The 112,275-nt window shown below is 53.6% G+C and overlaps 8 protein-coding genes across 23 annotated transcripts; 2 read left to right on the top strand and 6 right to left on the bottom strand.

The window, feature by feature from the left end:
- Positions 1 to 14,495: 14,495 nt before the first annotated feature.
- On the bottom strand, positions 14,496 to 15,892 carry TSTD1 (thiosulfate sulfurtransferase like domain containing 1). 2 transcript variants are annotated; one of them, XM_043568729.1, is made up of 5 exons: positions 15,724 to 15,865; positions 15,438 to 15,560; positions 14,773 to 14,935; positions 14,587 to 14,678; positions 14,496 to 14,534 (listed from the first exon to the last, which is right to left on the bottom strand). In XM_043568729.1, exons 1-4 carry the CDS (start codon positions 15,797 to 15,799, stop codon positions 14,627 to 14,629), a joined length of 414 nt encoding a protein of 137 aa, XP_043424664.1. In that variant the 5' UTR covers positions 15,800 to 15,865; the 3' UTR covers positions 14,496 to 14,534; positions 14,587 to 14,626. The 2 variants fall into 2 exon arrangements, with proteins under 2 accessions (XP_043424664.1, XP_043424665.1); XM_043568730.1 differs by lacking the exon at positions 15,438 to 15,560 and having other exon boundaries at positions 15,724 to 15,892.
- Positions 15,893 to 16,094: 202 nt separating this feature from the next.
- USF1 (upstream transcription factor 1) lies at positions 16,095 to 21,761 on the bottom strand. Of its 4 annotated transcripts, none has more exons than XM_043568726.1 (12): positions 21,621 to 21,761; positions 20,876 to 21,169; positions 19,775 to 19,867; positions 19,312 to 19,361; positions 19,041 to 19,156; positions 18,594 to 18,695; positions 18,159 to 18,354; positions 17,848 to 17,935; positions 17,657 to 17,715; positions 17,435 to 17,529; positions 17,062 to 17,190; positions 16,095 to 16,875 (listed from the first exon to the last, which is right to left on the bottom strand). In XM_043568726.1, exons 3-12 carry the CDS (start codon positions 19,780 to 19,782, stop codon positions 16,786 to 16,788), a joined length of 933 nt encoding a protein of 310 aa, XP_043424661.1. In that variant the 5' UTR covers positions 19,783 to 19,867; positions 20,876 to 21,169; positions 21,621 to 21,761; the 3' UTR covers positions 16,095 to 16,785. The 4 variants fall into 4 exon arrangements, with proteins under 4 accessions (XP_043424661.1, XP_043424662.1, XP_043424660.1 ...); XM_043568727.1 differs by having other exon boundaries at positions 20,876 to 21,076; positions 21,621 to 21,755; XM_043568725.1 differs by lacking the exon at positions 20,876 to 21,169 and having other exon boundaries at positions 21,621 to 21,749.
- Positions 21,762 to 22,715: 954 nt separating this feature from the next.
- Positions 22,716 to 39,444, bottom strand: ARHGAP30 (Rho GTPase activating protein 30). 2 transcript variants are annotated; one of them, XM_043568719.1, is made up of 12 exons: positions 38,994 to 39,444; positions 33,062 to 33,164; positions 30,443 to 30,587; positions 29,473 to 29,555; positions 29,207 to 29,314; positions 28,518 to 28,645; positions 27,607 to 27,778; positions 27,425 to 27,528; positions 27,253 to 27,330; positions 26,285 to 26,691; positions 25,221 to 25,481; positions 22,716 to 25,128 (listed from the first exon to the last, which is right to left on the bottom strand). In XM_043568719.1, the coding sequence occupies exons 1-12, from the start codon at positions 39,088 to 39,090 to the stop codon at positions 23,500 to 23,502; spliced, it is 3,315 nt and encodes a 1,104-aa protein (XP_043424654.1). In that variant the 5' UTR covers positions 39,091 to 39,444; the 3' UTR covers positions 22,716 to 23,499. The 2 variants fall into 2 exon arrangements, with proteins under 2 accessions (XP_043424654.1, XP_043424655.1); XM_043568720.1 differs by having other exon boundaries at positions 25,392 to 25,481; positions 38,994 to 39,443.
- Positions 39,445 to 40,113: 669 nt separating this feature from the next.
- Positions 40,114 to 56,838, bottom strand: NECTIN4 (nectin cell adhesion molecule 4). Of its 3 annotated transcripts, none has more exons than XM_043568721.1 (9): positions 56,430 to 56,838; positions 47,675 to 48,034; positions 45,631 to 45,921; positions 44,570 to 44,690; positions 43,538 to 43,686; positions 43,143 to 43,299; positions 42,627 to 42,714; positions 42,165 to 42,239; positions 40,114 to 41,874 (listed from the first exon to the last, which is right to left on the bottom strand). In XM_043568721.1, the coding sequence occupies exons 1-9, from the start codon at positions 56,506 to 56,508 to the stop codon at positions 41,650 to 41,652; spliced, it is 1,545 nt and encodes a 514-aa protein (XP_043424656.1). In that variant the 5' UTR covers positions 56,509 to 56,838; the 3' UTR covers positions 40,114 to 41,649. The 3 variants fall into 3 exon arrangements, with proteins under 3 accessions (XP_043424656.1, XP_043424658.1, XP_043424659.1); XM_043568723.1 differs by having other exon boundaries at positions 42,639 to 42,714; positions 56,430 to 56,835; XM_043568724.1 differs by lacking the exon at positions 42,165 to 42,239 and having other exon boundaries at positions 42,639 to 42,714; positions 56,430 to 56,837.
- An 8,068-nt stretch (positions 56,839 to 64,906) lies between these two features.
- On the top strand, positions 64,907 to 68,192 carry KLHDC9 (kelch domain containing 9). 2 transcript variants are annotated; one of them, XM_043568474.1, is made up of 4 exons: positions 66,226 to 67,033; positions 67,340 to 67,499; positions 67,593 to 67,791; positions 67,911 to 68,192. In XM_043568474.1, exons 1-4 carry the CDS (start codon positions 66,516 to 66,518, stop codon positions 68,075 to 68,077), a joined length of 1,044 nt encoding a protein of 347 aa, XP_043424409.1. In that variant the 5' UTR covers positions 66,226 to 66,515; the 3' UTR covers positions 68,078 to 68,192. The 2 variants fall into 2 exon arrangements, with proteins under 2 accessions (XP_043424408.1, XP_043424409.1); XM_043568473.1 differs by having other exon boundaries at positions 64,907 to 67,499.
- A 212-nt stretch (positions 68,193 to 68,404) lies between these two features.
- On the bottom strand, positions 68,405 to 79,599 carry PFDN2 (prefoldin subunit 2). The gene is made up of 4 exons (XM_043568486.1): positions 79,496 to 79,599; positions 69,659 to 69,747; positions 69,443 to 69,566; positions 68,405 to 68,714 (listed from the first exon to the last, which is right to left on the bottom strand). The coding sequence occupies exons 1-4, from the start codon at positions 79,568 to 79,570 to the stop codon at positions 68,538 to 68,540; spliced, it is 465 nt and encodes a 154-aa protein (XP_043424421.1). The 5' UTR covers positions 79,571 to 79,599; the 3' UTR covers positions 68,405 to 68,537.
- A 16-nt stretch (positions 79,600 to 79,615) lies between these two features.
- NIT1 (nitrilase 1) lies at positions 79,616 to 82,629 on the top strand. Of its 6 annotated transcripts, none has more exons than XM_043568477.1 (7): positions 79,616 to 79,721; positions 80,328 to 80,426; positions 80,677 to 80,931; positions 81,063 to 81,166; positions 81,376 to 81,509; positions 81,677 to 81,802; positions 82,088 to 82,629. In XM_043568477.1, coding segments are annotated over exons 1-7 (987 nt in total). In that variant the 5' UTR covers positions 79,616 to 79,719; the 3' UTR covers positions 82,355 to 82,629. The 6 variants fall into 6 exon arrangements, with proteins under 6 accessions (XP_043424412.1, XP_043424410.1, XP_043424413.1 ...); XM_043568475.1 differs by having other exon boundaries at positions 79,646 to 79,752; XM_043568479.1 differs by having other exon boundaries at positions 79,662 to 79,768.
- A 280-nt stretch (positions 82,630 to 82,909) lies between these two features.
- Positions 82,910 to 94,772, bottom strand: DEDD (death effector domain containing). Of its 3 annotated transcripts, none has more exons than XM_043568482.1 (6): positions 94,635 to 94,772; positions 92,773 to 92,805; positions 86,020 to 86,408; positions 85,713 to 85,820; positions 85,157 to 85,303; positions 82,910 to 84,095 (listed from the first exon to the last, which is right to left on the bottom strand). In XM_043568482.1, exons 3-6 carry the CDS (start codon positions 86,342 to 86,344, stop codon positions 83,719 to 83,721), a joined length of 957 nt encoding a protein of 318 aa, XP_043424417.1. In that variant the 5' UTR covers positions 86,345 to 86,408; positions 92,773 to 92,805; positions 94,635 to 94,772; the 3' UTR covers positions 82,910 to 83,718. The 3 variants fall into 3 exon arrangements, with proteins under 3 accessions (XP_043424417.1, XP_043424418.1, XP_043424419.1); XM_043568483.1 differs by lacking the exon at positions 94,635 to 94,772 and adding an exon at positions 94,476 to 94,583; XM_043568484.1 differs by lacking the exon at positions 94,635 to 94,772 and adding an exon at positions 94,333 to 94,410.
- Positions 94,773 to 112,275: the final 17,503 nt, after the last annotated feature.

Genomic DNA, 112,275 nt, shown 5'->3' with positions numbered 1-112,275 from the left:
TAATTGGAAAAAAGGAAATACAAATAGTATTCATCCCAGTTATTTCTACACAAAATATTTGTGTATACAAGTATAAAGCATGAACATAATTTTACGGCATGCGAATGATTTTTTATTCTCCATATATTTATTTTTCTCATAAAATTGCTTATATAAACAAGTTTATAAATCTCATTGTCATTGACATTTGTTTCTGTTTTTTGATTTTCAATTTTATTTTTTTATTTGAGAAAGAGAGCTGGGAGAGGTCAGAGGGAGAGAAAAAGAGAGAGAGAGAGAAAATCTTAAGCAGGCTCCACACTCAGTGTAGAGCCTGACACGGGCTCGATCCTATGACCCTGGGATCATGACCTGAGCTGAAACCAAGAGTCAGACACTCAACCGACTGACCCACCCAGACGCCCTGACATTTGATTCTTATAGTCTCTTTAAAAAGGAACAGATTTGTAAATGTCAGGCTGGTGAGTTTGCCTGCAAAGTTGAAAACTGGAAGGGATTATTAAACGTAAATCTTGATTGTGTCATCCAATATATTAGCAATTGCACCTGAATTTGTGTTCTATGCGAGTTTCATAAACATGCTTTCTGTGGCCTAACCCAGTAGGTTAATAAAAAAATATTGAACAAGGACAGAGTTGAAAACGGAATCCTGAAGTGACCTCTTTCCAAGCTGGCACTGTTAGCATTCTAGGTATTGATATTCCCAAATGTTCCTGCTGAGAGACACCGTGTTTCTGCCATGTATTTGTCAATGGATACCTTGAATTTTATAACAAATCCTGTTAGTCATTTTGCTTTAGTCTCTAGGAAGACCAAATCCAAATTGGCAATTCAAGTCCAAAAACTGATACGCATTCCTGACTCCATCTGACTTCATCGGACTATCCTGAGTATGCTCTCCCATTTTCCCTTTACTTTGACATATTTTTTGAAAAATCTTTTATCCAGTGGCACTTGGGTGGCTCAATCTGTGCAGCCTCCGACTCTTGATTTCCGCGCAGGTCGTGATCTCACGGTTCGGGAATTCAATCCCTGCCTTGGGCTCTGTGCTGGCAGTGTGGAGCCTGCTTGGGATTCTCTCTCTCTGCCCCTCCCCTGCTCATTCTCTCTCTCTCTCTCTCTCAATAAATAAAAATAAAAGCTTTAAAAAACTAAAACTAAAATAAATAAAATACTTTGTGTCCATTTTGAAATGTAGGGTTTATGCACGTACAACAAACATGCCATGGTAGGTACTGTGACATGCTTCCCTGCAGGAATAAGGATTTCCGGCCCCACTTGTTGGCCTCTGGGAGTTACCTCCACTAAAGAGAGGCACCTAGGCCGAAGGCACACCCGCTTCCCGGGGTCCCCTCTATCCAAGGACTGATCCCCCTGTGTCATTCCTGGGCCACCTTGAAAGAAGTTTCAATGGAGCAGCGGGGTGGCCAATAAAACGTGCATGCAGTGACTAAGGAGAGAATGTCAATTGAGGAAATAGAGACAGTGGCTACAGACAGGTCAACTGAGATTTTGCTGAGAGGGCAGCAGAGAAAAGAAGCAGCAGCTGGAGGGCTGTGGGAGGAAGGCAGAGTAAGTACTTTGCATGGAAACACTGTATGCTAATGGCAATGATCGAGCAGAAAGAAAAACTCGGCGCCGTGTGAGAAAGAGGGGACAGCGGCACTTCCGAGTTCTTGAGGAGAGAGGGGATGGGACCCAGGGTTCAAGGTGGGTATTAAAAAGGAACAGAGCCAAGCATCCTCCGTGACAAGAGGGAAGTGATTGGTACAGCTGGTCATCCGTTACTCGTCTGAGGGAAGATGATGGAAATTCCGTCTGACTTCTGTTCTCAGTTCAGTAGGAGGCAAAGTCATTAGCAACAAACGCACAGGGAGAAAGGAAGGTTCGGGGATCTAACTAGTGGGGGGACCTCCCGTGCAGGTAGCACCCTTGCAAGCATGGTGAGCCTTCCTAGAACCTGCCAGGCTTTCTGTGAGAAGTGTGGCAAGCGCCAGCCCACAAAGTGACACAGGACAAGACAGGCAAAAGATCCTCTGTAGGCTCAGGGCAAGCGGCATAATGACAGGAAGCAGGCTGGCCACAGTGGGCAGACTAAGATCATTTTCCAGTAAAAGGCTGTAAAAGCACGAAGCAGCTTGCATTGAGGTTTGAAGGTGTTGAGACCAGATGCAGGTCTAAGAGAATGCTGGCTGTTAAGGGACACAAGCATTTCGAGGGCGCCTGAGTGGCTCAGTCAGTTAAGCATCAGCCTCTTGGTTTTAGCTCAGGTCGTGATCTCACCGTTCATGGGTTCGAGCCCCTTGTCAAGCTCCCAGCTAACAGTGGGGAGCCTGCTTTGGATTCTCTCTGCTCCTCCCCTGCTTGCTCTCTACACCCCCCCCCACCTCTCTCTCTCCCTCTCTCTCTCAAAATAAATAAATAAAAACATTTAAAAAAAGATGTGAACATTTTGAACTGTGAGGAGATAAGAAGAGGAAGGGCCCTGTGGTCCAGTTCCAATCCTCATATTTTGTTTTATTCTGAAGACAGTAGAATCTTGTGTTAAAAAATAAATAAAAATTAATCAATTAATTAATTAAAGATATTTTTTAAAAAAAATGGGGCACCTGGGTGGCTCAATGAGTTGGGCGTCTGACTTTGGCTCGGGTCACGATCTCACTGTTCATGGGTTCGAGCCCCGCGTCGGGCTCTGTGCTGACAGCTCGGAGCCCGGAGCCTGCTTCGGATTCCGTGTCTCCCTCTCTCCCAGCCCTTCCCCTGCTCGTGCTTGCTCGCTCTCCCAAAAATAAATAAACATTAAAAAAATTAAAAAGTACAGGGTGGGGAGAAGTGGAGACGGGAACTGAACACACACTAGGAAAGTGTATCGGGATGAGTGAGCTGTGTCAACTGCCTACTAGATATTTCGGACACAAATTTAAAGAGAGATCCTTCACACAGGTGTGAGTTTTACCCCAGCTGTTTGACTGCAGGGAAGGAGTAAGCCGTTGGGTTTGACGATAGTTGGGTTTTTCCTAAGCAAGCGGATGGAGACAACAGCAAGGATGCAGAAGGGGTTTCCATCTCTTACAAGTTCTTACTAGTTCTGTGTCCTTCCAAGCCTTCCTTTTGCGAACATAAGCAATTACACATAAGTAAGCAAATAAATAAGTAAATGTGTGGATATACACACACAAACGCATGCCCATATTATCTTGCTTTCTTTCTTTCAAGATTTTGTTTAAATTCAAGTTGGTTAACACACAACGAAAAGCCTTTTTTCAAAGAGAGGGCACGCGCTCACTGCGTGCGCATCCCTGGAAATTGGCGGGGGGAGGGGCAGGCTTCCGCAGATTCACGCTCAGGGTGGCGCCCAACCTGGGGCTCAATCTCATGACCCTGAGATCACGACTTGAGCCGAAATCAAGAGTCAGACGCTCAACTGAGCTACTTTTTTTTTTTTTTTTTAACACAAAAGATAGCATAGTACCTTTTTTCCCACCTAACAATGAATTCTGGGAGATCCCGAGTACACAGCTTCCTGGTTCTTTTTTGCAGTTCCGTAATATTCTGTTGTTTGCTTATAATGTTGCTGATCTAGCCAGTTTTCACTAAGAGACCCTTAGATTACTTTCAGTCTTTTGCTAACATAAGTAATGAAATGAATAAACATGTACCCGTATCATTTCACATGGGTGGAAGCTTATTTCCAGAAAGCTTCCAGAAATGTGAGTGCTGGGTCAAAGGGTATATGCAGATACTGACAAAGAGCCCTCCCATAGAGTGTGTACCAATTTGTATGTACGTAATCTATTTTTTCAATCTTCATTTTATTTTTTTAAAAGTTTATTCATTTTTTTTAATTTTTTTTTAACGTTTATTTATTTTTGAGACAGAGACAGAGCATGAACAGGGGAGGGGCAGAGAGAGAGGGAGACACAGAATCGGAAGCAGGCTCCAGGCTCTGAGCCATCAGCCCAGAGCCCGACGCGGGGCTCGAACTCACGGACCGCGAGATCGGGACCTGGGCTGAAGACGGACGTCTAACTGACTGAGCCACCCAGGCGCCCCAAAAGTTTATTCATTTTTGAGAGAGAGAGAGAGAGAGAGAGCAGGGAAGGGACAGAGAGAGGGGGACAGAGGATCCCAAGCGGGCTCTGGTGCTGATAGCAGTGAGCCCCTTGTGGGGCTCAGACTCACAACCTTGAGATCATGACCTGAGCTGAGGTCTGATGTTCAACAGACTGAGCCACCCAGGTGCCCCAACATAACTATTAGCATATCTGTTCTCCCATAGTCTTGCAAAAGAGTGTTTTCTCAGACATTTGAATATTGGCTAAACTGATCAATGTAGGGGCGCCTGGGTGGCTCAGTCGGTTAAGCAGCTGACTTCGGCTCAGGTCATGATCTCGCGGTCCGTGAGTTCGAGCCCCGCGTCGGGCTCTGGGCTGACGGCTCAGAGCCTGGAGCCTGTTTCAGATTCTGTGTCTCCCTCTCTCTGACCCTCCCCCGTTCATGCTCTGTCTCTCTCTGTCTCAAAAATAAATAAACGTTAAAAAAAATAAAATAAACTGATCAGTGTAAATTGAAGTACAATCTACATTAGTGCATTTACCTGATTAATGTAAAATGAGTTTAGTTTTTTTGTGTCATTTTTAGTGTCTTTTCAAAATTTTATTTATTTACATATTTTGAGAGAGAAAGAGAGTGCGAGCAGAGTAGGGGCAGAGCCAGATGTGGGCTTGAACTCAGGAACCGTGAGATCATGACATGAAGGGAAATCAAGAGTCAGAGGCTTAACCCACTGGGCCACCCAGGTGCCCTGTGTATCTTTTTTTTTTTAAAAGAGAGACATTTTGGGGATGCCTGGGTGGCTCCGTCGGTTAGGCGTCGGACTTCAGCTCAGGTGATAACTTTGAGCCCCGCATCAGGCTCTGTGCTGTTAGTTCAGAGCCTGGAGCCTGCTTCAGATTCTGTGTCTCCCTCTCTTTCTGGCCCTTCCTGACTCGCGCTCTGTCTCTCTCTATCGAAAAATGAATAAACGTTTAAAAAAATTTTAAGAGAGACATTTTAAGGGAGACATTCTATCTTTTTAAAAAAAGATTCTATCTTATTAAAATTAGAATAACTTATTAAAAAATTAGAATAACATTCTATCTTATTAAAAAAATCTTTTTTTTTTAATTTATATCCAAATTAGTTAGCATATAGTGCAACAATGATTTCAGGAGTAGATTCCTTAGTGCCCCTTCCCCATTTAGCCCATCCCCCCTCCCACAACCCCTCCCGTAACCCTCAGTTTGTTCTCTGTCTTTAAGTCTCTTATGTTTTGTCCCCCTCCCTGTTGTTATGTTATTTTTGCCTCCCTTCCCTTCTGTTCATCTGCTTTGTATCTTAAATTACACATATGAGTGAAGTCATATGATATTTGTCCTTCTCTAATTTCCCTTAGCGTAATAGCCTCCAGTTCCATCCACGTAGTTGCAAATGGCAAGATTCCATTCTTTTTGATTGTCGAGTAATGCTCCGTTGTATGTATATACCACATCTTCTTTATCCACTCATCCATCGATGGACATTTGGGCTCTTTCCATCCTTCAGTTATTCTTGATGGTGCTGCTATAAACCTGGGGGTGCATGTGTCCCTTCGAAACAGCACACCTGGATCCCGTGGATACATGCCTAGTAGTGCAATTGCTGGGTCGTAGGGTAGCTCTATTTTTAATTTTTTTGAGGAACCTCCATGCTGTTTCCAGAGGGGCTCCACGGGTTTGCCTTCCCACCAGCAGTGCAAAAGAGATCCTCTCTCTCCGCATCCTCGCCAGCATCTGTTGTGGGAGAGACAACCTTAAGCAGCCTGCGAGCCCAGCGTGGAGCCCAATGCGGACTCCATCTCAAAACCTTGAGATCAGGACCTGAGCCGAAATCAAGAGTTGGACGCCTCACCGACTGAACCCCAGCCACCCCGGAGTTTAGTGTAACTTGTGTATCTCAAAGTGAGCATCCTCATAACTTCAAGAGTCCTGTGTATTCTGTGAGCTCTTCATTTGTTTTTCATTTCTCTTCATATGTTTTGCTCATTTTTTATCAGAGTAATTGTCTTTTTCTTATCCATTTGTAAGGGCTCTTTATATAGTCAGGAATTAGACCTTTGTGGACACACTGAGTTGATTTTCCCCCCAGGTGGCTGCTTGTCTTTTGACTTGATTTCTGTGATGTTTGCCTGTCTTGGCCATGCAGGCAGAAGGCTTTTGATTGCTTGTGTTGTTTGTTTGTTTGTTTTTGTTTTTGAGAGAGAGAAAGAGAGAAGAGAGCACGTTTCTTGGGCTCCTCACTGGGCGTGGAGCCTGCTTAAGAGTCTCTCTTTCCCTCTCCTGCCCCTCCCCCACTCTCAAAAAAAAAAAAAAAGTCACATGCTCCACGACTCAGCCAGCCAGGCGCCCATGGACTTGAGCTTGAGCTTTCTTGATAAGTTTATCCCTGGTTCTGCAAAGGAACGGTGATAGCAATGACCCATGCGTAGAATCTACTGCATTAGGAGGAATACAAAGGCATGAGGACATTAATAAATAGCAAAATGTTGGTAAGGTCCATGAATTGGATGACTTGGTAGGTTGAGGAACGTGGTGACAAATAGGAATAGGAATAGGAATAGGAAGCAGAGTGAATGAGTGGGAAGGACGTCCCTCTGGATAATCTGACGACACAGTTTTCCCGACTCATGTTCTCTTTGGGGTCTCTAGCAATGAGCTTAACTTATGTTTTCTTTCAGTTTTAAAATCTGCTTTCCTAGAGTCCACTCCTTTTTTTTCTTTAATTTTTTAATGTTTATTGATGTTTTGAGAGAGAGAGAGAGAGACAGAGTGTGAGTGGGGGAGGGGCAGAGAGAGAGAGGGAGACACAGGGTCCAAAGCAGGCTCCAGGCTCCGAGCTGTCAGCACAGAGCCCCACGCGGGGCTCGAACTCACAGACCAGGAGATCATGACCTGAGCTGAAGTCGGACGCTGAACCGACTGAGCCACCCGGGTGCCCCTTCCTGTAGGGAAGCTGGTATACTTGCACTGATATGAAACAAAACAGACTTTGAAACTAGATGAAGGGGACATAATGAGAAAGGAATCCAATCAGGAGGAAGCGTTACAGTTCTAACTGTGTACAATCTAATACCACAGTCTCCAAATATACAAAGTAGAGGTGACAGAACTAAAGGGGAAATAGACAAATCCCTATCATAGTGACAGATCTCAACATACCTCTGTAAGAAGCTGAGAGTACCAGTAGACAAGAAAATTCTAGAGACATAAATAGATTTGAACAATCTATTAATTAATAATTAATTAATAAGTATAATTATAATTAAAAAATTGGACCTAACGGACATAGAGAGCACTGCACTCCCAAACTGCAGGATATACCCTCTTTTTTTGCAAATAATTTTTAACGTTTATTTATTTTTGAGACAGAGAGAGACAGAGCATGAACGGGGGAGGGGCAGAGAGAGAGGGAGACGCAGAATCCGAAACAGGCTCCAGGCTCTGAGCCGTCAGCCCAGAGCCCGACGCGGGGCTCGAACTCACGGACCGCGAGATCGTGACCTGAGCCGAAGTCGGCCGCCTAACCGACTGAGCCACCCAGGCGCCCCTGCAAATAATTTTTTAAAATGTATTTGTTTATTGAGAGAGAGGGAGAGAGACAGGATCCCAAGCGGGCCCCACCCTGTCAGCACAGAGCCCAACGCGGGGCTTGAACCCACGAACCGTGAGATCATGACCTGAGCCAAAACCAAGTGTCGGGTGAGCCACCCACATGCCCCTGTACCCTCTTTTCAAGCGTTCATGGAACATCTACAAAAATTGACCATACAATTGGCCATAAAGCCAGTCACAATAGGGTTTAAGTTTGTGCATGCAGTGTGTGTTTTCTGAGCACAGGGGTGGTAAAATGATTGTGTTCACTTTGCAGAAATCCATCCAGTTACACGCTTATGAAGTCTGGCTGTTCTATTAAACATATTTTCTTTTTAATATGACATACTTTCCCACAGCCTGTCACACGTTCCCTTCCATCAAGTTTCAAAATACCTATGCAATTTTATTTACCTTCTTGTGTTTATTATTCATATATATATCCAAACCTTCTACATGGCAGGTACTTTACATGTGTTATCATTAAAAAAAAATTTTTTTTTTAATGCTTATTTAATTCTGAGGCAGAGAAGGAAAGAATGCAAGCAGGGGAAGGGCAGAGACAGAGGGAGACACAGAATCCGAAGCAGGCTCCAGGCTCTGAGCTGTCAGCACAGAGCCCGATGCGGGGCTCGAACCCACGAGCTGTGAGATCGTGACCTGAGCCGAAGTCAGACCAGAGCCACCCAGGTGCCCCTACATATAATAAACTTCCACCACCGGGCACCCGGGTGGCTCAGCCGGTTGAGCATCTGACTTCGGCTCAGGTCATAATCTCACGGTTTGAGTTCGAGCCCCGAATCAGGCTCACTACTGTCAGCGCAGGACCCGCTTTGGATCCTCCGTCTCCCTTTCTCCTTGCCCCTCCCCCGCTCACACGCTCCCTCGAAAATAAACATTAAATAAATAAATAAATAAATAAATAAACTTCCACGACTATCCAAAGAGACGTGTTTTTTTTTTTAATTTTTTTTTCAACGTTTACAGAGAGAGACAGAGCATGAACGGGGGAGGGGCAGAGAGAGAGGGAGACACAGAATCGGAAACAGGCTCCAGGCTCTGAGCCATCAGCCCAGAGCCTGACGAGGGGCTCGAACTCACGGACCGTGAGATCGTGACCTGGCTGAAGTCGGATGCTTAACCGACTGCACCACCCAGGCGCCCCTAAAGAGACGTTTCTAACCCCCATTTTTACAGATAAAGAAAGTGAGGGTTGGAATAGTTAAAAAGTAGCTAGTGGTGACCCCTATTTAGCCTTTCCTTTTTACAGAACAACGTGCTACCCTTCAGGAGTATTAGTCCCAACTTTCTCCCCTTGCATTTTTCCCTCTGAGAGTTACTCAATACCTCAGGAAAAATTCCACGTTTATGGAAGTACCTCCTACGAGCCAGGTGCTGGTTGGATTGTTGGCCACACAAAAATGGAGTCGAAGTAAGCAAAGAGCCATCCATGCAAGTTATCACACAGCATGAGAAGTGTGTGCCTCCTCCCTGTCCTCCTGGTCTCAGGGCCTTTGTGGAATTCAGTGATACAATATCATCTCTTATTTTCCTCCCTCCTCCTTTAGTTTTAAAGCCCTCTGGATGAGGACAGCAAGTGTCCTGCCAAATACATTCTTCTAATTCTTGTGAAATTCAAAGTAATCACAAAAGAGCCTGGAAGCTTCCCAAACGGGGGAAATGGTGAGCAGGCGCCACCACGGTGAGGAGGGAGTAGAGGCTGCTTAGTCCCCTAAAAACACCCAGCCTGGTGGGGGCAGGTGCTGAAGAGGAAGTTTGGAAAGGCAGGGTGACGCCAGATCTAGGCTACAGATTGCTCAGCAGGCCGGGCCACGATGCGTGCCCGAGCCAGTAGGCAACAAGGACTTCTTGCAAAATTATCGACTCTCGCTGATAAGATAAAATGTTATTCTTTTAATTTTTTAAATTTTGTTAATGTTTATTTATTTATTGGGGGGGGGGAGGGTAAGAGAGAGAGGAAGACAGAATCCGAAGCAGGGTCCAGGCTCTGAGCTGTCAGCACAGAGCCCGACGCGGGGCTCGAACCCACGAGCCGTGAGATAGGACCTGAGCCAAAGTTGGACGGTCAACTGACTGAGCCACCCAGGCGCCCCCTTTTAATTTTTAAAAAAATTTCAGGGGCACCTGGGTGGCTCAGTCAGGTGAGCGACCGACTTCAGCTCAGGTCATGACCTCATGGCTCGTGAGTTGGAGCGCCACACGGGCTTTTGCTGCTGTCAGCACGGGGCCCACTTCTGATCCTCTGTCCCCCTCTCTCGCCTCTCTCCTACTTGCATGCATGCACGCTCTCTCTCTCACTCAAAAATAAAAGATACAAACGTTACAAATTTTTTAAAGAATTTATTTATTTTTAGTTATTTATTTTATATTAGAGAGAGAGAGAGAGAGAGAGAGAGAAAGTGCACCAGTGGGGTAGAGGGGAAGAGAGAGAATCTGAAGCAGAATTCAAGCTCAGCCCGACACGGTGCTTGATCCCACAACCCTGGCATCACGACCTGAGCCGAAATCAGGAGTCAGACGCTCAGCCGATTGAGCCACCCAGTTGCCACTAAAAGATTTTATTTTTAAATGAAAAATAGTCGGTTGGGCGACTGAGTTCACTCAGGTCATGATCTCACAGATCGTGAGTTCGAGCCCCCTGTCAGGCTCTGTGCTGACAGCTCAGAGCCTGGAGCCTGCTTCGGATTCTGTGTCTCCTCTCTCTCTGCCCCTCTCCCACTCACGTTCCGTCTGTCTCCTTCAAAGATAAACATTAACAAAAAAATAAAAAATAAAAAAAAAGATTTTATTTTTAAGCAATCTCTACACCCAAAGTGGGACTTGAACTCACAATCCTGGGATCAAGAGCCACATGGTCTTGAAGCTGAGCCACAGCCACACACCCCAAGGAACCAATTGTTGTTGTTTTGTTGTTTTAAGTAAGCTGCACACCCAACATGGGGCTTGAACTCCTCACCCTGAGATCAGGAAGTCGCATGCCCTACTGACTGAGCCAGCTGGGCACCCAAAAATGTTATTTTAAGGGAGGAGCCCAGTGGAGTCTGGAAAGGAAGGCAGAAGGCAAGGGGACAGACAGCTGGTCCGCTCGAGCTCCCGGCCTCACCTGTTGAAATAGTTAGCTATGAGGAAAGGGAAGAATTAAAAAAAAACAAAAAACAAAAAACCTTTTAATGTTTTTTGTTTTTTTTTTTTTAATTTTTTTTTTTCAACGTTTATTTATTTTTGGGACAGAGAGAGACAGAGCATGAACGGGGGAGGGGCAGAGAGAGAGGGACACACAGAATCGGAAACAGGCTCCAGGCTCCGAGCCATCAGCCCAGAGCCTGACGCAGGGCTCGAACTCACGGACCGCGAGATCGTGACCTGGCTGAAGTCGGACGCTTAACCGACTGCGCCACCCAGGTGCCCCCCTTTTAATGTTTTTTAAATTTATTTTTGAGAGAAAGAGACACAGAACGAGCTGGGGAGGGGCAGAGAGAGAGAGAGGGAGACACAGAATCCAAAGCAGGCTCCAGGCTCTGAGCTGTCAGCACAGAGCCTGACTCGAGGCTCAAACCCACGAACCATGAGATCATGACCTGAGTGGAAGTCGGATGCTCAACCGACTGAGCCACGCAGGCGCCCCTGAAAGGGAAGAATTTCAAAGGGCAAAGGAATGGGTTGGAACAGCCTTATCAAGTTTATGAACCAAACAGTTAATGAGGGAGAAAGAGGAAAGATCTCTTCATGATGACCAAGCCAGGGGGCATGGTCGGTCATGGAGAGCAGGCCAGTTTACTTCCGGGGCCCTCTCTGACCCTCACCAGCTAAACTGAAGAAAGCAAATAATGTAGGTTGGCAGGCCGGGAAGGAAGCTAAAACACTAGTTTACGGTGATAGAAGATAGACAATGGTGCCTACAAAAAGATTAAGGATGGAACTGACTGCAAAGGGGCCCCAGAAAAACCTCGGGATGTCAGTGTTCTAGATCTTATCAGGGTGGTTGTTATGAGTGAGCATACGCTTGCCAAAACTCAATGAACTGAACATTTAAGAACTGTGCATTTTATTGGAGGTAAATTATGCTTCAAAAAAAAAAAAAGAAGAAAGAAAGAAAGAAATGCTATAATCAAATTACAATATTTGAGGAGGCAAAAAAAGAACACTAGAACAGTTGAGAGTCAAACAAGGAGGGAAATTAGACCCCAGGAAAACCTTCCAAGCAGTCTGAAAAGCAAAGGGAGGTGGGTGTTTGAGGGAAGAAATGGCAGGGACGATTTGCCAGAACTTAGCCCAGACTCACATGTTTCGATTGTATCTGTAGGCCCAACGCTGTCCAGCTAAGTGCAGACAGAAATGAACTGTAGTTGGGGCACCTGGGTGACTCAGTCGTTTGAGCATCCGACTCCCACTCAGGTCACGATCTCATGGTTCATGGGTTCGGGCCTCGAGTCGGGCTCTGTGCTGACAGCTCAGAGCCTGGAGCCTGCTTCGGATTCTGTGTCTCCCTCTCTCTTCTTTGCCCCTCCCCCGCTGGTGCGCTGTCTGTCTCTGTCTCTCAAAAATAAGTAAACGTTAATGAAAGAAAGAAAAGAGAAAAGAAAAAAAGAACTGAGGAAGGAAGGTAGGAAGGAAGGAGTGGAGGGAAGGGAAGGGAAGGGAAGGGAAGGGAAGGGAAAGGAAGGAAGGAAGGAAGGAAGGAAGGAAGGAAGGAAGGAAGGAATTGTGGTTAGCTCAGGGAGAATGGGAGAGCCATGACAGAGAAGCTGGAGAACCCAGACGAACAGATTTTGTGGAGGTGCACGGTAGGCTGTGACATGAGACACAGAAGGGCTGGGTACAGCCCAGGAGGTAGAAGGGGAGAGAAAAGGAGGGAGAGGAAGGCAAGGAATGCAGGGATTTGAAGGCGTTTCTCCAGAAACTTGAAAAATCAGAAAATTGGGTCCAACTTCCTCTTCCACCAATAAAGGAACAGAATTATATTCTTTATTTTTTTTTAAGATTGTATCTTTTTTCATTTTAAAAAATTGTTTATTTAAATATAATTTATTGTTGGGGCGCCTGGGTGGCACAGTCGGTTAAGCATCCGACTTCAGCCAGGTCACGACCTCGCGGTCCGTGAGTTCGAGCCCCGCGTCGGGCTCTGGGCTGATGGCTCGGAGCCCGGAGCCTGCTTCCCATTCTGTGTCTCCCTCTCTCTCTACCCCTCCCCCGTTCATGCTCTGTCTCTCTCTGTCCCAAAAATAAATAAACGTTGAAAAAAAAAATTAAAAATAAATAAATAAATAAATAAAATAAATATAATTTATTGTCAAATTGGCATCCGTGCAACACCCAGTGCTCATCCCAACAGGTGCCCTCCTCAGTGCCCATCCCCCACTTTCCCGTCTCCCCCCCACCATCCACCCTCGGTTTTTCAGTATTTAAGAGTCTCTTAGGGTTTGCCTCCCTTCCTCACTGTAACTAAATATGTTTATTTATTCTGAGAGAGAGAGAGAGAGAGCACAAGCGAGCGAGCACAGGGGAGGGGCAGAGAGAGAATCCCAAGCAGGCTCTGAGCTGTCAGCACGGAGCTCGATGTGGGGCTCAAACTCACCAACCAGGAGATCATAACCTGAGCCAAAATCCAGAAATGGATGCTTAATCAACCGCGCCATCCAGGCGCTCCTCTTAAGTTTTCATTTATTTTTTTCAGGAATCATCCCGCCCAACGTGGGGCTCAGACTCGCAACCCCAAGATCAAGAGTTGTAGGCTCTACCGACTAAGCCAGCCGGGCGCCTCAAGGAATAAAATTTTAAGACAGCAAACTTAGGAAGTCAGAACCCTGATATGTAAATATCTGAAAGGTCTGGAAGGATATGCATCAAGCTATGCCCCGCACCAGAGGGAAGGTACATACACGCTGTGTTGAGTTTTGTCAGCAAGTGTGTGTTTCCTTAACCAATTAAATTTTGTTCAATCCAGCGTGGGATCAAAGGACGGTGTTGCTAGAAGCCGGGGCCTGTCTTTGGTGTAACCTCACACTTGTAACCTGTGTTTGACACCCCTGTAGGCATGAAGGGTGACATCTGTTCAGTCCCTCACTGCCTGGAGCTGCCCTTTCCTTTCCTCAACCCAGTGACGAAGCCTGAGGGAGGGCAGGTGGGGGCTGGGGACCCGAAGGGCAGGGGCAGGGGCGGGCAAACTATGGCCATCAAGAACTAGATAGTTAAAATGTTAGGACTGGAAGAACATAGAGTCCCTGTCACAACAATGCCGCCTTTTTACACAAAAGCAGTCACAGACAACGTGGAAAAAACAGTCATGGCAGCAAGGCCAAGCCAAGCCCCAGTCGGCTGCCCTCTGGAGCAGTGGTTCTGGCCCCTGACTGCACATTAGAATCACTTGGGGGGGGGGGGTTGTGGGGGGGGGGAGAGGGGCGCCTGGGTGGCTCAGTCGTTTGGGCATCCGACTCTTGATTTCAGTTTGGGCCATGATCCCAGCGTCGCGGGATCCAGCCCCATATTAAACAACACTTAAAAAATCACTTCGGGGGCTCATAAAACCACCACTCCCCAGGTCTCACCCCCAAGATTCCAAATCTGGAAGGGGACCCACACCTTTTTTTTTCTTTTAGGTACCAACTGATTCTGATGTGCATCCTGAGCTGAAAACAATTGTTCCAGGAGAATCATCCCCTCGGGAAACTGCAGGGGGTTGGGAGGTTGGGGTGGGGGGTGGGGGGGTGGGGACAGAGGATGCTGGAGAAGGACCCAGGGCTGAAGTGAAGTCTAGATAAAGACTGGGAGTGTTCGCAGTGCACCCCACAAACTAAGTGCTTCCAGTGCTTCGAGTAAACGGTCTTTATTTGATGCTTTTGCGCGCAGGGCACTGTAAGCAGTGCGCAAGCTGGGGAGTCAGACCCTCCACCACCCGCAGTTACGGTGGCCGCGGGGGCCGTCAGTAAGCCACCTTCTACCTAACCTTCTTTCTGGAACCATTCTCTATAGGCCCCTGCGTAGTTGCGAGCCCTGTGGAGACAAAAGGGGGAGGGGGTGAGGGAAGGACAGGCCCGGGAGGCAGTCCCCAGTCACCCCCAGCCGGCGATGCACGCCTCCCCCATACCCGGTGTATCCAAGGCCCTGGGCCAGCTGCGTGGCCTGCAAACCCCGCTTGCCCATCTGGCAGAAGAAAATGAGATTCTCATCGTCCCGCTTCGGCTTCTCGGCGGAGTACAAAGCCTGGAAAGCGGCGGGCTCCATTTGCAGGGCACTTTCCAGCTCAGACACTGGGAAGAGTCGAGGGGACAGAATGGGAAGCCGGCGGCTGGCGATCTCAGGTTCACACCGGGCCCGGCAGGACTGGCTCCTGCGGCCCGAGCGCGTCTCCGGAGCGCCCCCACACCACACCCGGTGACCACGCCACACCCCAACCTCAAGGACAGGGCAGGCCCGCCCGCGCACGAAGGCGGCCGCACACAGCTGAACGGGGGCCACCTCCCCTGCGGCGAGGAGGAGCGGCGGGCGGGCGCCCGGCCTCGGGGAGGTCAAGCGCGGAGCAGCGGGTCCGCCCCTTCCTCGCCGCCTGCGATCCGCTCAAACTGGAAGGGCCGGTCGCGCTGCCAGGATCCGCCTCCCACCAGCGCTTCTCCAGGAAGTCGGGAGGTGGGTGGGTGGGGGCGGCTTAAGGTAAGGCGGGACCCCCGCAGCCGTGCCTCCCCCACGCCGCCCTAGACGCCCCTCCTGCACGGCCTCTAGGCCACCCGCGCGGGCGTCCCCTCGGCCCCCTACCCGGGATGTTGAGCGCCCCCGGGATGGTCCCCGCTGCCGCCTCCTCCCGAGATCTCACATCGATGAGCCGGGCCCGGCCCGAGGCCAGGAGCGAACGCAGTTCAGGGAGCGAGACCGTGGGCGCTGAGGAGGGAGGCACGAGAGCCTGGAGCGGAGCGCGGCGCCCCAGCCCGGGAGCGGGAGCGGGAGCGTGCGGACCTCCGCGCCCCCCGCCGCCGCGCCTCCTCCCGGGGGCTCCGCGCGCTCCCGGGGGTCGGGGCGAGGCCCAGCGTCTCCCCGCAGGTACCTCCGGCCATGGCGCGCGCCGCGACGGCGAGCTGCAGGAATGCGGCCCCGGGCCGCCCCCTCCGTGCCCGCAGCATCTCCCCCGCCTCCCGGAGCCGGGACCGGAACCGGAAGCGAAGGCACCGCCTCCCGAACTGCCCCCTCGGCACCTGTTCGCGCGCGGTACAGCCGATACCCGCGCTGGCCCGAGATTCTTGCGACTGCCCGGCGCGGACGGTCAGGCTTGGCCCAGGCACCGGGACTCAGAGTCATGAACACGGGAGTGGCACCCCACCCTAACCTGGGCCGACCAGCCCTTCCTGGGCAAAGTGCAATGTGCCCCCCCCCTCCCTTCCGCCCTGGGGCCCACAAAAAGGAAAACCAGGAGAGAAATGTGGCTCTGAACATTTTATCTTTAAAAAAAAAAAAAAACAAGAAAAGAAAAGAAAGTAAAAGAAAAACCGTCCCCACAAGGGGGAAGGCCCCAAGTGGGCCCCTGTCTGTTGTTCTCCCCGGCTCCAGAGACTTCTGCATAGGCCTTAGATGCTTGCCGGCCAGTCTCCTCTTCCTGGGGGGCAGCGGCCGCTGCTAAGCATCCTTTTCCCCACTTCTTGCTAAAGCCTGTTCCCCAGAGTCCTCAGGTGCACATCTGAGCTCCAGGGTGAGGAAGAACCAGTGGAAGAGAGCGCCAGAGTCCTGGGGCAGGCCAGAGCATCACTCGTTAGCGGACCCTCTGCTGGCACTCTAAGCGAGCACGGGGCAAGCTCCCCCCACCCCCGGTTCTGTGTGTCCAGTATCCAGCATGGAGACAGCACATGCATGCGCAAGAGGGGCACAAGGGCCCAGGGGCTGCATGGCGCGCGACTGGGCAAGGCTGTCCGCGCCCGCCCACGCGTGTGTTTCACACCACTGCAGGCTGCTCGATCACAGGGCCTCGGTTCAAAGCCACGCCTTCTGACTCCCCCTGGTCCCACGCCAGAAGTGGGCAGTGAAGGAAAGGGGCACGGGGTTGGCCTGCTGCTCCTGGGCTATCTGTAGTTCTCAGAAAGGGGCTGTAGGGCCCGAAGCCCCGGAGTCCCCATAGTTAGTTGCTGTCGTTCTTAATGACGACCTCTACTCCGTGGTGTCGCAACTGAGCTCGAAGCAGCAGGTTCTTGTTTTTGAGATCTTCCACCTGACGTGGAAAGGAGGCGATGAGGAGAGTTAAGTCGAAAAGTTGGCACTTTTCTGACCTTCTTCAGGCATCCACTAGTGAGGGGAAGAGGATGAGGCCCGCTCTATGGAAACCAAAGGAGGGAGTCCCAAACTGGCTCAGGGGCCCTGGAGTCGAGGAGGGCTGTACGGAGGACAGGGGTCTGACCTGCTGTCGAAGCACATCATTGTCCAGCTGCAGCTGGTCAAGCCCTTGCAGTTCCTCAGACAACCGGTGGTTACTCTGTCGAAGCTCCTGGATATAATCACAGGCTTTGGAGAGAATGCCACCTTTACTCTGCAAGAAGCAGCCAACAAAATGAGGACTAAGGTGCTCCCTGCCTGGCCTTCCTAAAGCACACACACCCCCTGGGCCTCGTTCTCCCCTAAGGATGGTGGCGTAACCTTTCACAAGGACACGGGGAACCTCAGAGAGAGAGAAGCACGGGTTCCTGCCACGTGTGCCCTCTCCACCATTTCTGCAGACGATACCAGGAGACAGAACCCAGGCGTCCGGCCCACTCCCGGGGCCCTCCCGTGACCTGGCCAGACTTGGTGCTCTCCATGGAGCAGTCCGGGATGATCTTGGACAGCTGCACGATCCAATTGTTGATCTTGTCTCGGCGGCGGCGCTCGACTGTGGGGCAGAGCGGAGGTCAAGGTGACTCTGTGAGAGCCCCCCCCCCCCCACCGGCCCTGTCCAACTCCCCAAGCTCTCTCGCTCAGACACCACGCCGTCCCCAATGCCACCTAGCAGTACCCACCTTCGTTATGCTGAGCCCTGCGTTTCTCATCCCGAGTGGTCCGCGGAGCTTCTGACTTCCTGACGACAGAGCCCAGGGCGGCCAGGGTAAGGGAAGGACGAGAGAGATTGGAGATGGGGTTAGGGGACGACACAGGAGTTGGCAGGGATCAAGAACACCACGGCAGCCGAGAAGAACCAGGGGTCACTCACGGGGAATAAGGGTGAGTCCTTGGGGCAATGGAGCGCTGGCTTCCTCCCTGCAACACTTCTTGTGGCGACATCATCACAAAGAATTGGCCTGTGAAGATGCGGGGTCGGTTCTGTCAGGACGTGGGACCAGGAACCTCATGGAGCTCTGAGGCCAAGGCCCTAGGATCCTCTAAGAAGGACACACTTCCTCCTGCTGGAAGGGCAGCCCCAGACTCACTGCCTGCCCGGGTCTTAGCGATCATTAAGGGGTCATGAGGAAAGGCCCCCTGCCCCCAGCCTTGTCCCTCCAGCCGCACCCTCACACGTCTCACCGGTGCCGGGAGGGGTCGCCTGCCCCAGCAGTGCCTCTGAGCCCTGCGTCGTGACAACCGCGGCCGCGCTCCCCGAGGTGGTACCCGCGGCCCCATCGCCCACGGCAGTGCTGGGGAAGTAAGTGTAGTGCGTCTCGGCAGCTGTCCCCTCGGCGTCAACCGTATCGTCACTGGTGAATGCACCCTGGATCACCGCCTGGGAAAGGGAACATGAGAACAAAGTTCAACGACAGTCAGGTACTTCCCACCGAACTACTCGCTGTACAGCTCCTATCCCCGAGAGGAAGGAGGGAGAAATATCGAGAAAGGGAGAACCTAGCACCTGGGGACAAAGCAGCCCCGGGTGCCTCACCGCCCCCAGCCCCAGCCCATGGGCTCAGCTTCATTTTCCTCCGCGGAGCTCTGGGGCCCCCTCCCCAGCCCGTACCCTGGTACCTGGGTCATGGACTGAGTGGCAGGATAGCCACTGATGGCGCCAGTCCCCTCAGTCTGGCCATCCAGCTGCCCCTCAGACACCTGGATCACCCTGTACATCACCTAGAAGCAGGAGGAAAGGGAAGCGGTGGGGAGGGAGAGAGAGCAGGAGAGTAAATGTTGGGGACCCCAGGACCCTCATAAAGCTTCTCTCAGATAATGCCCCAAAACAAGAGTGCGTCAGAGACAGAGATTCAGCCACTCTCCCCTCTTTCCCCAGAAGTTTCAGCCCCCCCCCACCCCCAATCCCTACTCCAAACCTCATCCTCCAAGCCCCTCCCCACCCCGCAGGAGTCCACACCTTCGCCCCACCCCCACCTCCAAGCCAGGTCTCCCCCTGAGGGTTCGATTACCTCCCTCAACCCTAACCCCAGGTAACACCTGCAGGCGCCTGGCCCCCTCCCTTACCTGGCCCCCATTCTCAGTTCGGAAGACGTACTTGACGTTGGGGTCAGGGAAGGTGGCAGCTGACTGGATGCTGGCAATGGCCACGCTGGTGGGGTCCTCCCCAGTTGCCACCGCTCCTGAATTAAAAGAGCGAAGGAAAACTCTGCGAGGTATGGACTTTCTCCCTCTGTTCCACGAAGGACAAGGGTGCACGGGAGGTGTGCCCGCGGGGGGGGGGGGCGGGGAGGGGTCACGATGGGCTCTGGGTCTCAGGTCTGTTTCTACCACTCACCTTCCTGAATCTGCACTGTCCCCTCTTCCGCTTCAGCTGTTTTCTGCTGCCTGTTTGTGATAGGGGTGGGGGTGGGGGGGGGTGGGGGAATAAGGCAGGAAGTGAATAAAAAGCTCACTGACCCAGTTCCATGTGGCTCCCAAACTCCCATGGCCTTCCCAACAGATGCCGGGTTAGGTTAGAATAACAATCTAACTGGTATTTACTGAGTGTTTATTGTGTGTGCATAGCACTGAACTCAGCACTGAACACGCGTTATTTTAGCTCACACGAAGAACAGCACGATGAGCTAAGCAGCGTCACTTGCGTTTTGTAGATGGGGAGCCAGATCACAACACTAGCAGGTGACGGAGCTGAAACCGGAATCTAGGTCTGCCTGACTCCAGAGCCAGTGCTCTCAGCCGTTCTGCGTCCTCCCCGGCCTCCCACCTCCCGCCCCAGACCCTACCTCTTCTTCACTCACCCCTTCATCTCTCTGTAAGGGGGCACATCCAAGGAACTGGTCCTTCTTTGGAAGCCTTTGTATCTCCCGCCTCACAGGCCAGAGTGTTAAGTCCTGGGAGAAATCAGGGAGTTTGCGGTGAGGCCAAGAAACTGAACAGCCTGTTTCAAGAAGCCGGGCTCCATGAAGACTCAGCCAGGAACAAAGTGCAGTCACCTACAGGGGACAGTTTCCTCTGTTCTGATGCTGAGAGGTGGGCTACAGTACTTGAAAAAGTAACTCTACAAATAGTGCTCCTCGGCCCTCCACGACCACTCCAAGTCATGTGGGCACTGGTGCTTCTTCCCGCTTCTCAGCCACACACCGTACCAAGAAATTTCTGTTTTCAAATCTAGGAAGGGGACACCCGAAACCCACGGCTATTGGCAAACCTCCCTGAACCATAAAGAACATCCGTGGCCCCTGGGCCTCATTCTGCTGAGCCCCTTGGCCTCTTGTTTTGGGGTGTCCAGATTTGTGTCATCTGTTAAAGACCCTAGAGTCCAAGTGTGTCATCTACAAGCCCCTTCTATTTTCTTCACCAAGCCTTCCCGTGGAACAACAGGGTTGCTAAAATGTTGCCATGACAACTCCACATCAACTGAATCCCAGCAAGAAGGGGGAAGAAAAAAAAAAAAAAAAAAACCACTCCAGGCTCAAGGTTCGGGAAGGAGAGACAATGGAAAAGGAACTCATTTGCAAGGTGCCCGCCTTAGGACCCTGACACCCGGCCGGAGGGCAGGAAACACAAAGAGCGGAGAAGACAAATGTCTCCAGAAAGATACAGCTACACGTACAAAACAACAAAACGATCCCCGCACGAGAGGGTAAGCTTTTTGGTCAAAGGTCCCCCAAACCTCTCCTATCCAAGGGAAATCTTCAGCGGATGATTGAAAAGCCCGCATCGAAGGAAAGTATTGACCGAAAAGAGAAGAAAAACAACCAACCAACCAAACAAACAAAAACAAAGGGCAAAGAAAAAAAAAAAGAAGAACCGAAAGCGAAAGTGTCCGGAGGAAGCAGCGCAGCGAGAAGATCCCAGTCCCTAAGGCGAAGTAGGACCAGGGTTTCGGGACCACCTACCTGTCCATCCTCAAACCTACGGAGGAAGTGCCCCTCCGAGGCTTGCTGCGCTGACTGCAGGAGGAGGCGATGGAAGAGACGGCAGGGCACAGGAGGCGTCTCTATCGCCCACAGCTGTCAGCCAGGGGCAGCCTCGGAGGACACCCAGCAACGGGGTCAGGCCGCTTATTCAAATCTTAGTTGGACATCCGGAAGCATTTCCTGAGCATTAGGGGATGCGACACGGAAACGCGGACGGGATGTTGTGGCGTGCACGCTCGGGCCAGCAGGGCCCAGCAAGAGCCCCTGCTACGTCTGGACACAAAGGGGAGAACGACCAGGTCCCGAAAGAAGTCGGGCGCCCGACCTTGCCCGAGAACGCGGCGCGTCCCTGCAGGCCCCGCAGCCAGCAGGCGCGAGCCCGCGAGCCCGGGAGCCCGCGAGCCCGGGCGGCCGCCGCGCTCCCTCGGCGGCCCGGCGCAGCGCTCGGCGGCCCGGAAAGGGCGCGGGGCTCGGCGGGCCCGCGGTCCCGGCCCCGCGGCAGGCAGCGCAGGAGGGCGGGGACGCGCGCGCTCGGGGGCGGGGAGTGCGCTCGGCCCACAAAGGGGGGCGGGAGAGAAAGAACCGGGCTCGGCCCCCTCCCGCAAAACAAAGGCTTCCTCCCCGGGAGGTCCGCCACCTGAAAACGGGAACAAAATCCACGCTGCCCTGCCCGCCGGCCCACCCAGCCCCTAGACTCCCGGCTCGCGTCCCGTCCCGAACTCACCGGCCAAGGCCGCCTCAGCCGCCGATCTCCCCCGACCGTGTTCTCCCTCTCCGGACTCGGAGAGCTCCATGGACGGCTGCTCATGCGCACTCCCGGCCTGCGGCCATGTTGCTGAGGGGCGGAAGTGTCTCTCTCTCGACCCGCCCAGGCTCTGAGCGGCCCCACTTCCGGTCGTTCCCGCTTGAGGAAAGAAGCGGTTGGGTGGGGGTGTCGCCGGGGCGTAGAAGAAGTCACTTCCTGGGGTCCGGGGAGAGTAACACTGGAGTATTTGTGGCGTTCGGCAAGAACGGGAGAAAGACGACTGATGCGTGCTTCCATCTTTCTGCTGGACAAGGCGTTTTTAGGGGCAGAAGGGAGGGAGGTTGGCTTAGATCAAGGGAGAGACGTCGGACGGAGGCGCCATCTTTAACAAGGGCTACTTGGGAGGCCATCTTGGGTCGGGACGCTTTTTTGCTGTCCACTGGAGACGAAGATAGATTTGGGTATATTCCTTTGTAGTAGCGTCAGCAGTTGCTCACCCAAAGACCCCCCCAGAACTTCCAGTTTTTGTGAGGCCCTCCGTTTCTGTGAGAGGGATCTTGGTTCCCATTCCTTCTTGGTTAAGACCTACTCTTAATGGATTTGGAGCAGTGTGGTGTGATCAGAAGAGTTTAGCCTCTGGAGCCAGACAAACTCGGATCTCAAACCTGCCTCTGCCGCTTCTTACCGCTGAGAACATTGGCAAGCCTTTTGACTTAATTAGCCTCAGTTCTCTCATCTGTAAAATGGAGACACCAATACCAAACTTACCGAATCGTTATACGGACTAAGTAAAATCAAGGGTATAGATGTTACGCTCGTAGAATACCTCGCCTTTACTGGTAGATCATGAGCATTATGTAAATAGAAGTTTCTCTTCCCCATTTCCTGACCACCATGAACCCAGCTCTAGTTTCTAGCCACAGGTCTCCATGACAACAACTGAGGAAGAGCACCCTAACAACAACAGCAAGAAGACATCTTGCCAAATATGAAAATGTAATACCCGTCACCTAAGACTCTAGTTAAAAAAAACAAAACAAAACAAAAAAAAAAAACACGAGGCTTCACACTGTGTAGGTATAAAAGTACAACTTTTATTCTGAGGTTGCTTCTTACTAGGATGGAACATATGGCCCCAGCCTGTCTGGAGAAGCAGTCCCAGGGCCTGAGTTATGCTATTCCCCTTCCTTGAAATAGGAGGAAGTTATTCCAAAGGAAAAAGGAGAAGCCAGGGAGGTCTGCAGAAGATCTCTCTTCCTAAAGGCGGCTGGAGGCAGAGGGTGGGGATGCTGGAGAGGGAGCCAGTCCCTCCAACGCACTTTGAGGACTTCAGAGAGCTTCCTTGACATGGTCCTCCTAATCTGGAGCTAGGAGAGTCAGGAGGTACCCAAGGGTCCAAGAGCAGAATAAGGATGGGCAACTCAGAAGTGTGGATGTGTGATAGCCTCTGACCTGGCCCCACCCTCCCCTCCTCCACCCTCGGCTTCCATGAAGGGAAGTACACAGCCCCAGAGGAGGCAGGAACTTAGCTGGAGTTCCCTCTTCATTCTTCACTTTGAGAAACCTCTTAAGTTTTCTGCCTACTCTTTGTTCCCTTTGACCAATGACCCCGCTCCTTGGTAACAGGATCTCGGTGACTTTCTTGGGAATATCCTAAGGGATAAGTGCTTTGTGTCTGAGACAAGCTCAAGTAAACCAACGGAGGCAATGCTTCCCATAGTGGAAAAGAGAAGCTGGAGGGTCAAAGCCTATGGTGTTGGACACTCCAGCTGCTCAGGCGGCAGGAGAAACAGCCGGTCTGGGAATCTGGAGATTCAAGACAACTTACTGTCCCCTTTGCCCAGCACTGTGGTCCTACTCACAGTCCCTCACCTCTCCCAGGGTTGGGCTGTGTTTCAAAGGCATATGATCGGCGCTGGGGGGACAGAAGAGGGTCGGGGGGCTGGGGTTCCCTGGGGGGCAGACTAAGCCGACTCCGGTGTCCAGACCCTTCTGTGTCTTCGGGTGGGAGCTCCAGGCAGCTAAGTGGCCGAGAATAGGCAGGGATCACACTACACGGGGAGGTTCTGGGGATGAGGCTGTAGTCCCCACCCCCTGTACAGGTCTGGGTCCGCCGAACTCCCTGAGCCTCAGTCCTCTGGCGGTCCCGGGCCAGGGCCACAGCAGCATCAAAAGAAAGACTGCCCCCATTCCTCCAAGAGGAACGGGAGGCTCGGGACCCCCAAGCCCTTTCCCCAGGAGTCCCATCAAGCCGGCCAGGCCTCGGGCATGGGTTTGCAGGTGCCACGTGGATCTTGCTACACATCGCACTAGGCATCTTGGCAAATTGTGGTTTGGGGGGCACCACAGGCACAGAGCGGACCTGTTGGACCTGAACCAGGCTGGAAGCCAGGCGCATGCCCACACCACCAGCTGAGCCAAGAGGACAGGGACACAGGTTGCAGCCCTCTGGACCGAGCGGCCCCTCGGGCTCCATCTCCTGTGGCCGGGGTGGCTGCGGGACCGCCTGTTCTGCCTCAGAGGACTGGGGGCTGCCCTCTTCGGCACTGCCAACCACCAGGGGCTCTGCGTGTGACCCTTCAGGAAGGGTGTCCTTCTCTACACGGTCACCTCCAGCACTCTGGTCTCCCTCACGCTCCCCGTCCCCACTCTCCTGTTCCTTGCTGACCTTCCCTGCTCCTTCAGATGCTGCTTCAGGGCTTCTGCCGTCTTCACCACCTCCTTGGGCTTCTCTTGCCCCTTGGTTCTCAGGCCCCTTCTGTCCTTTGGCCTCGTCCTCTCTGCCTCCGTCAGCCTCTTGTCTGTGTACAGCTTCCCAGCTCCCCTCGGCAACTTGGGTTTCCTGGGCCCCGCACTCCAGGTCCCTTCTGGCTTGTACCTGGGCTTCCTCTCCTTCCTCAGCCTCTTTCCCTCTCTCCTTGCTTTCTTTCTCCTCGTCTTTACCCTGCTCTCCTCCTGTTCCCACCGCACACTTAGCTTCCTCCATACTGCCCTCCTCCTGCTGACCACAGGACTCCTCTCCCTTGGCCTCTGGCTCTTCCCCACCCCCTTCCTTCACACTGACCATCATCTCCTGGCTTTCCCCAGCCTTCTCTCCTTCCTCACCTGCTTCTCCATCCTCCACCTCGCTCTCCGGACTCCCCTCAGCCTCCTCTGGGACGTCCCATCTGCCTTCAGGCTCAGCCTCCCTGTCCTCCCCACCTTCCCGGCATGCCTGCTCTCCCTCAGCCTGCCCTGGAGCCCCCTGTCCCCTGCATCCTGCTGCCTCTTCTTCCAGGCTCCCTGGACCCTCCCAGTTTGGGTGTTTGGGCCCCAGAAGGGGACTTAGGTCATCGTAGGCACTCAGGAAGACTTCCTCCCCACTCTCCTCTTCTCCTTCAGGCCCGGGGCCCACAGAGTCCGGGGAACAGCAGCTGGGAGCCAGGACAAACTGTGCCTCATCCAGAGACAGGTCATCCAGGGGCGGCTCCACAGAGAACTCCTCCACCTGCGGGCATAGCACCGTGGCTCAGGACCAGGGGGCCCGGTCCGCCCTCTGGCCTCCCCAGCACCCCCAAACCCAGCACAGCTCCTTCTTACCTGAGGCCCGACTCTCAGGAGCTCCTCTAGGTAGCCCATCCCAGGGTCGTCCTCCCCAGGGGAGAAGGCTGCTCCTGCAGTTCCTGCCTTGGCCACCTCCCCATCTTCCACCCCCACCCACTCGGGCTCTGAGCTGCTTGAGTCCTCTAGGAAGGAGAAGGAATCCTGCACCTCCTGGGACAGGCAGTCCTCCAGGGCAGGGGCCACGTCCGCCGGGCCACAGTCAGCCGGGGGCCCTGCGGCCGAACTTGCCTCCAGCTTCTCATCTGTTGAGAGAAAGGTAGTCCCAGGAACACACAGGTCAAGACCAGCCTTGACCCTTTACAAAATGGATCTTCCTGGCATTGCTACCGTATCGGGACCAACGCCCCCGGCATAGATTTGGCCTGTGGCCAATGCTTTCAGACCAGCATCCCTACCTACTGGCTTATCGCTCCCGCCAGGTGCCAGGCACCATCCTGTACGTTTTACAGCCTACTTAACTCTGTAGCCCGAGTCCTTCCCCGCTGCCCTGTGCTGCCTCAATGCTTCTCCTCAGTGACACTTCAGAACCTCTGAACTAACTCAACGGCCAATAGCTTAACCTAGGTCTCCAGTCCCACCGCTGTGACGGAAGCACAGCAACAATGACGGCGTCATAAGATCGCAAAAGAAGAAAACAAGCGAATGCCTGCAAAGTCCTTAACGCAGCACATGGCAAGCGGTAAACCTTCAATACATGTTAACGATTAGTGTTAATCCTATATTATCACCAGCATCTATTATACAGCCCCGCCTTGTACTCCGTGATCCATACTGTCTGAGTCTGACCCGGACTCCCAGTCTCGGGTACATCAGTGATCTGAAGACTGCCGGGGGTCCTCTCTCTGTGGATCTCACAGAACCTGATAATATTACTGGATTCCCCACCCCCCCCCCCAACCCGGAAGTCAGGGAGGCAGCCGAAGGAGACCACCCAGAGCCTGAGGACTGAGGCGTCTGCCATTTTCAGGACAGATACCTGGCATCAGAGCTTCAGCCTGGAATTCTAGTCCCTTCTCCCAGGCCTGGGAGATCCCCGGGGCCTCACCTGGGGGGCCGGGGCCGGGGCCGGGGCCAGGCCCCGGGCCGGAGGCAGGGCTTGGCCGGGGCTGTAGGGCGGGGCACTCAAGGCCTCGGGTGAGCCTGGCCAAGGAGACGTTGGAGATGATGTTTGGGGGCACGTTGAGGATGGAGGTGATGTGCAGTGGGAGGTTGACGTTGTAGGGGTCCGAGATGTGGACTCCAGCACAGCGCTCTGCTCGGCTGCTGCTCCCAGCGCGGATCCCCGACCGGCCGGCCCGCGGCGTGCCAGGCTCAGAGTTGGTGCCGCCCAGCGCCTCCGGCTCCCGCTCCCGGTCACCCTCCGCCGCCTCCCCGGAATCATTCTCCAAGCTGTCCTGCAGCAACGCGCTCGGCTGGGGATGGCTGGGTCCCGCCAGCCCCTCCGGCTCTGTGCGGGAGAGAGCGCAGGGCGGCAAAGGGGCCCGGACACCTCAGGAAGGCTCTGGAGAGCGGGCCCTGCTTTCTCAAGCCTGAGAGTTAGGACAGCCTGGAAGGCACCAGCCCGGCTTCCCTTGGCCACCGCTGCGAACCTCCCACAGTGACACTTACGTAGGAACTCCCCCCCCCCACCCGCCCCGTCCCTCCGGCCGTCCCTGTCCCCTCCCACAAACCCACACCCCACTCTCTCCCCCTTTGTACGCTCATTTGAACACACCTGTTGATCAGATAATCAACTCACTATTGCAAACCCAACATCGGGTACTGTGGCTGGTGTATAATAAGCACTCATTACGTGTATATTTTTCTTTGAAATTAGCGAGCACACAGCCACGTGTACAGACACACAAACACGCAGCAGTGCACACACAATGGTCTGTCTCATCCATAACACTGCTGTTCCCTTGCAGAGACACCCACACACGCACACGCAGGTGTTCACCAGCCTCTGCATGCACGCGCGCGCACACGCGCGCACGCACACACACACCACGTGCACACCTATACTCACCATCACTGACCCCAGCCGCAGCACTCAGTGAGTCCATGCTCTTGGCTGGCCGCAAAGTCCCCTTATCGGATTTGTCCTCTGCAAGACATGAATGTTTGTAGGGCCAGGGTCCTGCTCGCCTTCAGCAGAGCAACCCCCCCCCCCCCCCGCCACTACGTCCCTCCAGACTCACCTCTGTCCTCAGCGCCCCGCGGAAGTTTACGCTTGGTCTCATGGCCAGAGCGACCCAGATTGAAGATAGATTTCCACTTCCTGACCTTCAGAGACCCTTTCCTCCTGGAAGGAATGGAGAAATCATTGGGGTTGGAGCCTGGCGGTCAATGTCGGGGGGGAGGGCCAGGAAGGAGACCTTACTTGTGCTCCGCAATTTCAATGATAGTGTGGTAGGGCCGTATCTGCGGGGGTCCATCACCAGCCTGCAGGTTGCTAGGCAGATTGTAGGGCAGGGACCTGGGCATAAGGTCCTCGGGGCTGCCTGATGCCCGGGCCCCTGGAAGTGATCGCCATCCACTCTCCATTTCACCACCTAGGGAAAGAAGAGGAATTGGCCGGCCAAGAACAGAGATGACAGGGCGCCTGGCTGGCTCAGTCGGTTGAGCATCCGACTTCGGCTCAGGTCATGAGCTCACGGTTCGTGAGTTTGAGCCCCACCTCGGGCTCTGTGCTGACAGCTCGGAGCCTGGAGCCTGCCTTGGACTCTGTGTCTCCCTCTCTCTCTGCCTCTCCCCTGCTCACACTCTGTCTCGCTCTCTCGCTCTCAAAAATAAATAAATATTAAAATTTTTTAAATAATAAATAATTATAATAAATAATAAAATAAACATTTTTTAAAAAAGAGTTGAAAGAGGGCCTCAGCTCCCTGTAGAACCCTCCCACCCACCAACTAACCGCCAGGCTAAGGATATACTCAGAGGTCTTGGGAGACAGACCCTCTGTGTCTGGGCTCTTCAAGAGGGTGTCCTCGGGGACAAGGGTCAGGAGATCCCAGCACACCGGCCAGGTGGGCTGGGGTAGGAATGATCGGTCACTGGCCCCGAGAGCCAGGATGGTGATTAGAAGGTCAGGCTATGCAGGAGAGGTTTGCTCAAGGACAGACTAGGCCATCACCTCTCCAGGATCTTCTCCACGTGACCACAGCTGTGAGTCTCAGCTGTCTCATCTGCAAAATGGGGAGACTGAACGAGGTGGCCTCTGAGGCCCTCTGTGACCCTGATGTGACTCCCCAGACAGACTGTGGTGGTGTGGTGGCTGGGAGGGACACTCACTGGAAAGGGCAGCGCCCCCAAAGAGCTGGTCCACATGCGTGAGGATAAACTCGACCACGATGGACTGCACCCGCACCTCCATGAAGGCTGCTGTCCCATTGAAGCCCGAGGCCTCTATGTCCTTAGACCTGTGGAGACGTGGAGTTATTCCCCGCCAGCCCCACCACACTTCCCCGTCTGAATTCTCCCTAAAAATACCCCCACCCCCCTCCCCTGCGCGCCCTTAACCTCGTCCCCACCTCTTAAACCACATGCGTGATTCAAGCCTCAAATGCCTTCCTTCAGGAAGCCCTCTGGGAATTCACTCCCGTCAGAATTCATCTCTAACCTTTGCACGCGAGGGTGCCTCGTTATAATGACTCTCAGGACTTCTCATAGTCTGCCTTACACCACGGGGGGTGATATACAGGCCAGATCTCCACTAGACCGCGAGACGTTTGCTCGACACACCTTCAACAAGGACTCTGAGCTCGGGGACACGGCACCAGAAGACACAAGGCCTCGTGTCCAGTGGGTAAGCCCCGTCCCGCTCAACGTAATTGCGAAACCCCCTGTTTCTCACCCGGCTCTAGGAGGCCCCACCCCCCCTCCCCAGGGCACCCCCACAGCCACGCCCATTCCTGGGGCAGCCTCTGGGGGCTGGGCTCTGCCAGGACCTCCCCCCCCAGGCCGCTCGCACATGTGCCCACCTCAGCAGGTTGGGGGCCCACACGATGGCCAGGTTGCGGGCGTGCATGTTGGTCTGAGCACTGAATGAGGCCATGTGTACCAAGTGCCGCGTGAGGAACTCCAGGGTCCTGCAGAAGGGGGGCATTGTGGGCCGGGGGTCACACAGGGGACGCCCAGGGCCGGGGTCGGATTGAGGTCTGGGAGCCGGAAGGGAAGAGACAAATTGAGGCCCCAGGGTTGCGTGGGGCGTGGGGCGGCCCTCTGGGGAGGGAGGAACCCCACACACCTGTAGTTTGGGAGAGGGAGTTCTCCAAGCACCTCGAGGATCTTGATCAGACGCTCCGGCTCCAACTGCACTGCCACGGCCTCCTGGTGGGGAGGAAGGTTCAAGAACCGGGTCAGCCGGCCCGCACCGCCCTTGCTTACTCCTCGGAGCACTGAGCCCAACCGTGGGAAACGGCCTGTGCTGCACCCCACCCCATCCCCCAGCCCAGCTCTTCGGAAGCCACGTGATGAGCAGACAGAGCCCAGAGCTCGGGGCCCACGGCACCTGCTGCTGGGTCTCAGCCCTGTCACCCCATAGCTCTGTGACCTCGAGCAACTCCCTGCCGCTCTGCCTTGGCCTCCTCCCCCCGGTGCCGCTCCGGTACAGGAATACCTCCGTGGTCCCTCCCTGCAGGTGTTCCAGGGGCCGTGGAGTTACTCCCAGGTGCCCAGGGAGGCCTGCGCCCACGCGGTCCGGCCGGCGTGGGCTGAACTGCGTGGGCCGCTGCTCCCGGCTCCTACAACCCTATCGTGCTCGACAAAATGCAACTCACTGTTTAAACGCTACTGAACTCAAGAGAGCATTTTTGTCCTGCGTTCCCTCACTTAAAAGCTGTCCAGCATCCAGTCCGCTGGTGGAGGTGCGCTCCGGGACAAGTTTTGACTTCTAAGAAGGGTTGTCCTTCTCTCCCATGGAGGGAAGCTCTGGCCCAGGTGATTTCCCAGGGCCCTCTGCTCTCCGCCTGGGTTCTACATCCCCCAGCCTCATCCCTGCACCGTGCGTGAGCCACAGGCCCCAAGGGAAGGAGGGGAGGCGAAGAGAAGAGGGGGGAGATTGGCGGGGGGGGTCTTTTCCTTTTCACGTGGTCTCTGTCATTCGGGATCGCCAGCACTCTGTCCGGCCGTGAACACCCACTTGGGACATCGGCGCCAGGACGATCACCCCTCAGCCTCGTCTTCTCCCCCCCCCTCCCCCCGGCCTCTCAACTCACAGCAAACTTGTCATAGAGCCGGTAAGTGAGCAGAGGGTCTGGAAGTTCCCTGAAGTAGGCCTTTAACAGGGAAGAGACACAATGGATGTCCTGCAGGTAAACATCTCTCCGCAGGTCCGGCTTCCGCTCTGCCTCAAACTCCTGCCTGGGGAGGTGCGGAGTGTGAGGAGTGGGGGAAGGGGGGTGGGGGGGGCAGTGGGAGAGGCGGGGGCTGTGCGGGTGGGTCCGGGCAGGGTCAGCTGTCAGCAGGCTCGGGACTTGGGAGGAGGACGTTGGGGCGTGTGTGTCCGTGAGGCAGCAGACGCAGGTGCACCTGTCGCGGTGGCCGGGGGGTGTGCAGGCGGCCGGGTGGGTAGGGAAAGGGACCCGTGCGTGCGGGCACAGGGAGACGCGTCGGGGATGGAGCCGCGGGGGGGGGGGGGGGGAAGCGGCAAGGCAGGGGGGCGTCCCAGCCAGTGAGGGCGCAGCGGTGAGCCTGCACGTGCTTCTGGGCTCGTGGAAAGGTGGAGGGGACGCAGATCTTGGAAGGAAACGTAAGTGTAACTCTTCGAGGTTACAGCCCACAGGTTCTCAGATAAGATGTCCAAAAGCACAAGCGGCCAAAGGACAAACAGGTACACGGAGCGTCACGTGACAAACTTTTGGGCGTCAGAGGACAGTGTCACGAAAGCCAGGACAACCCACAGAATGGAAGAAAACATGTGCGAAGCACAGATTTGCTGGAGCATTTAGTATCTGGACCGTGTGAAGAAGTCTTACAGCTCAAAGGAAACAAATAACCCAATTTAAAAACGAGCGAGGCGGGGAGGTGGGGGGAGGGGTGGCCGGGTGGCTCAGCCAGCTGAGCATCTGACTGTTGATTTCGGCTCAGGGCGTGATCTCACGGCTTCGTGAGTTCAAGCCCTGCATCCGGGTTTGCGCACTGACCGCAGAGCCTGCTTTGGATTCTCTCTCTCTCTTCCTCTCTCTCTGCCCCTCCCCGACTTGGGCTCTCTCTCTCTCTCTCTCTCTCTCTCTCTCTCAAAAAGTAAATGGATAAACTTAGGGGCGCCTGGGTGGCGCAGTTGGTTAAGCGCCCGACTTCAGCCAGGTCACGATCTCGCGGTCCATGAGTTCGAGCCCCGTGTCAGGCTCTGGGTTGATGGCTCAGAGCCTGGAGCCTGTTTCCGATTCTGTGTCTCCCTCTCTCTCTCTGCCCCTCCCCCATTCATGCTCTGTCTCTCTCTGTCCCAAAAATAAATAAACGTTGAAAAAAAAAATTTTTTTTTAAAGTAAATGGATAAACTTAAAAAAACAACAACAAAACGAGCAAGGGAGGGGCGCCTGAGTGGCTCAGTCGGTTAAGCAACTGACTTCAGCTCGCGTCAGGATCTCACAGCTCCGCTGGTAAGTTCGAGCCCTGCGGCGGGCTCTAGGCTGACGGCTCAGAGCCTGGAACCTGCTTCGGATGCTGTGCCTCCCTCTCTCTGCCCCTCCCCTGCTCACACTTTGTCTCTCTCTCTCTCTCTCTCTCTCTCTCTCTCTCAAACATAACTAAGCCTCAAAAAAATTAAAAAGATCTACAAGGGAGTGAGAAGCACACAAGATGTTCGGCGTCATTGGCCGTTAGGGAAGATGCGAACCCAGGTGAAACATGACTTCGCATCCGCTGGGATGGCCGGCGGGATGCGGGGAAATTGGAGCGCTCGTGCCCGGCTGCTGGGGGTGTGAACTGACGCCCGGCCACGGAAAACGGTCCGGCCGCTCCTTAAAAAGTTCGACATGCGACCCAGCAAGCCCGCTCCCACGTGTCTACCCCAGAGAACTGAAGCCACCCATTGGCACCGGTGGGCGAACGTTCGCGGCCGCGCTGTTCCTCGCAGCCAAGAGGCGCACCGTCCATCGGTCGACGTACAGATGAACCAAATGCGGGCGAGCCGGAAACGGAGATGAAGTAGCGGCAGGTGTGACAACGTGCACGAGCCCCTGCAGACCCGCCACGTAAAGAAGCCAGACGCAAAAGGGTACGTAATACGGTTCCGTTTGTATGAAACGTCCAGAAGGGGCGAGCCCGCGGAGCCAGGTGGTGGACCCGTGGCTGCCAGAGGCTGCGGGAAAGGGGAAATGTGGAGAGACTGCTTTGGGGGTTGATGAATGTTCTGGAATGAGTGGTGATGGGGGCATGCCTGGCCTTGTGAATATACTAAAAATCGCTGAGTCGTACGTATTTACTTTTAGTGTTATTTTTTTGTTTGTTTATTTAGTTTTGAGAGAGAGAGAGAGAGAGCGCGGGGGAGGGGCAGAGAGAGAGGGAGACACCGAATCGGAAGCAGGCTCCAGGCTCCGAGCTGTCAGCACAGAGCCCGAGGCGGGGCTTGAACCCACAGACCGTGAGATCATGACCTGAGCCAGCGTCGGTCGCTCAACCCACTGAGCACCCCCCAGGCGCCCTTGCGTCGTACATGTTTAAATAGTGAGTTTTATGGTGTATGAATTATATCCAATTTTTTAAAACTGGGTGAGCGTATATGGGAGTGGAGACATGCACCTCCTGAGGAGACTCCAGAGTCCACGCTTCCTTCTCCCCGCTTCCCTCGCCCCTCCTGGCCCACGGAGCCCTCCCCTCCCTGCCTGACTCACCGGAGCTTCTGGATGTTGGAGGAGACCCCCGAGAGGCGGTAGATCCCATCTACTACCCCGTATTCCTCCACGAACTCTGCACAGCTCCTCAGCACCTGTGGCACTAGGGACACAGACGACACAGAGGAGAGAGATCAGCAGGTCTGGGAGGACAGAGACCGCAGGGGATCTGAGAAATGGAAGCATCGGGGACGGGGGGGGGGGGGGGGTTGGGGAGACTGAAGGCAGAGCTCGCGGAATAGCCACCTGTCGCAAGGAGTCTCAGAGGGCCTCAGCCCCCGGTCTCTCCGTCCGTTGGGTCCAGAGCCTCTGCGAAAATCCCCCAGGTGAGGGGGGAGCACACTGCCTGTCCAGACCGCCCACTCCTGCTAGAAAGTTCTGCCTTTTGTTGAGCTGAAATCTGTCTCTCTCTAATTACTAGCTGCTACCCCAGAATCTTCGAAGGGGCAGCAGTCTGCTTGGAAGGAGACTCGGAGTAAAAGGATGGGTCTTGAAAGTGCATTTATTTAGGGGCGCCCGGGGGGCTCAGTCAATGAAGGGTCTGACCCCGGATTTCGGCCCGGGTCACGATCTCACATTTCGTGAGTTCGAGCCCCACATCGAGCTCTGTGCCGACAGCGCGGAGCCCGCTTGGGATTCTCTCTCTCCCCCCTCTCTCTGCCCCTCCCCTGCCCTCTCTCTCTCTCTCTCTCTCTCTCTCTCAAAGGAAATACCTAAACTTAAAAAAACAAGGAAAGTACATTTATTTAACACTCTATAGAAAATGAAGGAGCGTGAATTGTCCGGACCCACAAGGCGCAGGGCTGACGGGGACTGTTGTCAAGCCAGGAGGCCAGCGCGTGCGTGGTAGGTCTGTCGTAGGAAGGCGCACAAGATCGCGGCAAACCTGCACACAGGTCGGTGCAGGAGAGAAGCAGCGATGTGCCAAGCTCTGTGCATTAGGTGTCCTAGTCCCCATTCTGCAGAGGGTCAGAGAAGTAACGAGTGCCCAGTATTACCAGCTAGCGCCAGGATTCCCATCCAGGGGTGCCAAAAGTTGGGTTCTCTTCCCCACCCTGGGCCCCCTCCCCTGTTGCCAGACCGTAAGCTCCTGAAGGACAAGATCTAAGTGCGACTGGCTCTGTGTGTGTGTGTGTGTGTGTGTGCACCCTCTCTGAGGCCCAAACAGAATGTTACTGATTTTGACATCCCTCATGTTTTCTTTTTTTATGTTTATTTATTTTTTTTTATTATTTTTTAATTTTTTTTATTTTTAAATTTTTTTTCCAACGTTTATTTATTTTTGGGACAGAGAGAGACAGAGCATGAACGGGGGAGGGGCAGAGAGAGAGGGAGACACAGAATCGGAAACAGGCTCCAGGCTCTGAGCCATCAGCCCAGAGCCTGACTCGGGGCTCGAACTCCCGGACCGCGAGATCGTGACCTGGCTGAAGTCGGACACCTAACCGACTGCGCCACCCAGGCGCCCCTATGTTTATTTATTTTTGAGAGAGGGAGAGAGAGAGACAGAGCATGAGCGGGGGAGGGGCAGAGAGAGAGGGAGACACAGAATCTGAAACAGGCTCCAGGCTCTGAGCGGTCAGCACAGAGCCCGACGCGGGGCTCGAACTCACGGACCGAGAGATCATGACCTGAGTCAAAGTCGGACGTTTAACCGACTGAGCCCCCCCAGGCGCCCCAACATCCCTCATGTTTTCTGACATGATGTCTCAGACTCGGGAAACCTTCCAACGCCCTGTGTGAAACCCTGTCTCCAGAAGGCCGTGTATTTCTCTTGCGAAAGCTTTCCCTGCCTTAAATCGTCTGCTCCATAAACACTTTGCTTCAGCCCAGTCTTCACTGCTCGGCCTACAGATGGAGGATAAAATAGAAACCCCTCAGCCTGGTGCATAAGGCCCTGGAAAGGCCGGGCCCAGCTGCTCTCCCAGCCTCGGCTCCGGTTGCCTCTCCGACAAGCCCTAGGATCCGGCTCTTTGCTGCTCCGTGATCACGCCTTGGCCCCGTAACTCGTGTCGTTCCCTTGCCCGGAAATACCCTTCCCTCTGTCTTTGACGGGTGAACTCCGATGCGTTCGCCAAAACACGCCTCAAAGATCACCTCCAACTCTGAGCCCCTTGCTTGTATCTGTATCGTGGCCCTTACCACACTTCATTATCGCTACTTTCCTTTGGGTCTCCACCTCTGAAAACCAGTGACATGTTCCCCAGCATCTAGCACGGTGTGGAAACAGCAGGTGCTCAATAGTGGTGTATTGACAACTCGGGGAAGAAAGCCATCAGGTATGAGGATGACTAACAACCCCTGGAGGTTGAACTAGAGAATATTGCCCAAGACAAAACACTAAGTTCGATTCACCAAGACTTTCCAGAGAAATCCCTCTCCCATGTCAGTGTCACGAAAAGCTGTCTCTCCTCAGCCATCTGGTTTTTTTTTTTTTTCCTTCTGGGCTTTATGAGTCTTAGACCTGATTATGTTCACCTCTTTAGTTACCAGGAAGCTCAGAGCCCACATCTAGAAACCATATAGAATCACCCGATACGCGCGTCTATGTTTTTGGGGGCGCCTGGGTGGCGCAGTCGGTTAAGCGTCCGACTTCAGCCAGGTCACGATCTCGCGGTCCGTGAGTTCGAGCCCCGCGTCGGGCTCTGGGCTGATGGCTCGGAGCCTGGAGCCTGTTTCCGATTCTGTGTCTCCCTCTCTCTCTGCCCCTCCCCCGTTCATGCTCTGTCTCTCTCTGTCCCAAAAATAAATAAACGTTGAAAAAAAAATTATTTATTCTATGTTTTTGTAAAGTGTTAGCTTTTGGAATCATCCATGCCAAGTTCTTGGTGGGATGAAGTAATTAATTAGAGAAATATAGAATGAAGGAAATAATCAATAAACCCATTATTCACTATTGTAAACCCTCCTCATGTGACCTGGTGTCCACACCCTTTGTCCCCCACCCCCACCCCAGAGCCAGGACTTGGGTGAGACAAGGAAGGCGCAGGTGCGGAATTTACGGAAGCACCCATTCCTAGAGCTGTGCAAGTGCCATCTGTGCACAAACACGACCTTCAGAAGAGTATGGAACTCTTGATCTCGGGGTCATAAGTTCGAGCCCCACATTGAGAGTACTAAAAAAATTAATAAGTAAACTTTTTAAAAAAGGAAGGGAGGGAGGGAGGGAGAGAGAGAGGAAAGAAGGAAGGAAGGAAGGAAGGAAGGAAGGGAGGGAAGGAGGGAGGGAGGGAAGGAAGGAAGGTAGGAAGAAGGGAAGGAAGGAGGAAAGGAAGGAAGGAGGGAAAGAAGGAAGGAAGGAAGGAAGGAAGGAAGGAAGGAAGAGGGAGGGAGGGAAGGAGGGAGGGAGGGAAGGAAGGACAGAAGAAGGAAGGAAGCAAGGATGGAAGAAGGAAGGAAGAAAGGAAGGAAGGTAGGAAGGAAGGAAGAGGGAGGGAGGGAAGGAAGGAAGGAAGGAGGGAAGCAAGGAAGGAAGGAAGGAAGGAAGGGGGAGGGAAAAAGAAAGGGGCATTCTGGGTGCTGTGGTGGCCCTAGGTCAAGGGCTTCCTTAAATTTTGCGCCTTGGTCACCTCTCTTGCCTCACCTTAGTCCTGGCCCTACAGTTCACCATCCATCCTTCCACGACCTGTGCCCATTTGCCAGGGCCCCCTGACCTCAGGTTCCCAGCACTGAAGAAATGGGGTGAACCCTCCTCAGGTGCCTAGTGCCACACCAACTCTCTTGGCTGCCATGTTACTCCATTGACTCATAGTCCGCTGTCACCCAAGGCCTAGGTCCTTTTCACATGAACTGCATCCAAGCCAGATCCTCCCCATCCTGCCCTTCTCTGTTGATTCTGAATCTCCAGAAAAGGCCCTTAAAGAAGGTATTAGAGAGCCTAAGGAGTCAGAGCCACGGAGGAGGTGGGTCATGGAGACGAAAGGAGAGATAACAGGCCGAGAGACGGGGTGGGGCAGGGGGAGCGTCAAGGAAATAGAGATCAGAGCCATGGCATCAGAGACGAAAGTAAGAGACAGGGCTGAGGTGATGGAGTCAAGGGCTGGAGACATCGGGGAATGGAGGCGGGGTCCGGGAGGAGGGCCCAGAATTTAGAGACTTCGAGGATCAGAAATGCTACCTGACCAGGGTAGCAAAGAGATAAACGTTAGGAAAAGAAAGAACTCAGTACAGGTAGGGCTTGGGGAAGGAAGAGATGGCCCCCGGGGCAAGGAGCTGGGAGAGGGTGCTGAGACGGAGTGAAGACAGATGGAGAAAAACCAAGATCCTCAGGGAGGATAAATGAAGCAGAAACACAGACCGTGAGTCTTGGGTTGAAGAGAGAAGCCATCACCAGCCTCTCTCTGACCTTTCACTGTCCACCTGTCTGTGCCCAGGGAAGGGGTGGATAGGGAGAGGTGCCCGAGATCACTCCACCCTTGGGCTCAGGTGAGGTGCTGGGGAAGGGAAGGGGGTGTTCCTCTCCTCCTCTGGGTCTCACTAGGACCAGGCCCCAGCAACCTTCCAGAGAACATGCCCCTCACCTGCTGGGAATGCAGACAGGCCAGGAGGGGTATACAGGAGTGGGGTCTGGGCCGGCTGGGGGTTCCATGTTTCAACATGGTGCTGGCGGGGGCCACGGGGAAGGGCAGCCCCAGGATGAGGAGACTGAACTGAGGGTTTGCAGAGAACTGGAAGCACATCAGCCCCATTGGATCACGTGGCCCTTGCTTGGCCCAGAAGTCATCATTCTCAAGAGGAATCCCTTGTAAAGGAGTCAGCCCTGTGCTGGCAGTCAGGCTCTTCACGGTGAGAAGAGAAAGGCAGAGCAAAGCCTTCGGGACTTCAGCTCTTTAAGACTCTCTGAGGCCCTGGGTTTCCCTGAACGGAGGCCGGTGGGGATGGGGGCCCCTGGGGGAGGAGAAAAGGGGAAGGAGGTGTCTGGGGATGAGGGGGCGGGGCTACGAGCAGGAAATGAGCCGGGAACCACCATCACCCTCCCGGACTGAAGGCACCACAACCCAGAGCTGAGAAGAGGAAATGACAGATTGGGGTGGGGTAGGGTGGGGGGGTGGAAATCGTGCCCTTCTCTGGGAGGAGCTCGGAGGGGCACAAACAAGCTGGGCTGGGCCGCCGGGATACCTGTGTTCAATTTCAAATCAAGGCGAAGTTTGTGAGTGGCCACTCCATGCGGGGATGAGCCCGGAGTGGGCCCCCGTCCTCCTGGCTTCTGAGCCCCTCCAGGGAACTCAGGGAGGCAGCCGACAGGCCCCACACCCATCTCCTTGCACCCTGCACCCCTGCCCTCCGACCAGCCTCGGGGCATCTCTCTGACCCTTCCCGCAGCCCACATTTCAGCCGCTTCTGCCCTCGCCCCTCCACTCCCAACCCAAATCCGCTCCTCCTTTGCACAGGGAGAGTCACAGAGACTGGCAGAGGGAGATGCCAACCCACACCCTCACCTGCGGCCCGGCAAGGCTGCAGAGGGCCCCGAGCCCTGCGACCACGGCCCCGGGGTGCTCTCCTCCAACCAGGAAACCCCCGTGCGCCCCAGCGCCACCCTCAAACTCTCCTGGCACACTTCTCCTGTCCCCTTTCATTCAGACCCAAGGCCCGTCCATGGGCCCTTTCGCCATTCGTCCCCTGGCCCTGGCCCTGTCCCGCCGCCTCCCGTCCCCAGCAGTGATGCCTTCCCCTCTCTCTTGCCTACGCCTCTCGGTCTCCCAGCTCTCCGGCCTCCCCACCCACAGGTAGTTACACAAGGGGGCTCCCCTGTCTCCTCTGCCGCCGAGCCACATTTCCTGCCGCGCCTGCTTGACAGCCGCCTGGGCGCTGACCCCCGAGCCACTGCCCCTTCGCCACGGGCACCTGGGAGCTGCCTCCGTCCCTGAGGCTGGACGGGGCTGGAGAGGCTGCGGGCCCCCCACCCAACAGCAGCCCTGAGCCACCTCCTTACCCTCCTGGCCGGAACGCTGCAGCTGCTCCTGTAAGTCGCACCCAAACACCCTCTCCTTGGAGCTGCCCTTCTTCTTCCCTTTCTGCCGAGACTTCATGGCTGGAGCCCCCAGGTCCTGGCCCAGCCACCTCTCTGCCCCCCAAGACCTTTGCCCTACCGGTCCCCCATAGGATCCCAAGCCAGTCTTTGGGCTTGGCCCGGCCCCAGGGGGCAGGGCTCCGAACCAGGGCGGGGTGGAGGGTGGCCTGGGCCACGGGCCGCAGCTCGCGCCTCTGGGGGCCCCGGCCACACGGAAGCGGCCGTGGAAGAGGAAGCCGCCAGGACCCTGGCAAGAAGCTGTGTCTCGTGGCCCAGGCTGGCACTCGCCCCTCCGGCCCTGCTCAGCCCTGGGGGAGCAGGAAGCCGTGTGGCTCCTCAAACCCGCTTCCTGTTAGAGCATCTTTGCAACCACAGGGCCTGGGGTGGGGGAGGCAGCCGACATTCACATCCTCAACCCAGCGCTGGGACTTCACTCATTGGTCAAGGGGAGGTGATGTCAGAGCCCCGGGGTGGGGTGGCGGTGCCTGGGGCGTGAGCAGGTGCCTGACACCTTCGGAGATCAGAATTCGGGGTTCCGAGGCGGAGATAGGGGGCCGGCCTGAGAGCGAGGTGGCACAGGGCCGTGCGGAGCCCCCAGGAGGATGCCAGGCTGGGCCCCTGGCGGGCCTGTGACGAGTCACATTACCTCGCTGAGCCTGTTTCCACACATGTGACAAGGAAGGGGGTGAACTAGGTGATCTCTAATCCTTCCAGCTCTTTCCACGGAACTCATTGGAGGGCCAGCTTCTTTGTCTGGAAAGAGCGTGCACAGCATTCTGCCTCCCAGGCCCATTTTGGTGACGCTGGGGCACGACACAGGATTGACAACAGGGCGCACAAGGGCGCCGGCTGTCCCAGAAGGACCCGGGGACTCTGGGAGACGGCAGAGGGCCTGGCGGGGACACGTCTTTCCCCTTTACCTCCCAGCCACAGACACGCTCTCTCCTGCCCTACTCGGGGCCGCAGGGAGGACGATGCAGAGGGAGAATCGAGTTGTTCAAGGCTTACACAGCTCAGGGGCAAGACAGGAACCAGGCAGAACAGCTTTTATCTGTTTATTTAAAAACAGAATATCATTTTATATACAAATATGCACATATTTACACAAAATGTACACACTAGGACCCCAGATCTTTGGGCTCCACATCCAAAGTCCTGAGCTGGCCAGGGAGCAGGGGGTGAAATCCAGCTGTTTTCGGGCCAAGTGGGGTTTGGGTACAAAATCTTGGCATTCTGGCCGAGTGTGTTTCGGGTGGGCAAGGCAACAGTGGACCGTTTCTAACCCCAGCACCCCCCCACACACTGCCAAAAGAGCCCCAAGCTAGTGACCCAGAGTTCCCTGGGGGAAAGGAGACATTCTTGCCTCCAGCGGCAGCTTTGCCCCACCTGACCCCCCCCTCCCCTGGTCTGTAATCACGACCCTTCCTCCCTCACACCACCTGTGAACCAGGAGCCCTTGTCACCCAGTCCCCGCACCCCCCCCCAAGGGACCACAAACAACTGGGGACGCAACTAAGAAAAAAGACGCAGTAGGGAAGGGACCGGGGAGCCTCTAGGGCCAGGGACCCCACCCTGTCCTGCAGCCCCTGACCGAGGGGCTCACACCGTTGACTCAGACTCCACAACTCCAGGCTCCCTCCCAAGAGGCTGCCTAAATTAAAGTGTCTTAGCAGGAACACCTTTCAGAACCATGGGCGTTGGCCCCCTGCTGGGGTCTGAGCACAGTCTCTCGGGAGGGAGGTGGCTGACCAGTGGCTGACTCCCAGGGTTGTCGGCTAATCATACTCCAAGCCGTCCAAGCAATAACAAACATCCAGAGGCAGCGCAAATTTTCTTTCAAAGACAATTTGAAAGAAATTCAAATTTTTGTGTCTCGTATTAAAGTATTCGGAGCAGTATTCCCTACAGAAACTCCCCCAACAGGTCTATTTATAGAAAATAGGCAGGTGCAGCAGGGCCCAGAGGCCACCAGAGGCCACCAGAGGGCCAGGGGCTTCTTCCTGAACAGGGTTAGCCTGGCAGGCCCCTGAGCTGGCCGTTCACACTTGCCCCCGCTGGCTTTCAAGTGGAGGGAGCCCAGCTCCCCAACTCAGAGGAGGCCAGAATCCAGCTCCGGCCTGTGCACCTGGGTCTGGCCCACCGTCTCCACCTCTCGCCTCCAACCTCTGCGTCATTAATACTGCTCTGGGGTCCGAGGAGATAACCTGTGCTTACGGGTAGAGGTCACGCAGCCACACGACGCGCCAGCAAACCCACCGCAGTTCACTTGGACGCTGACATGAAGCACGGGCACATCACCCCCGCACACGCACAAGGTCAGCGAACGCTCACACATGCACACGGTGATCTGCGTGCATGCACACACACACACACACACACACACAACAGGGAAGGACTCAACCAGCAGAGCCCCCCCCCCCACCTTGGTCGAACAGAGGGGCTGGAGGAAAAGGTAGAGCAGTCGGGATGGGGAGCATCTTCCTGAAGAAATAGGGTGTTTAGAGAGCCCCCTCTCCCCGAACAGAAATCCCCAGGTCAGCAGAAGGAGCCAGGCTTAGGGGACGGAGGCAGGCCTGGGTCAGACCAGATGCCCCCGCCCATTGATGTAGATGCCATTGCCCGTGGGTTTGGCCCGCAGGGTCCCGTTCTCTTGGACGAAATGGTTCATGGCCTGTTTGATGCCTTCGTCCCGATCTTCCTCCTCCTCTGCCCGCCCGGAGCCTGGAGACAGCAGTTCAGTCTGGGTTTCAATCTCCCTCACCGTGGTCAACGTCGAGTAACTACGGCCCTCCGGCTCTTCGCTCTGGACGCCAAGGGCAGAGGGCAAGTCAGGACCCGAGGCAGGGGAGCCAGACGGGAGGGGGGCCGGGTGGGGAGCCGTAGGGTCAGAGGTCAGGGGCTCAGACACGGGGGCCAGGAATGAGCGTCAGGCGCGGAGTGGGGGGGAGGAGAGCCACAGGTGAACAAAGGCACAGCCGAGGTGCCGGCCCGAGACAGAGGGTCTGGTGAGGGGCGGCTGGCGCGCCACATCCCCGAGCAGGAGAGGGGCCTGAGGACAGTGGTGGGGACGCCGGTGGGGCCGGGGGGCCTCACCATCACAGAGCAGCTACTGTTGTCCTTGAGACTATCGGGGTGGCCCTCGGCTCTCAGCCCTACACTCTCCTCCGGCTGTGGGGCCCGGACACGGGGGAGGAGTCAGAACAGGGCTCAGCCTCCTCCGTCATCACCTCTCCCCTCACCCGACCTGTCCACCTGTCTGCCTGTCTGCTCTCCCTGACGCCCGTCCTCGCCCCCCCCACCCGGCCCCACCCTGGAGCCAGGGCTGACGGCGGCTTCCCCGAGCAGCCCCCAGGGCCAGTGCTAAAGGGGGGCCAGGTGGACCCAGAGTGGACCCCAAAACAGCCCTACCCCCAGCCCAGGCCGCGAGTCAGTGGCCAGACCTGGCCGAGGGCTGTCTGTCCTCCTGGTCTGCAGAAGGGCCCCCCGAGCCCCCCTTCCCCCCACCTCTCTTCCCCACCCTTCCCCTCCCCCAACCCGCTCCCAGATGCACCCGACCTTGGCACACACCTGGCTCCTGGGGTCCGAGTGATGGGAGTGCAGCCTCCGGATGGAGTTCTCCCGGGTCAGGGTCAGCTCCTCCTCACTGGGAAAGACACGCCCTTGTTAGGAGCTGAGGGTACTGGTGGCTCCCAAGGTGGGCAGGCCGAGAGCCTATGTGAGCCGGGGCTGGAGGGTGTGGGGGCTGTGCTGTCCCCCCCCTTCCCCCCCAGTGTGAGTGGCTGCAGAGCGAGCGTGAGCCCCGCTAGGGTGTGTGTGCTTGGGGATACCCGGGCACGTGGATCTGGGCTTCCCTCCCCACTCAGCTGTGGCCCCAGCGCCCTTGGCTCCCCGAAGGACCCTGCCCAGCTCCGGTCCATGATCTCCCCAGCCGTCAGCACCCCTGCCCGCCTCCCCTCTCTCCTGGGTGCCGGGGCCCCCACCTCCCGCTCCGCCCGGCCGGCTTTGCCCCCAGCTTAGCTCCGCCGCCCAACCCCCCCCCCCCCCCCCCCCCCCCGAGCGGCCACGACTCACTATTTCTGGGTCATCTGCTGAGCCTTGCGCCGATGGTACCGGGACATGAGCACCACCACCACCACCAGCAGGAGGAACAAGAGTGCGGCGATCACGCCCACCACCACCACTGAGGCCGACACCAGGTTCACCTGCTTCCCGGGGGCCTCCTGCGGGTCTGCGGGAGACAGGCCTCGGTCTGGGGTGGCTGCCCACACCCCCGCCCTCCCCAACCCTGCCCCCGGGTCCTCCCAACACCCCCCCCCAAACCACCCCCTCAGCCTGACCCTCTGCAAAATACACGCGGTCCAGCCCCCCCCCCACCCCCGCCCCCAGCTCACCCTCTCTGTCTGTCACCGTTGCCCCTCCGGGCTCTCGGCCGGGCCCCCCCGCCCCGTGTCTGCCCCGGTGCTCACCAAGGATGTCCACAGTGACCCGGGAATCCCTCGAAGAGAGCTCGTTGCTGACGTGGCACACGTAGATGCCGCTGTGCTCGGGGGTCAGCGGAGGAAAGCCCAGAGTGTCCCCTTCCGCTCGTACCCCGCTGGGCAGAGGCCCGTCCAACCTGGACGACAGGGAGGCTGCGGCGGCCCGAGGCTGCCCCCACCCAACGTGCCCGGGCAGCTCTCCCCTCCCGCCCCCGTGACGTCACCCGAGCCGCTGGCTGTTCCCACGGTGCCCCTCCCTCCCCCGGGCAGGTCTGGGCAGAGGCCCCTGCTCCCTGCCGCCCAGGCTGACCCGGGCACCCCCCCCACACACACACACACGTCACCCGGCACTGGGTACCAGGTAGACACGGTATGAGGTCCACACCGCAGGACACCCTGTCCCTCTCTGGGCTCAGACGGACTGGGAGAGTGTGACCGCACGCCCCCACACCCACGACATTGCGTGGCAGGGGACCTGAATGGAGCCCGGGGCACGCACGAGGCCTCACGCACGGTTCATCCGCTCACGTGTGAGAATGTGCCTGTCGGGGGCTCACACACGTGTGCACCTGACCCCTCCCCAACCCCCTGGACACCTGAGACCCGGGAAAAAGCCAAGGAACCGGCAGAGGCGGGCGGCTGGCACTTCTAAGGTGCTTACAAGGGTCTTACAAGATCACAGCAGTGCCTTTTTGTCCTCTCCGCCTCAGGTACTCACGTAAACATATAAAACATTAATATTTAAATCTCGCGCTATGTCTCTCGTGTGAAGAGTTAGGGGGAAAAGTCAAGGACTTACTAGCTTGTTCCCTCCCAACGACCGCGTGCATCGTGGGCCCCCGGGTGCAAGCCAATCGTGATATTTGGTGACCACGCGTATTCTTAAGTGGGCCTGAACACGTGCCCCACTTTATCCGGGGTCCAGAATATACTGTCCCAGCCCCTAATGAGGACACGGCAGCCCTGCGAGGGAAGGACCCTGGCCGCAAGCGAGGCCCTCCCCCCGGGCCAGGCCCTTACCGTGTCCAGTTGTACGAGGGAGAAGGGTATCCCTCGCTCAGGCACTTGAGGGTAGCCCCTTCTCTGCCCACCTGCCACAGCTTTTGGTCTTCGAGGCCCCTCACAGAGGCCTCGGTGAGGACTGGAGTGGGAGGAGGGAGGAGGAAGAAGGGGAATGAGGCTTTCCATCATCTGCTCCTCCAGGGGCCCCCTGCTCGGGCCCCACCCTGCCCTTCTCTGTCCTTCTCATCTGCTTCCAAACCCAGCCCAGCCCAGCCTGGCCGCCGGGTCCTGGCCCCCCGGCTCCCGTGTGGAGCTCTGAGCTCAGAGCCCACTGTGGTTTGTCTGGGCAACGAGCCTAGAAGTCCCTCGGCAAAGAGTCACGCTTTTTCGGAATCCCCTGTGGTCCCCGGCATAGTGCTAGTCACGGAACAGGTGTTCTGTCAATGCTCCCTGATTCTCCAAAGACGTAACGACCCTACTTGTCTGTACATTTCCTTGACAAACATTTGTCGAGGGCCTACTTGGCGCCAAATGCTGGGTTCGTGGGAATAGAAAACAGCCCTGTGCCCGGAGAGGCTCTGAGCTTAGTGCTGGGAAAACAGTATCTGCTGCGGACTGAGGACCATTCAAGCACTCGGCGTCGTGTGAGATGCTTCGCGTTCGTGGTTTCTAATTCCCATCGGAACCCTGTAAAGTTCGTATAATTATACTCCTGCTGCGGAGGAAAGTGAAGACGGACAAGATTGACTAACAGCCGGTGCACGGCAGAAATAGGGCTTGTCCGACCAGAACCAGGGTCAAGCTGTGGGGCCCGAAGCTGTCTCTCTTCGTGTGCGTCACAAAGTGCTTTCAAGTCTGCGTTTATACCGGATTCTCCCAACAACCCTGTGGCGTAGGACAACCCCCTTGGTAAACAGGACACCAAAGGCCAGAGAGGTCTGAGTGATCTGTCAAGGTCATCCGGGACGGCCTCCTGGTCTTCTACCTTTGCACTAGGGGTCTCCCGGCCACACAAGGCCGCCTTTCACGATCCAGCCTGGCCAGACTGGTGAGTCTCTACCCAAGATCCGAGTACTCACAGGCCACTTGGAGGATGTGGGTGATCCTTTGGTCCTGCAGCAGGCCCGGATGGGACACCACGCAGGTGAGTGGCTGCCCATTCATGCTGCGGCTGGGCACCAGGTGGAACTCCGAAGTGACAGCAGCTGAGCGGGAGTGCTTGAAGGAGCGGCTGGTCGCGGTGCCCTTGACCTCTGTGTCCCAGGTCACGCTGGGGGCTGGGCTGCCCTCTGCTGTGCAGGAGGCTGCCAGCGTCAGGCCCTGGCCTTCTTCTAGAGCCGGACCAGGGTTCAGGGAGGGCAGGGGAGGCACTGCAGGGGGGGAGGAGGCAGGGGTCACGGTCTGCACACCCGTCAGGAGGCCCTGGCCCGTCCCAGCTCGGTCTTGCAAGGAAACATTTTCAGGCCCTGTTCGTTGTCTTATCTCACCAACGCGGACACCACCAGATGAGTGGTAGGCTTTCAGCTTTCTCCATTGTTTTGATTTTTAAAATTTTTTTGACAATGAGCAGGGATCATTTTTTAATAAGAAATGATGAAGTAAATAAAGAGCTGACCAGACAACATCTCTGTCCTAATAATAATAGCCAGCACTTAGTGAGCACTTATTATGTGCCGGGTATCGTGCTAAACACTCGATCGATGTTATCTCATTAATCCTGCCGGCCTGCGGGCCAGCGAGGTGGGCATCCCTACCCCTGTTCTACAAGTCAGGACACCGGCGCGTTGGGGAGGTTAGAGGATTTGTCCCAGATGGTCAGCTGTTGGAGGATGGGGCCCAGATTCACACTCAGGATTTTCACCCCCCCCCCCCAAGGCTAGTGTTACTAAGTTCCACGCAGATAAAGGGAAACTGAAGAAGGTTCTTTATTCCTATCTTCTTGACACGAACAGCTCAAGCACAAAATGCAAAGGCCTTAAGTAGACCATAGGTCTAGGGCATCCATCGACCACAAGAGCCCACAGCGCAAAATGGTGGTTTAAAAGAAAGGTGGGGGCGCCTGGCGGGCTCAGTCGGTTAAGCGTCTGACTTGGGCTCAGGTCACGATCTCACTGTCCGTGAGTCCGAGCCCCGCGTCGGGCTCTGTGCTGACCGCTCAGAACCTGGATCCTGTTTCCGATTCTGGGTCTCCCTCTCTCTCTGACCCTCCCCCGTTCATGCTCTGTCTCTCCCTGTCTCAAAAATAAATAAAACGTTGGAAAAAAAAAATTAAAAAAAAAAAAAAAAGAAAGGTGATGGTGAGGGGCGCCTGGGTGCCTGAGTTGGTTGAGCGTCTGCCTCTTGACTTTGGCTCAGGTCATGATCTCACGGTCTGAGATCGAGCCCCGCATCAGGCTCTACCCTGACGGTGCAGAGCCTGCTTGCTTGGGACTCTCTGTCTCCTCTCTCTGCCCCTCCCAGGCTGATGCACGGGCTCTCTCTCTCTCTCTCTCAAAATAAACAAATAAACTTAAGGTGATTGTGATCTCCAGCCACATTCACTGAAGGTCCAGACCAGGAAAGGTAGGAGCCCCACTGGTCAGGCACAGCCACGCCCGTTGGGGGCTGGGTCCCCGTGGTCCATATCCCGGCCCCACATTTTAAAACCGTGGATGGCCAGGGAGGCTGCAAAGGAGTGCCTTTGGTAGAACCACTGCGGGAACTAGTAAGTGTAGCTTCCAGAAGAGGAGACTGGGGGCTGGGGTGGGCGTGGGGAATGGCAAAGGTCCTCAGCTCTTTGAAAGGCTCGCGGGCAGAGGCGAGAATGAGCCTGTGCCACCTTGCTTCGGAGGGCGACAGCCACCAGGGAGGGTGGTGCAAGCCAACAGAAGAATGTTCTATTACGTGGACTCTTCCCCCAGGCTGACCGCTGTGTGCGTGGCAAGCTGCTGAGGTCACTCGGAGGGAATTTCTGGATTGGGTGGGAGGATGGACTGCGCCGGGCTCCCTCACCCCTACGGGACGCCACCTCTTACTCCCGCTCGCCCGCTGCCCCACGCCTCTCGGCGCCCCCCACCCCTGCTCTCGCCTGCGAAGCCGCCGGCCGAGGACCTGGTGGCCCTGTGCGCCCCGCACCCCACTTACCCAGCACGCGGAGCCGCAGCCGCGTCTGGAAGCTGCCTGCGGGGAAGGTGCTGACGCGACACTCGTACTCGCCCTCGTCGGCCTGCACCGCGTTGCGCAGGAGCACGGCGCCGTCCAGGGGGCTGCGTGGGGGCGGCGGCTGCTCCACGCGGCCCTCGTAGGCCGCGCTCACGTGCAGCCCGTACTTGGAGTGCAGCAGCGCGAGCTCCCGGGCGCCCTCGCCCGCGTCCACCCGAGCCCACGCCACCTGCGCCACCTGCTCGCCGGGCCCCCCTCGGTAGAAGCAGGGCAGCTTGGCGTCCTGGCCCAGCACCACGGTCACCGGGTCCGAGGTCTCCAGCTCGCCCGCCCGGCAGCGGCCTGCAGGGGGCAGAGAGGAGCAGCCTAGATTAGGGGCGCGGCGGGAGCGGGGGGGGGGGGGGGGGGGGCACCGGAACTCCTGGAGCACTTTCTGCTTGCCAAGCGCGTTCGGTCCATTACCTCATTAGATCCACACAGCATTCCCGAGGTGGGCGTCATTACCGCCATTTGACAGATGAGGAAACTGAGGCCCAGAGAGAGGAAGTGACTTGCCTAAGGCCACGGGGACGCCGGGTGGGAGAGCCACACCCTCTCCCAGCCCAGGAGTGTGTCCTGAGCCACCGAGGGGAGAGGCGGGAGGCTTGCAGCTGGAGAGAGCCAGCCTCCGCCCTCAGGGAGTTCCCAGTCCTCTCACGGAAATGGGGTTTGGGCGCAGAGGCCGGGGAAGCCCTGGGCAAACTTTCGCAGAAGGTTCAACCCACCAAGGAGGGGGCGGGGGCGGGGGCGGGGGCGAAAGTGAACGCTTTCAGGAAGCGTGGCCAGGAGAGGAGGCAGGGATGGAAAGCAGCTGGCGGCTGGGATGGGGCACGTAGGGGGCGAAGGGGCCCTTCGGAACATTCTTTTCATGGCTTCAAGATGACCGATCTGGATTCCCAGAGAGCAGGCCTTCTCTGTGGGAGGAATGGCCGCAACGGAGGCTCAGAGACAGGAATGACAAGTCACTGAAGACAGAAAGGCCCCCAGGTCAGAAGCCCAGAGAGATGAGGTCAGGGCAGACACCCAGCGACAGGGTCAGAACGGTGGCGAGCGACCCGGAATCAGAGGGGCAGAGACGGGGACCAGCAGGGAAGGGCGAGCGTTCTGTGCATCGACAAGGACAGCACGCAGCACCCAGGGGCATCTATCGGGTCACCTCGTTTTCAAAGAAGGATCCCTTTCCTGTCTTGTCCTCATGGAACCTGAGGTCTGGAGACACATTTTGTGGACGTGTGTGGAAAGGCGTGACGGTCTCTGAGTTAGTGCTCAGGGGTGTGTTGCAGGCCACTTGGGGGATGGGACAGTCACCGTGGACCCGAGTCCTGCGGGAGGGCCTCGTGCATGAGCTGGGTAGGACCAGGAGGGGGAGACCCCGGAAAGGGATTCCAGGGGAGGGACCCGGAGGGGTGGAGAGGCTGGCTGGCTCAGGAAGCTGGGCGGAAAGAACGCACCTAAGGCAGGCGGTGTGCGTCCAACAGGACAGGCACGCGTGCTTGGGCCTTGCACACCAGGGGAAGGAACTCATGGGGAGCCATCACTGCGGCAAGAGGCCAGTGGCTGTGTGCCCTCCGGCTGGAAAGCAGGGAGACTGAAGCCCCGAGACTCTCTAGGAACCCTTCACACTGTGGGACAGGGAGGAGGGGACAGTCCTGGAGGACCCTCGGCAGGATTTGATCACTGACCAGAGAGAGAGAGAGAGAAAAGAGAGGCCGGGCAAAGACAACTCCTACCGGTTCCAGGATGAGTGACGTAGGAGGGGGGCGGGGCCTGGGGAAACTCATGGTCCAGGAGGAATAAATAAATTCGTGGAATAAGGCATGTGAAACGCAGGGCCGGGGGCAGAGGGAGGGTTCTCTCTGGGAAGCCAAGAGCTCTCTGCCTTGGGATGTATGTATATCCAGCAACTCCCCGCAGCGCGCAGCCCCTGCCTCTGGCCACACATGCCTGGCTCACCCGGGCCCCTCCCGGGAGGCGCTCCTCCCGGTGTCTGGAGGGATGACTCCTACTCAGCCTTAGACTCCGCTTAGACAACGCTTCCTCCGCCACCCCACCCCCACCTCAGGCAGAATGAGGGGCCCTCGCTCCCTCCTGCCCTAGCGCCCTGCTCTGACCTCACCACCGTACTGTATCCCCCCTGGATTGCGTTTGGGCGCTTCCCGTCTGCCTGTCCCGCCGGACGGAGCTGCCCAAGAGAGGAAGCTGGGTCTCACATCACATAGGGAAACACGGTTTTCTGACTTAGGGCTCAGTGGCAGGTGGTCTGCCCTCTTGGCACGTAAGGGGACCTCGATGAATGTTTATTGAATGAATGTTAATGAATGAATGAATGAGAGAGAGAGAGAGAGAGGGAGAAGAAGGAAAAGGTAGAGAGAGCAGGAATGAAACTTGGGCTGGGCTGGGCAGACAGGGAGGGGGTTGGCATGGCAGCCCGGGATGGAGGCAGGCTGGGCTGGCTACCTGGGTTCGATGCCAGAGGGAACAGCTCTGACCGCGCACGGGGAGAAGGCCGGGGCTGGACGGGGCGGTTATGGAGGGAGGAAGTGGTCCACTCGGGTGGACCAGAGGGCTCCGGGGAGGCTGAGCATAGCCCAGAGGAAGGGGGTCCCGTGACCCTGTGAGCAGGGGCGGAGGGAGGGAGGGTGCTGTCGGGAGCTGGGAGGACCCGAACGGGACGGGACAGACCTGCAGGGCCAGATACCGGGGCCCTGACCTGCCTAAGCTGGTGTCGGTCCCACCCAGCCCGGCCTGGGAGTCCGGCTCACCACCCGCACCCCTCCTTGGCAGGGAGCAGGGCTGCCAGGGAAGGGCTGGAGGTGGGCTGGAGATGGGGGCTCAGCCCCCAGCACATCCTCTACTTCAAGCACTGGTTTCCACAGGCACAGGGGTCACAAGCCCTGCTCCGCTGGGACACTCAGACCCTTCTACGGGACACCGTCGGATGGCGTATTTCCCATCCCTATCCCTATGCTTGCCAACCATCCGGCCCCTCTCCACAACGCATCGCCCACATTTTCCCCAACATACGTCTCCCTTAGGGCGCAACAGACCATATGCCTGCGTCGCGGTCCTCTGCGTCCCTCCCCGTAAGTCCAAGATCCCCACCGCCGAGCAACAAGCCCACGCTTCGCAGGATGAAGAACCCAGCAAAACAGCAGAGCCCTTTCAGGACCTCTCCCACAGCCCCGCATTGTCCTAAGTCCCCTATTCACCAGGAGCATCACAACTTCGGGCAACAGCCCCTCACACTTCACACACACACACACACACACACACACACACAGGGGCTGCGACAGAAGGAGGAGAGAACTTGGGCTCTAGAATCCCCATCCTGGACTAAACTGGACCCAGAAGCCCAGACTCCCAGGCCAGGGCAGGCCGGCCCTGCCTCCTACCTCTCTCCCCCACCCAGTGCCCGCCTGGCGTCAGCATGATGATGTCACCAGAGCGAAGGAGACACGCCGCCCGCCTGGTGAGGTCACCCCGCGGGCATGTAGTTGCCAGGCCGGGCCAAGCCCACGGACCCTTCTGCTGAGAACTGTTCGCCGAGGCTGGTGGACTCTCCTGGCTGGGCACTCCTCCCTCTGACCGTCCCCACCCCTCCTCCCGGGAGCACAGGACGCTGGTCAGGAGCCCTGGTGATTCAGATGCCGCCACAGAGCAGCAGGCCCAGCCACAGCCGCCACCAGCCACCACCTTGCGCAAGGAAAGAACAGGCCCAACTGGCCAGACGGGATCCCTGCCCTCGGCCTCCCCCACCCCTGGCCAGGCCCCCACGGGCCTCTTTGGGGCCCTGCCCTCTGTGTACCCCGCCCGCTCCCAGACAGGCCCTCCATTCCTGGTCTGGGTTGGCTGCCTGGGTCCCAGCTTTCCTCTGTGTGGGGGGCCTGGCCTTCGATCTCAGGAGGGGAAACTGAGGCTAGCAGCTGCAGATAACAGCGTCGTTGGGGAAGGAGGCTTTCCTTTGTGAGGGGCCTTTCTCCCTCAGTATCCCTGCATCTAGGGGTCCTGGCGACGAGTCTGTGCATGGGTCTTTTGCGTGTGAATGTCTGATGACTTTGGGAGAGGGCCTGGTGGGTGTAAGTGAGGCCGACTGCTTGCTGAACTTGGGGGTGTTTTGCACTTCTAAGGGCTCACGTGTTATCGTTAGGAAGGTGTCTGTGCTCGCCTGCCTCCAGAGACAAGAGCCGCGGAGTGGTCTGTGTGCAAGCGTGTGTGCGGACACTGTTCCGTGTGCGTGTGTGCACACTGTTCCGTGTGTGTGTGCGCGTGCGTGTGCGCGCTCCCGTCCCGCGGGACTCTGAACACAGGGTAAATGTTTTGATGCTGGTCCTTCCTGGCTTCCACGTGTCTGTCTGTCTTAGCTGCCCGTGGTCAGGGGTGGGTTGGCTCTGCCCCTTCGCCTCTGTGGCCCATCTGGAGCGGAGCCAGGCACCCCTCCCCACCTCACCCCAGACTTGAGGGCAGATTCATCTCAGGCGGAGGTACCCAGAGATGAGGTCACTGCCCCTCCAGGTGATGGGAAACTGCCGTCAAGGACTCCTCAGCAGAGCAAAACAGAGGCTCACCCTCCCCTGGCTCCTCAGGCTCCTGCTAGAAGGACTCCCCCCCCTCCCCCGACCCCCCAACCACCTCCCTCGGCCCCCCAGGAGGCCTCTCCCTGGGAATCTCTGTCAGGCCTCTGCTGCTGCCACCACCAGAAAAACCAGCTCTAGCTCCGGGCCTGGGGTGAGGGTTGTCTAGTGTGGGTTTGGTGGGAAGGGAAGGGGGGGGGGGGGACTCCTGCTTAGGGCTAGGGGGAGGGGTCCAAGCGGTCCAGGGGCTCAGGCTCCTTTGTTAACTCTTGCCTCCCCTCGCCCCACAGTGGCAGCCTCTACCAGACAGAGCTGGAATGGGTGGGAGTGTTTGGGGTAAGAAAGAACCTGGGAGGAGCCCTGAAGCCCCCCATTCAAGACAGGTGACATCAACCACCCGGCAAGCCCTTTTTTCTTCCACCCTTCCTCCCATAACCTTGGCCTTGGAGGTGCTAAGGAGCCTGGAAAACCAGGAGACTCTCCGTCTGCCTTCATCCACGTCCCTCACTTGGCCCCCATCGTCCTAAGCCCCCCAGCTTAGTGACAGCTTCCCAACCCGGGCAAAGTGCCCACCCACAGATTAGTGTCTGGGGAGGGGGGCCACACCAATCACAAAGGCAGCTGAGAACAATGGGGGGAGGACAGGCCTTGAGGCAGCCCGGCTCTGGCCCAGACACAGCTCCCAGCACAGATAAGTCCCCTAAACCCCCCCGGAGCCAGAGTCTGAGCCCGGCTGAGTCACCACAACAGCCACACTGTGGGTGGGAGACCCAGAATTCAGCTTCTCCCAAACTCCTGAGATCTTAGCCACCCCGCACCCCTAAATCCTGCCAGCCACCTCCCCCCAAAGTGGGGGCCAGCTCTGCCCCACCCCAAATCAACCCAACTCTCAGGACACCAGTTACAAAGGCAAGCGAGGAGGGGGTGGCCAGAAAACTCTGGGAAAAGTTCCTGGGGCCAGAGGCTCCCCGTCCCAGCGAGAGAGAGAGAGAGAGAGAGAGAGAGAGAGAGAGAGACGATCCAAACCACCTCCTTCACAGCCCTCCTCTACCAGGCTTGGTGGCCCGGCCCCAGTTCTGAACTTGACCTTCGCGTGCGGTTTTAGATTCAGCCCCTAGGCTCCTGTCCTCCCTTCCCTCCTGACTCAGCTCCCCACCCCACCCCCAGCCTTCTAGTCTGCTAGCCTTTGGTCAGTGCTAGAGTAAGCTTTGGAGGCCGGAAAGCCCAGGCAGTCTCTCCTCACGAGGCCTAGCTCCCTACAGTGGCTGTCCTCCTCAGTCTGGAGGACTCCAGGGCCCCGAGATGATGCTCCAGAAGCTGGGACGGTGTGCTGTGCCACAAACTCCTCACCACCATCTCTGTAGCTGGGGTCCTCTGAGCCCAGCCCCTGCGAAACACCCGGGTGGGACCAAGGTCACTGGGGCCACGGGGCTTCCCTTGTGATTCTCCTAGTCCCCGCTACCTTGGGTGGGGAAGCTAGCTTCCCTGTCTGGCTTCCCTGGGGTAGGGTAGGTCCTGCAGGAAAGGGCCTGCCCCCCTCTGTAAACAGGAACAGAAAAGCAGGGATGGGGGCCCCTCCCTTTCTAGGAAATTAACCTCAGGTAGAAAGCCGATCCTAATCCTTGGAGGGCACAGAATTCAGGGCAACCCCCCCTCCCCCAACACTCTGGCCCTACAGGACCCGATTGGGTCCAGACAAAGAGCTAGAAACTAGCATCCCACTGGAGGGGTGTCTGTAGATTTGAGCCCGTCGGCTGCAGGACAGGAGATGGAGGGAGTAGGGAGGGGACCTTACCCGGAAATTCATCCCATTAAGGAGAGACAAAGAACTATGGTGTCAGGCACCTCCCAAGCCTGGGCTCCTCTCCCTGTCAGGGGTGGGGCAGGGCCCTGGGGCTCAGAGCTCTAATGGCCCAGGAGTTGGGGAGGGGGGGCCCTGATTTGCAGCAGGGCAGGGGCGGAAGGCAGCATCCGGCATAAAGCTACCTTGGTCCCCACTGAGAGATGGACCAGGACCCTTCCCCCCCCCCCCCCAGCCATCACCGCAGCCAGACTGACGGCCTCTTCCTGCACCCAGCACCCCCCTTCGGGCAGCGGCTGGACAGGCACACCGCCACAGGACTGCAGAACTGGAAGGCCCATAGAGATCCCGGGGTCCCACCTCGTGGGCTGCCGAAGTCTACGTTCTTAGTTGCCAAAGGTCACCTAGCAAATGGAGACCAGAAATGGGGCCACAACGCAAGCCTCCTGACTCCCAGCCCAAAGCTCTTTCGGAGGCAAGACCTCCAGCATTCTGGGGGCTTCCACAGAGAGGAGCCAGAAGGGGGGGCGGCAGTGGATGTGGTCGTCAGGCTGGGAACCTGGGGCCCGCGTTGCAGGCCTCAGAGCACCCTCCAGCTCTGTGCAGGTCCTCGCAGCCATGGGGTGGGGGGGGTGCTCACCGGGCCCCAGTTACCCCGGATAATTCTGGAGTTAGGGTGCCCCCGTAGCCATGGCACCTGTCCATCGGGCATTGGGCAAGGTTGGGGTGATGCCCTGACTGCAGGAGGTCTCCTCTCCCCTTCCCTGGGCTTCTCTTAGAACAGCCTCAAGTCCTGGAAAAAGAAGGCGGGACCACGTCCTGTTTGCCACCGCATCTCCAGCATTTAGTCCCCTGGCTGTGCCCCGTGCACACTCAGATCTACTAGCCTTTAACAGACTGGAGGCTGGGAGACCCGGACAGCCACCCTGGTCTTGCTGCTCACACTGAGTCGTCTTGAGACGTCGCTTGCCTGTCTCCGTTTTGCTGTCTGTAAAATGAGGCAGTTAGAGCGGTGGCCTCTCTGACCCTTTCTTGCCATGTCCTGAGACATTGTGGCTCCATTCTTCAAGGGTGGCCAGGTCCCCCAGAAAAGCGGCTGCCGAGTTCTCTGGCCCCAGCGACCAGACCCCACCCTCTGGGCCTGAGCAAGTGAGGAGGGTTGTCTGGAAGATGGGAGTTAAGGCAGGGGTGGAAAGCACAGGGGTTGGAGCTCAGGACCCTGTGACTGGAGACTGGCCGATGCCCTTGCATCCCCCCTCCACTATAAGATCAGACAGGAGCAGTGCCCCCCCCCCCCGCCGCCCCCCATCTGTGCCTCGTGCTCCTGACAGCTTCAGCTGGTGACGGAGAAGGAATCCCTGCCAGGCCCTGCTGGACAATGACACTTCCTTGCTCCCGGGCCTATCCACACAGGGCTCTGTCTTCCCAGGACAAAGATTCCTCAGTTGCTCATTACTCTGGAAAGAGCCTAGGGAATCCCACTGTGGTGTCACTGTGCATACACATGCTTAGACACACGCACACACGCATTCTGTCCCCCACTCTGGAGATTGTCAATTCCTGTAATTTACATCTATTACATACACATTAGACAGGAGTGACAGAAGGCATCCAGTTGAGAAAATGAGGGGACAGAGAATAAAGAAAAGGAGACCACACCCTATCTAGAAGATACTCTACCCTAGACCTCCCCTCATCTAAGCATCACCGCCTCCATTAAATAGTGTCTCCAGGGAAAGAGCGGGGCCCGAGTGAAGGCGCCCCAGCTCCCCCCTTGTCTCCCAGCAGGTGCTCCAAAGCCGGTGCTGTAGGACCTCATAAAAAGAAGGGAACAGAAGGGCCCTGTCCACGGTCTGGGCATCAGGCTCCCTGCACCCTGATGACTGCTGACACCAGCTCCGCCCTGAGTCAGCCCAGCTCCAGTCAGCACTTCTGGAGCCCCGGGAGCAGGCGAAAGAGCCTCCAGGAAACCCTGGGGTGAGAGGGCCCCCCACCTGTGCCACCTCCCTGCCCCACCTGCACTGGGTCGACACGTCCACTCCCCGGGCTGAAGCAAGGCTGTGGCAGAGGCGGTCAGGGCCCCCAGACGCAGGGCTGTGGCCTGGGGCTGGAAGAGGGCGCGAAGGGAAAGAGTGAGGCTGGCCCTTCTGGGGGAGCCATCGGCAGTGGGGGGGTAGGGGTGGGAGAGAGAGATTGGTTGCTCAGTCCAGAGTCAAAGGGAAGAGAATGTTTAGGTGTGCGTGTGTCCGTGTGTGCGCGTGCGTGTGCGTGTCTGTGCTGGCTCGGGCTCAGAAGCAAGGGTCCCGATGGTTCGGGCAAGTCCTACCTGGAAACGATAGCAGCAGCAGCAGCAGCAGCAGCAAGGCCTCGGGTCCCCGCATCTTGGCTCCCAGGGACAGGGGCATCGGTGGAAAGGCAGAGCCGCCCAGTGTTTCTGACGGTCCCCTGAGTTCTCCCTGGGAGCCGGCTCTAGAGCTGGGTAGGGCGCGACCCGGAAGGCAGGAAATCGCGGAGTCCTCAGGCACTGCCTCGCCTGCCTATCCCTCCGGGGTCTCTGCTGGGGACCCAGCCCTCCTCTACCCGCCCAGCTCCGGCTACCCCCGAAAAGCCGTGATCGGGAGCTCCGAGCTCCCCCAGAGCTGCTTCCCACGCCGTGGCCAACGACGACGGCAGAAACCTGGGAACCTGCTCAGCAGGTCAGAACAGGTGCGTCTCCGGGGGTTGGGCCTGGCACGAAGACGTACCAGCCACCGCCCCCACGGCCTGGGCTAGCTAATGGGCGCCAGGGAGGGAGGGCAGGAGGGAAGGACCCGGCGGTGGTGGTGGTGGTGGCGGGGGGGTGGGGGGTGGGGGGGGATCCCATCGTCAGCTCCAGGCTTCACCGGGCAGTGTGGCAGGGGCTGGGGAGGGAGAGGCAGGGGGCGGGGGGCGGGGCAGGAAAAGGCTCAAAGAGGGAGGCACCAGGCCAGGAGGAACAGGGGCAAGGCCCTTGTGGGTGGGAAGGAGCCCGAGCATCCCACACCCCAGCCGGCCTCGCTGCCTCCCGGGGGCCTTGCCAAGTTCCCCAGTCTCCTGCAGGGGCTCGGCTTTGAAGCTGAAAACCAGAGAAGGGCCAGAACTGGGAAGTACAGGACTGGCCCATATACCTCTTGCTTTAGGTGAGAACAGAGGCCCAGGGAGGGGAACGGCCTTGGAGGACACACAGCTTAGGTAGGAACACGGCTTTCTCAGACGTCTGTATCCTCAGACAGGGGGCTGGTTCCAAGACGCCCGAGAAGGAGCTTAAGTGACACCGTCCCCAATGCCACCGTATATAGAAGCTGATGGACTGACCAAGAAATGAGCCCCACGGGTTCCTGCCCTCCCTCGCTGGATCCTCTCTCCACTTCAAGGCCTCCTCGTCACCTGGCCAGGAGTCCCCAAAGTGCACCAGCCCAACACTCCATGGTCATTTTACCCTCTTATCCCACGGGCATGGGACAAGACCACATGTCTGGACTTTGCAAGGTCAAGCTCGATTTCAAATACTCTGTGCCCCTGTATCCCTGTAAGTTTATTCCTACCTGTAAGCCCCTGGGATTCCATTCCGGATGCACACAATATAACCACCAAGTGACACAAGACCTTCCTGGCCAATGTGGGATAGCTAGAGGACGGGGGCAGGCTCTGAACTCCCTGAAAACTGAGTGACGAGGAGCCACAAGCTCACTGTCAGACTGGGGAAAAAAAAAAAAGTAAATACTGAGCTAAACGTGAGGAAAGAAAAAAAAAAATATATATATATATAGGTTACAATTTGCAGCAGGACCCTTTTGTCTGGCCGGAGGCAGGAAGCGGGGTTCAAGGGGAATAAGGGAGGGTCACTTTGCTTAGACTGTGCTCTCCACACCCCACGCCCCCAACTCTGTCACAATCTTATTCATCTTTCAAAGCTGCCCTCACAGGCCACGTCTCCCGTGGGGCTTTCTCAGCGCCTCCCACCCAAAATGAATCTTCCTCTGTCCTTCCCCAGCCTCTGCTAGTCCCTTTATTATAGCCTGTGCGCCCATAATTTGTGCACATCTTATCTCCTTGACTAAATGTAAGCTTCGGTTTCAAGAAACATGCATTGGAGCCTGCTGCGTGCCAGGGATTCGGTTAAACGTGTGAAACCGGGGGCCAGGACGGGCAGCTGTAGTCTGTGAGCTCCTGGAAAGTCAGGCCTGGTTTTTGTTTTTTTTTTTTAATTTTTTTTTCAACGTTTATTTATTTTTGGGACAGAGAGACACAGAGCATGAACGGGGGAGGGGCAGAGAGAGAGAGAGAGACACAGAATCGGAAGCAGGCTCCAGGCTCTGAGCCATCAGCCCAGAGTCTGACCCGGGGCTCGAACTCACGGACCACGAGATCGTGACCTGGCTGAAGTCGGACGCTTAACCGACTGCGCCACCCAGGCGCCCCGAGTCAGGCCTGTTTTATAACCTTTGTCGCAGTCGCCCAGGCCCGCACGGGACACACTTCTGTCGAGGGCGTGCGTTTGTGAATGAATGGATGTCAGTGTGGAAAGGGTGGTCAGGGAGGGCCAGGGAAGGGGACACCCCGACTCTCCCGAACCTGAGCCGTCACCCGGACTCTAACCCTGGCCTCAGGACCATGGCCCCAACTCTTGGCAGTGACCTTGGTAGTGACCCCTTCTTCAAGGGCTATTCCGGCAGGCCCTCCTCAAGGGCCAGGCCAGATGCCAAAACTCCCCAGCTCCTCTCCACCTCCACCTTGGCAAACCCCTTCCCCTCTTTAGGACTCAGGTCCCCACCTGTGCCAGGGGAAGCGGCCTCACCCCGATGCTGCTTTGAGATGCAGTGTCGCAGGGGTGGGGTAGGGCCAGGGGCTATGGGAGGGGGGAGCATCCTGTATTATAATTATAATTATCACACCTCGGATCCTATCGCACGGTTTCCTTCCCACGGATTCACCCCTCCTGGTCCCGGAAACCACCAGAGAAACTGAGGCATGGGGGGGGGCAGGGGGGACAGCAGTGGGTTTCCGGTTCTGGTTCCCGCATCTCCTCAGCCTTCCCATGCACCATACGCCCCCAACCCCGCCACAGTGCAACCAGTCAGGGAGTGTGTGAGCCCCTCCTCCACTCACCCCCAGCTCCAGCCATGTGGAGAGCTGACGGGAGGCGGGACTTGCCCGAGGCGTCGCTGGGGCCGAGGACCCAAGGTGGTCCAGCCAGGCCTCTGCTTGAAGTCGAAGTGTTGCCCCCCCTCGCCAAACAAATATCCGTCGCCGAATCCCTCTGCTCCCTGGGCCATCTTGCGTGTCTCACCAGGGCCATGCGCTTGGGGGACAAGCCCTCATACGCAGGCCTTCCTGTCCCTCTTTGGGGATGAGTCCTGCGGAAGGCAGATTCTAGGGCTGGGGCTGGAAGAAAATCCTGGCTGCGGAAGCCTTTCTAGGCCAGTGCCTGGTTTCCTGCCCTCCGTTCTTTGCTCCCCATCGAACCCCCATTCCCCTCATGCCTCCCTCCCTCCCTTCCCCCTACCACCTTCTGGGCCCGAAGAATGGGAACAGTTCAAGCCGCGGTGGCATCGTTAACGCGCGTACGTGTCTGAGCGGCGTCACCGGGCCTGCCTGCCTCAGTTCAATTACGGACACTTAGCGAGCCCCGCTGAGCACCAGCCTCCAGGGAGGGGACGGGGCCGCAGAACACACGGCCCCTGCCCACCGCGAGCCCCTCCGCTGGGGGAGGGGGCCGCGTCGGCCGGCAGACGCCACGTCCCGCCACCGTGCGTTCCCTTCGCGTCCTCGTGCACGTGCCGCCTCCAGGCTCAGGGCTGTTTCCGCGAGCGGAGCTGCGGATGCTTGCCGTCCTGTGGCCGGGCACCCGCTTGCAACTCCTGTCTGTCCCCGCGGCAGGCTGCACACCTAGGCCAAACCGGTCGGGGTGGGTCGTGCTGAAAGTTTTGTTTGTGTCAGTGGGACTGGGAGGTGAGTCAGGGAGGGACGAGGAGGGGTGGGGTGGGGTGGCGAGGTGAGTGAGAGCGAGGGTCAGGCTGATCGAGGGGGAGGAGGAGCGGACACGGGGGTGGGGGTGGGGGGGGAGAACCTTGGGCTTTGGGAGAGACGGGGTAGTCCAATCAGAGTGGACGGAGTCGGAGGCACGAGGGTGGACGGCGTGTCTGCGACCCAGTCCTGCCCGGCTATGTGGCCCTGCGCGGCACCAAGCTGCTTCCCATGCGCTCGTCGCCTTGGCTTCTGCAGTTTGCACAGAGAGGCTTTGGGGGCGCTGACCGACACTGTGGCAGAAGATTCCCGACATGGGGTTCGATTCCGTCCCCCGGGAACGCGGCTCCTTCAGGTAGAGGCTTCAAGCTCACTTCTGCCCCTTCCGGGGCTGCCCCCCTCACACAGAGGGTCCCGCACAGAGGAGGGGTTCCCGGAGCTTTGCCGCCACGGAGACACCCCTTCGCCCCCCACCCCTGCAGCCGGAGCTTCGCTGTGCCCACTGTTAGGATGGTGGCACCCAGTTTTCCGGAAGGTTTCATCTAAACGTTCCATCTGGCACGTGCTCTGCTGTTCCCATTCGCCCTGTTCTGCAGGCCCAGGGATCCCGGGTACCCAGCCCCGGGCCTTCAACGACAACCACACTTCTGGTGCCTCACAACATCCCTCGGAGCCCAGGGGGCTGGGTTTGTTTGCCGCTAAAGAGGTCTAAAGCTGGGGTGACCCACCCAGGGGCGACGGCTCAGCTAGAGGCGCGCCCGTGGGCCCCGTTTCTCAGTAGGCCTCCACGTGCACAGCCCCGCCTGCTGGCTGTCACCCCCTGGACCCCCCAAGCGTCTGCAAATACACGACCGTGAACTCCGGGACCTCGAGCATGGGGTAGGAGACAGATGCCCTTATTCTTTGACCCCCTGTCTCTGGATGGGCTGGCCCTTTTAGAAGGCTCTAGAAGTGGGTGCTGGCAGGTCTAGGACAAGAGTCGGAGCCCTCACGGAGAGCAGAGTCTTTGGAGCAGCAGCGAGAGATGTAGCAGCAAAGGAGGAAGTAGGAGCAAAGGCAGGCAGGATCCTGAGAGCGCGGACCCCAAGCGGTGCTCCCCATGCATCCTCCCAGTCTCCATCCCAACCGAGGAGGCTCCTCCCGGGAAGCCTGGCTGCCGGGAATCATGGGGGGAGCTCCCCAGGGGACAGACGGGTACCTTCAGGTGCTCCCAGCCTTTGGGGCTTCTGCTCCCCTCCAAACAGCGGCCTGGATGCCCAGGGCAGGGTGCCTGTCCAAACCAGACAGCCACCTCCCGCCATCAGCCTGAGCCCCTGTCACCACCCGGCGCAGCTGCCCCAGGGGAAAGCAAGCCTCCAGAGGCCCTGCCATCAAGTGTCCGCCTCGGACCAGGCGCTGGGGGCGGCAGGACGGCTGCAGAGCGGAAAATGGCCCCGCGAATCCAGGAGACCAGAAGGCCCAGCGCGGGGAGAAGCCTGGAAGGGCTGGGAGCTTCGAGAAGAGTGGAGAAGCCCCTGAGGGGAAAGGGGGATGTTCTCGAGGGGACACAGGAGCAGAGAGGGGCCGAAGCTGACAGAGCACGGGGGCCAAGGGGGAGCGGGGCACGGGGGGTGGGGAGGGGGGAACGGGGAGGAGCTGGGGACTCCCCGTAATTTGAGGGCACATCTTCTTTTGAAGTTTGTTGGCATAATCTTCCTTCTGTGTGGCCTGGGAACATTCACCTGTCTGTCTTGTAAATCCAAGCTCCCTCCTCCTCTCCCCTCCAAGACCCAGGTGGCCTCAGACCTCAGGCCCGGCCTGTTTCCATGGCCAGCACTCAGCAGCCGCGTGGCTGCCCTGGTCAGAGGCCAGGACGCGTCACAGCCGTCGAGGGGCCCAGTCCCGGGCGCCCAGGTTCCGTCTTGGTCTGTGCCCCCCACCCCTCCCCGGCCCCCAGGAAGCAGGGGCCAGGACTTCCGGTTTCCGGCCACCCTGGGGCAGCACAACTCGTTCTTGGCCTTGCTCCCACCACACTTGGGAGACCTGGACTCTATCCTGCGTCGGTTTTCAGCCCCACACACAGCGAGGTCGGGAGCTTGAGAAGTCCCGGGAGGCAGAGGTGCAAGCCGAGCAGGCCCCCCACTCCCCTGCTGGGCATTCCCCGCCCCCCACAACCCCCGCACACCCCAAGATGCACGCGTGCCTTCCCCTTGCAGGCACCCCTAAGTGACTGCCCTCCAGCATCACCCCGAAGCCTTTTTGAACCCCAGTTGCTCCTTCATTTCTAGAAGAGGCATAAAAAAGGGACTAGGGATCAGGAAACAGAGCGCGAGTTCCTTCCTGCGACAGTTTGCAAGATCAGGTCCATAAAGGAAAGGTTAGAGGAGTAAAGACCGGAATCTGTCTCCGTTTGCCTGTCAGCTTCCCTCCCTGGGCCTAGGCCTCCACCCTCCAAGGTCTCCTGTGGGGAAAGGAGTCGGGGCAGAAACACACACATACACACACACACACACACACACACACACACACACACACGGAATAACGGAGGGGCGTAATTCAGAGACAAAGACACTGAGACAAGGCCTGAAGCAGAGACACAAAGACCCTAAAGAGAAGTTTCTGAATGCTAGGTGTCCTCATCTACCTCAGTTTCAGCCACTCAACAGTGGGACCCAACGATGTTTCCTCTTCAATACCGCCAAGTCCCTTAAATATTCAAAATTTGGGGGGCACCTGGGTGACTCAGTCAGTTAAGCGTCCGACTTCAGCTCAGGTTCATGATCTCATGGTTCGTGAGTTCGAGCCCCGCATCGGGCTCTCTGCTGTCAGCACAGAACCTGCTTCAGATCCTCTGTCCCCACCCTCTCTCTCTCCAAAATAAACATTTAATTTTTTTTTTCAAAAATTCAAGATATTCCCCATCCTTACCCCATCTCTCCACCATTCTCCAGTTAGACTGATGCCGCCCCCCACCCCGTCTGCTGACAGGTCCACCTTCTCTCAAACCCGTTCCAGCTCATGTCACAGTTACAATCAGATGAGCTCTCAAGATCTGGCCTCTTGCGGTCTCTTTTCCCGGCCATTCCTCTGCCTTTCTGTTTATCCGTGTCCTTATTCTGGCTGATATGAGAGCAAAGCACCAGATTTTGGGCCAGGGAAGCAGGGAGCCAGGAAGACAACTGGCCAGAGGGAGCTGTGGGAAAAAATGTAGAAAGGTCAGAGGACAGTAGAAGAGGCAGTGCGGGCCGGCCTGAAGGGTGGCACAGCCTGGGACACATCGGCAGAAGGAACTGAGCAAGTCCTGAGCGGGCGGTTGTGTCCTGAACAATGCTGAGAACCAGGGATGGCTCCAGGGCCAGACTGAATTTAAGGGAAGGAGAAAAGAGAGTTTTCTGAAGACAGATTGGGTACAGATTTGGGGCTGGGACAGACATCTGAGACTGGGAAGCTGGGCAGTGGGCATCCTTGTACCGGAAATGGCCAACTGGGACCAAACTCATGGGATCGTGTCAGGACTGTGACACTTTCAGAATGATCTGCCCTAGCCCCCAGCCCTGGACAGGCATTGTCCCTGGATATCATTAGCAGGTGAAAGCAGGTCCAGAAAAGGAGGGGCCCTTCTGGCTGCCCTTCTCCTGTTCTCTCAAAGTCCTTTGTCAGGCCTACCCTTCACTTTATCCTAATGCCCCTTCAGCTTCTGGATCACTGACAGGGTCATCATAGACCACTTTAGATGCTGCTCTGGGTATAAAATAAGTCATACAAAGGCAGACTGGCTTGTGTTTTTTCTTTTCTTTCTGTCTTTTCTTTCTTCCTTCCTTCCTCCATCCCTGGCTCCCTCCTTTCCTTCCTTCCCTCTTTCTTTCCTCCCTCCCTTCCTCCCTTCCTCCCTTCCTTCCTCCCTCCCTCCCTCCCACCCTCCTCTCTCTCTTTCTTTCCCCTAGACTCTTTTCTACCTCCTCCAAACCATGGGCTTGGTTCAGACTAACCAAAGGAGGTGGGAGTCCTGAGCAGCCCCTCCCCTGGGTCTATGTCTGGAACAGCAGTGGCTAAATACCTCAAGCTTCTAGATGGCCCTGGAGGGGGTACCACCAAGGAGGATGTGGGGTTCAGGCTCTACATCCAAGCGAAATGCAAACCGCTGAGGGCTCAGAGCCAGGGTGGAAGCTGAGGGAAGGAACACAAAGCTGTGAGAGAGAAGCTGGAAAGGCCCCTGGGGTGGGGAGTTCCCGGCTCTACCCAGGAGAGGCAGAAAATGACTCTGGCAAGGGGCGCCTGGCGGGCTCAGTCAGTAGCATGTGACTCTTGATCTTGGGGTTGTTAAGTTCAAACCCCACCTTGGATGTAGAGATTACTTAAAAATAAAATCTTTGGAGGCGCCTGGGTGGCTCAATCGATTAAGCATCTGACTTTTGATTTTGGCTCAGGTCATGATCTCACGGTTTGTGTGTTCGAGCCCAACGGTTGGGCTCCACGCAGGGCATGGAGACTGCTTAAGATTCTCTCCCTCCCTCTCCCTCTACTCCTCCCTTGCTCTGGAGTGCACGCTCTCTCTCTCTAATAAAGAAAGAAAAAAGAAAGAAGGAAGGAAGGAAGGAAGGAAGGAAGGAAGGAAGGAAGGAAGGGAAAGAAAAGAAAAAAAAGAAAGAGAAAGAAAGAAAGAAAGAAAGAAAGAAAGAAAGAAAGAAAGAAAAGGAAGGAAGGAAGGAGGGAAGGAAGGAAGGAAGGAAGGAAGTTAAATTAAATTAAATCTTTGGGAAAGAAAAAAAGAAAAGGAGTCTGGCAAAATGGACATATAGGCCCACAAGGCTTAAGTGAAATGACCACCCCGCCCCCCTCATCCCAGGCAACTCCTTGCCTAAGTCCTAGCTGGTTGGAGGCTAGCCAGTCAGAGCAGTCTTAGGGAGAAGGCTGGCTTTCAGATTTCAGTCGGGGATGTTAGCAGTTGGGGATTTTCTAGAGATTTCGTTACCATGATCTGGCAAAACTGAGGATCATCTCCGCCAGACTCAAGGAAAGCTGGAATTGGGGGGGACGGGGAATTTCGAATCTCTTACTGGTTCTCGGCTTCAAGGACAAATGGGAAACGGGTCTGGTAACCTTCCAGTCTCTCCGCGCCTTCCCGCACATACTGTTGCCATGCTGTGTGCTCAGAAGACGGCGCACCATCAGACCCGTGAATCAAAGGTCCTCCCCGCCCGCAGTCCTGGTCTCCCTCGTGCCTCCACTTCTGGGGCGTGAAGGGGAACGAGCTGATGTGTGGAGACCACAGGCAACAATAGCAGCCATCACCCGCATTTGCAGCCCAGGGCTGGGGACACATGTCCGGTTTCTGTGCTGGGAGCAGAAATCTGTCTGCATTGGCTCCTGGGGCCCAAACTGCTCAGCTTGGATCCGGGCCCCTTGGTCCCTCACCGGGTCCTGGAGGGACAGAGTCAGGAGGAAGGGCAGGGGACCTGGCTGGAATTAAAGGGAGATACCAGGGAGTAACAGATGCTTGTTTTTCTGTTCTTCTCCCCCCTCCCCCACTACGCCTCCTCCAGCTTCCAGGGCTGGGCAGCTGCTGGCCTGGATCTTCTCGGGAGAAACTCCCTGCCCTTAACCTCGAGTTCCAGATGCCACAGCACCTCAGTTTCCTTGCGAGCCTATGAGGCGAGCTGAAATAAGGAATTATTCTTCCCGGGACACCGTAGTGGAAAGTTCTCCAAGTTTCAGGCATTCCCCCTCACCCCCAACCCAACCCCGCCTCCCAACGCGCGCGCGCGTACACACACACACACACACACACACACACACACACACGCACACGCACACGCACACGCACGCGCGGTGTGCCCTGACAGCAGGCTCTACCACCCTCTAGTGGCCAGAACAGAAAGGACGCTCCCAACCCAGCCAACCGGGATCTTCATTCAGCCTCTAGCAGGGAAAGTCGTCTGCAAGACGCCTGAGACAGAAAACCCACAGCACAGTTTATAAATGAGAAAGCTGAGGGTGCCCGCGGTCACCCCGAGAGTCAGGGGCACGGCTGGGACCAGAACCCAAGTCTCCTGACTCCCACTTTCACGCCCCCTCTTCCCCTCCCCCAGACTCATCCCGGGGGAGGACAGGTGCAATTGGAAAAGGGTGTCCCTCGTCGCCCCCCGCAGAGCCACGCCTGCACCTCAAATCAGCTCGCGGCTTTGATAACGGGGGTCCGTCTGAGGACCTGGCCGCCCTCTGACAGTCTTTCAGGATTCTTCTGGACTTCGCGCAGCTCCCGTCGCCGCGGTGACAACACCGTCCCTTCCCGCAGCTATCCGGGTCTCCCGGTCTCCACGGTAACCGGTGCTTTGCGACCTTCGGTTTGCAACCGGTCGCGCTGCCAGTGCGGCAGTGGTTGCTGGGCGACGGCGGCGCGTGGCAGGGACCCCGGGCGGTTCCTGGGGGGCAGGCGGGGGGAGGGGTCATGGCGCTCGCGGGGTCCCCGGGGGGCGCGGGCTGGACCTGGCGGCCGGTGGCCCGGGACGCGCTCCTGGCGCGGGCCTTCCATTCCTGCACTGAGCTGCGGGGACGCTTCTACCTGGTGGGGGGCCTCCCGGCCGGAGGGGCGACGGAGCCGAGCGGCGACACGGTGGTCTTCGACCCGGCGGGGGGCCAGGCCGTACGGCTGGGGGCCCGGGGCGGCCCGCGGCGCAGCCACCACGACGCGGCGCCGGTGGGCGGGCGCTGGCTCTGCGTGGTGGGCGGCTGGGACGGGTCGCGCCGCGTGGCCACCGTAGCCGCGCTGGACACGGAGCGCGGAGCGTGGGAGGCGTGGAGCGCGGCCCCCGGCAGCCGCCCCCCCGCCGGCCTCAGCAGCCACACCTGCACCCGCGTCTCGGACCGCGAGCTGCGGGTGGCGGGCCGGGAGGGCGGGACCCGCACCCAGCGTCGCTACGGCAGCGTCTACACGCTACGGCTGGACCCCGGCGCCCGCACCTACAGGTATGGCACCCCGGGCCCCGCACCGTCCCCCGTCCCTTCATCTGTGCTCTGGAAAAGCGCAGGGGAACAGAATCGCAGGCACTCCGGCCACAGCCGCACCCCGGCACCCGCCTCCCCCCGCACCCACCGTGACTACGATGGCGAGCTCGCTCTCTGCCGGTGCTGCCCTCTCTCTCATCCGACCGCTGCTCGGTCCCTGCCTCCTTTCCATGCTTGGCACCACAGAAAGGGGCTGGGGAAAGGGCAGTACAGCGCTTGTATTTTCCAGAAAACCCAACTCGGGCCCGAACTGCTGCATATCCACAGCTATAAGGAAGAGGGCTGTCACACAGCCTCACGCTCGGGTCACTGCGCTGCCCTGCTCCAAACTCCCGGGCCCCGCCCAGGCCATCAGCTCCTGCTCTTTGGGGGCTGCAACTCGGCTGAACCAGAAGTGGCCGGGCACTGGAGTCCCGGGAAGCTTGGGGTACCTGTCGACTCACAACTTGTTAGGGTGGAAAGGGGCAAAAACTGTGAGGCCCAAATCCCTCCAGCCAACACCCCTTCTTTCTCCCGCAAGGAGGAACCACCTGCTGCCCCCCATCTGAGGGAGCAGCTTGCCAGGCTTGTGAGCACTGGGCGGGGGTCCCGGCAGGGGCCCCGGGGCCTGCGGCATCACTCGTGTTCCGTGGTGGGGCCCTTTGCCGTGCTGTTTGGCGGAGAAACTCTGACCAGAGCCAGAGACACCATCTGCAATGACCTGTACATCTATGACACCCGTGAGGGCCGGCTGGTTGAGGGGGGGAAGAGGGTGGGGAGAAGGTGGGAAGGCGAGGAGGAGCCCCATGGTGCCAAAACGGTACCGCCTCAAAAAGCAGCCTCTGCTCTTCCCCGACAGGCAGCTCTCCTCCTTGGTGGTTCCACTTCCCCTGCGCAGACCAAGGGCTGAAGCGCGTGGGCCATCGCACCTGCCTTTGGAACGACCAGCTTTACCTGGTTGGGGGTTTCGGTGAGGATGGCAGGACGCCTTGTCCACAGGTTTGCATCCTGGACCTTTCTGTCTAAAGAATATGCCAAGACACATCGCCAAGCCCCCGTTTTGTTGCAAACTCGCAGCGCGTTACCACCAGAGCGATCTGCCTCATTTCACCTGCTTATTAAATTTCAATCTGAGAGTCAACATTTGTCTCTGAGTCTTTGGGGGGGGGGGGTGGGGGAGGCAGTGAATAAGGAGATACATCTTTATTTGCAAGGGAAAGGATAAAATATGGGGCCTCCTCTGAAACTGTGAACCATTAGCCTGATGGAGCCAAACCCCACAGATCATGGGCTTTTTTCCATGCCTCATGCAGATCCCGCCCCTAATACTGGGAGAAAGCTTGAGGCTGGAGCTGAGCATTCTGACCAAAACATTTAATTAACAAAAAAATATTACAATAGCAGAGAAAATAATAATAATAACAATAAAGAGAAATCAGAAGAAGTGGGAGTCAGGGTAGAAAAAAAAACGCAAAGGCCTTGGTCCCTAGGAGACCAACACTCCGGCTGAGGTGGACTTGGCCCCAGCCCCTTCGGAGTTTTCCTTGGCTGCTGGCTTGTCATCTTCCCCCATGAGACGAATGTTGTGCTTTTCCCGGAACTCATTTAATTCTCTTCCCTTTGCCTGAAGCTGCTGTGTAAGTGTCTCAATGATCTTCTGTATCTAGAGGGCCAGCGATAGGATTACATGAGGATTTCAGGAACCACCTTCCCCTACCTGGGATGGACTATAGTTGGGGGACGGGAAGGAGAGAGGACACCTGTAACCTCACCTCTTACCAAGTATTAATAGTAGAGCCGAGAGCCTAAAAGTATGCCTTTCTCAAATACAACGGCGTATGAGCTTTAATGTACGTTAAGAACCACTTGGGCTGTTTATTTTTAAAATGCCACTCCGTGGGGCGGCTGGCTGCCTCGGTCAGTAGAGCACGTGACTCTTGCTCGTGGGATTGTGGGTTCGAGCCCTACGTTGGGCGTGGAGAGGACTTTAAAAAAAAAAAAAAAAGGATGCCACCCCATAGGCCCCCTAGCCAGTTGTTCTGAATCAGTGGGTCCAGGCAGCTGCATTTTGGGTCAGGCCTCCAGGTGACCTGGAGGCAGGTGTCCCCAGACCACACTGTGAGAGACCCTGCTCTCACGGCCGCCTCTCCCCCTTGGGAGAGCCAGGCTTGTGAGCCAGGTCACAGAGTGCCGGGGAAGGGGCCGCCAGCCAGCAGTCCCTCCCGTGCGAGGAGTTAGACTTTGCACAGCATAAAAAGCACAGGCTAACAGGCTACGTGTGCCGTCTTCAACATGGGTGCCACCCACTTCCTCCACCACGCTCCCCCAGTCCCGGCCTCCCTTCCCTCGCCCCTCGGCGCCCAGAGCTTGTCCGCAGGGACTCCCGCTCACCTGCTCCTTGTTGCTCTCCAGGGCCGGCAACACCTCCTTGACCGTCCGCTCCACCAGCACGCCTCCAACCATGCGGTAGCACTTGCGGGCTTCGTCCACCTCCTTCAGGGTGTCTATCACCAGGCTGGGGAGGGAGGACAAGGCCGCTCGCGGAATCCAGCCCCGCTCCACGGCGGCCCGCCCGCCCCTCCTGTCTGCGCCTCCCAGCGCCCTCACCTGTGCTCATTCAACTCCATCTCTAGCTCGGCTGCCTTGGATGCCAGACCCCGCTGTTCCTGTCGAAGGCGGTTGAAGCCAGCAATAACCTTAGAAGGTGAGAGAGAGTTAAGTGAGAGAGGAGACAGCGGGCACGGCAGAGGGTCAAGACACAACGCAGGAGGGCGAGCTTTGGACGCCTCCCTGAGAAAAGGCGTAGAACCCACGTCTGCCATTCCGACCTTCAGTCTGTCGGGAAGCCATTCACCCTGCACTGAGAGCCTGCACTGTGTGAGAGAGAGCTCTGCTAGTCCCTCTCGCAGCTTCCCGTGTGGTGAGGAATAGGCATGCGTAATTCAGGATGGGGTGGAGAGCTACCGGGGCACCTGCAGAGAGGCTTAGACTTGCAGGTAAAGAAGCCTGTTCGGAAAGACTCTGTAGCGAGTTAACTCCTGTTTGGACCTGCCCAGCCGGCATTCTTCCCACAGGGGAGCCGCCCCTCCTTAGCTCAGGGGGTGCTTGTGGGGCTACCATTCACAGGACCCTTGGCCCTTGACCACAAGGGCAGTGACCTGTGGTTCTATACCAGAGTCTCTGTACAGGAACTGATTTTGGGGGTAGAGAGAAACAGGTACGGAAGACAGGTGCAGCGAAGGCAACTACTTGCCCCGCAGAGATGATCCTCCATTCCTCCTCCTGAAATCCCCAAAGCTGCCCTAGTTCTTGAACTTGGTGGGACCCAGTTATTTAACCTTTCTTTTCATTGTGTTCAGTTCTGTGAACTACCCGCTATCCTTCCAAAACACTACTTCAAAAAAGAAAAAGTTGGTCAGAGTCCATGTCTGTAGCCTAGAAACCCTAACTAACATAGGCTTCCTGAGAGACACGGCCTCAACTGAAGCCTGAAGGATGAGAAACTGGGGGAGGAAAGGGTGCAAAGAGGCATAAGAAGTAACACACGTAAAGGCCCAGAGAAATGACTACTACCAGCTCCTTGTTCCCCAGAAACAGAGCAGGGAACCTAAAACAGCGTGAAAGCCAGACTGGGTACTAAAATCACCACCTCCGTCACTCTCAGCACAGGGCTCTGATGACTGTGTTTGGAAAGAAGTACCAGATAAAAGGCGGAAAATGTCATGAGGAAAGAAAATTGTGGGGGTGTGTGTGGGGGAAACATGGGGCCCAGAGACAAAAAGCCAGGTTCAAGTTGGTCTCTGCCATATATTGGCTCTATGGCCTCGGACATTTAATCCGATGGTTCTCAACCCTGGCGACACGTTAAAGTCCCCAGGAGAGCATTTTCAAAACATGAATGGTGGGACCTCAGAACAATTACATAATCACTGGGTGAGGCCCCTGGGATCTCAGCACTTCTCACACTCCCCCATAATTCTAATGTGCATCCAGAAAGGAGAACCACCGGGTTTCCCCCTCTGGGCCTGAGTTCCCTCACCTGTGACACACACAGGGTCACCTACTTTATAGAACTGTCGTATGGTGCGGGCTAGTAGGAAAGGGCTTCGTAGGCAGGAAAAGTGCATTAACTGCTGTCATGGCCTTCTCCCCAAACCCGAGTGCCCCCTTGGCCCTTCCTGATCAGCTGAGGGCTGTGGGCCCGCCCACGCTCTCACTCTCAGCCAGATCCTGCCCAGTCTCATGCTACTGGTGACCGCCTCATCTTTACTAGGACCTTTTATCCCCTACCTCTCTCCACAAGGCTCACCTACAGCTGATAAGACCCTGCTGGCTGGCCTGTGCCACCCCTACATCTCTTTTCCTGCTCAAAAAACCAAGAAATAAGTCTGACTAGGACGCCGTCGCCCCAGTCGTATGCTGCCTCCTCCCGGCCACCAACCTTTGATCTCCGTGTACTTCCCAGACTCATTGCAACAAACGCTTTGAAACCTAACTCCACTACCTATACCAAACTATTCCATTTATGGTTAGCTTTTCCTTCACTATCGATGTTACAGATCAAAGTAATTTCATCTATGGAAATTCCACAACGAAACCAGATTCTCGATGCTCTCCCAGCATCCAAATGACCCTCTCTTCTGGATGTATTTTGTTGAACACATCAGTGAAATCAGCTTAAGAGTCTAAAATTTCTGAGGCCTAGACTTATTTCCCTTAGTAATCAGTAGGAATCTACTTTTCAACCACCAATTTAACACAACTAAAGGCAAGAAGAGGTTTTGATTTCAACTCCAATTTTTCTGCAAACATTATTGCTAATTAACAACCCCTACTTCCTCTTGGCCCAGTTTATGAACTTTTAATCAGATGGCAAATTAAAATAAATCTATTTCGGTGTATGAGTTATCTACAGTTATTATGGGAAATTTCAGCCACCGGTGCCCTTAAAGGAAATGAAATCTCTTAGCAGCTAACCGTAACCTAACTGTAAATTAGATGCAAAATAAGCCCATAGTAACCTGCCAATGAAGACAGAAAGGCTGTGATGTATTCCCACGTTCTTCCTCTGAAAATACTTTTCTAACGGTCTTTTCCCTTATGGCCAGACTTATTTTCCTGCTCTTTCCCTTATTCCCATTCTCCTAAAGTTGCCTGGTGTGAGAAGGGATGGTTAGGTCAGTGTTGATTCCCTCAGCCCTACTAAAATCTTCATCTTACATGTAAACATCCCGACTGAAAAAGAATCCAATGAAATTAAAATACCAACTGTTTATCCTATTCAAAAGTAACTTCAATCCTGGCAACTATACAGAGCTCTTTACATTCTTGGCACAAACAATTTTATACAGGACATGGTTTTCTACCCCCGCCCCCCCCCAGCTTTACTGACATAAAATTGACATATTACATTGTGTAAGTTTAAGGTATACATTATGATTTAGTATATGTATATCTTGTGAAATGATTGATAACAAAGTTAGTTAATACATCCCATATGTTAACCCTCTCTGTGTGTTCACATATAAATGCATATCGATTCCTTAAATTTTTTGGTAGAAAAGCTTTCCAATTTTAGTGCATTTCTAATTTTCAACTATGCAGGCCTGCCTTCTAATCTTTACTGTTGTCTTCTTTGAAATTTTAAATATGCAAATGCAACCTCTTTTAAAAAATTTTTTTAATGTTTATTTTTGAGAGAGAGACAGAGACTGAGCAGGGGAGGGGCAGAGAGAGACAGAGGGAGAGGGAGACACAGAAACTGAAGCAGGCTCCAGGCTCTGAGCTGTCAGCACAGAGCCTGACGCGGGGCTCCAACTCAAGAACCGTGGGATCATGACTTGAGCCGAAGTCGGACTAACTGACTGAGCCACCCAGGCACCCCTGCAACCTCTTTTTAAATACCTGTTTTTTCCATAGTCCTACAATATTGCACCTTCCGCCCAAGGTTTGTAAGGAAAAGAACACTACTATATGCCAGGCACTCTGCTCGACTCTATCTCATTTAATTCTAAAACAAACAAAAACACAGTATAAGACCTGTACCTTCATTTTATGGGTCAGTAGACCAAAGATGTTGGAGACAGAAAGAGGGAGGAGTGGAGGGGAGGGAGCGGGAGGGGAGGGAGAGGGAGGGGAGGGGAGGAGATAGGCAGCAGGGGAGGGGACAGGCAGCAGGGGAGGAGAGAGGGGAGGGAGGGGAGAGGGAGAGAGAGAGAGAATGTGTAAACACAGCAAGCTGCAGAACTGGTACCTCTACCCAGCTCTGTGGAACTCTAAGGACCCTTTTCTAACTGATGTATTATTCCCGGCTTGTCATAGTCACCTCTCATAGAGGTCAAACTAGGGGGTGTCTGGCTGAGACAGTTGGAAGAGCATGTGAATCTTGACCCAGGGATTGGATGGAGTTCAAGCCCAACATTGGATGGAGAGATTACTTAAAAAATAAAATCTTAAAAAAAAAAAGAAGTCAAACTAGTTTTGTATGATTTATTTGCCTGTTTTATTTTTTCTTTTGTTTAATCACTACCGTATAGTTTTGGTAACTTTACAAAAAATCTGCAATCAATACCTTTATCCCCAAAATGTCCTTTGGTCTTCTTACCTACATGATATTTACTCTTACTGGTTCACTGAAGAATAGAATAACAGGTCAAGAATTACGACTGGGTGCATCTGGAAAAGCATTTTATAGGGTATCACTCACTAAATATCTTCTTTTCAGTTCAGTGCCCTCTTTTCCTGACAAACATACTCAGCTGTCAAAGAAAACTTCTTTGACCTTACTACTCCAACAAATAATGGTTCTAAGCCCTTCTCTTCATCTTTTTTTTTTTTTTTTAAGTAGGCTTGCCGCCCAGCATGGAGCCTGTTGCGGGCCCCAAATCACAACCCAGAGATCAAGACCTGAGCTGAGATCCAGAGTAGGGCACTCAACTGACTGAGCCACGCAGTCGCCCCTTCATCATGTTTTTAGGACTAGTCTATACTCACTGCCTCGACTTCCTCGCCTCCCATTCATTCCCAGCCCACTTTAAATTGCTTTCTATCTATACTAGTTATTAAACTATTACTACTTATTAAACTAACTTCTCAAAGATCGTGAATGGCCTCCCGCCTAACCCAACAATTTTTTCTCAATGTTCACTCTGCTGCTTTGAAACTCTCTTAAGTAGCACACGGTACGGTGGAACTAGCCCAAACTTCTGAGTCTATGGTGGACGGGTTCATATCCTAGTGTTTTGCTGTTTACTTGCCGTATGACCAAGCTACTTAACTTCTCTTGGTTTCCTCATTTATAAAATGGAGTTAATACGCCATAAAGCAGGGTTTCTAAACATCAGCACTACTGAAGTTTTGGGCAGGAAAATACTTTCTTATGGGGGGCTGTCCTGTGCATTGTAAGATATTTAGCAACCTCCCTGATTCCACCTACTAAAAGCCGGCAGCAACTCCTACTTGTGGCAAGCAAAAATGTCTCCAGGCAATGCCAAATTTCTTGGGGGGGGGGGGGTCCCAGCAAGCGGAGAACCATGGTCTCAGGGTAGCAATGAGGACTGAACTGAGAGGCCCAGTGTAACGTACATTCTCTTCTCACTTTTAGCTTCCAGGACCCTTCAGTTCCTTGGTTCTCCAACCTGTCTTAACACTCCGTTCCCCTTCCTGAAGTTCTTCCTCTCATCCCAACAGTGGAGAAGGATCTAAGATTCTTTTCACAGCACTTCTCCCTTTATTACCTATACTATTTCAACTGGTATTCTTAGCTACCTCTGTGGTTCCAACAACTGCCTTCATTTGACTGCCTGCAAATCCAGGCCTCAGAAATTCTAGACCCAAATTTCAAGTTAGAGGAAGGCATTCGGAAGTCAGTCAGAAATGGCTTCAAAATCTGTGAGCGAGTTACCCCTTTTCTGAATCTCAGTTTCTCCACCAAGAACATAAAGGTAATATCAGTCTCCTAGCATGTTTGTGAAGATCAATTAGTTACATCAAGAACTTAGGACAGGGGCGCCTGGGTGGCTCAGTCGGTTGAGCGTCCGACTTCGGCTCAGGTCAGGATCTCGCGATCTGTGAGTTCGAGCCCCGCGTTGGGCTCTGTGCTGACAGCTCAGAGCCTGGAGCCTGTTTCAGATTCTATGCCTCCCTCTTCCTCTGACCCTCCCCTGTTCATGCTCTCTCTCTCTCTCTCTCTCTCTCTCTCTCTGTCTCAAAAATAAATAAATGTTAAAAAAAAAATTAAAAAAAAAAAAAGAACTTAGGACAACATCCAGCAGAAAACAGCTTGTCACTAAATGGTAACAATTAGCACGGAACATTTCCACTTAAATGTCCTACGGGTACCTTCAACTCGGGTCATTCAAAGCTGAACTGATCATCTTTTACCCCGTTTTAAACTGTTCCCTTTTCTTGTCTCCCCTAGTTCTGCTAATGACACCACCCTGGCCCTCCAGGTAGGAAACCCTGGTTTCATCTTTGAACACACCTTTATCGCAACAACTGCCAAGTTTATTGCATCAACCTCAGCAATTTTTCTTTGGCTCACTGACATCACCCTACTTCGAGCCTTCATTATCTCTTGTCTAAACTACTCCTGTCGTCTTCTAAATTATCTCCCTAGTTTTGGACTCTCCAAATTCATCCTATACGCTGCTGGTAACTTAATTTTCCTAACACTTGGATGACACAGCAAACTGTTCGTGACATATTAGGCTTACAATGCAGATTGCAAAATGGTATATACTGTACAATGCTATTGTACTGGACGAATATTATAAAGTATGCAAATATGTAAAGAACACACATCCTCCCTTTCCATCTACACATGCATATACAAAAACATAAAAGAGCGGGAGAAACCTCTTTTGGAGCATATCAAAGGATATACTCCAAAATGGTAATAATAGTTATCTTTTGGAAAGTAGGCTCATGGGTAAATTCACTTATTTTGTACTTTTTCCTGTGTTTCCCACATTTTCCATAATAAACATGCCTTATTTTAGGTAGCAGAAAAAAAAAAAAACAATAGTATACCATATATCCTTCTGTGACTCGGGCACTGCTTACATTAAAGAGTTCCAAATTCTTGGGGCGCCTGGGTGGCTCAGTCAGTGGAGCATCTAGCTCTTGATTTCAGTTCAGGGCATGATCTCACAGTTCATGAGTTCAAGCCCCCGCATAGGGCTCTGAGCTGACAGTGCAGAGCCTGCTTGGGATTCTTCTCCCTCACTCTCTGCCCCTCCGCTGCTCGCTCGCACATGCTCTCTCTCTTTCTGTCACACACACACACTCTCTCTCTCTCAAAATAAACTTAAAAAAAAAAAAAAAAAAGGTTCCAAATTCTTTGCCAGGCAAAGACTCAGCTTGCTTGAAGCACCACAACTTTCTTACACCTTGTGACTTAGCTAAACTAACCACTCACTGTCAGCCTGTGCTTTCCCTAGGTCTCCTCCATCTCATCCTATTCCCTATATTCTATTTCCATTACCACCTGTTCAAATCGATCCAATCCTTCAGGCCCAGCTCAAATAGCTTTAATACGGTCGTGGTGTAAATGGAAAAATAGGTCTGTCTGATTCTCAACTCGCTCACTCAGTTAAAAGCCCCACCCTTCCAGTTACTGACTTTGGGTGAGTTACCCAAGGTCTCTGAAACTCAAACGTCCTTACCTACAATATAGGTAGGTAAGGTACAGGAAGACAACATAACCTACCCAAATGGCATAATAAATTAACAGAAGATAAAACAAATGCCTAGTACAATGTTACTTCCTTCTATCTTGTTTATAAGGGACCTATGTAGCTCACGTTTGCAGCAGTGATAAATCACACACACACACACACACACACACCCTTTAAAGTAAGCTCCAGGGGGGCGCCTGGGTGGCGCAGTCGGTTAAGCGTCCGACTTCAGCCAGGTCACGATCTTGCGGTCCGTGAGTTCGAGCCCCGCATCAGGCTCTGGGCTGATGGCTCAGAGCCTGGAGCCTGTTTCCTATTCTGTGTCTCCCTCTCTCTCTGCCCCTCCCCCGTTCATGCTCTGTCTCTCTCTGTCCCAAAAATAAATAAACGTTGAAAAAAAATTTAAAAAAAAAATAAAAATAAAAATAAAGTAAGCTCCAGGCCCAACGTGGGGCTTGAACACATGACCCTAAGATCAAGAGTCACGTGCTCCACCTACTGGGCCAGCCAGGCGCCCTGATAAATCTTATGTTTTTTACCCAGTGTTCTCTCTAGAACACAAAGACCACAGAACGTTAAGCAAGAGCAGCCTCCGAACTCAATTATCACAACCGCTCAGCCCTCTTTGAGGGGTTCTTTTCTTCCTCCACAACCCCTTAAATATTGGCTCCACCCTCGTTCTGCTTCTTTTCTCACTTTCTGTACAAACCCTAGAGGATTTCACCCACAACCACGGCTTTGTCTACCGTCCATAAGCTTGTAATTCTCTAATCCGTATCTCTGATTCAGGTTTCCGTAACTCATGATTCATAAATCAAACCAACTACTAGATGTCTCTACTTGACCGTCCCACAAGAAACCCAAACTCAACCCCCTAAAATAAACGTATTTTCCCTCCCAGACATTTCCGGTCTTCCTACATTCTCTACGGCACCAGCATCCGTCAAAGACAGAGATCTGAGAAATATCCCAGATCCCTCTCTATCCCTCTTTCCCCACATTCGAGTCTTGCACCCCATGCTATACTTTGTCTACCTGCACCCTAAACATGCCAGGCAGTTTTATGCCTTGGTGCCTTTAAGTGCCTTATTCCCTCTACCTAGGAAATTCCCCACTTCCTTCTTTGCCTGACTAACTCCTCTCATCCTTTAGAACTCACTGGAAGGAATATCTCTTCCAGAAGGAGAAAGAAGAAAAACAAAACAAAACAAAACCTAGCATTTATTAAGCACATGCTATATTCCAATCGCTGTGCAAAAACACTCTGAATACCTTTTTTGACTAATAATCAAAATAGTGATGAGGTACGCACCATTATACGTAATTTTTATTTTACGGCGTGTGCACATGCGGGACAGAGGGAGAGAATGTTAAGCAGGCTCCACGCCTGGCACAGAGCTCGACTTGGGGCTCGATCCCACGACCCTAGGATCGTGACCTGAGCCAAAATCAAGAGTCGGATGCCCAAGAGACCAAGCCACCCAGGCGCCCCTGCGCCATTATATTTTTACAGGAGAGCAAGGTGAAAGAAGTCACCTGTACAAAATAAAGAGCAGAAATGTGATTCAAACACAGATCTGTCAAACCCAAGTGCACTTCTTACGCTCTTAGCCACCCCACTATACCACAGCTTCCCTTTCCCACCCGTTCCTCGAATCTCATAACCTCTTGCTAGGGGATCCCTCCTTTAGCTACCATAAAGAGGGGCCCGTGTGGAATACTGTACATTGAGTCTGTGCGCTAACTTGAGAACAAGATCTAGGTTTCCCTATACACAGCAGAGGGCCTGGCACAAGGCAGACCCTCAGAAAGTATTAGGTTTCTTTTCCCTTCCTTTCCATCTCTCTCCCCCCTCCCCCGCAGAAACTCTTTCTACCCCCCCCCCCAAACCCCACAGCACTTTATACCTGTTAGAACACTCACCTTCTGCCTCATATTAGCATTTTGTATGTGTTATTTCACTACGGGCTCTTTGCATGGGGCAATTTGAAAAACCCTTATGCAGATACCTTTGCCTGTAGCAACTGTTCCACAAATAAATGATAAATGAACCTGTAACTAGAAGAGCTCTTGTTTATGTTTCCCTTTCTATCATGGAGATTTCTTCCCACTCCCATTAAAACACTAGCCTCACTATTAGCAAATGGCTCCCATGCCACAAAAGGCTTTCTGAGTTATTTATCAAACATCTCGCGATGCCAGAGGCTGGGGGAAATGCAAACTCGGGTTAGGAAAGGGTTTCTGGTCGCTAAAGAAATTCAGTCTTACAATGAGTCCCGAATCAAAACAGTATGGAACACTAGACTGTTCGAGTATGTGAGTCACGTGGCTCTGCAGGGTGAGGGCGACGGTCAACGTGGTTTCAGGGTCACGTAACGGACCACATACAACCAGCCCGTTGACTAATCCCCTGGGATTCGTTACGAGCTGCCTTGCCCAGCCTATCCTGTTTGAGGGTGCGGAGAAGTGGGGAAAGTGACGACCTATCTCCCCTCACAACTGTGCATCCTCCCACACCCCCATCTCCGGGCTCTCGCCTCCTGCTGGCTCACCCAACACCCCCAAGGGAGGCGTGGCCTTCACCTACCAACCCTTTGGCTCTCTCCCTGGGGGCTCGGCCAGCTTCTCCAAGGACCCTCCCCTCTCTGGGCGGCCTCGCAAAGGTGGGACTGGAGTGAGGCCTGCACCGGCCACAGGCTCCCCCCCTCTCTCCGCATCGACTTCGGACCCGGCCTGGCTGCCCTCCTTCGCGTTCTCCGCTCCTCACCTGCTCTGCCGACACCGCCCCTTTCCCCGCGCCGCTGCCGCTGCTCTTGCCGGCGCGACCGCTGCTCTCCGCCATCTTCGCCGCCTGCTGGGCTTCCGGCCTGCGCAGCCCCGCCCCGCCGTGCGTCACATCCGGTCTGGGAGTTACCGCCCACTCGCCCCGGTGCCTCTGCCTCCAGGCCGCTCTTCGGTTCGGATCCTGCGGATGGTTTTGGCTGTGTCTTCATGTAGGACCTACCGTCTGCCCCGCAGGCCGCGGTGAATTCCGCCTGCGGTGCTTTAACTTGTGCAACAGAGACACTGCCCCTGGGAGAGGGGCAGAACCCTTTCGGACGGGTTAACCGGAGAGTGGGGGCGCGGGTTGGGATCTGGGTGCCAGTGCCCTCTGCCCAGCACGGGGCGGTGGGAAAGGAGGGAAGGTGAATTTCCCCTCAGAGATTCCGGGGTAAGGGGGGGGGGGGGCGGGGTATATGTTTTGAGCAGCAAAGCTGTGCAGGTGTGCAGTCAGGAAGAGAGGCTGGGAAAAACAAGGAAGTTTCATGGAGATGACTTTCGAAGCGCGGATAGGTTTGGCTGAGGAAAATGGCTTCAGTTTAATATGAGATCACTGGAAGTCGGGGTATTCAGGTGCCCAGTAAAGCCCTTTCCTCCATCTTCCCACTTTATGATCTCTTCCTGTAGCCCATAATTACTTACAGTAAAGAGTGTTTTGAAGACTTAGGGGGTGTTACTGGCAGGGCCCTGATTCGGCCCCACAGTGTGAAAAGTCAGAGAAGCCTAGAAATGTACTCCTTGAGGGAGGGGCCGGTGTCCTGATTTCTCACCATCTTCAGGCTGGGCTTCATCATCAGGCCTCCTCACCAGCTCCTGTCCCTTCTTTTGTGTCCTGGACTCCGGATCCCTCGACCGTCAGTACTTTGTGCACAGCCCAGGTAACACGTTTTGTTCTGTCCTCAGTGCCTCAGTAGATGCTCAGTAAATGTTTGTTAAATGACCAGATGGTGGGAAACACTGGGGTACCAACCATCCACAGAACATTTCATCAGTGGGTGGTTGTGCCCCGTTAAGAGCACAAATCCAAGGGCAGTCCAGCCCTCCCGCCTCCCCATTTGAGACCCTTATCATTAAACTGGGATTTTCCCGTGCTGGGAAATCTTGAGTCCTGCCTTGTGCCATTCACAGGCCCAGAGCCATGGCCATCTTCTCTTCTTCCTGGGAACTACCGCTGGTGGCTGTGTGCCAGGTAACCTCAACCCCAGACAAGCAGCAGAACTTTAAAACATGCGCAGAGCTTGTTCGAGAGGCTGCCAGACTGGGTGCTTGCCTGGCTTTCCTGCCGGAGGCATTTGACTTCGTTGCGAGGGACCCTGCAGAGACGCTCCGCCTGTCTGAGCCACTGGGTGGGAACCTTTTAGGAGAATATACCCAGCTTGCCAGGTATCAGGGCAAGGGGGAGGAAAAGGTAGTTTCTTTGTTGGGCACTTGTCCCTGAGTGGCCAGGTGGGAGGGCAGAACCTTGAGAAGAGTCGTCCGTGTCGCCTCCTCCCCCTGCCCCCCTCCTCCCCCAGGGAATGTGGACTCTGGCTGTCCTTGGGTGGTTTCCACGAGCGAGGCCAGGACTGGGAACAGACTCAGAAAATCTACAATTGTCATGTGCTTCTGGACAACAAGGGTGAGACTTCAGAACTCTCCAGCCTCCCTCTTCCCAGGCTTTGCTGCCTAAAGTAAGATCCTCCAGAACTGTTACGCAACTCTTTGCTTGGTCAAGGGGCATCTGTACTTCGCATCCTAGCTTATAAGCTAGCTCCCTGGGAGGAGAGGAACGAAGTTGGGTGCTTCTAGGGCACCAGCACTGAGCACTCCTTCTCCATCTTGCTCCAGGGTCAGTAGTGGCCACTTACAGGAAGACCCATCTGTGTGACGTGGAGATTCCAGGGCAGGGGCCTATGCGTGAGAGCAACTCTACCATTCCGGGGCCCAGTCTTGAGTCTCCTGTCAGCACACCAGCAGGCAAGGTGGGAGTTGTGAGAGGAGGAGATGCGGGATCAGGAACACGAGGGAGGAGAGTAGGAACACTCTGAGGTGGTAGCAGAGGCTGGAAAGGCCTACGGAGCGGGGTAGGGAGGTAACGACTAGATGCCGTGACGAACCGAATGGGGGGTCAGGCTCTTTTTCATTGCAGATTGGTCTAGCGGTCTGCTACGATATGCGCTTTCCTGAACTCTCTCTGGCATTGGCTCAGGCTGGAGCAGAAATACTTACCTACCCTTCAGCTTTCGGATCTGTTACGGGCCCAGCCCACTGGGAGGTAAGAGACCCTCCCTTCAGAACCCAAGGGCCTCCTCTTAAACTTCCTTCTCCACCCTTGGCCCTACCAGCCGAAGAAAAGATTTTCCTCCCCTTCCCACCCAGGGGGAAGCATTCATTCCCTAGATTGCTGCCCTTCACGTTAGAGAACAGGTAACAGTAAAGCATTCCTAGGCAGTTATCAGAATGGTCACAAGGAGTAGACTGGCCTGTAACACCCGTCACCTATCAATTCCCCACTGGACGTTCCATGTACGTAAGTGAACTCACGTCTCCTCATCCCCAGGTGTTGCTGCGGGCCCGTGCCATTGAAACCCAGTGCTACGTCGTGGCAGCAGCACAGTGTGGACGCCACCACGAGAAGAGAGCAAGTTATGGCCACAGCATGGTGGTGGATCCCTGGGGGACAGTGGTGGCCCGCTGCTCTGAAGGACCAGGCCTCTGCCTTGCCCGCATCGACCTCAGTTATCTGCGACAGCTGCGCCAACAGCTGCCTGTGTTCCAGCACCGCAGGCCTGACCTCTACGGCAGTCTGGGCCACCCACGGTCTTAAGACTGACTTCTGTGAGCTGACACTCCCATCGTGAGCTGGCGTTGCCGTGACTTGATGGCGGGACCCAGGCGCGGCTCCCCTCACTTGGAGAAGCTCGACTGCCTTGGCGGAACACAGGCTCAGCTTCTCGAGAAAGAGGAAACTTTCGCCTGAGCTCCCATTTCAGTTTCAGAAAGGTGGAATTTTCTACAGTCGCTGTTTATTTCATGAAAACTGAAGTTGTGCGGAGGGCTGAGCAGCACTGGCATTGAAAAAAATAGAATCATCAGAAAGTCTGTGTCTGGACATCTCCTTTGGGAGCTGAAAAGGGGAGGTGGGGTCGTACCGGCCGGACGAGGCTCCGGTTCTAGGCCTTCTGGCTCCTTCGACAAGCCTCCCTGCCCCAATCAAAGTGCGACACTCAGTGCATGTCCCGGCCCCACGCTCCCAAGCTTGAGCGTGGGAGTGGGGTAGAGAGTGGGGGAGGAAAAAGGAGAGAGGGGTGGGTACTGAATGACTTCGCTTTCACCTAGACTGCCCTTCGCCCAAGCCAGAAGAAAGCAAAGGGGAAAGGGCTGCAGGGTACATGATTTATTTTCACTTGAACATGGAAGGGAAGTCTCACACTCCCCCTTCCCCTTTCCAGGGGGAGTGTATTTTTATCAGCAACCCCTTTGCCATCCGCCCTGTGCGGGAGCAGGGAACTAGGCTGGCCTAGTCCTCTTACCTCAGACTCCCTTTCGGAGGGTTTGACCAAAGGGGGAAAAGGAAGGCGCCACACCAGGCAGAGGTTTCAAGCCATGGAATGGAGGAAACGAGGCAGAGAGGAGCAGCACCAGAGGCCGGCAGAGAGTGGAAAGGGCCACAGCTTCTTTGTTTTTTAAAAATTCTATAATTTGGGAGAGGGTGGTGATTAGTTTCCAAAATACGCTTCAGAGTCCCACCTTCCACACAGCTCCCTCACTCAGCCCTTTGGTTTTTGCAGACAAAATTTAAGAGCCCTCAGAAAGCCAGAAGTACTGATGACCCCGCAATGCACCCGGAAGCAGTGTTCACTTCGATCCCCTACAAAGACTATGTTCTATAGACTTTGCTTCTCCCTCTACGTTTGTCTTACGGCTCAGTGGCAAGGTGGCTGCAGACGCACATCAGGAGGAGGGGACGTGGGAAAGGGAAACAGGGGAAGCCCAGGCACGTGGGTGCAGGGAGGGGTGGGGAACACCGCTTCCATTTTCCTTTGTCTTTTCCTTTAAAAAAAAAAAAAAAAAAAAGGCAGGGGTGTGATTGGTCGGAAGGGTAGAGAACAAACCCCAGAACAGTATGTGAGCTCCAGAGGTGGGCGGGGGGAGCAGTCCCCCGAGAGGTGAGAGGTGAGAGGGGAAAGGTCAGGGCAGTGCCTGCAGCATCAAGTTCCTCAGGAGTTTCTGCCGGCCCAGCTCGTAGTCCTCCTCGTCCACATTCACCAGCAGCTTGATGGCTTCGTGGCCCACAGCCTGCTTGAGGGAGTCTGTGATAAAGACACCTTTGAGCGCCTCTAGTAGCGAGCCATTGATGTAGTCGCGCCAGAAGGCGTCGAGGTAGGTGAGCTCGGAGAACTTGATGTCACAGATGATGGAGCCCAGGTCCCGGGACTTGAGGATGGTGTTGGCCTGGTTGAAGCGCTCAAACTGCCGCTCCAGTGGGTCCTGCTTGTTCGAGAACACGTTGCCTTGCAGAGCGGTCTCGTGCTGGCAGTATTCGGCCCGAACCCGCAGTCTGATGTCTGTGGGGAAGACAAGACACGCACAAGCGGTTGCGGAGGGGGCGCGGCCAAGCGGGCGCGGGAGGCTGGAAGACCAGCGGAGGAGCAGAGCTGGGAGCGTCACCTGACAGCTTTCCTACCTCTCCCCCGGGACCAGTTCTTTTCCAAGCACCTCTGAAATCCTCGCCTGAACACACGAGTTTCCTTTAAACGGGCCAGGCCCAGGCCAGATCACTGCCATCCCTCACAAGGAGCACCCTGCTTCTAGGCAGTATGTTCCTAACAGGCACAAGTTCATTTATTTGTTTTCATTTTGTTTTTAATGTCTTTTTTGAATGCTTTATTTATTTTTGAGAGACAAAGAGCGTGAGCGGGGGAGGGGCAGAGAGAGAGAGACAGACAGACAGACACACACACACACACACACACACACACACACGCACCTCAAAGCAGGCTCCAAGGCTCTAAGCTGTCAGCACAGAGCCCAACGCCGGGGCTCAAACCCGTGAACCTTGAGATCATGACCTGAGCCGAAGTCCAAGGCTTAACCGACTAAGCCACCCAGGCGCCCCCAGGCACACGAGTTCACTTTAGTATTCGATCAAAACTTGGTCCATCCTGGGGCGCCTGGGTGGCGCAGTCGGTTAAGCGTCCGACTTCAGCCAGGTCACGATCTGGCGGTCCGCGAGTTCGAGCCCCGCGTCAGGCTCTGGGCTGATGGCTCAGAGCCTGGAGCCTGTTTCCGATTCTGTGTCTCCCTCTCTCTCTGCCCCTCCCCGTTCATGCTCTGTCTCTCTCTGTCCCAAAAATAAATAAAAAAAAAAAAACTTGGTCCATCCTACAATAAGGATGTTGTAACAGCATCCCTTTGATCTCGTATTAACTAGAAAGACGTGAATTGGACTCTGCCACAAAGACAGAGGAATTCTCTCCCCACAGATGAGGCCGTTCAATCCCACTAAATCATTCACCCATTCCATGCGAGCCTCGCACTAAACAGCATAAACTGCCCGGGGTCTCAGCACTTCTCTGTATTTCCCCCTCCCATCTGCTCCACCTCCAGAACCCTTAAACTTCCTCACCACATGTCTGCTTTTCCTTGGGATCTGGTGTTACTGACTTCCGGCGTTTTCGCTGGCTCCCGAGTGTGGCTCTCCCTCGAGCTGGCCGCTTGCTACACATCTGAGGGCCCGAAGTGGGGCAGCACACCACAGGATAGTGGGGAGGCACTGGCCAGAGGGGAAAAGGGGAAAAAACATAGGAGGGGAAAAGTAGAAATACAAACCGATCTCTTGGAATGAGGAAGGAATCACTTAAGACTTAGCACTAAAAGCCTACAGGACCTGAAAAGAGGACACACGATGTGGGGACAATCACAGGACCCAGGTGAAGCATTAACACCTCACCTAATTTTTATAGGGCCAGATGCTGGGGGGAGCGGGGGTGAGAGAGACCCAGTGCCCTTTCAGGCAGGCTGGCGAGGCTGGAAAAATAACGAGTTTAGGGTCTTCTTTTTTTTTTTTTTCAAGTGAGCGCTATTCCCAAAATGGGACTTGACCTCACAACCCCACGGTCAAGAGCGCACGCTCCGCTGACCGAGCCAGCCAGGAAAATTCAGAGGAGTTCCTATCTTCTTACCTGTTTTAGGGGATTGGGGAGGCCTCGGTTCTGGATCACTGAGGGCTCTGGGGGTCACGTAGCGAATCGACGTCTCCTCCAGATACTTGTCTACAAGATCGGGGCACACTATAGGAGGGGAGGGGGTCCTTCAGGAAAAGACGCCCCCCCCCCCGCCCCCGGTCCAACCCTCCCACGGGCCTCCTAACGCCTCCTAGGTAGCCCCCAGGGTCATCGCCTCCTCCCACGCGGGCTCCTGTGCTGCCGGCTCCAGGCCTCCCACGACTGGTCCCCGGGCCCTGCGGTCTGGTCCCTCGTGCACCCTCACCGGCCCGTCTCCTCTTGAGGGTGACGTAGGGCAGCAGGTCGTGGCGAGTGATGATACGCAGCAGCTGCAGCACCTGGCGGAAGTTACTCTCGTCACAGCGGCCCTGGCGCTCCAACGCCAGCAAGAAGTCACGTCCGTTTCGGATGAGGCCACGCTCGTGGTCATCGATGACATCGACAAAGAGGAAGGAAAGGACGCGCACGTCCCTGTGTGTCAGGTGGGCGCCCACGATGTCAAACATGCGGTGCAGGCTATAGAGCCCGTGCTCCTGCTCGCCGCGTTCTTCGGGCCACACCTGGCCGGCCCGCCGCTTCAGGCCCGCCATGCCGGGGGCTCAGGTGCGTGGCGCGGTCCAGAGTCCCCGCTCGGCGGCCGAGGGCCTCGCTACACTGTAGGGACGAGGAAACAGAGCCCGTGAGCCACCCGGTGGAAGAACTGGTCTTGTTCGCTCCCGAACCCCCAGTGCCTAACGCCGTGCCTGGCGCACGGCAACACTGAGGGTTTATCACGTTTTCAAAAGTGATTATTGCAAAATAAAGCCCAGAGCTCTCCACATCCAACGGCTGTTACCTTAAGTCCAGACCCTACTGGAGAAACAGGGTCGCGTTCCCTGAGAGTGTTATATGCAACTTCAGGCTGCAGACTCAGCAGGAATTGCTGTTAGAGGTTACCCCGATTCTTCCCCTGCCCCCCAAATACTGCTTTTGGTCCCTTTGTGCTCTCCCTCCTACCCCCAACCATCTCACCTCTTAAAGGTAGGCAATCCTGAGAAAAGTAGAGAATTCACTTTCTTTTTTTAATGTTTATGCTTGAGAGAGAGAGACAGAGTGTGAGCCAAGGAGGGTCAGAGAGAGAGGGAGACACAGAATCAGAAACAGGCTCCAGGCTCTGAGCTGTCAGCACAGAGCCCGACGCGGGGCTCGAACTCACAAACCGTGAGATCGTGACCAGAGCTGAAGTCAGATGCTCAACCCACTGAGCCACCCAGGCGCCCCAAGAATTCGCCCTTAACTAACATGGAAGCTGCGGGAGACAAACCTACAGACGGACAGTAGGGAAACTGAAAATCTTTAGATAAGACCTAGTTTTCATTCTGCCTGTATCATTAACAAGCCAGCTGTGTAGCTGTGTGACTTCAGGCAAGTCACCTCACTTCAAAGTCGCACTGTCCCCCATCTACAAAACATGGAAGGAAAGAAGCTACTCCTCAGACTTGTTAAGAATCCAATTAGAAACTACATGCGAAACCGCTGGGGCGATGATTGTGAAAGAGATTTCAGAGCGATAAGCACCCCTGACCTCTGCAGCCCGGAGCCACCCCCTCCCCCAACCTTATCCTCATACTTCCTGCCATCCAACCAAGTTCAAAAGCCTAACTGCACAGGAGGCTAACCAGTAATGTTCACCCAAACTCATGGATTGACATCAGCGAACATTACTGCGGTGAGCACGCTTGTGACCCTCCGCTGCCAGGTGAACTCACCAATGATGTTCACACACCACTTGGACATACGCCCCTTCTATTCCTTCCTCGTAGTTGTCACTTCCCCACCCGCTCGCAGTGACCCACAGCAGCCGACACTCGTTCTATAATTTGGCATTTGCGGGGTTTCTTTTTTAATATTCATTTATTTTGGAAGAGAGAGAGCACGAGAGAGAGAGAACGAGGAAGAGGGGCAGAGAGGGAGACAGAGAATCCCACGCAGGCTCCACGCTCAGCAAAGAGCCTGCCGCGGGGTTTAATCTCACAGTCGTGATCGTGCCCTGAGCCAAAATCGAGTCAGACGCTCACCCGACTGGGCCCCCCCAGGCGCCCCCATAATTCAGTGTTTGGTTCACCAAGTTTCAGCATCAAGCTGGGTAATGTCAATGACCTGTGACCAAGCCTGAAGTCCACAGGCTTCCACATCCACACTTGTCACACGCACGTGCTGCCCAATACTGTTCCACCAAACCACAGCTCCAATCACCTGATCCATTATATATTCCTATTGAAGCCACTTCTAAATATGTCTCCAATCACCTCTCCCGCCACTGCCCTGCTTCAGGTCCTGATGATCCCTCACTTGGACTATGGCAACAGCCTCTCGAGGGCTCCCCTGCCCACCAATCTTAACCCACCTAAGTCCATCCCTCATATCCAGCTGAATTCGCTATCTAAACCACACAACTGAGGAGCGCCTGGGTGGCTCAGTTGGTTAAGCGTCCGACTTCAGCTCAGGTCATGATCTTGCAGTCTGTGAGTTTGAGCCCTGTGTCAGGCTCATGCAGACAGCTCAGAGCCTGGAACCTGCTTTGGATTCTGTGTCTGTTTCTCTCTGCCTCTCTCCCACTCGTGCTCTGTCTCTCTCTCTCTCAAACATAAACATTGAAAAAAACATTTTTTGGGGGGCGCCTGGGTGGCTCAGTCGGTTAAGCATCTAACTTCAGCTCAGGTCATGATCTCACAGTCCGTGAGTTCGAGCCCTGCATCAGGCTCTGTGCTGACAGCTCAGAGCCTGGAGCCTGCTTCAGATTGTGTCTCCCTCTCTCTCTGCCCCTCTTCTGCTCACGCTCTGTCTCAAAAATAAATAAGAGCATTAAAAAAACCCCACATTTTTAAAAATAAAATGCACAACTGACCACATCACTTTTCTGCTTAAGACCTATCTACAGCCCCCTCCTTACCTAGAACACTCCAGACTCCTCACACCACACACCAAGCCTTCTGAGATCAGGCCCTGCCTACCTTTTCAACCTCATAACCCACTTTTGATTCTCTGCCGTTATCAGTTTGTTTATAACTCACATACAGCAGGCAGTTCACTTCTCTGTCCCTTTCTTCAGGCTACTGCCATTGCCTGAGTGCCCCTCTCCCTTCTCTGTACCCTACCCCCCTATACCACTCCTCTTTTTCACATGGCTAACTCCTACTCGTCCTTTACGAGTCAGCTCAGATACCATCTTCAAATTCATTCTCCACACCTCCATGCTGGGATATGTAATCCTCTTCTGTGCTCCTGTGGAACATCATACGTATTTCTTTTAAACCCCATTTGTGTATTTATCACCCCAGCCCATCTTAGGCAACTCGTGGAAATGGACGAAGTCACATTCACCTTTATATTCTCAGTGCCTAGCAATGCATAGAGGTTGGTACACAGTACTCACAACCTACTGAACTGAGCTCAGTCTCCAAGAGATCATCAAAAGCAGCATCAATTAAGAAACAAACCCACACAGGGGCGCCTGGGTGGCTCAGTCAGTTGAGCGTCTGACTTCGGTTCAGGTCAAGAGCTTGCAGTTCGTGAGGTCGAGCCCCACGTCGGGCCCTGTGCTGACAGCTCGGAGCCTGGAGCCTGCTTCGGATTCTGTGTGTCCTTCTCTCTCTACCTCTCCCCCACTTGCACTCTGTGTCTCTCTCTCTCTCAAAAATAAATTTAAAAATTAAAAAAAACACAAAAAAACAGATACACACAGCCTGGTTACCACGCATACACTCTAGCTAGCCGTAGCCTCCCCTACGTTGTGTGGAACTACCCATACCACGGCACCCTACTAAGCAAGAAGATTGGTGGTCCCGTTTTATACACCGAGACACTGAGGCTAAGTTACAAAAGAGAATAAGGTGCACCAGGGTGGCTCAGTCGGGTTAAGTGACCGTCCGACTCTGGATGTCAGGTCAGGTCATGATCCCACGGTTTGATCAAGCCCCGGGTCAGGCTCTGCGCTGACAGGATGGAACCTGCTTGGGATTCTCTCTGCCTCTCCCCTGCTCACAGTGTGTGTGTGCACGCTCTCTCTTGCAAGATAAATAAAGTTTAAAAGAGAGAGAGAATAAAATAAGCCACTTCCAAAGAGCCAAGTTGATGGGGTCTTAGAAAACTGCAGAGCAAGTGAATCCAATCCTCCCTTCCTCAAGAACCTAAAAGGTTCTAAAAAGGACCTAAAAGGAAGCAGAGACTCATACCCATAAGAAAAGGGGAGCTCCATCCCGCACTCACTTAGCCCCCAGACATGAGTTTGATATACGGACAAGAAATATGGTTCACAGCTACTTAGGAGAGCCCAGATGCCCCCCACCCCCCACTCGCCTGCTGAGCATGGGAACAGCTGGGAAAACAGCTACCCAACTACAGGGTAGTTTTCTCGTATCTTCCTCTCACCTGTTGTACTTACTGGGTACAAATGGGGGCGGGGTGGGGGGGGGTGCTGAAGGAAAGTAACTCCTTGCTCATAGCAGGCAACATGAGAAAACCGAGCCTCCTTAGGCGTCTCCCTGTTCCCTGTCCCACCTGTTCCTCTTGGCCAGCTGCTGATTATGAGGATCTCAGAAAAAGCAGATGGGCAGGTTTCACATTCAACCAATCCTAAGAGCAGGTTGCTAGAGAGCTCCCTAATTCAAAGTGTTCTGACTTTAAGTCCCCGGAAATGAAGAAATATGGTCCCTACATACCTCGCCCCTGGAAAATGAGGCAAAATGCAGGAAAGCATGATGGTCCTAATGATTATATATCAATGGATGCAATTCTGTAATAGACCTCAGTCCTCTGAGGGTTAACTCCCTAGATAGGAGGGAAGAAACAGCCACCTTAAGTCCTAGACCCCAGGCTGGATCATTCAAAGTGCCAGGAATTATCAGCGCTTCTAGGTCAGTGGTTCTCAACCACGGAGGACGCTGTCCCCCCCCCCCCCCCCCCCCCCCCGGACATCTGGCGATGTCTGGATACATTTCAGACTGTTATGACTGGAAGGGGTAAAGGACTGTGCCAGAGGCATGCAGTGAGTAGAGGCCACGGATGTCTCTAGACATCTTAGAATGCCCAGAAGAGCCCCCACAACAAAGAATTATCCAGCCCCAAATGTCAATAATGCTGAGGATGAGAAACCCTGTTCTCGATGGACCATGACACAAAGGGGCCAAAGAAGAGAGACAGTATGTCACCTTCCCCCCTAGATCTAGAGACGGAAGCCATTGGGTCCCTCTGACCCAAACCCATCGAACAGTATTTCAGAAGAAAAGCAAGGCCGGTCAGACACAGACTATAAACTCCTAAGTCCAACGAACCCGAAGGAGTCCCACCCACTCCAACCCTGGCTTCTCTAACACCTGCGGCTGCCATTCAGGTGAGCAGCAAGCGGTGGGCCTACACTCTCTTCTCTTCGGCCCCATCCCAGGAGGTCGAATGTGACCCAGTTCAATCTGGATCTCTATGAAGAGAAGAGAAATGCCATCCTCTGCAAGACAAACAAAAAGGATCCCGCCCTTAGGCCTCACAGCCACCTTTCAAGTCCTGAACCTAGAGTTGCAGACCCTTCCTTATTTGACTGCTGATCAGACCTCCTGCTTATTCTATGAAGCAAAACGTAGAAGAGGCTAGAGTTTCCCAAGGCCGTGTCCTTGAGAGAACTGTCAGGAGGCGGACGGGCAAGCTAATACGCAGCCCCCCCCCCCCCCCACTTAATTATCATCTGGGATGGTGAGTTCACTCAGTTAGCAATCCAGATGGGGTTCCAAGAATCGATCTAACTTCAGTGCTGAAAGAACATGCCCAACTTCCTCGTAAACCAAAATATCCTCGGCTTTCTGTGGCAGTGAAGCTTGGGAACACAGCTTAAATTATACAGAGATCCTAGAGATATCAGAGTCGTGAGGAGAACGTACCCCCCTCTAAACAGCAGAATTAAGAGACCTTCTGAGTCCCGGTATCTGAAATATTGCCAGGTAACAAGAAACAGACCGAACACTCCGCTCAACGAGAGTCCTGATCCCGCGGGCTGCTTCGAGTCCACTTGAGAACCTAACAGGGGTCCCCCCGCTACAGTTCCCCAAGAATAATTCTTTATTCCGAGGAACGGCCGCATTGCCTGGAGCTGTCGTTTTTTGCTAGTTTGTTTTCTTTAGGGAGGCCCAAGCCAGCCCAGGGCCAACAGACCGTGCCTATATACCTACAGAATTGTCTATCTGGTTTCTACTCCCAGGCAAACTCTAGTCTCATCCCAACCAGGAATGACATCCGTATTTTTTGAGGTACTTGGCTCTCTCAGAAGCCCTTAGAGGACAGTCACGTGGAGGCAACAAAAAAGAATGATCTCTTGAAAGGAAGACGCAACTCTGGTATCATCGCAACAAGGATGACATCTGTATTTTCGTAGAGCTAGAGGTATTTGACTCTCGCCGAAGCCCTGAGGGACGCAAGTCATGTGGGCGAACTAAAAGAGGGAGGTCTTGAAAGTTGGAATGAAAACAGCATGGAGAAGCCTGAAGAGTGCAGAAAGAGCTTTCCTGCTGGTGGGATAGGGAAAATGTAACCAAATATCTGGAAGTCAGAATTACACAGTATGTTTCCAAAAGGAAGATTCCGGGAACCCTGAACAACGAAAAGACAAAGGTGAGGTGCCTCAGCAGCCCTCCAAGAGTAACATTCAGAGGCACTGTACTAGAGTACTAGTTCCGTATGTTAAAAAAAAAAATGTGTTTCTCGGAGCTCACCAAGAAGACTAGATAATGACAAACCAAAGCTGGGGGCTTGCCCCCCAAACACCTGATTTCTGCTCTCTCTTTCCTCCTACCAATTTCCAGTTACCCAGAGACGCAGGGACTGCAACAGGTCTTATGCACTCAGCTGGGTAGGTGAAAACACACGTTCCCTGGCCTCGAACCCCTTACTGGGCTCAACCCCAATGCATTTCTCTTGCCATTCCCATCCCCTTCCATTGTTCAAACAAGAACAGCAACAACAACAACAACAACATAAAAAGTTCCAGACTTACCTTTGCAAGAAACTTAATTTCCCAGGTCTCTTCCTAGCACAAGGTTGGAAGCCAGCAGCAAAACAAAAACAAATGAGGGGGAAAGAGTCAATTTTCAAGCCTGATTTTGAAACATCAAAGGCCCAAAGAATTAGTCAGTCCCAGTTCCAAAAATACACAGACACACCTAAAGCCATTTCGATTAAAATGATCCACTGTGAGCTAAAGGGGAGAACTCACTCCCAACCAAGTCCCCAGGCCTCCCTAACGCTCTATGGGCCAATTCACGAAACAATACCAACTCCCAGAATTTCCAGCCCGGGTGGCTCATGACAAGAAAGGTCCCAAATGCCACAACTTGCGGGAAAACCAAACATCCTCTGATACCTTCTCACCCGACTCCTCAACGCCTTAGGAGACCCACGTATTTCGTTACATTTTTGTTACATTTTAACACTGACTTTCAACTTTAGGGAGACCTGGAGATAGGGAAATGGTTACAGCCGAAGAAGGCACTTTCTATCCCTTCGCTCATCAGACCAGAGCTAGCCTCCAAATGCTGTCTTCACCCTTTCCCTTTGCACACAGTGAAAACAAAATATCCACTGAGGCCCGGCTTCCTGATACATCTACATTTCACCAGGGAACCTTTCCTATATGTGAACGCTGACCCCTCCCTCTTAGCACTTAAACAGAAGAAAAAAAAAAAAAAAAAAAAAAAAAAAGAAAAGAAAAAGTCTGGAAACTAAAGCAATCATTTAATTATCCAGGCTGCCCAGATGCCATCCTGTTTTCTGTTCCCTTTCTCAGACTTCCAGAGCCTCCACCCTGGCATGTAGGGCTCCAAACCAGCATGGCTGTTTCCCCTTTCTTACACCGCTAATTGCTAGAAACTAGAAAAGTCCTTTACTCCTTCCACACTTCGGTGGCGGTGACACCGGCTTCCCCGTTCTCCCTTCTGTCCCTAACCGGGAAAAACAAGGGAGCAGTAAGTCAGGGAGCCTCCGGAAAGCAAATCCACTCGAACCCTCATCCGTTCTCCAAATTCCCTAATTCTCCCAATTCCCCATTTCTCCAAACCATTCCCTTCTGCCCTTCCCACCCTATGAAAAGCTAAAGGCCTGGCAATTAGAATTGGTTGCAACTGAGGCTGCTTAACTCTGCTCTCCCTCCCTTTCCACGGGGAAAGGGAAACCCCCAACCTCTATCCCCCGTGCAGCTCCACTGTCCTATCTCCCAGCCCATTCCCCTTCCTCCCAAACTTTCCTCTTCGTCTCTCACTTTCCCCATTACCTCGTCACACCGCCCCGCTCTCCATTCCCCCCAATCTCCGTGCTCTCCTTTTCCACCCAAATGCTCCCCTAGGCCCTTCCCCCTCCCACCTCCAATTTCACACTTTCAAAACCGCCCCCCCACACGTCTGAAGTCCCCTCCGCACCCTCTCCCACCCCCTCCCGAGACCGCTCTCCAGAGTCCAGTCCCTCCCACCACATGCCACCAGCCTCTTCCCCTCCGCACCCTCGGCCGCTCCCTCCCGCGCCCACCGCCCTCAATCCGGCGGGATCGCAGCCTCACTCCCACCTCGGCCGCGCCAGCACCCCCGGCCGGGCCCGGCCCGGCCCTTGTTTACGCCCCTCCCCGCGCCCAATCCCCCGCCTCGCCCCTGCTCTCTCCCACAGTTGCCACCTCCCCCGCACGCCCCCTCGGCCGCTCCCCTCCCCCACCTCGCAGCGTCCCGTCACCTCCCTCTCTCGAGGTTCTCGGGCTGGACGTCGCCTCCGCCTCCCCCTCCACTTTCCTTCCCCTAGCCCTCCGCGGCCCCGCCCGGCCCCGCCCCGTCCCGCTCGCCTCCCCCTCCCCACCCCGCCGCCCCGCCGCCTCACTCTCGGCTCAGGCTCGGCGCCGCCATGTTGGATCCATCCGCGCCGCCCTCCCGTGCCGTCGCACGCCGCCGCATCCGGGCTCCGGCCGCCGCCGCCGCCGCCGCCGCCGCGGGCGCGGGGGAGGCGGGGAGGGGGGGGCGGCCGCGTCCGGAGCAGCGCCTCCCGGAACCTGGCCGGTTAGCGGCGGCTTCGAGACCATAGTGAGGCATGAGCCGGGGTGGCCATGCTAGGTGTGGGCAGCCTGGCAGCGGCATTAACCGGGGCGTGGATAGCTTCACTTTGGGTCGAGAGACTAGAGACTGGCAGCCATCTTGCTTTGGGGCAAGCGGGCAACGCAAGTTCTTCCCGACGGCGGCTTCAGGGCCGTCACGAGGAGGGAGTGCGGGTTGCGTCCTCGAGTGTGAGGACGTTGGCGGCGCCGGAGCCGGCCGCTGTCGACTTCAAGACCCATCGAAAGACTGGGACTAGCAGCCATGACTCATAAGGGCGGAATCTAGCAAGGGTCGGACTGCCCCGCGAACTTCGGGAAAGGTTCACGATCGGGATTTGACCTTTGCCCTGAACTTCCGGTAAATCCGGACTTGCCGTAAACCTGAGTCCGGAGCCGAGAGCGCTGCTCGGATGCCCCCTCGGATGTCATTCTTTGAGCATTTGCCTTTTAAGCGCCCGCTTCCTGAAGGAAGTGTCGCCAGAGCCGAACCTTGGACTGGTGGGAATTGGGGCTGGGGGGGGGGGGGGGCCGGATTCGTTCTGGAGCTGTCAGCAGCCTGTGGGTGAAAGGAGAGGTAACAGAGGAGGCCTGTGAGAATGGGAGGGGCCGATTGCGCAAGGCCTTGTAAATTAGTTGATTTTATCCGAAGGGCCGTGATTTTATTCGAAGAGCCTTGGCCGAGAAGGGAACAATTGTGTTTGCATTTTTTAAAGATCGCTGGTTGCAGCAGGGAGAGTGGATAGGAGGGAACGAAGTTAGAGGCAAGGAGACCAGTTGGGAAGTTTTTTACCCAGGCAGCAGACGGGGGTGGTCCGCCCTAGAGAAGGGCGACTGCGGGCGGAGAAAGCTAGATCGGAGATGGGGATGAGGCCGAGGTTATTTCCCAGTGCTCTGACTTGGACAGCTGGGGGAAAGTGATGCCATCTTCTGTTTTGTTTTGGCGGAGAGAATGAGTTTTCGGTGCCTGTGGGATGCCTATCAGACAATTGACTATTCGGTAACGTGGATCGGAAGCCCGACGGCAAAGTGTGAGGCGTGCGTGCGCGCGAGCGAGCGTGTGAAGGTCGATAGTTGTTGAAGCCGGGGAAGTGGAGAAGACGGCCTGGAGAGGGATGTCTGCGTCTGAAAAATGAGATGAGGGAAGAGAACAGGAAAAGGGGGGCGTTGAGAAGGGGCAGACGAGGGGAAGAAGGAATCCAGGAGAGAAGTATCAGGGAACCTGGGCAAAGTGATAAACGTCAGCGATTAGGTAAACGTGGACTAAAATGTGACCAGTGGGTATCGCAAAATTGCCTTTAGTAATTTTGAAGCACCATGTTCCAGAGATGCGGTGGGATAGGACCCAGAGTAAGTTGAACTGAGCGACTGGAAAGGGACAGTGTAGACCGTTTTCTCACGGTGTCGTCTGTAAAAAAGAAGGGGGGGGGGGGCTGGCAGTCGAGTGTCGCCCGAGGCTGAATTCCAAAGAAAGGGAAGGAGTTTGCGCTGCCTGTGAGATGGCCACAACTACCAATGGCGATTGAATCTACAGATCTAAGAGTAGAAGTAAATTAAATGGAAATTACTACCTGGGGGGAAAAAAGCAATGCCAGAAGAGTCCACACGGCACATTTACACAGGCATTAAAAAATTGACCATGAGGCGCCTGGGTGGCGCAGTCGGTTAAGCGTCCGACTTCAGCCAGGTCACGATCTCGCGGTCCGTGAGTTCGAGCCCCGCGTCGGGCTCTGGGCTGATGGCTCAGAGCCTGGAGCCTGTTTCCGATTCTGTGTCTCCCTCTCTCTCTGCCGCTCCCCCGTTCATGCTCTGTCTCTCTCTGTCCCCCAAAAAATAAATAGACGTTGAAAAAAAAATTTAAAAAAAAAATTGACCATGAAGAGTGTGGGCCTGAGCAGGGTGGAATTTATGCTTTTTATTTGAGATCCGTCTTTACTGTTTGAATTTGTTTTCCTTTTTAAAAAATTTTTTTTCAACGTTTTTTATTTATTTTTGGGACAGAGAGAGACAGAGCATGAACGGGGGAGGGGCAGAGAGAGAGGGAGACACAGAATCCGAAACAGGCTCCAGGCTCCGAGCCATCAGCCCAGAGCCCGACGCGGGGCTCGAACTCACGGACCTCGAGATCGTGACCTGGCTGAAGTCGGACGCTTAACCGACTGCGCCACCCAGGTGCCCCTTGAATTTGTTTTCCTATGTACATATGTGGTCTTTACAGAAAACTACTTTTTTTTTTTTTAAGCTTTAGTGATATATAGGTCAGAAATTCGGAATTACGAACATTTCAGTGGCAGTTGAAGCTATAGATTTGGGTAAACTCCAGAGAACAGCAGAGGGCTAAGGAGAGCACTTTGGGGAGAATTCCAGCATTTAAGGTACAGGTAGAGGGGCACTGGATCGCTCAGTCGGTTGAGCGTCTGACTTCAGCTCAGGTCATGATCTCACGGTTCGTGGGTTCGAGCCCCACATGGGGCTCTGTGCTGCCGGCTCAGAGCCTGGAGCCTGCTTCTGATTCTGTCTGTCTGTCTGTCTGTCTCTCTCTCTGTCTTCCTTCTCTGCTTGCTCTCTCTCAAAAAATAAACATTAAAAAGAATTTTTTTTTATTTTTTATTTATTAATTTTTTTAAATTTTTTTTTCAACGTTTATTTATTTTTGGGACAGAGAGAGACAGGGCATGAACGGGGGAGGGGCAGAGAGAGAGGGAGACACAGAATCGGAAACCGGCTCCAGGCTCCGAGCCATCAGCCCAGAGCCCGACGCGGGGCTCGAACTCACAGACCGGGAGATCGTGACCTGGCTGAAGTCGGACGCTCAACCGACTGCGCCACCCAGGCGCCCCGAAATTTTTTTTTTTTAAAGTCCAAGTAGAAAAAGAGCCCTCGGAGAATCTTTGAAGAGGAACAGCCAATGAGAAAGAATAGAAATGGGGTGATAACTGTTGTAGAATCGGAGGGAAGAGAGGGAGTGTTTCAAGAGGATCACAGTTGTTAAAAGTGTCAGATGTCCTCAGAAAGGCACCTGACGGGAAGCGTGCTTTTAGTTCCAGACCTGCTTTTTCTGGAAGCTTGGCACAGAGGTCACATGCAGATCATGAACCTTCCCCCACATATGTGGAATCTGATCCCTGTGCTTTGCACCCTTGCGCATCATGGCTGCCAGCCCCATCTCAGAACCCGGTTCTGACACCACCCATGTTTCCACACTCAGCAGTGCTGCCTCTCCCGTTCCTGGCCATGGCCCTGAAGCTGCCCTCCAGAAAAAACCCGTGTTGGGGCACCTGGCTGGCTCAGTGGGTAGAGCATGCGACTCAAGAGTCTCAGGGTTGTGAGTTCAAGCCCCACATGGGGTGTCGGGGTTACTTAAAATTGGAAGTGGAGGGGCGCCTGGGTGGCGCAGTCGGTTAAGCATCGGACTTCAGCTCAGGTCACGATCTCGCGGTCTGTGAGTTCGAGCCCCGCGTCGGGCTCCGGGCTGATGGCTCGGAGCCTGGAGCCTGTTTCCGATTCTGTGTCGCCCTCTCTCTCTGCCCCTCCCCCGTCCATGCTCTGTCTCTCCCTGTCTCGAAAGTAAATAAAACGTTAAAAAAAAATTAAAAAAAAAAAAAAAAAAAAAGAAGGTTGAAAGGAATGGGGTGGGGCGCCTGGGTGGCTCAGCCAGTTGGGCGTCCGACTGCGGCTCGGGTCATGATCTCACAGTCATGTGAGTTCGAGCCCCGCGTTGGGCTCTGTCCTGACAGCTCAAGGCCTGGAGCCTGCCTTGGATTCTGTGTCTCCCTCTCTCTGCCCCTCCCCTGCTCATGCTCTGTCTCTAAAATTAAATAAATAAATAAATAAATAAAATAGAAAATAAAATAAAATAAAATAAAATAAAATGAAGAAGAGGGGCACCTGGGTGGCTCAGTCGGTTAAACATCCGACTTCGGCTCAGGTCATGATCTCCGCAGTCCGTGAATTCGAGCCCTGCGTCGGGCTCTGTGCTGACAGTTCAGAGCCTGGAGCCTGCTTCAGTCCTGTGTCTCCCTCTCTCTCTCTTTTCCTCTCCCCCTCATGCTCGCTCTCTCTCTCTCTCTCTCTCAGAAATAAAATAAGCATTATCAAAAAAAGAAGGTCAAAGGGAAGAGGTCTCCCTTAGAAAAAGCCAAAAATTTCTACCCCACTCATTTCCCCCCTTGAGCCCATGGGAACTCCTCCTTTGTAAACAGCCTCCTCTCTCACCTCATTGTCTTCATAGATTGCTCCCTCGCTTTCCCTCGAGGGAGACTCATCAGGACATAGGTAGCTGTGATGTCGGGGGGGGGGGTGCCCCCTAAGACGTAAGTCCCCCCCCCCAAAAGAAAAACAGGTCTACTACTAAAACTAACCTCACGTTCTCTTCATACCCACATCCTGAAAGTGGCTTGACACACCGGCGATGTGGACGTCATGGCAGTAATGCCTCTCCATGAGCCCACCCGTCGTCTCCAAACTTAGCGCAACCGCATTGAGAGGAGCAGAGAGGAAATGGCGTGCCGAGGACGGCCTTCTCCAATAGTGTGGTGTCCGGTGTGCCCATTGAAGCCTACGGGGGAGAAACCACAGTGCCTCTAAGCTCAGACTGGAAAACGGAAGGGAGGCGTGGGGCTCCCCTTCAACTTAGCAACTGAGCTTTACAAATCCCAGGGCCTGGCCGGCTGTCCCTAAGCTAAGTCAATCCATTGGTGGCTGCCATCTGTAGGAATGTTTTGTTTGGGGAGCCTTGGAAGTTCACTCTCTCGACATGAAGCCTTGAGATGTAATAGGTGTTGAAGAGGTCGTAACGGCCACATCAGAGCTGAGCAGATTTCCTGAGATGAACTGTAAAAACGCGAGCTAAAGCAGAGAGACCCGTGTGGAAACGGGCACTGTCACACCTGTCACCTGAAAAAGTGCTTCGAACACATTAAGGTTTTGTGTTAGCCATAGCTAAACCATTTCCCCCTTGGCTTAACCTCTCCGTCATCTCTACAGTGAAAGCAACAACTTCGTCTCTTGCCTTATGATCCCTTTCTACCCCCTCCTTGCTTCCACTAGAAATTTGGGGAAACGGGTACCTGGGTGGCTTCGTCAGTTAAGCATCCGACTCTTGGTTTCAGCTCAGGTCATGAACTCGGACAGTCCTGAGTCTGAGCCCCACTTTGGGCCCTGTGCTGACAGTGCAGAACCTTTTTGGGATTCTCTCTCTCCCTCTCTCTCTGTCCCTCCCCTGCCTGTGCTCTCTCTCAAAGTAAATAAACTTCAAAACAAAACAAAACTCTGGGGTGCCTGGGCAGCTCACTCAGTTAAGCGTCAGACTTCAGCTTAGGTCATGATCTCATGGTTCATGGGATCGAGCCCCACACTGGGCTCTGTGCAGACAGCTCAGAGCCTGGAGCCTGCTTCCGATTCTGTGTCTCCTCTCTCTGCCCCGTAATGCACATGCACTCACTGTCTCTGTCTCTCTCTCTCTCTCTCTCAAAAATGAATAAACATTTAAAAAAAAAATCCTCTTGACTCTTCCGGGACCACTCTGATTCCTGTATCCCTGCCTGGGCTTTACTCTTGAATGTTGGCCCTTCAGCGACTTGTGGACCTGACAGTTCTCTCTAGTTCTTGGGTCTGTTAACTGCAATCTGTTCATGTTCTTCTTTTTCAGCCAGACATCTTGTTAGCTCCTAGTTTCATTTGAACTTCAAACCTGACTATAAGCCCTTAGCTAGAACTCCAGTATCTCCTGGCTTCTGAATGGGACCACAATCAGTCATGAATCCTAGTGACCTGTGTAAAAATCTCCTTAATCTGTTCTCTTCGCTCGTTCCCTGCTCTGACTCACTGATAACGACTTTGGGCAAGTTCCTTCGCTTCTCTGAGCTTCTGTAAAAGGGCAAATATAACATCCACCCCATAGGTCATTGTTTTAGTGATTATATTAAGTTAATACATATGAACTGTTAGCATAGGACCTAGCCCATGGTAAGTGCGCTATCAATGTTACCCAGTATTTATGGATTAGAATTTTCAGCCGGTTTCAGAAATCCTTGGGGTTCTTTACCAGTGCTCTCTGCTGCCCCCATGTGGATGACTTTTTCTAAGCCACTGGGTATCCTACAGGCCATGACCCAAAACGGCCCTGTTAAACCAGCCTCCCCAGCTAGCTAATTAGAGAATCAATTCTTTGGTTGATTGGTTGTTCAGTCAAATAAAAATGCTTCTATATTCTAGCCCATTCTCTGTTTAAAGGAACATGTCAGGAAACCTATGTTTTCCTGAAAGCAAGATATACCATCGGGGTGCCTGGGTGGCTCAGCCGGTTGAGTGTTGCCCGACTGTCAGTTTCAGGTCATGATCTCACAGTTTTGTGGGTTCGAGCCCCGCATCAGACTCTGTGCTGACAGTGCAGAGCCTGCTTGGGATTCCCTCCCTCCCTCTCTCTCTGCCCCTCCCCACTCATGCTGTTTCTGTCTCTTTCAAAATAAACAAATAAACTTGAAAAATTAAAAAAAAAAAGATATACCGTCTATGACATTCGCCTAGTTTGTAACAAAGTAACACGGGCAAAGAATGTCATTTAGATTTACTTAACTTGGAGCGCCTGGGCTGGCTCGGTGGAGTGACTCTTGATCTCAGGGTTGTGAGTTTGAGCCCCACACTGGGTGTAGAGACTATTTGAAAATAAAATCTTTAGGGGCGCCTGAGTGGCTCAGTCAGTTAAGTATTCACCTCTTTGGTTTCGGCTCGGGTCATGATCTCACAGTTCATGAGATCAAACCCCACGTCAGGCTCTGCTTAGGAGTTTCTCTCTCCCTCTCTCCCTCTCTGCTCCTCCCGTATGTGTGTGCTCTGTTCTCTCTCTCTCAAAATAAATAAAACATTTCTAAAAATACTAAAATAAAATCTTAAAAAAAAGACACAGGTAGGTCTTCATGGAGCTCACTGTTTACATGAGCATACAGACACTAAGGAAAGGAAATAAATATTCTAAATTGAGAGAGGTGCTAGGAAGGAAAAGAACAGAAGTCTGTGACAGAAAAATGAGTGATCAGGAAAAGTCTCACTCTCTCTCTCTCTCTCTTTAAATGTTTATTTATTTATTTTGAGAGGGAGAGAGTGAGAACGAGCAGGGAGGGGCAGAGAGAAGGAGAGGGAGAGAATCCCAAGCAGGCGCCACACCATCAGCACAGAGCCCGATGCGGGGCTCAAACCCACGAACCGTGAGATTAGGACCTGAGCCAAAACCAAGAGTCTGACGCTTAACTGACTGAACCCCCCAGGTGCCCCAGGGAAAGTCTCTTTTTGAAGAGGTGACTTGGAAACTGAGACCCAAAGGCCACAAAGCAGCTAACCACCCTGGAGAGAATAGGATACTCCTAGGCTGAGGATACCTAGGCAAGAGGACCAAAGGCGAGGAAGCCTTGACATCACCTAGTGGATTGCGGTAAACAGCTGTAGGCATCTGGGGACCACAGCCGCCTTTTCTCAGTGCGCATAAATCACTTTTTTTTTCTTTTTTAGTTGACATGTAATGTACTAATGATTTCAGGAATCGAATTTAGTGATTCATCACTTAACATATAACCCCCAGTGCTCATCCCAACAAGTGTCCCCCTTAATGTTCCTCGCCCAGTTAGCCCATGCCCCCTCCAGCAACCCTCAATTTGTTCTCTGTACTTCAGAGTCTCTCACCGTTTGCCTCCCTCTCTGTTTTTATCTTCTTTTTTCTTCCCCTCCCCTATGATCATCTGTTGTATTTCTTAAATTCCACCTATGAGTGAAATCATATAATATTTGTCTTTCTCTGGCTGACTAATTTCACGTAGCACAATACACTCTAGTTCCATCCACATTGTTGCAAAGGCCAAGATTTCATTCTTTTCAATCACTGAGAAATATTCCAGTGTGTGTGTGTGTGTGTGTGTATACATATATATATATATATATATATATATATATATATACACATATACCCCACATCTTCTTTATCCATTCATCATGTCCATATCCTTGATGGACATTTGGGTCTCTCCATCCTTTCGCTATTGTTGATAGTGCTGCTTTAACATTGGGATGCATGTGCCCCTTGGAATCAGCACTCTTTGGACAAATACCTAGCAGTCCAGTCGCTGGGTCGTACGGTTGTTCTATTTTTAATTTTTGGAGGAACCTCCACACTTTTCCAGAGTGGCTGCACCAGTTTGCGTTCCCAGCAGCAGAGAGAAGTGTTCCTCGTTCTCTGCCTCCTCGCCAACATCTGTTGTTCCCAGAGTTGTTAAGGTTAGTCATTCTGACAGGCGTGAGGTGATATCTCATTGTGGTTTTGATAAGCCATTTTTGAATACACGTTCTAGAATTTTACTAAGAATCAATCATCTGTTTTTCAGTTTCCAGAATTCACCATCTAGAATGTCACCCTTTGAAAACGTGGACATTTGCGGTATTGTGAGCTCTTCAGATTATGTAAAGGGGACAAAATTTCACTTACATAATACTTCTGATTTCTAGAATACCATGTGTCCAGGGGCTGAACTCATTTAAAATGCTAAGGATCCCGTCATTTCAAATGCCAAGGATCCTAAAATACTGTTTTAGTTGATCATTAATGAATTTATAACTAACCTAAAGAATTTTCCTCACTACTCATCTTACATCATTTCTTCACGTTCCAAGCTTTAGCTATTTATATACGTTTCCATACCGTTAAAATAATAATATAATTAGCATTATTACAGAAGATATCTTATGTACCTAGATCACTCATGAGAATCAACTTTAAAATTACAGCAAATAATAGTAGAATTTAGTAGAGTGGGAGGAAAGCAACATGTAAAAATAAATATCCTTTATATATATAAACACTAAGTTAAAGATGTAATTAAAGAAAAGACTCCATAGCAACAAAACAGATAAAATGCCTAGGAATAACCTTCACAAGAATGTGCAAGATCTGTATGAATTTTAAAATGCTACCCACATAAAAGAAAACTTGAACAAACGGAAAGTAACATCATGTTCTTGGATAGAGAGAATATATAATGATGTCACTTTTCCAAAGTTGTCTATAAATTTAATATGATCTGTAAGAAAAATATTGGCAGGAGTTTTTTTTAAATTAAACAGGCTTATTTTAAGTTTACATGGAGAAATAAAAGAGGATTGAAAGGAAAATCCTGGAAAAGTAACAAAGAGAAGCTGGCCCAGCCGGATTAAAAAAATGTATTATAGGGGCTCCTGGCCAGCTCAGTCCATAGAGCATGTGACTCTTGATCTCGGGCTTGTAAGTGTGAGCCCCACACTGGACGTAGAGATTACTTTAAAATAAAAATCTAGGGGCGCCTGGGTGGCGCAGTCGGTTGAGCGTCCGGCTTCAGCCAGGTCACGATCTCGCGGTCCGTGAGTTCGAGCCCCGCGTCGGGCTCTGGGCTGATGGCTCGGAGCCTGGAGCCTGCTTCCGATTCTGTGTCTCCCTCTCTGTCTGCCCCTCCCCCGTTCATGCTCTGTCTCTCTGTCCCAAAAATAAATAAACGTTGAAAAAAAAAATTTTTTTTAAAACACAGAAATTAAAAAAAATAAATAAATAAAAATAAAAATAAAAAAAATAAAAATCTAGGGGCCCCTGGGGGGCTCAGTGGGTTAAGTGTCTGACTTCAGCTCAGGTCACGATCTCACTGTTCATGGGTTCGAGCCTCACATCAGGATCTCCGCTGTCAGCTCAGAGCCTGCTTTGGATCCTCTGTCTCCCTCTCTCTCTCTCTGCCCTTCCCCCTTTAACACTCTCTCGAAATAAATAAGTAAACATTAAAAAATAATACAATTAAAATCTTTAAAAAAAAGAAAAAAATATTATAAAGCGACAATAATTAAAGCTGTGGGTGATGTCCTGTGTGTGAGCAACTCTATGGAACAGAATAGAAACGAAAAGAGACCCAAATACATGTAGAGATTTTGTATTGATAAAGGTTTGCATTATTGAATTCATTAATTACTTTTTAAAATGTTTATTTATTTTGAGAGAGACAGAGACAGAGAGCGAGCGGGGTAGGGGCAGAGAGAGAGGGAGACAGAGAATCCCAAGCAGGCTCCGCAGCTGTCAGCACACAGCCTGATGCGGGGCTCGAGCTCATGAACCAGGACATCATGACCTGAGCCGAAATCAAGAGTTGGATGCTTCACCAACTGAGACATCCAGGCGCCCCAAGAATATGCGTTATTTAATGAGTGTTAAATAACTGAATCAACTGAATCAACTGAATGCAACTGAATCAACACCTAGGGGGAAAATGTTGGGTCCATACCGCATACCCTTCAGCCAAATCAATCCCGTATAGATGAATATCCAATCATAATTAATGTAAAATACTAGAAGCTATCTGCGCTTAAGGGCACAACAATGCTGAAGTAAAATAATGGAAAAAGGCATACCACGCAAACATAAACCGAAAAGAAAATTATGTGAAGTAGATATAGTAGACTTCAAGGCAAAAAGCATTACTAGAAATAAAGAAGGGCACTTCATATCAATAACTCCAACTTACCAGGAAGCTGTAAATTTGTATATATTTAATAACAGTCTCGGGGCGCCTGGGTGGCGCAGTGGGTTAAGCGTCCGACTTCAGCCAGGTCACGATCTCGCGGTCCGGGAGTTCGAGCCCCGCGTCGGGCTCTGGGCGGACGGCTCGGAGCCTGGAGCCTGTGTCCGATTCTGTGTCTCCCTCTCTCTCTGCCCCTCCCCCGTTCATGCTCTGTCTCTCTCTGTCCCAAAAATAAATAAACGTTGAGAAAAAAATTAAAAAAAAAAATAACAGTCTCAAATTACGTACAGCAACAGAGCTATAAGGAAAAAATGGACGAATTCATAGTCATAAGAGGAGACTGAACTCACCTCACTGTAAACAGCAAAGCTAAACTGATAGAGAGTATCTCTTTCAGAATCAGTAGACCCCCCCCCCCAAAAAAAAATCAGTAAGGTAGAAAAAAACTCAAATAATATGAGGATCAAATGGAATTCAGCAAGCACGTATAGTCCACTATACCTAACGACTGCAAATTACAAATTATTTTCAAGCACACTTGGAACATTTTATTACTATTATTTTTAATGTCTGTTTGGGAGAGAGAGAGAGAGAGAGAGAGAGCATAAGCAGGGGAGGGGCAGAGAGAGAACGGGGAACAGAGGAGCAGAAGCAGGCTCCATGCTGACAGCGGTGAGCCCGATGCCGGGCTCGAACTCACCAGCTGTGAGATCATGACCTGAGCCGAAGTCACACATGAGATCGTGATGTGAGCTGAAGTCAGACGCTCAACTGACTGAGCCACCCAGGTGCCCTGCAGTTGGAACATTTAAAACAACGACGGTATTGTGCTGTAGAACAAATTTCAATGGATTGAACGTATACACAGCATGTTTTTTGCTGTCATTGCAGGTAAGCTAGAAATCAGTAACAAGGTAACTATAAATTCTGTTTTACAAATTAGGAAATAGCTTCCGTTACGCATCCGACTTTTCATCTCAACTCAGGTGTTGATCTCACGGTTCTTGGCATTGAGCTCCATCGGGCTCTTCACTGACGGCACGGAGCCTGCTTGGGATTCTCTCTCCCTCTCTCCCTGCCCCTCCCCTGCACTCTCTGTCTGTCTCTGTCTCAAAATAAATAAATGACCAAAAATAAAATCTTGGCAAAAAACACCCAATTATAATTGGAGTTAGAGGATAATTTGAACTGAATGATAATAAAAATAGTACATGCCAAAATTTACAGGATGGGGCTGAAGCTATGCTTTACCGAGGAAATGTATACTAAATGCATATATTAGGAAACAAGAAAAGCTGACGATGGGTGAGCCTCGTGTTATCTCAAAAACCTAGAAGTAAATTAAACCCAAAGAAAGTAGAAGAAAGAAAGTGTGCGTGCAGAATGTCGGGAAGGACATATACTCAAAATAATAGAAGTTTTTAACGTTTATTTATTTTGGGGACAGAGAGAGACAGAGCATGCATGGGGGAGGGGCAGAGAGAGAGGGAGACACAGAATCAGAAACAGGCTCCAGGCTCTGAGCCATCAGCCCAGAGCCTGACGCGGGGCTCGAACTCACAGACCGCGAGATCGTGACCTGGCTGAAGTCGGACGCTTAACCGACTGTGCCACCCAGGCACCCCTAGAAGTTTTTAATCTCCTGGGGTAGGATTTTGAATTAATTTCACTTTTATATATTGTTTAAATAAGCTACAACAAACAAAGCCATTTTCACATTAGGAAAGAAAGTAGTAGAGGAAAACACAGGATAATCCTTTTGTTGTTTTTTAAGTAAGCTCTACACCCAGCGTGGGGCTTGAACTCACGACCCTGAGATCAAGACTTGCGCCCTCTGTAGACTGAGCCAGCCAGGTGCTCTGGTTTTTTGTTTTTTGTGGGGTTTTTTGCATACATATATTTTTTTAATTTAATTTTTTATTTTTTAAAATTTACATCCAAATTAGTTAGCATATAGTGCAACAATGATTTCAGGAGTAGATTCCTTAGTGCCCCTTCCCCATTTAGCCCATCCCCCCTCCCACAACCCGTCCCGTAACCCTCAGTTTGTTCTCCATATTTATGAGTCTCTTCTGTTTTGTTCCCCTCCCTGTTTTTATATTATTTTTGTTTCCCTTCCCTTATGTTCGTCTGTTGTGTCTCTTAAAGTCCTCATATGAGTGAAGTCATAGGATATTTGTCTTTCTCTGACTAATTTCGCTTCGCATAATACCCTCCAGTTCCATCCACATAGTTGCAAATGGCAAGATTTTGTTCTTTTTGACTGCCGAGTAATACTCCATTGTATACATATCCCACATCTCCTTTATCCATTCATCCATCGATGGACATTTGGGCTCTTTCCATCCTTTGGCTATTGTTGATAGTGCTACTATAAACATGGGGGTGCATGTGTCCCTTTGAAACAGCACACCCGTATCCCTTGGATAAATACCTAGTAATGCAATGGCTGGGTCGTAGGGTAGTTCTATTTGGTTTTTTGAGGAACCTCCATACTGTTTTCCAGAGTGGCTGCACCAGCTTGCATTCCCACCCTGGGTGTTGTTTTTATAAAATAATCTAGACTCTTGTAGCGACATACCAGAAGCCATATAAGCAAAAAGACTGGTACATTCCACCTCATGCCTGAACATTTTCTAAATGGTTAAAAATGCTGTTGAGAACAGCAAAGACTGACAGTAAACTGGGAAAATTATTTATAACTCATCACAAATGTCTAATTGCTTTCATACAAAAAAGGAAAGAAAGAAAACAATAAGCCTTCACATAAATCACTACGAAAAAAATGAATGGTAATTTAAAAGAGGCAAAGGCTATAAGGATTCACAGAAAACGAAAAAGGAAACACAAATGAACGCTAAGCTTATCAGAAGACATTTAGCTAACGGCGCCTGGCTGGCTCAGTTGACAGTGCATGTGACCCTTGATCTCAAGATCCTGAGTTCAAGCCCCACATTGGACACAGAGCTTACTTAAAAAAAAGAAAAAAAAATCAGCCCCACTCTTCATAAAAGAGGTAGATGGACATTAAAATTGTTCTGAGATTCCACTTCAATCACGGAAGTAGCAAAAACAGCTCTTTCGTTAACCACGACCTGTTTGGGGGTGGGGGGCGGGGGAGACCTTGTTGTTTCATTTATTGCTAACGGTACTACAAATTGCTTTAATCTTTCTGGACGGTAATTTGGCAATATTTAGCAAAACTTAAAATGCACACATCTTTGGAGGCAGCAGTTCCATATATGAGTATTTATTGCACATGTACAAAATGGTGGATAGACCAGGCTAATTAACCGCAGCACTGTTTGCAACAGCAAAAAACTGAACACAGTCTAAATATCTCTCCATGAGGGTCTGGTCGGAGAAGTTATGGCGAATCCCTACCATGGGGGGGTATTTCCTAAAGAAGAAGAGGGGGAGAGAGAAGGAAAAGAAAAATGAGATAGTTGTATATGCATTATATTAATAATAATTATATATTATGATATATTACTATATTATATATTATTATTATATTATAATATATATAATAATAATATATATGTAACTAGCTGGAGGAGAGGGCCCCTAGAGAAGGGAACTAAGCTGCCAAGGAATGAGATACGAGGGAGACTTAACGTTTGACTCTACATCCTTTTGTACCTTTTGAATTCTGAGCAGGTGCATGGATGAGCTATTCAAAAGCAAATGTTTTGAACTCCGGGTATATAAAATTTTGTGTTCTGATGTTTGTCTCATAACTATTTTCATATAGCATATCGCATAGAATTAATATAATATTAATGGTTCCTACGAGCATTCTCCCCCTTCCGTGATAATGATCTTTCCTCGCGGCTTCCTGCCTCACTGGTGCTCTCGGTCTGCCTAGAACGCCATACCTCCCCTGCTCTCTCCTCGCCTGCACGTCCAGGGGATTCATCCTAAGAGTTGGGGTTCAAAGGCCATCAGCCTTACCCTGTTCTCTCAGGCATTGTCGCTTAGACAGTACTTTGTACACCTGGGGAACAGAGACTCTTTTTGATGGTAATTGTCTGCATATTAGTTTCTCCTCCCCAGTGAAAAGAGGTCTTTTCATCTCTGTTAACCAAGTTCCTATGCGCACCTCAGGGGGGCCCACGCGCACGTCAGCCCGTTCCAGGGAAGAGGTTGGTGGTCTCGTACGTGTTCCTGCACTTCTGAAGTGCTTGGTTCAGAACCACCAGACTCTCTGTATGCAGCCTGAGCAGGATTGAATTCCAGCTCTACCATTTACTGGCTATGTAATATAGGGCTTTCTTTTCTTTTTCTCCCTTCCTTCCCTTCTTTCTTTCTTTTCTTTCTTCCTTCCTTCCTTTTTTTCAAAGTTTATTTATTTTGAAAGAGAGAGAGAGAGAGAGAAAGTGAGCGTGTGCAAGTGGGGGTAGGGGCAGAGAGAGAGAGAGAGAGAGAGAGAGGAGAGAACTCCAAGCAGGCTCTGCACTGTCAGCACAAAGCCTAACTCGGGGCTCGATTTTACAAATCGTGAGATCATGACCTGAGCTGAAATTAAGAGTAGGACTGACTGAGCCACCCAGGCGCCCCAGGGCTTTCTCTCATGGAGGCTGACTGTGCCTCACTTTCTTCCAATGTAAATGAGGACAATGAGAGTACCTGCCTTGAGGTTGTGGCCAGATGTAAGGGAGTTGATTTTGCAAAATGCTTAGGACACTGCCTAGCACATAGTGAGCACTATATAAACGTTAGTTGTTATGGTTCTCCTTACCAAGTGCTTCTAAGTGCGGACCCGATTTTTCCCACGGCATAACGGAGACAATGTTATCCCACGGCATAACGGAGACAATGTTATAATTTATGATAATTCTTTGCCAGGCAATAACAGGAAAATTTCCAAAATTGGCTGCCCATCTGCACGTATCCTCTTTAGGGTGGCTCCCTCCCTCTAATAGAGCCAGCATTCCCTTCACCATTTTGAGGTGTCTTCCAGCATATTGGAGTCTGGACCAACCCCATAAAGACCAGAGCAGGGAAAACTTTCAACTTCTTCTCTAATCCGTGGTCTATTTCTCCTTCCGTCCAGGAGCTACCTTTTCCTACAATGGCTGACAATGGGACTTCCAACTACTTTCGGGGCCTCCCTTATATACCCAACTGTACTATCCCATCAAAATAATGGTCTCACATCAGTGAATGTTCTAGACTTGAATTATCCAATCAATCCTGATCAATTCTTTTTCATAGCTGTTTAGGGTCATTTCCATGAGGACAAGGACTCTGCCTGCCTTGTACATGACTGTATTCCCAGTGCCTGGAAGTAATAGGGACTCCATAAACATTTGCTCATGAATGAGTTCTTCCTTTGAAAAAAGAAGTTCAGGCCTGCATACTCTCAGTTTTCTAGGTCCTAGCTTCTCATCACTTACCAGAATTACACAAAGCAAGAATGAGCTTAAGTCCATAATTTAAAAATAAATATTTCACAAAAGTAAATATACCCTACAGAGTTGCAACTGTGCCTACAATAGGGATGGCTCTTTGTACTTTCATACACATTATGAACTCTGCTTTTTACTAAATGGTCTAATAAGGTAATTCTCCAACACAATTAAACAAAAATAAGATTCAGATTTTAAAAGACAACTTTTTTGGTGCTTACCTTACCCACTAAGATTTTCATTCATTTTATTTATTTTTTAAATATTTATTTATTAAGAAATCTCTACACCCAACATGGGACTCAAACTTATAACCCCAAGATCAAGAGTCACATGCTCTTCTGACTTAGCCAGCCAGATGTCCCAGATTTTCATTTATTTTTAAAAATACTGATTGAACACCTACTTTGTGACAGGCACTACAGTACATTATTACATTTTAGAAATACAGCAACGAACCAGATAGACACACAGTCCCTACCTTGAACTTCCAGTCTTTTAAGACAAACAATTGACAAAGTGTGATGAGTCCTTAACATAGGGGAAGTATTCTAAGGACTAGAGGTCTGGCTGCAGTTGAGAGAGGGCAGGTCTGCATTGATCGTTTTTGTATTTTGAGATTCCAACTTAAGATTTTGTTTGTAAATTTGGCTCTGCTACTACAGAAGGTTTGAAAATTACTGCTATATATTTCATCTGAATTTCATCCTGAAAGCCTATTATGTGAATGAATGAATGAATGAATGAATGAACAAAGAGACATTGCATTTATAGTTACAACCCTATAAGCAGTACTATCCTCCTTTTAAAACATTTTTTCTTCAGGGGCACCTGGATGGCTCAGTTGGTTAAGCATCTGACTGTGGCTCAAGTCATGATCTCACAGTTGATGAGTTTGAGCCCCTTGTCGGGCTCTGCTTCAAATTCTGTGTCTCTCTCTCTGCCCCTCCCCTGCTTGTGTGTTTTCTCTCTCTCTCTCTCTCAAAAATAAATAAACACTTAATAAAACATAGCAACAGAACTGTAAAAACAACAACAACAACCAATAAGACTTTATCTTTTTTCAGTTTATTTGTTTGAGAGACTGAGAATGGGGCGGAGAGAATCCCAAGCAGGCTCCTCTCAGCAGGAGCTGGGATGCAGGGCTCAATCTCACAAATTGCAAGGTTGTGACCTGAGCTGAAATCAAGAGCTGCAGGCTTAACTGAGCCATCCAGGCGCCCCAGTACCCTCCTTTTACACGTGAGAAAATACTGTTCGCACAATTACTCTCCAAAATCTTTTTCCCCCAACTGTATTGAGGAGTAATTGACAACTACTTTTGTATATATTTAAAGTGATGATTTGATATACATGCATGTATATCTATCACAAACATATACATACACATGATGATTATAAACACATATACATTGTGGAATGATTACCAAGATCAAGATAATGAACACATGCTTCACATAGTTGACACACATAGTTAATTCTTTGTGTGTGTGTGTGCGTGT

Source organism: Prionailurus bengalensis, chromosome E4 (genome assembly GCF_016509475.1).
Source record: "Prionailurus bengalensis isolate Pbe53 chromosome E4, Fcat_Pben_1.1_paternal_pri, whole genome shotgun sequence".
NCBI lineage: Eukaryota > Metazoa > Chordata > Mammalia > Carnivora > Felidae > Prionailurus > Prionailurus bengalensis.
Note: the sequence above shows the minus strand (reverse complement) of the source record. Positions and strands in the feature narration are given on the sequence as shown.

Coding starts and splice junctions, on each gene's coding strand:
- TSTD1 (XM_043568729.1), bottom strand. CDS start 15,799: ATGCTGCGGGCACGGAGGGGGCGGCCCGGGGCCGCATTCCTGCAGCTC. Junction 15,561..15,723: donor GGCGCGCGCCATGGCCGGAG/GTACCTGCGGGG, acceptor CTCCCTCCTCAG/CGCCCACGGTCTCGCTCCCT. Junction 14,679..14,772: donor CAGGGCCTTGGATACACCGG/GTATGGGGGAGG, acceptor TTGTCTCCACAG/GGCTCGCAACTACGCAGGGG.
- USF1 (XM_043568726.1), bottom strand. Junction 17,936..18,158: donor GGCGACCCCTCCCGGCACCG/GTGAGACGTGTG, acceptor GCATCTTCACAG/GCCAATTCTTTGTGATGATG. Junction 17,716..17,847: donor AGGACTCACCCTTATTCCCC/GTGAGTGACCCC, acceptor CTCTGTCGTCAG/GAAGTCAGAAGCTCCGCGGA.
- ARHGAP30 (XM_043568719.1), bottom strand. CDS start 39,090: ATGAAGTCTCGGCAGAAAGGGAAGAAGAAGGGCAGCTCCAAGGAGAGG. Junction 27,331..27,424: donor GCGGGGCGCTGAGGACAGAG/GTGAGTCTGGAG, acceptor CATGTCTTGCAG/AGGACAAATCCGATAAGGGG. Junction 26,692..27,252: donor TGCGGCTGGGGTCAGTGATG/GTGAGTATAGGT, acceptor TCTCCCGCACAG/AGCCGGAGGGGCTGGCGGGA.
- NECTIN4 (XM_043568721.1), bottom strand. CDS start 56,508: ATGCCCCTGTCCCTGGGAGCCAAGATGCGGGGACCCGAGGCCTTGCTG. Junction 48,035..56,429: donor GCTGCTGCTATCGTTTCCAG/GTAGGACTTGCC, acceptor TGCCCCCTGCAG/GCCGCTGCCGGGCGGGCGAG. Junction 45,922..47,674: donor GCTGCGGCTCCGCGTGCTGG/GTAAGTGGGGTG, acceptor CCCCCCCTGCAG/TGCCTCCCCTGCCCTCCCTG.
- KLHDC9 (XM_043568473.1), top strand. CDS start 66,516: ATGGCGCTCGCGGGGTCCCCGGGGGGCGCGGGCTGGACCTGGCGGCCG. Junction 67,500..67,592: donor GGAGTCCCGGGAAGCTTGGG/GTACCTGTCGAC, acceptor TTCTCCCGCAAG/GAGGAACCACCTGCTGCCCC. Junction 67,792..67,910: donor CCTGTACATCTATGACACCC/GTGAGGGCCGGC, acceptor CTTCCCCGACAG/GCAGCTCTCCTCCTTGGTGG.
- PFDN2 (XM_043568486.1), bottom strand. CDS start 79,570: ATGGCGGAGAGCAGCGGTCGCGCCGGCAAGAGCAGCGGCAGCGGCGCG. Junction 69,748..79,495: donor GGGCGGTGTCGGCAGAGCAG/GTGAGGAGCGGA, acceptor TCACCTTCTAAG/GTTATTGCTGGCTTCAACCG. Junction 68,715..69,442: donor TGGAGAGCAACAAGGAGCAG/GTGAGCGGGAGT, acceptor CTGGCCCTCTAG/ATACAGAAGATCATTGAGAC.
- NIT1 (XM_043568475.1), top strand. CDS start 79,700: ATGGTTTTGGCTGTGTCTTCATGTAGGACCTACCGTCTGCCCCGCAGG. Junction 80,427..80,676: donor GTACTTTGTGCACAGCCCAG/GTAACACGTTTT, acceptor TGCCATTCACAG/GCCCAGAGCCATGGCCATCT. Junction 81,167..81,375: donor TGTGCTTCTGGACAACAAGG/GTGAGACTTCAG, acceptor ATCTTGCTCCAG/GGTCAGTAGTGGCCACTTAC.
- DEDD (XM_043568482.1), bottom strand. CDS start 86,344: ATGGCGGGCCTGAAGCGGCGGGCCGGCCAGGTGTGGCCCGAAGAACGC. Junction 85,821..86,019: donor CCTCAAGAGGAGACGGGCCG/GTGAGGGTGCAC, acceptor CCCCTCCTATAG/TGTGCCCCGATCTTGTAGAC. Junction 84,096..85,156: donor CAAGGAAAAGCAGACATGTG/GTGAGGAAGTTT, acceptor TCTTCCCCACAG/ACATCAGACTGCGGGTTCGG.